The sequence below is a fragment of the Pseudopipra pipra genome, chromosome 6 (assembly GCF_036250125.1).
Source record: "Pseudopipra pipra isolate bDixPip1 chromosome 6, bDixPip1.hap1, whole genome shotgun sequence".
Classification (NCBI taxonomy): domain Eukaryota; kingdom Metazoa; phylum Chordata; class Aves; order Passeriformes; family Pipridae; genus Pseudopipra; species Pseudopipra pipra.
The window spans coordinates 7,293,126-7,437,304 of record NC_087554.1 but is presented as its reverse complement, the minus strand read 5'-3'; the positions used below and the strand labels follow the sequence as shown (position 1 = coordinate 7,437,304).

The window sequence follows — 144,179 nt, the reverse complement described above, 5'->3', positions numbered from 1 at the left end:
ATCACAACCATCTCTTGCAGCCTCCTCATTTCCATGCAGGTAATGGGAATCACTGTGGTTTTTTCCATGCAGGAAATGGCTTGAAGGAAAAGAGCAACACTGAAGACGAGTGCAATGAAAGGGGAGGCTCCACTGCCCCCAGACTGGCAGGATGACAATGTTCTTTACAGCCATGTCTCAAGGAATACTGTCAAACATTTGCCTGAAGCTCAGGAAACCTTAAACATAATGCACCAGAATTTTCTTTGTTTTTAATCCCGATTTCCAAACCCTCCCAAGGCAGATCATGGGCGAAACAAAGACCCATCAAATTGCTGTGCAGAGGTAGAGACATACAACCTTTAATACGTTTTCAAAAACCTTGTTGCATTTCTCAGGAGGGAAGATTTTTTTTGTTGATCAACATGGATATTTGCTACACAGAGCCCAAGTTGCAACATTTTATCCCAGTTGGATCTGAGGATACTGAACATTTTGCCGTATGAAGTCATAAATTTGGGCCAGGTACTGCAATCAGTCTGCTCTAGACTCCTAAATGATGTCAGTGTGAGTGCCATATCTAGGTCAGCTACAAAATTAGGTAATTTTTAAAAGGAGATATATTCTCTCAGAATATGTTATGATTTATAGGGCTCCCAGAAGGCTGTACCCCAAGCATTTAGTGAAGTGATGTGTGAGTCTAACTGGGTTTTATCCAAGAAGGAGAAAGCAATGGCAGCAACAGAATTGACTTCACAGTTCTGTTCTGGTGTACAAGGAAACAAAGAGGGCATGTTTCCCTATAACTGAACACAGCTGTATTAATTGCTTCAATAACACAATGTTCTCCACCAGCTTTTGGCCAATACCTGGCATTAATATCCCTGTCAGGATCACCCTGATTAATGAAGAATAATTCATGGTGCTCAGACAGACTGTGGGGTGGTCAGTGCCATATTAACCAGCTCAGTTCTTCTCAAATATCCCCTGACACTGTGGCCCTTTGTAAAGGGACAAGACCAAGCAGGACAGTAAAAATTGCAGGATAAAGGTTAATTACTCACATGCCTGCTCATTCTCACTGTTACCATTTGGTTCTCTTTCATCTCCCTGCCTGAATTTGCTGTTTTCTTTGCTCAGTTCTCAGTGGCCACGTTTGCCCCTTTACTTGCTGTTTTACAACTGAGTACAGATCATTTATCACGTTCGTCACTGTGACTATATATAATGCCATTATTGATAACTTATACTCCTCCAGCACCTTCCACTTACTTGCTTCCACGTTTTTTCATGTGTCCTAACAAATGAAACGTCTCAATAACCCCACCAAGTAAGGATGGCTCTTGTCTGCTTTGCATGTAGGTCAGCTACACTGAGCTGGGTTACAGTTCATGACTTGCCCAAGGTTACACAGGAAATGTGTGGCAGAACTCAGAATGGAAACCAGATTTCGCGCTCTCCTGCCTTAACAACAAGGTTATCCTTTCTCTTTGTGACGCTTTTGGGCAAGTTCATATGGATCTACACATATGTTTCAAATGAGCTAAATTTCCATGAACTTGGTGTTTCGAACAGGAGTGGATGTATGAATGACAAAGGGCTAAATTATGGAGAAAATGGCAAAGGCTGCTCGGAGATTTGCATACCTGGTCACAGTAGTTGTACACATAAATAACTAATTGATTACATGCATAATCGTAGGGACCGGGCTTGCAATTTTCTGAAAATTTAGACCCAAATTCACAGAAGGGTAACTGGAGAAAAGAAATTAAAAGTTTAATGTGACACACATGGGCTTAAACCATAAAGGATGCTGTAACTGGGCTTGAGGTCTGGTGTGTGCAATTCACAGATCTTGCTGAGCACACACTCACCCTGATAAACCCTTAAAGAATGTGTTACAGCTTGACTTTTCCTTCACTGACTGAATAGTGATTTGCCTCTCACGCCACTTAAGAAAACAGGTAGGTGTGTTGATCACTCTCTTTTGTGTAATTTATTCATCTTCTCTTTTTAAAACAAACACTGTTAGGAAGTCATGGGGTTTTTAAGACTATTTTCCATCTTCCAATGGCTTGTAAATTGAATCTGATGATGGTTAGAACTCCATTAAATAGAGGTGCTAAGAGATGGGACGCTGAGCACCGTGGCACAAGGAGGCACAAAGAGACATCCTCAATGCAAGTGTCCCCAGTGAAGAATTACATACACACCTCAATATGCTGCCTGCCAAACAGAAAAGGTATGGAAAACTTGCATTTAGAAATAGTCATAGAAAATTCCATTGACTCCTCTTTGAGGGGCAGTTTCACAGGCAGCTGTGCCCTCACCTAGAGAGCAGGCAGAGTAAGTGCCAAATACTCAGCTGGTGTAAATCAGGACATCTTCCTTGTGTCCCAAAACAGAGCTGTGGTGCTTTACACCCAGGCAGGATCTGGACTTGAGCTTTCAAGGTGGCAAAAGATCATTTGCAGCGTGTCTGTAACAGATAGAAAAGTCTTTAAGCCTGAAGGTCCTCAGTGCCGGGTTTGTGTCTTTTGCTTCATTGAGCCCATTCCTTGTTGATTTGATAATGAGAGAAAAGTGTGCTGTTAGTGCCTTCAGAGCAACGTGCTGCAGATTTAGGAACACGGAAAATCTTTAACAAGAATTGAAAGGAAATCATTGATTTGTGGCAGGAGCCTCCAGCTAACCATGGAATAATTAAAAAACGATGCGACGACGAGCGCGGGGCGAGAAATGAGCAAAGATTGAATTTCGCCAGGAGCGGGACTGCGACTGGGCTCAGGCACGTGGGTGGAGTGATAACAACACCTGGCCATCTGCATGCAGGGCAAAAAAAAAATCCTGTTGGCAAATGCTGAAATGGTGCAAGTAAAATGCAGCTAGCAAAGTGCCAGCAGCTGCTCTGGAGATGCTGCTCAGAACGAAGCAGAGACGTCTCGTTCTCTTACATCATCTCCCTAGGTGTGTTTTTGTCCTATTTATAGAGCTAAGGTAATCAGGCAATGCTGCACAGCCAACATATTTTAGGAGTTATAACAGATATCTCCTGGCACATGGGAAGTAAACACAGAGGCAGGGATCTGTCTTCAGCTGCAGCGATGGGAGTGACAAGGAACGGGCAGCTGATGGCAATCCTTGGGCACCCAAACCACTGCTGATTGGCAGGGCATGAAAATCAGGGACAATCTGGGCAGAAAAAAAGGAGAGCTGACAACAGAAGGGTGGTGGAAGGCTTGGAAGAGTGGAAGGGAGAAGGAATGTCCTCTCTCCCGCTCCCTTTCCCCTCTGTTCTGCTAGGACAGTACCTTATGTGCAGCCTGCCCAGCCACAGGGCTGTGTGAGTGCTCCTCAAACTCCACGGGGGTACAAACACTCACACACAGCCTCCTGCAAAAGTGGGGAGTGGGAGCAGCACGTGCCATGATCTTTATCACATCCCATCCGTTATTTCAACTGCATTCCTGCTCTTTCCCTCCTTTCCCGAGGCAGCAGGAGGTGCTGCAGTGAGGAACTGTGGGGAACAGCCATTGCCATCGTAGCCTCCCTCTGTAACAAGCTCTGTCCTAGTCCTGCAGCAAGACCTGCATGTCCACGTGCCACGAATTTGTTTGTTTTCCAACCAAGGCTCCTGCTGTTAATCTGTAATTTTCTCTTTGTTGTTAGCAGTGAAGGGCCTTGCAGACAGGTAAGGAGACCCAGTCTCAGCCCTGGAGATTTCCTAATTGAGGTCTAACGTTGTTGGCAGAGCATCTGGGGCTGTTAAGGAGAGCCAAGATGCTGCCCAGCTCCTACATTCCCAATGCACACAGCTTCAAAGTGGATAGAGAGCAAGGAGGTATGGATCATGCATTTCCATTCCAGGGAACGGGAATGTTCCCATTTTTTTAAAATGTGGGTTCATCCTCATGCTATAGTGGTGGTGGTTTCACTCTGTGGACTAAACATAGGCTTTCTTAATTATCCAATTCATTTAATTTGTAGAGGGGAGGATTTTATGAAGTCAGAGGTTGTGGCCGTGTTGGTGAGGCAGTAATAATTCAGAGCCACAGTTATGAAGTGCTATTTAGTAGTGGTGGGTTTAGACTCTTGGTTATTGTGTGCCTTTATTATTCTTTATGGTTTTGTAATTATTTATATTGGTAGCAGTGAGTTTATGAACACAAGCTCAATCGTTGTGCTCATGTTAAGGAACAATATCATTTGCAGAACAATTATTTTGAGATATTTTTCTGTGCAAACTACTTTATCTTTCAAACATAAACACGCAGGCTGGTTGCAGTGGGAAAACAGGGAAATACATTTATTAACTAAGGACAAGAGACCTTATTTTACAGAGGAGAAAGAGAGTGTGGTCCAACTGTTCACCCAGATGTTTGAGCACTGCAACAGTGAATCTCCCAGGCAGCTCATATTAGGGCAAAGAAGAATTAACATAGGAGCCCAAAGGTACAATTTTATTTTGGACAAGTGGTGGCAGAGCTGTTGGAAGGTCTGCTTTTGCTTCATTTCAACTCAGTCCTGTTGTGCTCATCACTCTGGTACCTAAAGTACCCCATCTGTCACTGCCTGAGCATACAGGGACTTGAGTTTTCCATCTGGAACTTCCAGTGGCAAGTCCTCTCGCTCCAGAGTCATGAATCCCTTTGGCCTTTTCTAATAAATAGTTCAGCTTGTGTTTTCTCACAGATTCACAGAAAGGAGGAGGCTGGAAGGGACCTCTCTGGAGGTCACTTTGTCCAACCTCTCTGCTCAAGCAGGGTCATCTAGAGCAGGTTGCCCAGACAGCTTGTGAGTAACTCCAAGCATAAAGACTCCACAACCTCTCTGGGCACCCTGTGCCAATGCTCTGTCATCCTCCCTCCTTGAGTAGAAACATGTAATCCTAAATCCCTCTGCAAGTCCAGCAAAAAAATAATGTTTTTATTTTCAACTCTTTGCACCCTATCAATTTTATCCCCCTGCCAATTCCCAGGAGTTCCTGGTAGCTGCTGGAGTGGCACAAACTTTACAGGGAAATGCCAGAATAAACAACTAGAGGCAAGAGATTAAAATCTTCTCAAAAGTGTAGAAGCTCAAGTCCTGGTGAAAATTACCGTGATTCAAAACACCATTCATTAACTGCCATGGAGAGATGCAACACTGGATCCCAAAAAACAGAACATTTTTATCCACTGCTGGGTGGAAACAGTCCTGCTCTTTTGGCTCCACGGGTCCAGTGAAAGTAAATTAATTTCCAGATATCTCAGGCTTCCCTGTGCCATGTGCATTGTCCTTGGTGTCCTTAAAAATATCTTATTTTAGTCACAAGTAATGAGTCTTCTGGAATGCTAAGGAATTGCAATAACACTTAAAACAACATCAAACTTCAGTGCTCTTCCTCTCCCACACACAGTGTATTGTAAAGAACTGGGATTAGGGTTCCCAGAGAACATTTTGGGGAGAATCATGGTGGTGGGAATTGAGGAAAAAAAAGAAAGGGGAAATTTGTTTGAAAAAAATTACTCACTGAACTCATCTTGAAAATTTTCTTCTTGAGTGGAGGATCCCAGCAGTGGAAAAAAAGGCACTTTTGGAAACGGTGGAGGGAAGTTTACACAGATGGTATGAGAGAGCTGGCATCGTGCTTGGAGATGTGGTGGGGCAGAGAAAAAGCTGCCCTAAATAGAAGGCACAGGATGCTGGGTTTAATTTAGAAATGCTATTGGCATTTTTGTTACTGGAATGAAGGGAGCCACGAGTCTGCAAATGAAACAACCCAAACCCTTCACCACAATCATGGAGTGTAGCAATGGCTTGGCATTTCCAGGCTTTGGTTTGTTTTTTTTTTTTTTTTTTTTCCTTTGTCTTGCCAGCTTCTGGAGTGCTCTGTCACCTATTTAGTTGCTCAAAGATAGATTTTAAAGTACAAAATGTCAGCCTGAGCCGAAGCTGTAAAGATTTTTCAAAAATTCCTGCCATTCCTTTGGTTTAGCAACTGTAAAGCTCTTGCAACTGTTATCATTTGTGGTGGTCACAAGGAAGTGACACTGTCCAATAAAAAACCCCACCACAAGTCAAGCCACTTAGCAAGGACATAATTTAGATGTTGGTTTGACAGCTTTTTTTTTTTCTACTCGATGTGAATTGACCAAGTTCAGTTGTTTGCAGGATGCATTTGGAGCTGTTTGGTTTTTTTTTTTTTAACAGTACGAGGGAAAGTGGTCCCCAATATACCATCCTTCTCCTTGCTTATGAAAATAAATTCTCATAAAACTACTGGAAAGACAGAGATATATGGTTAGTGACTCCTTGATAAAACTGGATTAAGATTTTGCTTTATTTATGTTAGCAATAATCGTTGTGGTTTAGTGGCATTTGAAACAGCTGGAACCTTCTGTTTTGGCTGGTGTTTTGATATGTCATTTTTTGCTTGGACTTTGGTCCTGATTTTCTGGTCTATATGAAACAGGCAAAGCAATTATGTATCTCAGAGGAGCGCTTTTAATTTAGGAATTTAGAGAATTATCAAAGGTGGTTATTTTAATCTCTGCCACTCATTCTTAGTCACTAAGGGCTAGGTTAGAAAACAGATTTTAGGGACATAAATTGGTGCAGAAGTCAAATTGAAGAATTATTCCTGTAAAGTAAAACTAAATCCTGAAAACCTTTACTCAACTACCGCCTACCTCCAGAGGGACTAAAACATCACATGACCTTTCCCCCCCTCCCCAGCTTTGAAGTATCCAAGTTTTTAAGCCCTGCATATGCCCAAAGGCACCTGAGGTTTGACAAAGCTCAGTGTTGAGATGCCACGTGTATGACCCAATCCCTGCCAGAGCTGTACCAGGAGCTCTCTTGCTGGAGGAATCCAGCTGGGAAAGGAACCCTCCATGCCACTGTCACCTGAGTTTACTGCCCAGGGCTTGAGTGAATGTCTTCATGTGCAAAACTGAAAAAAAAAACCCCATGTAGATGGAGCATCTTTAGCTACAGGAAATTGGGGCCATCGTAGAATACCAGGGCAAAGTGCTGGGAGGGATGCAGGGACTGGAGTGGTTGATTAGTTTAACTCTACTGGGTGTGTTACAAACCCAAGTGGTTGATTAGATGTCAAGTTTATTGTACAGTGGGATAAATTCCCAAACTTTTCGCGCTGCTCCTTATCTCCTGAAAGCACCTGCCCCGCTGGGCAGGGCTCTTCCAGGGTAATTTGAATGTGAAAGGAAAACAGCAGAAGCCGTGGCAAGAACCGGCAACTGCTCCTGAGCCAGACACAGCACTTAACTAATCCTCAGTCTTTGCTTCCAGCTTGCAGAGCCTGGAAAACTGCAGATTTTATAACAGAGGTTAAAATTGTTGAGGTTAAAAGCTCCGGAGGGCTGCAGGGCAAAATGTCCCCTGAATATCCAGAGGACCTGAGAAACTCTGAAAAGAGAATTAAGAGAAAAGCATGTACTACCTTATCTGATGCTGTGTAACAAAACACTGGTCATAGTCTGTGATTCCAGGGTTAAATTATCAGGAAAATGGGCTCAAGGGGTGCAAGCACTAGTTGGAGATGCTATTCATGTTATATCATCATAAATTTTGAGTTAAATATCCATCATATTTTGTTTTCATTTTGTTCTGCATCTCTGTTATATGCACTTCCCCACACTTTTCAGTGTAAGGCCAGAATCTGTACTGTCAATAAAAACAAGAGGCTGAAATCTCATCTCTGTTCATTGTAAAGGATGTGGGACCCTTAATCTTAGTCCTACAAGGAAGCAGGTCTGGATTAAAAAATATGAAGAGGTTTCCATTGAGAAATGTGGATTGAAACATGGGTATGGGGTGAGACTACCTCTATTCCACACCAAAAAACCCACCCAACCAGAACCCAAGAAAAGCCCTAGAAAAACTAGAAATAAATAAATCTTTGCTTGCTTGATGTTCTCTGATTATTACATAGGATTTACATGAAATATTGACGGCATATTTTCCACCTGTGCTTGGTTTGAATGCCAGTGCTGGGAAGTGCCTCTGCTCCCTTCTTTTAGAGAGATCCTAGGATGAAATGGTGAACATCTCTGTTCTGAGTCTGTCAGACCCCCTGCTTGGGAATATTTGGGAGAATAGAGAGGTGTGAACGCTGATATCCCAGGAATCACCCTGCCCCTGCCTTCAGGGGTTGGAATTTGAGTGGCCTTTTGGAAAGGCCAGGCCTGACCAGGCAGAGGTAACTGTTGGCATTCCAGGCAAGCAATCCAAAGGAAGTGCAGATAATATCTATCACCACTGATGCCTGTGTCTGTGTAAAAAGTTAATAGATAAGGTTTCTGGAGATAAGTTCTTTAAACCCAATAAAATTCTTGGGGTCTTTTTGTGCCCTGCAAATGGTTTCCTTTGTTCAGTTCCTTACAGCAGCCCTTGACAGCATCAGTCCTCTGCAGGATTTTGGGAGTCTTGGGTCCAATGGTAATTTATGCCTCTCCAGCCCCAAATGTAGATAATGAACATTTGCTGTGTGAATGCAGAGCTGTTAAAGAACAGCAGGCTGTAATAAAACTCTAGGAAAAGCCATATCCTGCTGTCATTTCATAATGGACATGAGGTTTGACCATACTACAATGTGTGGCAACTTTTGTCCAGGACTAGCTTGGAGGGACTTTTTGGATAATGCATTGAACATCTTCAGAAAGTGAAGCTAATGAAAAAATGCTCTAACCAAAGCCCCGTGAGATCCAGATTTTTCCTTCTCAGGGAATGTCTTATGGTTGAGTTTTATTTCCACTCCTAATGAAAGCAATAAAGCAACCCAGAAAGCTATTACAAAGCATGATTATGAATACAATAATTGTTGGTCAATCAAGTGATTTGTTTGAATAAAAGCAAAATGCTTAATTTGGATGTCAACTTGAAATAGTATGGAAAAGAGGGGAAAAATATTTTGCAACGCAAAATTGAAAATGTCGTTTTTTAAAATGCAGTAACGTTTCATTTTCAGCAGGATGATTCTTTTGCTTTTCCTCTTCAAAAGGGACATCAGTCAAGCTCATCACTGCCAGGCAGATGTTTTGTTTTCGTGAATTGGCAGTTTCTGAGAGTCTAAATGTAAGTGACTCTATGTAAAGTTCCAAACGACATGTTAAATGGTGATATAATCTCAAGGAGTTTAAAGTTGTTGCTGAGAACCAACAGGATCCAAAAAAACCCCCGAAACAGCCCTGCAGATACGGGTTTGGATATTTTTTTTTCCCTTGGCGAGCCAGAATTATAATAGGGATCAAAAAAAAGGATTAAGCAAGTTTTGTTCTCTTGATCTAGAACTTCTTTTCATCAATTGTAATTTTTTTTACTGAAGGGGAACATGCTACTCTGTAACTTTCAACATCCTGCTGTAGCTCACTTTTATTTTCACGTGCTAAGCGCAAGAAAACCTCTAAAACATTTCCTGGCCAGCTGAAATGGTATCCTAGAAGAGCATGGCTTTGTTGATGAGGTAAATACCGTTTTCTGGTCAACCCCAGCTGCAGCTGTTGGGATTTTTAGCCATTGATTTGCATCCCACTCTGGTGTAGCACTGCTCCCTACTGCGCCCAATGACACCTGTGGGAAGCTGCTTTTCTTATGGCAGCAATTAAGCTTTTGGGAATCGATGGGAATTAAATGCAGATAACAGGCATTAATTGGACATCTATTGGAAATAATTTAAATTATGCGTAGCGGTGACTTAGTTAATGGAAATTAATGACTGGGTGTTGTTTGGGTCTGGGCAGAACTGCTGGAATGTGACGAAAGTCAATACAGGCAGTTCCAAATGGCAGAGATAAGGAAGTACTTATTGATATTAGTGATCTTCAATATTTTCCATTGGAGCTATGATCTAATTCAGACCACACTGCTTGTTGGACTTCATCTAGAGCACGGGGAAAACGAATTGTTAATAATATTATAAATGCAAAGTGTCACTAATCTGGTAACTCGCTGCGCTGGGTATTGGAATAATTAATGCAGTAGATCATTCTTAATTACAGTCTTTATTTACAGACAAACCGAAACTGAGGATGTTATTGATTAAAAGAGGTGCCATATTGCAGACTTTTCTAACCCTGTAACTATATTGTTCTTGAATTTCATACACTGTAGCTTAGATTTTTACATCTGATTTGAATTACTTGAATGTCTTAAAGATCTGTGTTCCAACCAGATGTGAGAAATGGCTCTGGTTTGGAAAGTTTCAAAGAAGGACCACCAAATAATGAGGGGAAAAAAACAACTCTCTATTATTTTCCCCTACACCTACAGTGGAAAGTAAAAAAAAAAGAAAAAAAAAAGTATCCCAATTTATTAATATAACTTGGGATCCTGTCAGGAAAATGTTCTCTACCTGCAAAGTTTCTTTATCATTTTTCCAGCCCAAGATTATAAACTGGGCTTGATAAACCTCTGTAATTGAAAGAATTAAACATTTCTGCACATAGCATTACTATTTACCGTGCTTTATGCATGTTCTGTCACGGAGCCAACATTTTAACTGTGCACAATTTCTGCTAGTTAAGCACTGCTGGCTTAACTACAATAATTGGCTGTACTGATAGAACACATATAGTCCAGTTCACTGTACTAAAGCCACAGCTTTCTTTTTTTTTTTTTTTTCTTGTCATTAAACTTTTGGATATTTTTAAAACTCTGTTGTTTAAAAAAAAGATAACAGTTCAAGTATTCAATTTATTATGAGGACATTACCTCTTTAGGAGGAAGGTTTGCATGTAATTTCCTATGAGGAGTTAGATCATGTGCTACTTCTGTACCACAGTTTGTTTTGTTGTCTCTACTTGATGGAAGTACTTTGTATCTCAGGATCAATTTTCTGTTGCAAAGTTATGTGGTAAAGATTAAAGATGCTCTGGTTTTCGAAATTTTCTGGGACATGTAGAGAAAACCCTCCATTCCTGTAAAATTCCCATCAGTGAACTGGGAATGACTGCTAGGAACCGACCACAAAAAGAGCACGAGAAAAGCGAAGTGAAATTATCTATAGAGGGTAAATAAAGGTTGGAAATTTCTCTGGAAATACTTCTAAAGCTCTGTGGAACATATCACTGAAAAACTGAAAGAATTACCTCGTTTGTTATGCCATATACAGTGTTTAATACTGGTATGTATTTCAAGCTAGTGGTAAAAACAAAGGGACTGTAATAAGCAGGTTACTATGAGCTCACAAAGATACCATCTGTACTTACCTGTGAGAAGTCCAAGGAGCGCAGAGACCACGTTTCAAGTACTAAAAAGCAACTGGAAAATATAGTTGGCATTATTCCTTTTCATTATGTCTGGTGATTTGTTCCAGGATTTACAGTCCTGACCTTGATATGCTATAAACAGAGCCTTCATTTAGAAGGGATTAAGGCTGGCCATGTGTGATAACCCAGCTTCACAACAAACGCTGTCTTTAAGAAGATGCCAAGCTGTGGAACACCCTCCTGCCCATTCCACTGCCAGTGGCCACTACATGGCTTTGGAGAACTCCTCCTGCTGCCAGGTGAAAACTGAGCATCCTGTGGATGAGTCCTCTCAGGGCACAAAACACTGCCTTGTGGAAACCATCTGCATCAGAGTTATTTGGGATTGACGGGTGTGACAGGTACAAGCTCCATAAGCAGTGCTTTGTGGATTGCTGAGGGGTTTGTGGCAAAGCACCCCCCAGGGGTGATTCAACCATCCTGAATCCCACAGTCTCAGGAAGGCAGAGGTTTGCTAACACAGGTTGGCTTGTGAGTTGGACGAGGTCCAGCCTAGAGCACTCGTTCACTGACCAAACTTCTGCCACGTGTGGCCTCCTGGCTCCCAAACTGGTGCTCAAATCAGGCCAGCTCAGAGCTGAAAAGCCTGTACATCTGTCTAGTCCACTGATGTCTAAGGGCACCAGCACCTCTCCTCCCAACAGAAACAGAAAAAAAATGCTGAGAATTAAACATTTTTCCTACACGTGGCTCTCAAACGAACCGAGCTGCCTGAGCCCTGGTCCTGATCGTTGCTCCTCTCCAGCTGGAAATTTGGGGAAAGATGGCCATTTGTCTGCAAATTCCTTTCCACATACCACACACACACACACACACAAAAACACAAACTCACGGGGTTGTGAAATGGTTACACCTTTGCTGAGGGTTTTGTTCTAGGCTGGGTTAAGCCTTGTTGAAAATGGAAGGCTTAACCACCGCCCTTCTCTTCGGAGCTGGAGGAGACAGTTCAGCACATGTTTCTGCCCAAAACAAAGGCATATGTAAGGTTGCCCAGGAATTTAAAAGATCTGGGTGGGGAGCCTTGTGGAGTTTGTTTTGGGCAGGGATGCATGTGGAAAAGAGACAAGAGCAGATTGAGCAGCAGAGACAGAGCTGGAAAAGCAGACTGGGAGGAAGGTGGGCAGTCTGCAGGGTCTGTGGTGCACAGCTCTGGGAGAGGCCTGGAGAGAGGGGTTTCAGTCCCAAGGTTTGCTGGAAAGACCCGGGGAACACGAGCAAGGAATCCTTCTCCCATTACAGGAGGCAGGAAATGTGATTTAGTGGTGGTTCGAAAGTGGGCAACTGTGTATTCAGTCTCATTCAAAGCTGTACACAACTGTAATCATCTCAAGTAACAAAAACTGGGATAAACAGACGAGAGAAAGCGGAATCAAGAAATTTGCTTGCCTGTGTTCTCGAAAAGCGTGACCAGAATACCTTGCCACTACCTTTAACCATTAGGGAATTCTGAAAGGCTGGTTATTTTTTTAGGCCAAAACTGAGTCAACTTAAGGAAGCCCTCACAAGTCTATTTTTATATTAATTGAAAGTCACAGTCTGAACAAAACTATTTGAAAATTCCCAGATAATTCAGTCTCTGCTTGCAGACTGTGAACAGAAAATTTTGTAGCTTCTGTAAACAGCTGAAGCAGAGTCTGAGACCTCCTTTAGTTAGCAAATGCAAGTGAAATATTTGAACAATCCAATAACAAACACTGAAACAGGCCCCAGACTTCTTATTTAAGTCACAGTGGTAACGAGAGCCTGGGAAGATTTACCTGTGGTAGGACTGCAGGTGTGGTAGTTCACAGATTTTTTTGGTAGGATTTTTAAACTCATATAACTGTACTTTATTTCTTTATATTTCAACTGGGGCCAGAGTCCTTATCATTGCAGAAACAGGGATTTATGGCCCTTTATTCCCTTTAGCATTCACCTAGAAGGCCATGGAGCCCTTGCTCCTAGGCTTGCTGATATAAAGATAATCATCTTTGAAGTGAACTTCCTAGGAACCAAGTCCTCCTCCAGCTGGAGGCAATGGAAATGCTGCTGCTGACTTCAGGGGTTGTAAATCTCAGTTCTAACATTTTTTATGACACCTCTTTTCGGAGCAGATACATCCACTGGTGTATTTGTCACTAATTGCCTGAATTTTTTTGTTCATATTATCAAATATGGCCTGTAATGTATTTCTCATTTTTTAGCAAAAAAAAAAAAACTTATGGAAAGGAAAAGCTATGTTAGAGCAAATCTTTTAAGTATTGAACTCATTTATCAGATTTGTCTTCCTTTTTACTATCCATCCATTTAAAAAGAAGGTGTTTATGGTGCGAGGTTTGGCAAATAGTTCGTAAAATGTAAATTTGATTTTATTTTGTTGTGATGAAGAGAGAGGGGAGAGAGAAATCCCATAATTTCAGCAATTTTTTTTTTTTTTCCCACACCAAGTTACAACTCAGCGTGAGTTGAAACGACAGATGCCAATCCCAAGAATTAAGATTATACAGTGGAAATGCCAACAGGCTCCTCAGCATCCCCACTGTGAGTGGCACTGCTCTTTACTGTTACTGGAACGAATTCAGAGGGGCTGGGTTTTTGCTCTCAGATCAGGCATTGTGTTATCACTTTTCCAGTCTCACATCATTCATTTTAAAGCAGTTGTTTCCTTGATTCACAGCCACCCAAACCTGTGTGATATGAGGCATCACGTGCCATGTTTTATCTCCCCCTGGGTGCGAGTCTCCAAGGTGTTGATGTCGATGCGAGATGAGGATGCTCAGCACTTCTCAAAACCAGGCCCTGAGAGAAAGGCAAGGGCGGGTAGCAAATGGGCACGGTGAAGGTGGTGATTAAGGGCTGTTACTAAGACACTTCGGGGTTCTGATGTTGCAATTCGTGTGTTGTTTCTGTGACTCAAACCGCTGATAATCTTGTCATCTGCTGTTAATGTTTCCATGGCGAATTTTACAGTCTGTTTTTATTTAATAATTCTTGACCGAGGGAAGAGTTCTGCCTTCAGCAGAACAGGATAAAGCACTGACCTCTGCAGTGCTGAACGTTTGTCCTTGTCTCTCTCTTTCATCCACCAAATTTTGCCTTGTGCAGGGCACTCAGCAAGCACTGAGAACTCACCTAAGGTGGAGGTGGATACACTTTGAGCCACACATCAGCCAGTCACTCACATTCCCCGTGTAGACAATGGGAAGAAAGCAGATACCTGCAGGCTGTGGTTTATCTCACCTCCCTCAGACATCTGGGAGAATTTACACCCAACAGTGCCTTGTGCCATGGGGACAAGAGTTCAGACACTGCTGTTCACACTGCTCTGCTGAGCTGAATCTCTTAATATTACTTTAAGTCCAATATAACTCCACCTCAAGCCATTTGTACAAACTTTTCAAACCTTTTCCCTGCTTGTTCTTGAAGGCATTTTGACAAATGGGTGCATCACAGGACTTTAAAAAATAACTGAAGTCACCTGATGAAAAAGCAACATTCACCACACACTTACAAAATATCCCTCTGGCCCCCCACTTACATTAATATTTTGGTATCAACAGGAAGGAGTGTTCCACAGTGGGGGGTTTACAATCTTCTGCATGGACTCACTCATGATAGAAAAGGATTGTTTTGCAGATAAAAAGTTTTAACTCTACAAACAGAAATGAGGGAAGTTCTTTTGTAACATTTGAAGATGTTAAGTGACATATTTAGTACTTCTGCCTTAAATGGTCTGCGTGCCTTTAAAAATTAAAATGTGAAATTAGTTTTTATTTTTTATTTATTTACTGTCTGACCAGGAAGCCACAGAGCCTCTTGTATTGAATCCTGTCCTTTGAATTGCTTCTTTAAAAAACCTTCTTTATCTATAATTTTGGTCAGTGATTTTAAAGCAAATTGCCCCACAGTTCTGAAAACTGGCTGAGCAAGATGTCACTCAGCAGGGTTGGCATAATCTAGTCTCCCTTTAGCTATACACTGCTTAATTTTGCTGACTGGGTTGCCCAAACTCCTGGTGAGGATCCAAGTCCAAATTTTACAAATTCAAAGTTTTATCACCAACCAAAAAAAATCCTCCATTTTGACTACAGAAAATCTGGCTTTCAATCTGAATTTTGGAGTCTAGGTTTCCCTCTATTTCCTGCCTGAGAGCATCATTACAGCAACTCCTTGCACAAGTTCCTATCTAATTGAAACACATGCCTTCGTGCTAAACGAAGGAATGCCATAAAAAATTTATGAGTTAGCTACACTTTGAAGCAATAAAGTGTTAAAGATTTAAAAAGAGCTTTTTTTTTTTTAATTTATTATTATTTTATTTTTTTTCTTTTCCCCCTCTGGTCCTTCAGGCCAGGAACTGTTTGCAATGCATGGAGCACATTTGGGATCTGATCACTACTGTTATTCCCTTTTGCAGTGTTCTGTACACGGATATTTTTTGATTTCCATAAATACGACGGAGATCTATGCAGTGAAGTGTGACGAAGCCATGTGAAACTCTCTCAGTGATTTTCAAAATATGCAGCCCATAAATCATTCACCTTAACCCGGGCCCAAATTTGCATGAAACTGGGGGTCGATTGTCTCAAAAAGCCAATCCACCAGAAGTCCAGCTAATCCCCCCCTGCGTGTGGAGCACACAGCGAAGTTGTGAAGGTAGGTTTTGGATGGCTCCAGGGTTTGTAATGGATGCTTTGCACAGCTGTAATGATGAGTGGGTGAGGAGAGTTGAGAATGAATCAAGTGTGGGTGGTGGAAATATTTGCCGGGCATGTCACAGCCAGGGGAGGAAGCGCAGGGGCCTCCCAGCCCTCCCGTGGTGGGAAAGACGTCGAGGCTCCCTGGACATGGGCCCTGGTTATTTATTTATTTCAGCTCTGACACATTCCCATTAGGAAAGCAAAAAAAATGTGAAAGTGATACCGTGTCTTTTGAAAGCAGGGAGCTGATTGTGGCTGAGCAGCAGAGCTGCCTTGTAATCTGCATCCAAACGTGTGGGTGCCTCTTGGGTTTCCTCAGCTATTTTATGGCCCGTTTTCAAAGATTTCTGTCAAATCAGGCCAACGATGTCTGCATCCCCTACCACATCAGTGAGAAATTGGACCGTGTTTCAGAGCCACGTAAATTCCTTGTATAAGAAACGTTTACGTTTTACAAAGTGTAAATTTAGCAGACCACGGGGTGAATTCCTCCCCGGTTCACTCCACACTCACCACAGGGATGGGTTGACTATTAGTTTACCATTAGTGAGCAGAAAAATGAGCGGCACGTGTAGCTGAACATTACAAAGGTTTCTCCCAGGATTGCTGTGACTTGTTCAGGCAGTTGATAGGACAATTAATTCTCACTGATCCTGTATTTTCACGAGAACTTACCTATGAGTAAACAAAACCCCAAGCCTAGCTTGTGTTTCTTTATTGTATTATTATATGGCACTGTAAGTGCAATAAAGCAGTCTCCTGACTTCTTGGCTTTTCATGGTCGTTGTTCCTAGACAGGTTTTCTTGCACACATGAAATAATATCCAACAACTTTCATGTCTAAGGTCCTGGTAGTTTAAACACAGTCCAATTCTTTATTGGCAACATATTTTTACAGTTAGGACTTGATTGGGCTGGGAAATATTAGAAATGTGTTGACTAACACATTGTTAAAAATACAAGACATGCAATGTTTGAGTAATGCTGGATATTCGTGGTTCAGGTTGAATGGCTGTTCATGATCCAGAGTTGCAACAACAGCTGATAAAGCAGTTCTAAAAATGCTGCTCCCCAAAGATACCCCTGTTGCCCAATAACTGAGTTGCTCAAAATGGTGGCTGAAATGGTGGCTCCACCTAAGTCTGTGCCAAACTTCATCAGTTTTGTAGGAGCTGAGCATTTCTTTTCGCACAGAACAATGTACTCATTCAACAAGTAGGTTTTCCAGAGTGTTGGGGTTTGGGGTTTTTTTTGGTTTTGGATTGTTTTGGTTTTTTTTTTTTTTTTTTTTTTTTTGGCTTAATACAAGTGTCTTAAAGGACAAAAAAAAAAAAATGTCTTTAAACCAGGGCAAGAATTAGTGACATTGATAACTGTCATGTCTGAGGTTTTCAGGAAAGCAGTGAAATCTCAAAGCCCACCAGTATTTCGTTCCCTTACACTAAAAGACTCACCCAGCAAGAATCTGTAAGTGACACTCAACCAAGAAAGCCCTTTCTGAACAGCTGATGTGAGACTTGAAAAGAGGCAACGTAACAAATGTAATGCTGGGGGAAGTGCTTTCATTCCAGCTCAGGAACATCTGGTTTATTGCAACAATAACTACTGTAATTATATCACTGCTGGAAAAGCTGCTCTAGGTTAGGTTAAGTTTGTGGTTTCTATAATAAACACTGCTTTGGAGGAATGGGGGTTTCAGTATTTCAACCATGTCAGATCACGCTGAACCAAACTGTGATTTGAGGCAAAAATAACAAAATATAGAAAACATAAAAGCATTATTTCTAACCATACATTTCTTGAGATAGACTTCCTTATTATAGCAAGTGGAGGGTATGCCAGGGAAGTAAATTGTTGGATGACTGACCATAATTCACTGATAAAAACTAAAGAAGTAATTTTTTTGTCAGTTGGAAGCAGGCTTGTTAATACTTATTGTAATATATAGTGCTGTAATAAATTAGCAAACATCCCACAAAGGACAATATTCTCACTTTACTTTGAGGGAAAACTAAGGAACCTGCCTTAGGTTGGACAGCAGCTTAATGTTGGAGAGTCTCCTGGTAAAACTATAGTGGGTTTCTCCAGAGGAGTGCCTGTGTGATAGGATTTGCTACCCAACCACTGTGTTACTTCACTAATCATTAAAATTAAGTGTTTCAACAACAGTGCAGTGCTTTTCTATCTGAGGGAAAGTCAGAATCTACAAGAAGCTTAAAAGAGCAGAACCAACTGGGTTCTCTCAGTTGCCAAGTGTATTTCCTGAATATTATGCAGCAGCAAGAAACAATTGTCTCTTTTCTTGGCAACAGAGCACATTTACTGCCCAGAGCATCAGGAGCATATTCATAGAGGGAGGTTGGATGCACTTGGATCTCCACTGGGCTACGTGTTGCACATGAAGTTTTCCTCAAAAACTGCAAAATATAAATAAGCCAGCTTGTATTCCACTCTTAGGGCATACTCAGTCTAGATTCTATGATAAATATTCTCTATGCCCATACAATTTTATTGTGTTGCCAACATATGGAGCAGAATGGGTAAACATCTTGTGGATAAGGGGAGACAGGAATGTCATTCCACGTGGATGAATTCCCACTGAAATGCTTTGTTCCTCTAGAAAGGTGTGCAATAGATCCAGGACTGCCTCAGACATTTGAGAAGTTCAGAATGATGGACAAGGAGATATTTTATTGCTGTAGTTTGCTTCTTTACCCTGCTACTTTGGAGAGTTTGTTACTGTGTGTTCAGATTGTACACAACAGATCAAACAGAATTTGCCACTTCTGTGCACGCAGCATTTTAACAACTGCCCCAGAGCTCATGAATGTTCCCGCTGGCAAAATGTGACCTGAGCAAGACTCAACATGCAAATGTGGGTTTGTGTGTGCAGAGGACTTCTGTTCAACAAATGCAGATTTAACACTGTCTGTAGTTTTATCTCCTGCAGCTGAAATAATTCCTAGCAGCTCAGTGTTTGGAATTAAAATTATTCCTTTCCTTCAATACAGATAGAATGAAATAATGCCAGAATATCACACTCTCTTTTTCTGGATGTTATCCTTCCAGAAAAGTTCAAATTAATAGGGCTTGAATCACATCACATAAATGGCCACTGAACCTTTTTGAAGGCAGACCAGTGAAAACATGCTGTAATTTTCAAAGGAACATAGAGAAAATAACAAAGTAATTTTAAAGTGCCAAGAAAAAGTAGATTTATTGTTATTTAGGATGAGCTCTATCTGAATTCCTCCAGATATTGTGGGGTTTAGTGCTCATTGTCATTAGGCTTATCAGTCACACATGAAGTTTTTCTTCCACAATGTTCTTTCTTACATCTTTCATATTATTATGAAATAATAATAGTGAAATAGTGAAATAATAATAATGATATCTTATTATAACTTTCATATGTATAAATGAATATATATAAAAATGATATCTTATTATATCTTTCATATATATATATATATACACCACTCCTATATAAGTATGTGCATCTATAAATATACCTCTTTTTGGGGGTGGGGGTGTGAATCAAGAGCAACCCAACTTTCTCTATTTTCACAGAAATCTTTTTAAAAATAAAATCACATGAAGTATAAGAAGGAAGTTACTTCTGGCTTGAAAGTTTCTTATTTTCTCACCTGTCTGTCATCTCATCACCAGTTTCAGAACCCTGACAAGTGGGCTGCTGAAATTTTATATATATATATATATATATATATATATATATATATATATATATATATATATATATGTGATCATATCATGGATACTTTCATAAATGCTCCCGTTTTTACTTCATAGTCTTTGACTACAGTCATTGCCACAAACTGAACTGGTCCTTCAGACAGGACAAGTCAAAAGAAAAAGGGTTGCAAGCTGCTGGCAGCAGTGCTGGGCATGCCTTAACCACACCAGCTTTAAAATACCACCTAGAACTGAGATGAACCCTTCACCTTTCTTTTTTTTTTTGGATGCTAAAAATTCTACAACTCTGCTCCTGCCTGCCGAGGCACTGAATCTTGGAAGATTATCTGAATATTATCTGGCTGATGCTGTGTCCTCAGATGCCTTTGTTGTCAGTGGTACCTTCCAGCACCAGGCACCCATTCAAAAAAAAAAAAAATAAGAAGAAATTAAGTTATTGCAGAGTTTTCTTTAATTTATGTGTTGTCAGGAAGTCTGGTGGTACTTAGGGTTCAGTCCTGTAAAATGCTGACCTTTTTCTCCTTTTACTGCAATCTGGGCTATTCCATATCATCCATACCATCCATATCATCCATACCTTGCATGATTCCATATCATCCATACCTCACATGATTCCATATACAGAAAATAAAAAAAAGGAAAATGTTTTGTTTATCTTTTTTTATATAATAAAAGCAAGCAAAAAAAGAATAATATCGAAGGGTGGACTGCAACATGATTAAAAAAAACAACCCCGAAGATAGAATTTCCAGTTCTCTGGCTCTTCCTCTGTTTTTGCAGCGTGTGATTAGTCCATCTAGGCAGCAGAAAAATTTGCTTGTGGTGGGCTGACTTCCTCCCGCGGTGCTCGTAGGTCACCGTCACCCATCAGCTCAAGTGCCTTTCATCCCTGCTAAGCTCCTGCCGGAATTCCTGGAGCCAGGGATGGCGCAAGCTCATTCCCAGGGCTGGATCCCCCATGCAGCGTGGCAGGATTTACTGGCACCGAGCTTGCAGCGGATCCAGGCACTGGAAGGAAGGAGAGGGGCAGCAACGGGAACCGTGAGAGGTTTCACTGCAGGTGGTGCTGGAGATGCTGCCCCTGAGCTCCAAGGGGCTTATTCAGCTCGGCACTTCTCCCTTTTGGAATGTTAATATCGAACGGAAAGCTCTCTTCTCCGAGAACAAACAACCCGAAAAAAAAGAGGTTTTCAAGCGAGGTAATGAGGCCCAGCAGGCAGAGCAGAGATCTGGGCTGTTTGCAGATGATATTATGAAGCTCAGCAATTTAAGAGTTTTCCACCGCCCATGAGAGAAATGGGAACGAGAACTATGATGCACACACTCAGAAAGTAAAAAAGAAAGATGACTTTGTTTACACTTCTACAAAGTTCTCACATGCTGTCTTAGACCCCTCGTTTATTTTTCTGAATTGCCTGGTTGAGACTGCAAGAGCTGGTTGTGCTTTGGAGGCTGTATCATTCACAGAGGTGCTGAAGATATTTCTGCATGGATACAGGACATTTTCATACTAAGTTAATGAAACCTATGGTTTGTGGACATATTCAGGGATACATATTCTGGTATTCAGACTTGATTCACTGGTAGTGGTGCAGAAATTCTGCTGGAAACCGGGGAGACAAAGAGACTTTCAGCACAATCATGAGAAAAATTATGGCCTGACAAGAAATTCTGTAGGTGTCATTGCATTTGCTCATGACGTGTGTTTTTTTTTTTTCTATTTTGTTATGCAACTTCAAAATGAAACATCTTCATGAAGGAGTTCTTGACAGTACAATGTGCTTTGCATTCAGCACCACTTTGACACAATGGTCTGGTGTCCTTACTATGGGCTGGAAATTGGACATAAATTCAAATCATAAAATTCAGACCACAAAATGTGAAACGATGCAGAAGTCTAAGAGCTGAATAATGCAAAACATCATGAGGGTGTGCAAAGCATTGATACAGAGGCAGGTGCTGATGTGCACTTCAGGTCTGTGGAAGGAAAGCTGTTTGTGAGGGAAAATCAGCTGAAGTTCAGACTGTTCCAATTCCTGTCTGTTAAAAATGGGAAATATTGGGGACTGCTAAATATTTAATTTTAATAGATGGTCAGCAGAGGGTTACTGAGAACAGGGAGAAATTCTCAGTGTTCAATGTGATGGCAAGCTAGACCCTGGTATCTGGAATTGCCAGATGGTACAGACCATTCAGGAACACACCTCAGAGCCTGGTAGAAAGTTGCTGTCACGGGCAGGCTTTTTAATATTTTTCTGTTGTAAATGGGGTTACCAGAGAGACAAAACCAATGTTACAAAAGCCAAATAATCACTTCTTGACCCCATTTTCAGATCACTGAATATGCTCTAGGTGCAAGACCTATCCAAAGCTAGGAAGGGATCCTGCTTCTCATCCATAAGGAGAAATGAGGAACCCTTTGCTGATGTCTGCTCAGATCATTAGATGATACCTCCCATGCTTCTTTGCAGCAGAAATCCATGATGCCAGTAGTCCAGCCACTCCTCCCTGCTCCCCACAACCTCCCTCCATGTTCATTCTATTTTCTCATTCCCAGGTTAGTGAGAGAGCAGACCACTGCTCTCCCTGGAAATGACACCGACAGTAGAGTGCTCCATGTTCATCTCCAGAGCAGTGTCCCATCAGGCTCCCAGCAGGACTGTCCAGGAATGAGATCCCTGGGACAGGGTATAGGCTGAGGCCACCTCTTCAGCAGCACCTTAGGCTGACATAACACTTCAGTGATAGTTTAGCTACACCCTTGCTCATTAGGAGTTTGTCTCACTGTGTTGGACACCCTAAATTTTGCTGCCCAAGATCACTTGATGCTGAAGTGTATCTTTCCTGGTGTTCCATAGCATCCATCTTCTATTCCATAGCACTACCTGCCATCAGTATGCTAATGCACTAATTTAAAGTTACATCCTTCTGGCTGGCTGGATTTTTTTTCCATCTCTTATTCTTTTTCTCCCACTCCTCCCATTCGGAAATCTCACTCTTGTGGCCTCCAGAGGAAACCCCACAGGGGAGAGCTCGTTTGCCCTTCATCAGGAAGCTGAAATGTCCTTCCAGTGCTCTCCCCTGGTGCATCGGCCTTTACTCCCTGGCCTGAGCTCTTGAAAGGCTGCAGTTCTCCCGGGAAGAGCTTTCCCACATGCCGTATTGTCAGGGGAATGCCTGACCGTGCTCGGCGGTTTCCGTGTGCGGACACGTGGGCGGGAAGGGGCAGAGGGGCCGCAGGACAACGGCAGGAGGGAGGCCTGGACCAGGACTGGGATCTGTGGGTGAGGAGCCGCTGACCTGCCAGGATATGGGGTCTGTGCAGACAAGTATCAATAAAGGCACGACAAACAGAGAAAGGAGCGGCTTCTCAAATTGCAGCCCTTGGTTTGCAAGAGGTTGGGGTTTTTTTTCTGTCCCAGAGTCAGGCGTGCAAGGTCTGTCATCTGGCCACATCTGCTGCATTTTGCCGGGGGAGTACAGAGATGGGACACCTGACCTGGGAAATGATTCCTGCAGAAGCCTCAGGCTGTTTCTCACCTGCACGGTGTTAGCAGCACTGTGGTTGTTTGAGACCCCTCTGCCTTGTTTCTCACAGATGAATCAGGGCTGCAGAGACGTTACAGAAAATAATGAGCAATCCCAAACCTGAAATTCGGATCTAGCTTTTTGTCATAAGTGAGGTGAGTGAGTCTATAGGTGGGATCCACCTTTTCCTGAGCGACTGTGGAATTCTGTGTTCCTGCTGCTGCCAGTCTGCCTCCCCCAGCAGTGGCACAGGGGACAAACCCCAGTCCCATCAGAAGCACAGCATCACCACAGGCTGCCAGAGTCAGATTTCCACGATCCTCAGATTTCCACAATCCTTAACTAATCAAAAAATAAAGCAGGATTGCAGCTTGGGATTTTTTTGTTGTTGTTTCATTCTCTCTGTGTGTGTGTGTTTGTGCCAGCTGTATCTGAAGGATGGCTGGCAATACTTCCTGATTTTGTAACTGAGATGTATAAATACAGCAAGACTGAGATAATATCTAGTAATGTAATACCTCTCCATCCCTAGGCATTGACAGGAGCTGGTTCCTAACTACCCTGCAAGCTCAGACCTAAACAAGAACCCCTGGAGTGCAGCCACTCTGTACCTACAGCACGAGGTGCTCTGGCTTTTAAGTCGCCGAAGAGAAACTTTTAGTGCTCCTCTCCCACCAGGGACGGGAACACTGGGTGTCATTTAGAGGTAAAAAGTATCTCAGAAGATCCAGTTCCCTGGCTGATTCAGGTTCAAATCAAGGCTATTGATATTGTCTTTAAGTCAATACCTTAGACCATCGGTCACAAGAGGTTAGATAAGATTAAAGAACTGAGTTTTTTTAATCTATTGAATATGAAAAATGGCCGCTTCTGGCTCTTCATTCACACCATCTGTTGCCAGCAGGTTGTATTGTCAATTTCAGGGCAGATTAATAATTGTTCCTGATTTTGGCACACCAAGAGGTTAAAAATAAATCTTTAGCCACGAAGAAGAGTCCCCAGCAATTGATTTCTCAAAGATATTTTGGCAACTTGAAAAGAAAATATATGCTTTGAGCCTTCCTAGAATTATTTCTCCCAGCCACATGTGATATAAATAAAACAAACCTCAAGAATCTGGCTTAGAATATGGAATAACATTTTGCTACAGTCATTTCTGCTGTGTTTACCACAGCAAATGTTGAATTACAGGCATCACCATACATGATATTTAAATATTTCAATCATACCCAGAGCTCTCAACACTCTTGTTTCTTTCCCATGTTCACAACAATTTGCCAGCAACATTTTAGAGGAGAGCAGTCATTTTATAGCAGCCTCTTTGTGTCAAGAGTTGTGCACACACTACACAGCTGTATTGAGATGTAGCACAAGTCCTGGTTGGAGCATCCTCACTGTGTTCTGGGGTCCCAAAGGATTAGAATAGTCCTGAGATGTGTGTCCAAAGGTTTCCACGACCCAGGGGGTTTAAAGTCAGTGCTGTCAGGTCCTGTGAGGATGAATCCTGTCTCAATTCCCAGCAGCCTCAACTGTTATTTGGATTGTTCCTCCTGGTGAGCCTCGGACCAGCCCTGCCCAAGCAACTACAGACTGGAGGAAGCAGAAGTTTAACATGTGTTGAGTTAATAAAACTCTGCTAAATTCCCACTTTGAGGATAACCTGCACAGAAAACAGTCCAACCCAAGAAGAGAGTGAAAACTGAGGGAGAATCAAGAAGGGAGCCCACAGGAACTTTCAGTAATCTGGAGCATAAGAATGAAGAGAACCACAAAGCTGCTTGATAAAAACAGTGCAAGCATCAAAGATGGTCTCTTCAAATGCAGATACCACATTTTAATGGACAAATAGCAAAAAAGAAACAGAGGAAAATGAAGAATAATAGCTGTGGGAAGTTGATATGGATATTAAAGAAGTTCCATTAAGCATCAGTGACTTTTTCAGAGGATTTTACAGGACACATGGAAATCGGACCTTTGGACAGGATAATGATTTTATGAACAAGTTCTTTCTACACTTTCATGAAGTTTTTGGCTATCTGGCTTTCTTGTAATGAAACTTTTCAAGGGATGCATTTGGCAAATAAATGCTGAACACATCTGAAAATCTGGTCATTGTGAGGGTGCCCAGCTGAGAGTTGAGCTGTTCTGGCCAGTGAGTTCCTTACAAAGTGCAGTCCCCCATGGGACACTGGGTAACAATTCTGTATTTGAGAGCATCCATGGGAGGGGGTTGTAGCAAGGAGGAGGGAGAGAACTTAACCAGAGGACACCGAGACAATTTATGGGTGAGGAGACTCTGAGCCAGCCTTCCCCTTCCAGCTTCCTGAACCCGGGGTGTTCCTGGTCTTGCTGGAGCCTCCTGCCAGTTCTACCCTTTCTCCAGAGTGGAAAAGTAACTGGGGGAGCTGGACCATAGAGCAGCTGAGGCCAGCAGAGGAAAGGACTGGGAGCAGTGCTGGCGGTGCATTTGGGAGTATTACATTTCCAGTCGGACCCGACTGGAAATACATAATGTTGAGCTTAATGAAGAGTGAGGGAGGAAAAAGGCATGAGGGTGGGTGCTAGCAGGGATTAGGCTACATGAAAGGTCATTGTTTGATGGGAGGGAGGGAGCCAGAATGGGAAGGCTGAATAACTTCCAAGCAAAAAGAGGATTTTCGTGTAGTACCTCCTCAGTCTTTATTTCCTGAGGCATTTCCACGATGCTTTTGAATCTCTGGGTTGGTGGGCCCAGATTGCTACAGAAGATCAGTCCTGCATCTGCTTTGAGCTGTTATTTTTATTCTCTGGGGCTTCATTTGATGGTCAAAGAGCCTCCAAAACACCAAAACAAATGGCCTTCACAATGTTTTGGAGGTGTGGGTATTATCACATAAATTTTAATTGATGAAAACTTAACTTGTCACAGCCTGACTCAGCATCAGGGCAGGGAAAGAACCCAGGAATCCCAGCTCCCCATCACGTGCCCTGCCCACCAGCAGGACACCCTGCTGCCACATGACCTTGTGGACGTTTTCCCTCCCTGGATGGATGTTTTCTCTCCCTGGAAGCCAGTCAGTAGCAATGTCCATCGACAGCATGGATCACCAGATCCCTCTGTGGTCACAGTAGGAAGCATTATTCATCCTTCTTTTGGGACTGCAGCAAATTCCTGCACGGAAAACAGACAGCTAGAAAAAAAAAATGCATGGCTCGTGTAAAGCTAAATGGTTTAATTAAACACTAGATTAACTCTCCCCAAAGCCACCAGCAAAAACACCACAAGCATGTGCAGAAGACAGATGCCTGTGGATGGACCTATATAACTTTTTTCACAGCCTTTTATATAACATTAGTACAGGCTTAGACAAAAAGTAGTCTTGTTCTTTTCAAGCCAGCATGAAGTCCAGCCAGGAAGTGTTAGTCATCAGAGATTTTTGGTAGTTGTAGTTTGGAACCCCAACTGGAGTGTTTGTTTTGTACAGTGCTAAAAAATCTAAACCAAGAATTGGCCACTATCTCGGTCAAATCACATTTCTTTTCAAAATAGCTTTCAACTAAATTACCGCTATTAGAAGAAATTTTCCTTTTTACGCCCTCACAACACAAGACAAATGCAAAAGAAACAACCCTTCCCTCCTCCCCAAGGGATTGTAACAACATTTCTTTTCAGTTAAATTTGCAGGATTTCATATTAAAATGCATTCTGAATTGTGTTTTAAAGGGGGGGAAAAAAAAGCAGAATTTTTGTAACCAAAATAGAACACATGTAAAATCTTTCTCGGGAGGTTTTTACCCTCTAGAATGAAACTGAATATTTTTCATGGGTTAGTCTGAAAACTATATTTTACAATTTTATGAAACAATACATGGCTTTCTCCAGCTACTGGCCATTCACAGTGATACACCCATCCTGTAGGTGTCTGTGTTCTGGCAAACTTTGGCAATTGCCAGTTTCAGCCAAATAAAAAGTATTTTTGCACATAAACAAGATTTGCTTCTACAATCAAGATGATTTTCTGCAATGCATTTAAGCGGTAAGCACAAAGGGTTATGTGTACTTTGAATTCCTGAAATGAATCATGGAAAACTCCAACATAATAAGGTGCTGTTATTAAGTGCTATACAGCTACAGTTGTTATAAAAGCAGAGAAGAAATCTGAGGTGGCAAAATAAATCTTCAGCTGGTACGAATCAGCACAGCCCTGTTGAACTGATGAGAACTACACTGATTTTTTTACATGGCATATAATTTATTCACTATACTGAATAAACTGGTGAAATAAAATGGTTTGTCCCCAAATCCACGCTCTTAAGGCTCTCTTCAAGAAGGCCTTCTCAAGCATGAGATACAGGGTGGGGAACAGTGTAGAAGGTGTGGTGGTCAAAGGGTGCAATAGAGGAGACTGATGTGAATCAACTCTGAGCCCCCATGTGTGGGAGCAGGTCTGGAGGCTCTCAGGGGAGTGCTGACCTCAGATGGAGCTGAAGCACAGTCTGTCCTGTTCTCTCCTGGCTCCTCACTGCTCATTGTCTCCTCCTGTCCTGCCTGTGCTGCCTTCTCTCTCATTGATGTAGCTGTTTGTGCAGCCAGATGGTCATCTGCCCCCCCCCCCCCAAAACTAACTTGGTAGAAAATGTGGTTATAATGTGGGTCAGATTCCTGATTCAGTTCACACCTCTGCTGGAAAATGGTTGAGGGTGGTGTGGTGGCACCTGGGACACCTTCTCTTGCTGGGAACACCAGTAACACTGACTTAAAGAGTTACCAAACATTACACCTGAAGAAGAGGAAATCATATGTCCTCTGGTCAAATTCTCTTGCTTGTCAATGCCCAGGATGCAGTGGAATGGGGTATGCCAGGAGTCTAAGGAAGTGTGAGAAGTATTCATTATTAGCTTTCCCACTCTGCTCCCTGCTCCCTAGATCACTCATCGTGTCAGCAAGAAGTGTCTGTGATACCAGGCCATCCCAGCTGGGCCTTGGTACACAGGAATAATAATGTGGTCAATTCCCAGCAATGCTATGATTAAAGGTAACTTTTTTGGGAAAGTTCTCCCTGATTTTGGTGGTGTGCTGCTCAGGATCACCTACCTCCTACGTACTAAAACAGCAGCTCTCACTTCTGAGAGCCTGAGTAAATTTGCTCCTCGTGGCCCTAAATGACTGCACTGAAAGAGATGCCTCATGATCACTACACAGTGCATGGTGTAGGCTCACAAAATCCTGGCCCAGCCTCTCCCAGTGAGGAGCATTTTTATCAGGGTGTGATCTCCTCCCATTCCTGGCAAGCAGAGCAGTGATGTGTTACCTCAAAGGTGGATCTGCCTTAAGCACCACCAACCCATGAGAAGTGAGACTTCAGAGGAGGTCGATTTAACTCAGGTCACAACAGGTATGTTATTCCCAGCTCTGCAAGCTTCTGCTCCAAGCATTAATTTGCTTAAAGAGTAAAATTATTTTAATCACACATGCACCCTTTTCAGGCACGTTGCCTCTATTTTGTTCAGGATTTTGAGGAATTTCATAACAGTGCTCTTACATCATTGCACCCAGACACAATGTGAACCATTGTCAGATAAAGCATGTTTTTTACATTTGCATAAGCGTGTAGCTTCCCTTTCTATTACCCAATGTTTCCCTTTTCCAATTATGAATGTTTCAAATCACGCACATTCCTCTGGGGGATGATAAAGACATTCTTAATTTAGGAAAAACAACGCTCCCTCATCAAAGCAGGGTGGTTGTAAGTTACCTGTTCCTAAATGATGATCAAGGCCATGTCAGAGTGTGGTGCAAAGCAGGGCACACAGGAGAGGTAGGGTGCTTCCAACTCCTTCATGGTAGGTCAGCTCCCCAGCATGAAGGACCCGGACAGCTGTGATTAGACACCAGCATGTTCCCAGACATTGATAACTCTCCTTATGGACTCGAGGGGAAGAAGTGTGATAGCAACGATCAAGATAAAGAAATGAGATAGTAGCTGCTGGTCTGATTGACATTGTGCTTGAGTGTTCTCACACAAAGCCCTCTCTCTGTGCCTGACATGCAGGCGCTGCATTCCCAACGCATTCTTGCAGCCTACACCACGTCCCCGAACAATAGCCAGCCTTCTTTCACTCTCCTGCCTCCTTTCTGTGAACAGCACTCTGTTGACAACCGAGTCTGTTCTCACTCCCGAAGAATTCAAAAAATTGGACGATATAAGGACAGACTGTGACTTCCAGGAGGCATCTTAAAGCATCCTATTTTTAAAGTTGTGGTTTGGTGCTTCTCTTTCTGTTTTGTTTTCTGTTTCAAAGGAAACCTCCAAAAATGCAGTTACCCCACAAATCCGTCCTCAGACCAGGGAGCTGCTCTGAATGCAGCACCACTAATAGCTCTAAAATGCAAATACATGGATGACTTTCTCTGTTTGACCATTCCAGAACAGCCTTTCCCCTCTAAACTTTAATGTTAATGTTGAGTGCCAAACTGGTAACCCCTGTGCAGTCGAAATGTTTGCACAAGAAAAACAGATGCGGTGACACTGGTTTGCTTTCCTTGCCAACCAGACCCAGGCCTAAAATGGACAGGAGACATGCAAGGTTAAGAAAGTCCAGCCTTCCTAACACTTATGTCAACTTTTGTTCCCAAAGAATAATGAGTTTTGGTCAGATGGGAAGGATAAATATGAGCAATGTGCATCTTTCTCTCCTTCATCACACACGAGCAAACCATGCTCCCCAGGACAGCCCAGTGGCTGACAATGAACCAAAACCAACAGAAGAGATGAGAAATCTCTGTGCTGGACTTGCTGGCATGTTATCTCTGTCTTTGGCTGGTGATACACATCTACACCTGGGCAGTACATCCCATAAACCATGAGCACTTATAAACCAGGAGAGGAGAGGAGGGGAGAGAAGAAGAGAGAAGAAGAGAGATGAACTTGCTGCATTGCTACACTGTTCCACTTTTCATGGCACTACCAGTCTAACAGAGACTCGAAAATGAGCAAAATCTCTAGTCTGGAAAAAAAAAAGAAAAAAGGACACATTTCAGTGTATTTTCACAGTAACATTTCTGTTGCTGATATCCTTGATTTTGAGCAAGTGTGCACATGCACATATGCTATTTCCACCTATTCAAGAAGCCCGATGAACTTGGAGAAGCCTGTCTAAACACTGCTTACACAAAACTGCAGCACTGTCTGCATCACACTTCAGGACCTTGATGTATAAGGATGCCTCAAGGAAAGCCTCTCTTTTTGAGGCCCTGTTTGTTCTTGGCTTCAGACTTCGCTGGGTGGATCTGGCACAATCAAGGCCAAAATGGAACATCAATGAACAAGGGTGCTGGCGTCACTGAAAAATGAAAACAATTGGAAAATCACAATCAAAGGAAGGTGAAAGATCTAGTCCCAGGGCTTCCTGCTTCAGCTGAGAGTTTATTCAGATGGCCACCAGATAATCTAAGCCAGATAGAGGGCACATTGACTTATGATGATGTTTATTCTCTTGGCTTTGTTAGCTGTCAAATGCAAGAGCAGTTTGTCCTGGATGCATTTTATGCCCTCCCATTTCCACACGTCTTCAGATTTAGGCTTTGATTTATGGTGCTGCCACTGAAGCAACATGGAATTGTCAAAGGGGCAAGATAATAAGAGATATAAATGAATGAGAAAAAGCAAGAAATTTCTATCCTCTAGCCTCTTTCACGATGCAATTCTGTAGGGCATCATTTCTATAGCAATGAAAGATGCTTAGTATCAGTATTTCCCACACAGTAGTGAAAAGGGACCATAGCATGCAGAAAATCAGCCCCAAATCATGCTAAGTCTTCCTGGAATCAGTTGATTCAGGTACCAGCTACTCTGAATTAGATAATTTACCTGTCAAAACAATACTTAATACAGGGACAAACTAGTGTATATGGGAACCAGAAGCCAAAATCAAGTCATTTAACCAAGTTAAATCCTGGTTAGTTTACCTTCACTGTTCATGAGTTGATAGACTGTGGTATCTTCACAATGAGAGTTAAACTCACTGGAGGAATCTTCACTGGGAATACACAGGCTCCAGCACTGGAAATCAAGGTGGGATCAAGAGGACAGATACCAGCCTAGGCAAAAAGAACAAAAAGAAAAAAGACACGACTTATGGCAGTAGCAGCATTGGTGAACAGAATATGCACATTGGAGAGCTGGTAGAATGTTTAGCCCGACTTGTTCCACACTGGAGAAAACTGTGTTCGTGGTTTTCCTGGCAGAAATCGTTTGCATTTATTATCCCTGCTGTAGCCTCGCTGAAACCTGGGACTTGCCCTAAGAGTTTGGGATTTCTAGCTCCAAAACCAAGTTTCTGAAGCAACAGAAAGGAAACATTTAGTTAAGTGCAGCGCTGGTGGGACTGCTGAAGCAAATGCATCTCCTTTGCAGTTTTAAAGACGTTCATGAATTTGGTAAATGCTAAAATTTGAACCAGTCAGACCAACTGGTATGTCCTTGAAGTCTGTTTCTGTCCCATCCACAGCCATGTCCAGGATGACCATATTTTCAAAATATACTCATTACAACATAATTCTGAAATGTATCTTTTCTGCTCACTGCTGTTGCACTGGTGTTTTCTCCCAGGTTTTACATTTGGTGCTCCTAAACCTGGGATTTGTCTCACGTATCAGAGCAATCACATTACTCAGGTGCTACAGCCACTCCCCTTCTTCTGTGATACAATTTATGTTCTGGAAGCTCTTCAGTCACAGAACCCCAAAATTCACTTTGCATAATAAACACTCACTACAGGTCACTGAAGTTTCCTGAAGGCTGGCTACCAGTAACAATTTTAATAATGTTTGCTCAAGTATTTAACTTTAAATGGATGCTTAAGATCTGCAGCTGAACTGTCCATTTGACTGAGCTGAGAGCAAGAGTGATGGACCAGTGCAATCAGGGACTGAACAGCTTCAGAGCTGTCACAGATTCCCAAATTGTTGTCTACAGCAATGGTAACACAGACATTGCTGAGCTTCCTGTGTGGCTGTGCACAAAAAATGAGAATGAACAGAAACACTAAGCTCTGCTGTTGGCTGACTTCAACCTCAGGTCTACTATCTGTCTGAAATCACAAAACAAAATAGCAAAGGAAAGGTTTTAATGACCTACAAGCCACAGAATGTACCTACTATACCATAATGGAGTCAAAGAATGGAATCATAGAATCATTTAGCTTGGAAAAGCCCTCCAAGATCACTGGGTCCAACCACTGCCAAGGCCACCACTAAACCATGTCCCCCAGTGCCACATCTACATGGCTTTTAAATCCCTGCAGGGAGGGGGAGTCCACCACTGTTCCAACGCCTGGCAACCCTTTCCATGAAGAAATTTTCACTGACATCAAATCTAAACCTACCCTGATGCAACTCGAAGCCATTTGCTCTTGTTCTATCGCTGGGAGAAGAGACCAACCCCCACCTGGCTACAAACTCTTTTCAGGGGGTTGTAGAGAGTGAGGAGGTCCCCCCTGAGCCTCCTTTTCTCCAGGCTGAGCCCCCCCAGCTCCCTCAGCCACCCCTCATCACACTTGTGCCCCTCTCCTGACTGGAGCACCCGCTGGCAAACACGGTGAGGGGCTCTGGCCCATCCATGTTCTCCACACCCTCAGTGCCAGGGCTGGTGAGGGAGAGGCATTTGAGCAAGATCAATCTGCAATAATTATGTATTACAAATATATTTATTCTGTTTAGGGAGAAACTCCTCTGAGGCTCCAGATGAGACATTTCTCACACATATTATTTAGCTTTTCCCGAGGCCTTAATGAATTGCTTTGAATTACAGACTTAGGTATTGATTAGCCTCATTCAGTTGAAATCTAGGCTTAGCAATCTATACTTGCCTATAGTTTATTTGTAATATTATTCCTAATAAAGAGCTGCAATTAATCCACATCAAGGAAAATCAATTAATACAGATTTGTATCACAAAGAAAGAAATCCTCCTCATATCTGCCCACTAATCCTGAAGCTTAGGTCTTTCTTTGCTACCAAGGAGGACAGATAAAAAATATTGATTTCACCCTATTTTTACAACTTACAGTGATACAATAATAGCACACAGAACAGACGGGGCTTATCAATTAAAACTATTTTTATATATGATGATACATGAGGACACACAATGCCTTTGTTCTCTGCATTATTAATAATTATTAATATGATGGGCTGGTAGTTCTCTAATAAGAATAATCACTCCATGCACAGCTCTACAAGAGTTCTGACTTCACTTTGGGAATGGTTGTGAATTTTGCAGCCTATTAATTACAATACAGTAATGGTTCTAGAAGTAAAATTGCAGTTATCTGAGCTGCATGGGAAAGGAGGACTATTCTGTGTAATTTTAGACTAATGATACAACATGAAGAATGTTATCCAAGCTAACATCTTTCTAATTTTAACCAATTCTACCTCCCGTTTTAACCAAGCTAATATCTAACCTGATTTATTAGAAATAATAATAATAAAAAAAATCTTATCAGAGTCTTCTTGCAGGAAGCATCTCATAAACACCACAAATTAGATTTTGCAATTTTAGAAGCCAAACTTTACCCTTGCTACGCAAAGAAGACAACAATGTGTCATTGTCCTTTCACAATTCCTACTGTAAACAGTTTATGTGATTTATTCCTTTGCACACTAGATAATTACATATTTTATACCAGTGTATCATCAGTATGTTGTTATTCTGACTGCCCCATAATAGAAATTGTGTATTTTCCCACTGCAGTGAATGCTATTCTTAACATACATTGGCCTCAAACAGCTAAAAATATCAGAGTTCTGTTGCCTGTGGGAAAGTTCTGCTGAAGTTATTTCTATTAGAAGTTTAATATTGGTCTCTTCCATTTCTCATACTGTATGTGCCATTCACATTTAATGCTCTCTCCTCTCCTATGCAATTACTTACAAGCACTTAAGTGTCACATATGAGGCAAATAATGCCCTAATTCACCCTAATTCTGACATTAATATGAATGATTGGGAATGAGATTAGGACTGAAGAATACCATTTTAAAATAAACTGTGATGACATAGCGACAGCTATACGAGGGATTAAAGAGTATGGATTATGGCAGGTTATGGTTCAGGATATCAAATGACACAGCTCTGTGTTTGTTCTGGCCAAGGACACCAGGCAATTAGAGGCTTGAACAGCCAACTGTAATTCTTACGCTGAATCTTTGGGTTACTTGTGGGGTTTGTTCAAGTCCCATGAGTTTTGTGACAGACAGTAGGTTCTGAAAAAAAAAATTCAGGGTCGCCTTGCTGTGAGCTGCCTGCACCCACAGAAAGCTTTTTTGGGAGGTGTTTAATTTATCTGGCAACCTAGAGCCAGTCTTACAGTGCAGGTACAAAGGAAAAGCTCTAATTTTATGAACATTCTCTTTTCAACCCAAGTTCATATAATCAGTGAAGATGCCACTGAATTAATGACAGTATTTATTTTCTCTGCTGTTGCACATTTAGATTTCTCTCCTAGTAATAGTATTTTTGCCTTTTTTTCTCCTTTCTTCAAAAGATAACAGAAGCCTATTTAGAAACCTAAATCCATGCACCTCAAGCAATAATGTGTTATACAGCTCTTTACCTACACAGTCTGATCCCCATTTTCCTGATGTCTCCATATAAAACTTATATTTCAAGCTGCTTAACAATCAATGTGGTTTCATTCAAGGAAGTGAGGAAGGAGATGAGAAACATGAATTATTCCCTGCTTCAATTATCAGATTTTGGGAAGGACCACAGAAGACACCATCAGCTTTTGACTCACTCATTTCTCTCTTAACATAGAAGAGAAAAATATTTTAGCTCCTGAAGGTCTGATCAAGTATTCACTGAAGTTTGCAAGTGAAGGAATATCATGATGGTTAGCAAGAATGAATGATGGTGCAGTTGAGAAACAACCAAAAAGCAATGAAATGGTTTTCACTTGCACTGTAACAAAAGCTCCTCTCACTGTGCTGTTCCCAGAATGACAACTATTTAAAAGTTGGAAGGTATTGAGGTAATAAAGTAATATGGTGTAATAAAGTAATGTGGTGTATGCATGTGAAAAATACTGTTGGCTAATCAGTTCTCCACGGGCCATTAGCAAGTGTTTTATAGACAACTTAGTTTTTATGGTACATGATTTTTAAATAAAATAATAGATGCACTAGTTGTGCATCAAAACTGGGAACAAAAGAGACGAGCACCAGCATCTATTCCATCATTGTACAGATGGAAACTGCTGGTTTCTCGTTATTGAGCTTGTGTTGGTTTAGATCAAAGATTATATGTTTAATTTTATGGATTTGGGAGACTGCACTTGGCTCATCCAAGACCAAATTTCCAAAGGAGGATTCAGCTCAAGTCACGGTCTCAGAGCTTGGCTTTGCATAAGGAAATACATGTTTAATGTACATCTTTAAAAATACATGTCAGGACATACGAAGTTCGATATATCGAGTATGAAGCCACTTTACACAGTTGGATTCTGAGAAAAGAAAGTTAGACATAAGTGTGAGGACATTTATTCCACAGTTCTATTTCCAGGATAATGTATTCCATGGTGTCTCCTAAATGGACTCTAGTAGGGCATGTATTTCAGAGCATCTGCACTCTGAATTCAAAATTTTCAGCAATACAGCAATAGATTATCCACCCTAATCTCCACTCTGTTGTTCTATGGAAAAGCAGAAGTACCCTGCCTTTAACATCCCTATTTGACAGCTTCCTTTTCATATAATCATGGGTGGTGTTTGTCATTTAGCTTTTTTGGAAGCTCATACCCACTTGGTATCTCCTGCATGCACTGGCACTCCAGAAAACCACTGTGCTCCTTTAAAATTCCTGGGTACAAATTTGTGATTATTTTGATCTTAACTCTGATTTCAGTAGTTTATGTTTAATAGAAACTCCTGTTAGAACTTATTACTGTTGGAAAGGAAAACTTCGAATGGTCCCTATACTTAATATGATATATGGTGTTTTTTCTGAAATAAAGACAATTTTATCCCTTTTATCTTATCATTCTACTATCTTAAGCTACTGAAACATATTAGTATTTGTCAGGTTTTCTTCCTAATGTATTAAAAAATGAGCCTGGTGGGTCCAGGTCTTCCTGGTCTCCTTATGGTTCTGTTATTTTTCTGCAATTTTAAGCTTCTCACTCATGTGTTTTGATACAAGCTTGCTCTTCTTCACATATAGAATTAAATATATACAAATGTAATAGCTATTTTCCCCTCTCCACTAAAATAAAACGTATTGATCTTTTTAACTACAGTAAATGCCTTTATTAATTGTGGCTTTTCTGAATACTCAGTTCAACAACTTCACTAGGATTACTTAAATGTTTAAAGTTAAGCACATGTTTGAACATCTCTTTGAATTGGGGTGTATCTGTTTCCAATGAAAGGGCAAAAAAAAGAAATAATAAAATTGATTGGTCTTAATCTGGAAATCTGAATAATTAATATGGAATAGAGCCAGTTTTTTAGCATAACTTCCTCTTAGTTCGTTCCCTTTCTTCTCTTCTGTTTCTGTTTGATCTCTGGATTTATTTCCACCTCTCACTCTGTTATTTTAAATCCATCATGCTTGTGTGTCATCCATGTCCTTGGGAGGGCCCTCTCCCAGATAATGTGCTGGGTGGAGTTTAATATACACGTGCACAGACACAGAAACACATAAACACACACATGCATGCTTGTTTCTTCACTTCTGCCTAATAATATTTTTCCAGCTGTTTCTGTGAGCTCAAAGTGCCTAAATGCAATGAATATCCTACTCATTAAACAACAATCATAAGTGAACATGAGCACATTAATACATGTGCATTAAAAAAATGTTTTCCTTTAAAGGTGAACTGCAAAGGGAATTGAGGCAGGGAAATAAATCCTCTCCCCCCCCCCCCCCTTTTTATTTAACATTTTTAAGCATTGCCTGTAAAGTTCCACTCTCCACTTCCCTCATCTCTGTCTTCTTGACATTTTGAAAGCCAGTTTGAGTATTTCTTAGGACAGAAGGTAGAGCTGTTGAGAATGACTGCATTGACCAAAGCAGATGCTGATGAGGGTTTGGGTTTCTGTAGATATAGGATTGAACATCAACATGTCAAAGTCCATCTAAACTAATTTAACTGTGCTGGCAAGAATTCTCTGTACACAAAAAGCTTGAGATACAGAACAACAACAATGAGTACATTAAAAAAAAAAATCAAGCTGTGAACTCTTTTAAGCTTTCACTGTAAATCATCAGCAAGCGATGAAAAGCATAAATGCAATAAAAATAATCATTTCCAGGTCACTGTTAAATGATGTGACAAATGCAGACAGGGATATTGTAATGTCGAGAACCAGAGAAGACCCAAATTCTGCCTCATCAGTCATTTCCTTTCTCCTTTCATTTCCTGCAGTTCCCATGCACTGTACCTCTTTTACACTTTTTCTCCTTCCTATTCACTTTTCCATCTTGTCTGCTTCCCTCACCTCTCAGCCCTCTGCAGCTGCTGATTTTACATCTTGCCAGGCCCCCTCGAGGAGCAAAAGCACAACAATCTTTCCCTAATAAGATTCTGGCACTTCCTCTTGAAGCTTCTTCCGGAACCTGGATGGGAACAAGCGTGTGAAAACGAGGAATAATGGGAATAAAACACAGCTCATGTCTTTGGAACTTCAGAGGGGCCTTGAACTGAGTGCTGAGGGCAAAACATGGTGCTTGCCAGATCTGATCCCAGCACAAACAGAGTAAATTCAGCGTCAGGACTCTGAAATCCAGCAGAGCAGGAGTTTCTGAAAGCTGCCACCGAGTGCTTGGGGCCCTGCAGAACTGAGCATCAGGGCAATCTGTAATAACACTGTTTCAGCCATATTCTGTTGCTGATACACAATTCATCACATTGATGAATGCAGTGAGAATCAAAAGGTATCAGTCAGGCCACCAGAATTTATTTCTAGTTAAATCACTTGTCTGCTTTGGAGTTCTTACACCTCACTTTCTCTTTACCTCCTCTCTAGAGCATTTGCATCAAAGTGGGAGCCATCGGAAGGTGGCTTAACCCAATCTCATCCCTCTTTTGGTTTGGTTCTGTAGGCACTTCTGTGAGGTGAATAAATCATCAATTTATGATTCCCCAATGACATATCATTGGGGAACTGCAAAACACCTTGGGGAACATTCTACAAACACACTGACACTTCATATGTGTTTCAAGAAAACATACATGCATGCCACACAATCTGGAATATACACACATATATGTATGTGTATTTACACACATGCACATGTACATAAATCTCTGCATGTGTACATATCTGGTTCCTCACAGGAAGTTTACCAAAATGAAAGTAGAACACAATATTAATAAATTTTAAATTCATGATGCTGTTTTTTTAATAGCTGGATATGATCCTTCACTTATTTAAAAAATGTCTTTTGTTTCCAAAATTTCTGTGGTAGTCCAGAAGGATGGTCATAGATCCTGCAAGTCTGTGCATCCTACCTGCTGGCAAAAGGTGTATCCACGAAAATTAGCTCAGACAAACCCAAGTCTAAGGGGTTGATCTGCATTTTGGTGAGTTAATGAGAGTTCCACTGGTGTGAATGACTGCTGGGAAAGGATGTCCTTCTGCACATACCAAAAGGGCTGCAAGAAGATGGGGTCATGGAGCAGAAACTTTCTATCCCAAATCTGGAAATCCTGCCAGCCCAATGTGGCAAGCCAGCTATGACAGAGGCTGTGCAACTGTGTTCCTGGTGGGGTCAGGGGGACATGGGCCACATGTTTGAGGGCAGAAAACTGTAATTCAGCAATGGAAATCACATATTGCAGTCTGATGGATGTAAATGGAATCAGTTCCTGAAAGAACTTGGCTCGACAGCCTGGAAAAGGGCTCGGATTTTTGTCTTTGCTTATTTTCTAATTGCTGATCCACTCTGGTTCTGTCACACATGTTTCCTACAGTGAGGATCAGTCATTCTGCCTTCACTGTGTCTTCCCCACAGCCTCAGGACATGCCTGTTGCTCCAGCTTTCTTCTCTCGTGGTCTTGGCCCTTTTCATGTCACACTTCCCACAACTCGGGTACAAAATGGGGACTGCCTGATGTGGGGAGCACCATGTCCCTCTGTTTCCTGACTGCACGCCTGTCCTGGATGGTGTAGGCATGAGATCCACCCCGTCTGCTTCCACTGCCACAAGAAGTGCTGTCATTAATTACATTATCACCTGCGCTTTTGCAAAAATGATGGAAAAATGGCCACGGCAACAGAAGAATTTAATAGCAAGACTGTTACTGGAGTAGTATGTACAGAGTCCACTGTGGGTGGAGTAGTTAAACTCCCTGTAGTGAGTTTGAGCCTTATTCAGAAGAAAATATGCCACTTACTCCCCACCAGTGCCTCCCATACACACTCTGAAAGCCTCCCATTGAAGGACTGAGTTAGCACATGACATCTGATGAGATCACAGCGTGGGGCAGGCTTGGCTGTAGGCACTACAAAGGCTTCAGCATCTCTCTGTCAACAGTTTGGCTTGTGTTTTTTTGGTGAAAGCTTGTGATGTCACTCCTGTCTGGTGTTGCTGGCTGGCTGGCCCTGCTCGAGGCCTGCCAGGAAAACCACCACAGTGCGTGGCCATTCCTGTCCAAGACCTGCTGGCCTGGTCCTGGAATTTGGTCATCCAGGAGGAAAAATGTCCTTCTTATCACAGGGACTGTGATGAATGGCAGATTTTGGTTGCAAAAAGGCCAATCAGTATCAGCCTCCTGTCACCTGCCTCTGCCAAACAGATGGTAGGAGGCAGGAGGTTTGCTTTCTTCTCTACCTGATTTCTGTGCCTAATTCCCAGGATTTAGTGCCAGAGTGGAAGATTTTGCATGTGCCACTTAGGGGCAAACTTCCAAATGAACATTTTCAAGGTGTAAAACATGGAGCTGGAGGCAGAGGTGGTTTTGCACACTTACCTGGAGTCATTTAGGCAATTTATTGCATCACACCTAAGTGACATTGGGTGATATCACACTGGTAACATGCATGTCTGTGTACACTAGTATTTGTGACTTAGCTGGTATGGGGCTCTTGAGTAATTCATGGTGGATAATCTACTCACAGGAATTCAGTTTTGTTTGCTGCTCTCCTGCATTGCACACACCCTTTGACAACACACAAACAAATGAGCAAAGGACATTTTACCATTCCAATTTTCAGATAAACTGATACAACAAACATCCCTCTTTCCCGTAAACATATTCCTATCATAGCCCTATTCTCCTATTCCTATTTCCTACCCTGTAACCCACTCACTTTTTCATATTTTGCTTCAGCTTCAATACTTACTTCAATGTTACTTTTTGACACTCAGGGAATAGGCTTAACCCAGGTAATAGGAGCAAGAGGTTCTTGGCACAGATCAGGAGCTACTGTACTTGGCACTGATTAGATTAACACCAGGAACCACATTAGAGAGGGCAGTGTAATCTTTATGGCCATCACTTACTTGCTGAGAAAGTTCACATCTTCCAGTTAACAGCACCTCTGCCGGTGATTTCTTTGGTAGATGATGATATGCACTTAAAGGAAAAGATTAAACAGCCTTTTGCCTCTCTTTAAGACATCTAGTCCCTACTGGCAGTGGGCAGCAGTTTTGAAAGAGCCTAAAGCCTATTTTCCAGAAGGATTTAGTCACAGACTTTCACATAAGCTTATTCATCCTGGTCCCGGGGTTGTGGTTACACACACATTTCTCCAGGACATGGAGTCAGCAGGCGATGTCCACTCTGGCTCACCACTGCCTGATCCCATGCTCCTGCCACCCCTCCATATCCATGCAGAACAAAGAGGGCAGTGTAGGACCTACCACAAACAGCCCTGGATGGTGGCAGCATGACTTGGCTGGAGCCAAAAGTGCCACAGAGAAAAATGTTTGCGGAACCACAGCTTCGAGCGCTTCTGAGCTGGGTAAATTAATGATGTTCACCGTCCTCCATCCTGCCAAAGCTAGACTGCTACCAATTCCTGAGCTCTGCAGATAACCCAGGTAGATTCCCACGTCACTCTGACAGGTGTCCAGGTGCTTTAGATGCTTCTGATGCATTTTACACTACTGCTGCTGGTTTGGGTTTGCCTCATCCAATGGCAGACACGGCGCTGTTCATGCTCCAAGAAGCTAAGTCCCATCAATTACCATGTTTCAACGAAGCAAGCAAGCATGAAAGCACCTGGAGATGGACAGCCCTGGGCTAACAAATCCTGATCCCTCAAGCTCTAGTGCTTTGCCTACTGCAAACACACTATCTGACAAGCATAAATCACAAACTTATTATGTAATGGCCATGCCGTTCCACGGACAAAGATGCATTTCACAGAGAGTATGGTTTTAATAAACAGGCAGCCTTTCAGTGGCTAGACTGGAATAAGCCAGTGATCTCAGTCCAGTTCCTGTTGGAAAGGTGGTCACAGCACAAAAAGCACCGGCACAGATGGGTGGATTGTTAAGGGGCTGCAAGAGAAGCTGAATAGAACCTTCCTCGCCCAGGCGGGTCATGGCAGCAGTGCCATTGCCCTCAGCAGCCTGGGATGAGCCAGGGGTGCCTGGCCCATGGCTGTGCCAAGGGGTTGGATCCCTTGGGTGCCTTACTGGACTTCTCATGCCGAGTGTGTGCACAGCCCTTTAATTAATTCACCTCGACGTTCCCATGCAGTAAACGGGGGGATACACAGGGCTGACTGAGTTATGACCCAAACCCACATGTGCAGAGCATGCACTTCTGAAATGCAATGGGAAATATTCATTATTCTTGGATAGAGCTCCCTTTGAGTTCAGCAGTTACAGCAGCTGTCGTCATTTACTGCATTAGCAAGCACTATTTCTGTGAATTTATATCAGCGTGTCCCGGGGTTCTTTGCCAGCAGTATGCTTAACCCACTGCTGCAAAATAATCCCATATATATTGGCCACATATTTGGGATGTTATGATTAGACTTTTTTAGTGGGTGTTAGGAATTATTTTTATAAATGTAGCATGTGTGTATGCACAAGGGTTTTTACAATCAACTTTAAAAAGGCAAGAAATATATTTTCATTCTCTAACTTCTATTTTGACTTGGTTCTCACTGGTTTCTGACAGGTATCAAGCTAATAAAGCCATGCTGGTCCTGTGAAATATTTAGGAAATAACCAAATTTTAAAAAAAATGTAATTTGGGGTATTTTTTTCCGAATTATGGTTTTTACATATTTCCCACAGACTATCAAATCTGTCATTATAATGGAACAGGTGTTGATATCTGAGGATGTCTGATATCAGTCAGAACACTGACAGGTCTATGCCTTTAAAAAGTAGAGGTATTACTCTTTACTTTACTGCAATGTGAAGTTCCAAGCCATGCAAAAACCTTGTCTTTCTTATAACATCACCCTTAACATATATTAAAATATATGTTGATGGTATCTCAGGCAGAAACATCTTCAAATTTTAGTTGTTATAATGATACCAAAAGGTTAACTTTCGGGTTTCTTTTTTTTTGTTCAGCTTTTAGACCCCAAAAGCTTAAGTCTGCAGAGAAAATGTATATTCCAGCAGCAACACATCTGCAGATTATTTCACAGACAAATCTGTTCTGGAAAATTAATTCTAAAAATTGGTTATATGGAGGAGTATCAATCTTACTAATAATAATCCCAAAACAGTAGAATCTAGTGCAGTTAAATGGTATATGTGACTGCAGTTTGAATGGGGAAATACAGATTTGGGAACAGCATGTTTCTAAACCTTTTTGGTATCTTTTGCTGATATACAATTCAGGTACAGGATACATTAGACATTTCCTTGTGGGTCTCACCCACTTAGGATATAAATCTGCCACCACAGACCAGCTCCAGAGTTTGTCCCTTAAGTCAAGCTGTAGGGGCTGCTGTAGAATTTGAGTTGCCAGACAAAATGTCACGAGAGGATTGTCATGTTCCTTACAAAGCTCTTGTCATATTTGCAGACACTGTGGAGGACATTTGACCACATTTAATGGTTGGGACTCAGTGATCTTAGAGGTCTTTTCCAGCCTTAATGATTCTGTGATGCTATGATCTTTTGCCACAGAGTGTCTGAAAACTTACATTTCCTCTGCCACTGAAATCCAAAGGCCTCTGGGGTGGGGGTACTACAGCTCATTGCTCCAGAGTTTGAAGCTGAAGATGCAGGTAGGTGCTTTCCCCAGTGAACATTTTCTTCCATTTTTTTAAATATTTCTGCTATGGGACACTATTCTGTCTTATTTCTTTCTGCTCCTTCCCTCCCTCACACCTTTTTAATGAGCCATTTATATCTCAAGTTAAAAGGACAGTCCCATTAAGCTGAAGGACAGACACATCTGCTCTGATTTCCCTGTGCCCCGACACTGATTCAACACAAATACAGTTTCCCAAAGGGCTGCTAGAGTTTTACCCTAGCAAGGGAAATTCTGGGGCTGTAGGAATTCCTATTTCTGATCAGTCTGCCTTGTCTTTTTCCAGATCTGCATAGCTGAACCTAGATAAAGGTGGGAATGTTCTCCAGCAAGCCAGAACTCACAGTCCCTACTCAAATCAGCAATTCAAGTCTGTCATGGTGTCTCAGCAGACTTGAGTTGACTTGTTGATCCTCTTGTGCTCAGAAAATTGCTGTCTGGCACCTTCAGTGAGACTGAATTTTCTGACTAGAATAACGAGCAGAACTTTTCCATGCATCAGTGAGCCAGGGAAACAGGGATACTCCTTGAAACAGTTGCTCCCTCAGGGCAGAGGAAACAAGGAACAGGAAAATAGAGCAAATTACAGAAACCTTGCACTACTGAGCTGGAGCGTGGGCTGGTATCATCATCCTTCAGAGCCTTGCTCCAGAAGAATTATAGATCCTAAAACAGTTTGAGTTGGAAAGAACTTTAAAGATCATCCAGTTCCAACCTCCCACCACGGGCAGGGACACCTTCCACTATCCCAGGTTGCTCCAAGCCCTGTCCAACCTGGCCTTGGACACTTCCAGGGATGGCACAGCCACAACTTCTCTGGACAACCTGTGCCAGGGCCTCACCACCCTCACAAGGAAGAATTTCTTCCTGATGTCTTATTCTGTAGCCAAGTCTCTTGCAGCTCAGTGGCAGGACCGTAAAGGATGTAACACGGCACAGAGTAGGAACAAGTGGAGTAAAACTAACTGAGGGGTCTGACTCCGTGAAGACATCCTGTTCCTACATTGACTTCCTCACAGGACACTTTGTTCCCTGCCAGACTGGATCTGCCATCCAGAGAAAATCATTGCAATAAATTCTAGGCAGTGATATGACCGTCAGATCCTGTGGGACGTGGAATTCAGGGAAAGTTGTGGGTGCTGAGATTAGACTTTCAGATAAACAAATCCCAAGGGGTGTTGTGCTGGGCACTTAACATTTTTTAGTGAGCTACAGCATTGAGTCTTTTGGAAAAGAGTCCTCATTCATTCTTGTTTGGAATGGCAAGAGCCTCCATCTATGAACTGCCTTGATGTTTTTGCATTATCTGCTATTAAAATCAAAGTAGTGTGTTGCCTCATACTTCAGCACTACCTGCAAGGGATAATCTGTCACTAATGCCAGAAGATAATAACCACTAAATGAGTGAGTTGGGGTTATAGATACTCTCCAGTCCCTTTATTACTTAGGTAGAAAAAGGTGTTTTGAAAATAAAGCAGGGTTTGAGCAAAGAATCATGGCAATACCATGAGCTACACCTCAGTAGCATCTCTCTGGCTGCCTTGGAACTGAATATGCTTTACTGCATATTCTCCTTCCCAGAGGTATTTTTGCTTATTTAAAGGCATTCATATGCCTTTTACTTGCCCTGCATTAGTAAGCACAGAGAAGCATAAACTGTTTTCAGCCTGGCCACAAAATATTGTGTTTGCTTACCTAAAAGCACCATCAATTTTGTGTAAAAGCCACACCTTCAGCACCATGAGTCTACCCACCATCCATACATTCTATCCCAAATTGAAAGTTATGCACGTTCTTGCTAACCTAGTTTTGTGTGTGCATGTGTATTATTTTTTTTTTTAACAATAGGCCTAAATCCATATTAATGATCCAAAAAGTGACCAGGCCTCAGCACCTTTTGTCCTCTATACATTAACTATCCAATAATCAACAGTAGCTGTCCTGTACTCTGGTGTCTTTAGCCTAATTCAGAGGGACAGATATTTATCATCACCCTTGAATTGGGTGACCCATTCTGACAGGTCGACATCCTTATTTATGTAACAATGTCATAGACAGTAACTGCTAATGAGTGGAGTGACGCAGAGGTCTGTTAGATGGAAAGGCAGAGGAAAGCCGAAAAGGGCATGAGGGGTTAATGGGACTTTTCTGTTCCAGCCTCCTGGGATGTGTAATTATGCTCTAATAAGAAATGAATGTATTGATTAGATTAGTGTGCAATTGTGTCCGTGTGCACACGTATAGTGCATGCATATAGACAGTCATTGTGTGCCTCTGTTTGCTTCAGTATGTGTTTTAACCTACAGTATCTTTGTGCCTTGGCCAAAAACAAGCAGAGCACTCCCACAGCGCTCTTCTTGTCCTCACTGTGGCAAATTCCTTGTTTCGACTGGAGTTTATCTGAGTAAAGGCTGAATTTAGCCTCAGTAACCACCAAATAAGGGCCTCAGGATTAGTCCCTCACAAACAAATGACTTCCTATTTGCATTGTTTGGTATAAACACCCACCATCACTTAAGAGAGCAGCAAAAGCAGCCAATGCATTGTAAACAGTGTCATCTGCTTAGGAGACCCTTCCACCAGCCAAAGTAGGCCATGCTCATCCCCAATGCACATCCACTTCCAGCAGCCTGCTTACAGTAGGGAGGAATTTGGCCCGGCATTCTTTCTCATCAGGCAAAATATGTTCTCTGACAGGTCAAGGAAAGTATCCTTCACACGCTCACAAAGGGCCGATGCTCCGCCGCATCTCCTGAGTGTGTGTGATCTGAACTTGGGGGTGAATTCCCTCGATGGGAAAGACACAACAATAGAGAAAAGCAGGGCGGGGGGGGGGGAAGGAAAGCATGTCTGAAAACTAGAGCTGCCCATGGCCCAGGAGGTGAAAGAATGCAGCTGATAGTGGTGCTCTCCCTGCAGCCTCTCGCTGACGCTAATACGGGGAGGCAGCAGAATTGTGGCTTTTGATACCTCACACACACTGTACAAATTCCAGCTCAAAGCAGGGCCTTATACGTCCTGTGGGCCTGTGTGTGGCGTCTGAGTTAGTCAGGAACAATCAGGGCCAGGCTGGCAGCAGGAATAGGCTTTTTGGGTCACCACCTCAGCCCCTTGTGCCTGGGACAACGAAGGCCGCGGCACCAGCGCGCACAGGCCTGTGACAAATTAGTACCTCCAGTCGCACACTGAAGAAATAAATTACTTTCTAGTGACTCCCTCTGGAAGGAAGCAGCATTATTAGGCTCTAATGGGATTTCCTTCTATCCCACTCTTGACTAGGACCTTTGTGAGTCAACGGGGAGGGGGGGAAAGGAGAACTGAGGGATTCTCATGTCTGAGGAGGGCCCGCTTCACCCAACCATAACTTCTGTGGATCGTGGCTCGGGTTCCAGACGTGACACTCAGGAAAGGCTGTAGTACAGGGATGTGAAAAAGGACTTACCAGGCAAGATTTCCATACATTTCAGAAATGTTTGAACTATGTAATATAAGAATACACTGTAGAATCAGTGTCAAAAAAGAAGAATCTCTTGGAAAGGAATTCTCATTAATATATTTTTTTTCCTAAAGAGTGAAAGACAGAGAGTATTATAATACAGCACTTGCAACGTGGAGATCAATGGAGCCCTAAAGTCTGAGGGATAATGATTAAACACAATTCTCTCCCTTTGCCATTCTACTGCAAATTTTTCCATCAGAGGAGCACTGAGGAGGCAGGTTTTTTTAAGTATTTTGATGTATAAAATAATTAAGGGAACATATTCATAAAAGAGAATGTATTTATATTCCCCACAAGAGAGACTTAAAATCCAAGCTAGACCTAACTGTGAAGGTTGACCTTCTAAAAATTTGCCTCAAGGGTCAAAACAGAGAGTAAAAACCTGGAAGTGGTGATGGCTGTAGGGGTGTTACCACTGACTTCAAGAGGGTTGAGATCACACCTGAAATGAAAGCACTGGAGAAGGAACAGCCTGGGAAAATCGTGGTGTTTTCTTCCATATAACGTGTGATGTTTAAGCAAGTTCAGCATCCAGGCTGAATAAGAGAAATACCCTCTGAAGGAAGAAGCATTTCTAGCACCACAGTTCAAATCCAGGCCTGAAAGGCGGATGCAGGCGAGTTAATTTTTCAGCAACTGCTGGCCCTTTGACTCCCAATAGCTGAGGGTTGGTTCACATTTGAACGTTCACACAAAACTGATTTCCCCATTATATTGATGGGAACTTTGTAATGCAATGAATCATCTTCAGCTGGCTGATTTATTTCACAGGGCGACTTGAGGCAGCAGACATGGAGCAAGGTAGCCCAAACTAAGATGGAATATCCTTCCCTGTCCCATTTATTAGTGTCAGCATCAGCATAAGCTTTTCTCCTTAATGGTCCGATCTTTCATTCAGGCCATAGAGGATCCTGAGAAAGTTTTCCTCGTTTCTTTATATTTTGCCAAACTTCTAAGTGAGCTCCTAAAAACTTATTGAAAGAGCATTACTCAGGCTGACACATTCCATTTATTTCAATATGGTGACAAAGAGGGAAGATCTAGCTAAAAATATTGCAATGGCCTTATGGGATACTTATGGGGTTTTTTAAATGTAATACATCACAATAGAATACTTTGTTTTTGTAGAAGGGCATTCTGTATTCGCCCAAAAAGCTGCTGACTTAATCATTAGTTATGATGAGAAGAGATTTAGTGCTCTCTTTCTTTACACTGTCACTGAGAACAATGTCTATGAAAAAGCCTATGCTTCCCATTATAAATCACTATAAGCTCCATGAAAATTTCTCCTCTACCCTGGGGTTTAAGTGAGCAGATACTTGGGGATGCAGACTCCCAATAGTAGCACTTTATGCCTGGCTGTACAAGTTTATGGAATGCTATGGTTCACCCTAAGTCCAGGCACTACCAGTGCACGCAGTTCCCATTGTTCAGCAATTTATGAATGGCTAGTCTCTGACATAAAATTAAATACCTGCCAGTTTCCCCCTCTTCCTTTTCAGCCTGTATGTATTTTTAAAATGTCTTAAAAATGTAGCCAGTTATCACTTTTAGCATTAAAAATATGTATTACCGTTTATCATCAGGCTGCCTTTCAGAAACACGATGTACCCTCTGCTCCTTCATCCTCTAAAGTTCACAAGAAACCATTTCAGATCTTATTTAGGGCAAGCAAGGGTTTGGAATTAAAGCTAAGCAAAAAAGAAATGGTTTATAGGCACTCTCTTCACTGACTGAAGAACACTGTGTCACATCACCCTAAAAGGACAACTTGACCTCAAGCGATTTCTGGGGGGAGTTTTGAGATGTATAAGCATGTCTCAAAATAATTTGTATAAGAAATAGAGATTTAGAGACCCAGAATTGACTCTCCAGGTTTGAAAGTCTTTAACCTTCTTCCCTGCCTTCCTTCCTCCCCCTTATCCTAGTAACATACACTGGCTGGATTTTATTGTATAATTTTGCAAAGAAAAAAAAAAAAGGCAACCGTCGTACACATCTGCCAGCATTTTTTTTATTTGTTGGCCCAAGCTGACAGCTCTTTTTTGTGTTTCCTAGTTTATCAGAAGCCTATCAAAATGTTTTGAAGAAAAGGAGCCAGGACATTTTCCCTAGATTTTAGTGTCCTCTAATATTCAAATTCATTCTTCAGAGTTTGTTTCTTATTTACTGCTTTCCCCATGTCTTGAAGATAATATTCTCATTCCAAGAAGCAGAGTTCACCACAAACTGTCTCAAATTTGTCCTTTACTGGTTTCGAGTCTGTGAGCCCTGTTCAAAATTCGTATCACTGGGTTCAGTTTGAAAGGCAGGACTTTGATTCAAAGTTCTCAGCCACCCACACTGGACCTGAAAGGCCACTAGAAATAGCCCTTGTCTGCTTTGTTTCTCAGGAACCAGAATAGACACATTCCCTCTGGTCTGCCCTGAGATATGGATTTGGCTCAATAAGCACATGTCAGCTGCAGAAGCAGCTGGCTGCAGAGCAGTTTTCATGGAAACTGGGAGCCTGTGTCCTCTGAAAAGATTCCATATTATTTCATTCATTTATTGTCAGAATTTTTTATTTATTCTGAATGGCCTTTGAGAAGGTTAAGAATAGAATGACAGCCTAAAATCAAATTCCTGCTTGTCTTTGATTTCCGTTTGATTATTGATATTATTACTTTGAATAAAATCAATTATAAATCTGTAATGAGACATGCCATCTCTGTATGGTGGGTATCTGCAAGACTTTTGTGTTAAAAAGCAACAGGATAAAAGGACATGTATTAGAGGTCCTTGGCTGTAACCACAGCTCCCAAAGCCCCATGCTGACATCAGGACTCTAATTTTCACATAAAAGCAAGACATGCCTTAACTCTCACAGGTAAATAGTGCCTGAAGATGTTGCCTTCCTTAATTGTTTTATGGGTGTCTGAGTTTTCAGGCTGAGCCAATCCTGTTAATGGGCTGAAACCCTGCCTGGGAACAGAGGCAGCCCAGTGGTTCCCAATGGCAACATCCCAGGAGGAATCCCACTGAGTCACCAGCGTGGCTTCCCTGTCACTGCCTGGAGCTGAGCTCTTGGAGACACACCTCAGCCTGCCCAAAGATAAAGAGTGTTTGATTGAAACACAGTGTTTTCCAAAGAGAATCCAGCACAGACAGCTCTCGTGTGGAGAACTTCACCGTTTACACACAAAGCAGAGATGCTGCCCGAGTGCAAATCCATCATGGATTGCCAAAGCCTCAAGACTGTCTGAACCCATCCAGAGCCTGAAGAGCTTGGAAAGAATCAAAACTCTTTAAACTCCTTGACAGTACCAAATCCTCCACTAATCACAGTAATCAGCATCTGCAATCTCCATCCTCTCCAATCCTGCAGTGCCTACAGCCCAGTTACTCAACCATTCATCTACCTCCAAGGCCTTTGTAGATCTGTGTTCCCAAATCCCTGTGTTCCTGAATCCACCTTCCTTTGCTACATGAAATTTCTGCTTTCTAATATTCTACTGAGACTAAAAAACCTGTGGCAAAGTCAAAGCTGAAATCACATGAACATGCATGCAATTGTTGCAGTCACCTCCTCGACTGCCCTCTCTGGAGGGACCTGTTTCCTGTGGGGAAGTGGTGCTTTCTGACATCCAATCTTCACACTAATCCAGCCCTCTCCAAAAACACCTTGGGCTTTGGCTTTCAATCCCACAGCTCCCTGGGACAATATGAGGCCAGTCTATCCTTCCTTCCATTCAGTTGCTGTCCAGGGGTCTACCCAAACTGACCACCCTGGGTTTGCTAATCTTTCCTGGGGGAGGCAGAGCCCCAGGAACAGATGGTTCCCTCAAAGGATCCTTGTCCTTTCTTGCAGGTTTTCCAACTCTAGAGAGGAAAAAAGTGAAGCAAATATGACCCTTGCAATTGAGATCCTTTGCTCATACAAGCAGCCCTATTAAAGCTGAATGGGAACATACATCATAATAATTAAAGTGGGCATGAGTTGGCTTTGAATTGCAGGAACTCTGGGCGACCACATTTCACTTTCCCTGTCGTTGACTAAGATAGAATTTCCTCCTTCTCATCAAATGGCAACTTTTTTATTTATGGATTACATCTCTGCCTTGGAAGGAGGTAGAGTTACTGATAAAGTTTTCCTGAAAAAAAAAATAACCAAACCTGCTGCATTTTCTTTCAGCTCACAGATGACTGCAGTTGATCGCATCTGTTTTCCAGCAGACATCAGTGTATCCAATCAGAAAGATCACAGAATATTTTAGAGGTCTTGGGATTGTTTGGTCAGCCAAAAGATTTGGGCTTAGAAAAAGAGCAAGGAGACAAATATGGTATGTACTAGTTTTCATGGCAACCATGGTAAATATTCTCTTAAAACTACTTACACAGATGTAATCTTTAGCATTAAATATATATATATATGTAAAAATCAAGAGTCTGGGTTTTTTTACCATTATGTTAAGAACTGCAATGACTCAGTGGGTTGCAGTCCTGGCTATATCCATTGAACTGACAGGGAAGGTTGGGGTGCTCATGGTCACAAAATGCTTCCAATACAGAGTAAAATTAAACTCTTCCTTTCCTCGAAAGAATGGATGAAGCCTTCAGTAAACAACTACTTAAAAGGATGGGAACGTTATCAAAATGTAGCTCCTAGTTTTGATAAATCTTTTTAATTTCCACCTTCAGCTCTGATATGACAAATGCAATGCATAAAAGAACCTTCAGACTAAAAATTGGTTTTTTGGTCTTTGTGTTTCCAAAACCAAAATCTATTTTCTAGACCTGAAATGAGACAAATAAGATATTTAACTGTGATTGGAATATATATTAGATTCACACACCTACTAAAACAGTTATATTTGCTGGTTATTTGATTCTGCTTAACACTGTTGGTATTCTCCTTTTTTCTGTTCAAATTACTAAATAGATCATTTATTCAGGCTTTCATTTTAGAATGTTCATGACAGCAAGGAAAACATAGAAATATAGAGGATATTATATCAAAGAAGTTATCAGTTCTTACTTCCAAAGTCTGAAAATGTCTTTGAACTGTCTCTTGCAATTAATTTCTTGGTTTTGCACTAATGCTTATGCTCATGATGTCCTTCTGGTGCCCTGTAAATAACTTCCCAGTTGAAATCATGGGGGCTCCAATACAACCTGCAGAGTAAATTTGGTTGTTATTGAGTTTTTGTGTGTTTGGGGAAAAAAAAAAAAGGCAAGAGAAAACAATTAGGAATTAAGGACATAAAAACCACAGAGACAGAAGAAAAAAAAAAAGATCCTGAGAAAAGCTTCATGGATGGGCTTTAGAGCAAAGAGGAACTTGTGAATATAATTGAATATAAACCAAAATATTTTCCCTTGTTGTTTGATGCCTTCAACCAAACAAAACTCTGCATATTTAAGTAAACAAGCAGGATTATATGAGAAATTGTATTTTCTTCATTGAAAAAAATAGTAAAACCTGTAATTCTGTGGCTAATAAATCAATTTTAAAACTAGACAGCCAATCTTCAGTTTTACTGTGTGTCTTTCAGACAAGCCTTGAACACTGAGAAATTCTTCCTTCTCGGTGTCCCACTAACAACATGAGAGACGTTCAACACTGCAGAGTCCACACAAATGTTTCTGCAAAGCTGGAATCCTCTCCTGGACTTAAAAACTCCCTGGACTTAAAAACTCCCCTTGTGGTTAAGAATCCTCCCCCAGTAAGAATTTCAGCTAAATGAGAGAGCTGCCTTGAACTGACCACTTCACTAACCATCACCTGACAGAACAGTTCCTGCTGTAAAGTGCTGGAATTCTTGGATAGATGATGACTGGAGTGGATCTCTGATATATTTTGATGTGATGGAGTATCCCTCTTTAGGGATTTGAACCCAGTGGCCTAAAAAAAACCATGTTACACCAGCAGAGTGCTGAGCTGGAGCTTTCCTTCCAAAGGGCTTCACTCTGGTGGTGTTGGGATGGAGCTGTTAAACCCCTGAGGACAAAAGGAGCTCTGCAAGACCTCGTTACATGTTAAACATAAATAGGTATATTGTAGCCTTGCATGCAGTCTATTTTACTTGAGCAAGTATGTTTTTTGTTAGACACATAAAACACAGAGTGGGTTTTAATGGCTGATCAGATCCCGTTAAAGCAAATTGCATGTTTAAATACAAAGGATGAAAGGATCTCTATTATTCTACAAATTTCTAGCAGCGTTGCACCTTAAAAGGAATTTTATAGCAAATTTGTAGCTTTGCAACCAGCTCATGAACCAGGGGGCATAAAAAGGACATGTGTTCCAAGAGCAAATGCATTCCATATTTCAGAAGTAATAAGTTCTTGCTTGAACCCAGATCTCATCAGTGCAGAGAAAGGATTTTGCACACCATGGGAGGAAGGACCTTTCTGTCTTCAGCAGGACAGTATTTCATTAAGGGTGCTAACCTGGTCTATGCTAGAGCCAACCAAGCCATGCCTGAAGAGCCCCTGCTCTACACCAGAAAGCCCCAATGCTTTCCTTGGCTTAATTGCAATCCACAAAAACATCCAGGAATAAAGATCTACACAAGTGGAAACACTGACCCAGAAGATCAGGCTCGTCAGAGGCAAAAAGATTAAAATCCTCTAGCAGCAATAAGGCTTGTGCAAGTGAATCTTCACATACCCAGGAAGAGAATTTCCATGTAGTCTTAGAACTAGTCAAGGCTGTAGGATTAAAAGGTGCAAAATACACATATATCTCATAGCCTTCATCTACAGTAATACTTGAGCCTCTGTACTCTGTATTTATATGGGTACCTGTAAACCTGTGAAAGTGCTGTTGTGTGTTTTATGTTGTTTAAGGCAGTGGAATATTAGGCCCACTGCAGCCTACAGGGATTAGGAATGCAGATGCCAGTTAACCAGAAATAAAAGAAGGTGAATACTGAAAAAAGGTGCAAAATTACAGAAACTGAAGGCTCTGGCAGATGGGTCCTGCTGGAGTTAACACTCCAGAGAGTTCAAGGTATTATCCCTGCCAGCTCTCTGCTCTGCCTCTGTGCCAGAGGGTATCCTCATGATCTCTTTGTCATGCCTTCTTCACTTCCATTGATTTTGTCTGAAAACACTGTGTTATAAACCACAGTAGCAGAGGAGATATATTTGATCCTTGTGCTTTTCTAGAGGCACAGGTAACCCTTTTTCCTGCCCCAGTGAGATTCAGGTGAGGTTGTCAGCTGGACCCCTTAAAGTATCACTAGAGCAAGGGCTGTGAAAGTGAGAATATGTGATGATTTGTTCTCTTTGAGAAGCTAAGTGAAATCTTTAGCTTTTTAAGTGCAGAATGAAAATCCCCCCTTTCTCTACTTCTACAGGAATGTTTTGTTATTTGTAGTCGTGGTTCTTGATTTCCACCCATAGCTTCCTTCCATGGTAACAGCTTTCTTTCACACCCTGGAATTTCCTGGTCCCCGAAGAGGAGATTCACAGTGCTAATAAGGAGAAAGAAAATTAAAGAAAGAATGAAAATAAATCAGAAATATGGGAAAAAGCAGAGTTAAAGGTGTAAAAAAAATCACTTTCTTCCATGAGAAAAGTCACACAGGTTTGAAGTTGCTGAAAGCTGTCAGTTCTTCACCAATATCTGAGCCACAGTGGGCCACAGAACATCCTCTGCAGGGCAGTGAGTGTAGTGGAGCACTAAAATGAGTTGTCTGCAACAAATCTCAAAGTCTTCAAGTGACTCCTCTTTGTTCTCATGTATGTAAACCTTTACATGCACTCAACCCCTGAAGTATTTGAGCTCTTTCAGTGATGCACCAAGGCCTCCTACATCTCTTCCTCTGCAGAAAATAGAATGTAAGAGGGTGGACCTTGACAGTGGAGCAGAGGGTGGGGAGCTCTGTGATGGCCTGCACTCCCCAGAGAGTTTTGTGTATGAATCATGCCCTCAAAAATGTCTCTTTGCATAGTTTATCTACTTAGGAAAACCCTGTTGTGCCAGAAAACTAAAGCTATTGAGGTTTCTTGTGACAGGGTGCTGGCCTGGCTTTGCTAAGTGCAAAAGGAAATGGCATGAAAGTTTATTTTTCTTCATCCACAGGCAGCAGCCCATAAAGCTTTACATTCACATACAGATGATACATTCTGAATACCATAGAAAAATCAAATTGTGGAAGAAAAACCTTCCAAAATACGTCATGATCCCACATAACTTGCATAAAATGAGCCAAAAATTTCACCACAAACTTTATACTAAATAAAGATGAATACTGCACGATTAGCCCAAAGTTACAGAAAACCTTCTAGTTTGTTCTTTCCCACTTTTCCACTGCATCCAAGTTTCAGCTAGTGTAAAAAGAAGGAAATTTCTATTTGCAAGCTAGGGAGATTTCCTGGGCTCAAAACTAGAATACTGACACAAATTCACACCTCCAAAAATCCATCACAAGTGACAACTTACATTATTCCTTTATTTTCCCTATCTAGGATGTGTAGATAAAGTCTGGGTGGATTTTCTTACAGTGTATCCCAGTGCTTCTGTCATGGAAAACTCCAGGTTTTCAGTGGTGCAAAACCTTATTGTGAGAGGAGAGCTGTCTCACATTTGGAAGTCAGGAGGCTGCTGCTTTTTCTATTCCTTCCTGCCATCTGCAAGATCTCATAAGGAGTAAAAACGGGAAATTACTTGAGCAAATCTTCAGCTTTTCCTCAGTTTTCTTTAAATAACGTCCTCAGCCCTCTGCCTCATGATTTACATAATAAGGAGACTGTGTTGTGTTATTACATCAGCTTCATTTCTTCAGGGAAAAAGGCTCCAGATGTATTTGACTAAGTCATTAGTGCAAACATCCCATATTTGTAACAGCATTCCCTAGATCAACTGTAAAGACACACTGTTGATTTTGGCTACAGGCTCAGGAGTGGACAGACACTGCCACTTGATCTAAGCAGCTGCCTCCTCATTACTCCCTCCAAGTTCATTGTCATGGAGAGAAGTACAAACCCCTAATGGATCCGCAACATGAGAGTCCATAAAACCTGGCAGATGACTCATCTGATAAAAATCACCATTGTAAAGCTATTCAAGTAGGAGGGAGGGGGAAAAAAAAAAGATTTAGCCTTCCTCAGAGCAATTACTTCCTTTTGTCAAGGTGTTTTTCTTCAGTCATATGGGAATGAAATTATAAATAAATACAGAGTGCAGGTCCTGACACCTCAGCTCTGGTGGGATGGTGCTGCCAGTGGCTCTCTTAGAAGCTCTGGTGATGCTTGTAGGGTAAGCATCACTGCTCAAGGTGAGGAAGGTTACAAAAAATGAACAATATATGATCCTGCATAGTTTTAGAAGTCAAAAAAACTATTAAATTTTCCCACGTCGTTTGCTATTTGATTCAACTCGTACGGAAACTTGACTACACTGAATTATTACTCACTACCACGTCCAGCAGCAGGAAGCTTTTTTAATTGCAGGTGAAACATCCTTCTCCATTTACCTTTGTACCCTCATATCGACAATCGGAAATGGAAAAAGTCAGTTAAAAAATATAGAGATTTAAATTGTTAGCAAATTTTTCCAAATGGCACAACAACGCCAATAATGACAAAAATGTGCAAATGAGTCCTTTGAAACACTGTTGCAAGGCAGAAGAATACATGTGGCTAAGTAGATGAGCAGCTTCTAAAAGGAAATAACCTAAATAACTAATTTCTGAAGAGAAATCTTAAGAATAGGTAAATAATTCTTGTAGATGCTGACACATTTGTATTACATTTGTGCCACAGCCTTTATTTGTTCTCTGGATGCAATCAAAAGACTGTGATTTTTCTGTAAATGGTTGGGGTTATAAATTGATATGGACTGTCATGTCTCCATCAATAAACACTGTATTTTTTCATTTAGAAACTAGGTAAAAACATCTGGTGTGATACAGAGATGTGCAAGGATTACAATGTGCACATAAGAATATGGGCAATCAAAACATATATTATTTAAATATTTGACACATTTGACTCTCCTACAGGATTAGACCCCAATGAAAGGTAGAAAATTGCACTTACTGCTGTCTCCCAGCTTTGTCATAACTGCTCAGATCCCTGTTGCTGTGCAGGAGATGTGGTATTTGCACTTAATTGCATCATTTGAAAGTCTTAGAAGAGGGTATTCTAATGATTAAATCAATGTAAACCAGGTTTCAGAGCCAAAATAATCAAAAGTCTGACCAAGGCAAATGTTCTCAATAAAGTGAGCTTGCCAAACACAAGTGCTAATTAACACCTGATTCTAATTTGGTGATTGTGAAAGTGTGGCAATGGAGCCCTATGATTTTGTAAGTGGAAATAACATTGCCTTTCTCCACTGGTAGGTTGCATGAACTGCCCTCGTGGCCAAAATTCCTCCTTTTGATCCGTTCTGGGTACAATCCATCAGCGTGGAGGCAGCTCTACCCAGGCTGAACAACACCCCTCTGTCTGAGGATATTTCCCATTCCTTGGTGTTTTCCCAACTGTAATGATTCTGAATGAAACTTTATCTCCCTTGATGCTGGCTTTAATTGAAAATTTTCAAAATAAGTGAGTTTAAAGTATCACACTGGCTACAAATGGCAAACCCAAGTGGCCGTGTCCTTCCATATTTCCTGTTATGACTTTTTTTCAGGTTTTTGAGGGAGGGAGAAAGCTCTTTCAGCCAGGTTTTACACAAGAGCCTGAGAGCTCAGGATCTGCTGCATCCCATATCAAGTCTTTCATTCAGCAAGGCACTCAAAAGAAAAGCAGATGTATTGGCATGTGACTAATTCTTGAAGTCATTGGGTATTTGATCAGTCACCTGAACAACTAGGGGGGTTTGCCTTGTATTCTTTACCCTCTTCATAGTGAGGACACACAACAGGCCCAGCCAAAAACTGGTACTAGATGTTGTATTTGTTGACACCCCAAAATCCAACCAGATGGACTGGAAGGACTATTCTCTCTCCTGAAGTAAGTAACAAGTCTTTCCAGTACAAAAAGTGAATCTCTCCTGTGGACAGCTGGAACACTTTAGGCCTTGGGACCACTCATCTAGTGTCATCTTCCAAAATATACTTTTTTAAGTGCACATTCAGTGATGCCTTCCCATTTCTTTGCACAAAGGAACGACTCAGTGTCACCTTTCCACCCTGAAACAAAAGTGGCACCACACAAAATGAACTCACTGCTGCCCTAGACCTAAAGGTTGTAACACTTCTCACTTATGATCTGCCTAAAATAACATGCAGTTGAACTTCATGTGCAACACACATAAGTAATTACCAAGGCACACAATATATGGAGCATCTTCAAAAACAAAGCTACATAAATTTAACTTCCAGCTGACTGTCGATGAATTCAGTTATAAAATCAACACCTCATGTATTTGATCTGCACAACAGCTACATTATACAATCTACTGATCTTTTTAATGGTTTACTCAGTCTCTCATTAAAAAAAAAAAATAGAAATATGAAAACCAAATTTGTAAGAGCAGGGTCTACAGAAATATTTGCAAAGACTCGTAAGCGTTTTATTACCTCTGCAGTACAAATGGATTTGACTGTGTGTTTAAAGCAACTGCAGCTTGTTCTTAACAAGGGGGAATTTGCACTATAAATGGCATCCCCTCTTTAGAAACAATACTTCCTTTATCTGCTGGTGTTCAAAAGCCCTACCAGGGAAACCTAACTTATCTGTTTCATCTTAAAACTGGAGCTGCCTGTCAAGCTTTGACAATCTTCAGATTCTTTTGGAAATAGGAAGCAACCCATTGTGTTCAAATTTGCTCTTAGTGACAGCTGATCCCACAGGAGCATCTAGTTAGAAAATAATTGATAGCACTTGAAACAGAAAGGACTGCAAATCAGGTATGACAAGTTTGCATTCAATGGCAGCCCTAAAACTAATTGTCCGGTTAAGAAATCAGCTTCAAAAGAGGAAAAAAAAAACTTAAGGGGAAGGAAATGAGGAGTTTGTTTATTGCACATACACTTTCGTTCTGACAATATTTTCCTTTTAAAAGGCAGGTCTGGAATAAGCAGTACATTAAAGGGATGGGCCCAAAGCAAAACCTCTAAGCTGAGTTACTCCGAACTTTATGACTCGAGCCCATCTGCAGTTTGTTATAAACAAGTCATAAGGCATAAATGAAAAAATCTGGATGCGGAGGGATAGAGAGGCTCGATCCTGCTACTACTGAAGTGAACAGAAAAATCTCTTGCTGACTACAGAGGACTTTGGATCAGGCATTAAAATTCCAAAGTGATACTGGCAAAGCTTCAATCGTGTGAGTGCGCGCGCGCTCGTGCGTATTTATACACACAGACGCACAACCCAATATCAGGAATTTTTAACCCTGACTCTTGTATCAGACTGTAACACCGGATGTCAAAAATGAAGATAACATGGGAGGAAGTTTATTTTGATGAGGAAATCCCTAAATGCTGTTGAAAATATGCTTGGAATGGTTAATTACTATGTAGAGGCTTTGGAGGAAACGATATCTTGCAGCTTGACCATCATCTTTTTGCCAGGTTTCCCTTCGATTTATCTCTTATCTGCAGGAAACTGTCTCACAGCTTCTGAATCTGCTTTTGGCTAAAAAGAGAAAAAGGACAATGACTCATTGTTGGGCAACGGGACAAGTTCTATTTGGATTCTAAATTTCCACATGAACGCTATTTAATGTCGTATCTACTGTACTTCAGCCCATCCAGGGGATATCCAGGGTGGGCTCTGGAACCAACCAAAAGTGAAAGTTCCTTCACCAAAACAACGAGCAGCAACTGAAAAGAAGATATCATACCCAAGGGATGAGAACACTGCATCAGGAAAAAAGTATCTGCTGGATTTTCTATGACTAAGGCATCAAAAAAAGGCCTTATTAACAACTGAAAGTACTGCAAATGGGTAAGTAACTGGTGACAGGATGCAGCAGCTGATACCCACCAAAGTTATTGCTGCTCAGAGAATATTGAGCACATTGAGAGCCGTGACTTACATTCCAAGGGGTATTTTCATGCACGACCAAGCAAAGCAGGATTCCTTCCCCTGCAGCGTTTACTGAGGTCTGGCAATGAAGATCTGGTTAAGCTGCACGTGGTGAGAGGGGTTGGTGCATCCAGCAACCACAGGCAGGGTCCGGGAAGCACACAGGAAAAACACTTGGAGCATCCCGGCCCCTGAGCTGGAAGTTAAGAACGTCTGGAAATGCCGAGGGAGCGTAAGGAAGTGCTGGGGGAGGGATGAGATGCATCAGATGATCCCTGTGCCGACACTAATGAGCACATCAATGAAGGGATTAAGAAAGGACCAGGACATGTTTCTCCCATTCCCTCCCCTGCAATGATTGCTCCAGTGCTCAGAGGTGTGGCTTCACTTGGTAAGAACTGAAAAGTCAGCGGCTTCTCCAAATATTACATAAAAGGAAAGAATGACACAAAAACACGATCTAACCCTGTAAATATTTTTTCCAGTTTCACGGACCAAATCCTGAGCATGTCATGTGTCTTGCATTTCTTATTCCCCCAGCTCCATTTCCCCAGTGTTGAGCTGACATCTGAAGTAAGAGTACACAATCAGTATGTTAATAATCAAGGAGTCTGCTCGCTGCATTAGACAGACATCAGAGGAATTTCTTCCACTGTCTGATGAATATTATAAACAGGCCCATTTGTATTAACAGAGCCTTATGTAGCAAATCCAAAAGTGACAAACCAAACAGTTTTAAGTGGTTACATTCCATCCCCAAATGTCCTGAGTATCAAGCATTGCTAGAGACCTGCATCCTGGCTGCATGTGAGGGAAACAAAGAGGCCCACAGTCAGTTGGACTAGATGCTTAGTGCTGAAGCAGATGACTATGACAAGGTTGTTTTTTAACTGCCAAAGTGACACTGCAAATGCAATCTGGTCTTGCAGCTGGAGGGCCAGAAATGTTGTATCAGTTACCAGAGAGGGAAGGCATTTGTTCTGGAGAGCGACACTTCAGGAAGGGTTTACATCTGAGTCATCATCTCTGCTGGCGTGTGTGTCCACCAGAGAGCTGAGCTGCAGAGCTTCTGCAAAAATGCTGCAGGGAAGTTTTAAGACCTGCAGGCCTCTGTGGACCTCATTTGCTGCCCTGTCAAAGGAAAGGTCTCCTTCCTGTGGGCTGAGGACCGACCCCTGGATGGCAATTCTTGGGCTTGGAAGTGGTATTAATCATTCCAAGCATGTGGCCAAACCGCTTGAGTTATCACCTGAAACTTAACATTTCAGGCAGAATAGGCACAGCTCCTTCCCCATCCTGCATAACACACACAAAGAAATGAGGGGTAGGTGGAAGAGCAGGAAAGGAAAGGTGAGAATCACCTGAATGCTCCTGAGACTCGTGGGATTTTCTTGTGTATGTTGAGATGGTTCCTGTGGGCTGCTCCTTCACCAGCTGGCTGTGAGACTGTCAGTGTTCCCTCTTTTTTTACCCTGAGATCTTTTCTCTCTCCACCTTCTTAGTCCCTTGGGAGACTGGGAATCCTCCTGGAGGACATCCACGCAGGCTGAAGTGGGAGGAGAACACCTTCCTTGCTGCAAATCATCAGCAGCAGACACGTGTGGAGGATGGAGCAGCAATCCTGAGGCACAGTGGGCTCTCAAGACTGGTGCATTTTAGAAGAGAGAGGGCTTCATGTCTTCAGGCCTCTTCTTTCCCCTTAGATAACTGGGTAGAAATAAAGGTTCAGACTATTTTGAGCCAACCACAGTCTTCTCTGTGACTACCATTGCACCTTGGGAGTAGAGGAGTAGAGGTGACTGGACCAGAAATGCTGGGAGAAGGAGTTTTATTCCCCAAAGCTGGAGGATAATTATTTACTGTTTATTTTGACCAAGTCACTTGGGTTTCCAAAGTGTGCCTGGAAACTGTGAAGGATCAGCCTTTCTCATGAGATTTCCTGTTGGTGCTGCATCCAGTAGCACCGGAAATATCACAAGAATAACTTTTCTTGTGGTATTTTATTACTTCTGCTTCTGCTGCTGGCCGGAATTGGGAAGTACAGGGGTGCATGGAAATGAAATATAGTGGTCAGGGGAGAGTCTGCCAAACATTTGGAAACGACAACAGCAAGGAAGGTCATTCACTTAAGTCTCAGGAACTGCTTCTGATCTGCTCTTGTTTTATTCAGCCACATTTACGTGATGCTGCTTTTGAAAGTCATTCAGCCAAGGCTGGTATCAGTACCTACTCAAACACTGACTGTCTGTGGTTTAGCTGGGAGTCCTGCTGCTAAGTTCCTATAGAGAAGTGGCTTCTGTTTCCTAAAATGTTTAACTGACACAACCCCTCATCAGAATAGGTCCAAAGAAACAACAACAAAAAAAAAGTAAAAAAAGTCCCATCCTGCTACATCTCATAGTTGCACTGCCTTTATTTAATATTGTGGCAGCACAATTAGACAACATAAAATCTGGGCATATGCTCTCCTTGGGCAAAAGAGCATCTATTTATCTGTATTTATTTCCTGCTCGAAGTTGTTTGACAAGTGCTTTGTGCAGACAAAATCTGTCTAGCAATTGTTTGTAAATACACGCTGCAAATATTTTTCGGCTCTCTCAGACAGTGGTTCTTGGTGGCAGCGATGACTAAGCAGTGCAAGCAGCTGCTAGCAATTCTCCTCCAGCCACGTTTGCCCCTAAGGCACTGGAAGGCAGCTCGGCAGCTTGATCCAGATGGAAGGGGGATGGCTCCGGCAGGAGCGGACACCTAGGAGCAGTCGGGAGGAAGGGGAGAGCCGACAACAGCTCAGCCAGCAAAAGCTGTTCGGCAATTCACACCCTTGGCACTGCAATCAAACTACCTAAACCACACGGGGCTGTGTCCATTTCCTGTTTGGTCGATGTAATCTTTTAAAAGTTACTCCTGTTTCTTCCTGAAGTGAATTCTCCTTCACTGCAAAACTAATTTTGTTTCATTATTAAATAAGTGTTGGCTGCTAAATCAACACTTTGCCTTCCTGAACAAGCTCCATCTGCAAACAAACCAAATTAAAAGGGGAACGAATGTGGACAGAGAGAAATTCAATCTAAAATCTAGAAAAAGATTCCCTGACTTCATTTCCCTTATTATCTGACTGTCATCCTAAGAGCACTTTGCTCAGTTTAGATTAGAAAAGTGAAGTTTTGCTGCAGAAATGCCAATGTCATAAGGAATAATCATGGGTACTTTCAATTCCTTTTTTTTACAAGAGATGTAGGACACTTGTCTCACTTGTGACTAATTGCACTGAAGTTGGGGAGACTATTCCATGAGTATAAAGATAAGACAGATTTGGCCCAAGAAGGCAGTTTTTCTTCTGGTGTTTTGGAGAGCTAGAGGCACATACTGATAGAAGAAAAACAACCCCTGTAATAGTTGGTTTCATTGTCTCTGTAATAAAATGGGACCAAATTCTGCATCAACAACCAATTTCTGCACAACAGAAAAAAATTCTTTTATAGTTACAAAATCTGTTTTGTTCCTCACTCCCTCACGACTGCACTGGTATTCTGAAGCATGGTGCACAGTTCAAAGCAATTATTGTTGTAAAATACCTTGGTTATCATCAAGGCCTTTGCTGTTGCACTCTTCAGAGTGTTGATCTCAGCCAGGGAGACATGTCCTATCTAATCAACTCCTGCTACAGGGAAAGGGGGAAAATAAGAGACAAATTCAGGTAGATCCTAGTGTCAAAAGAAGAAAACAAAAAGCAGCTTTTGTCACTCCCTCATGGAGAGGTCGAATGCCTTTTGTTTCACATCCTGTACTGTTTTGAGTTGACACTACTGGATGATATTTGGGCCATGTCTGGTGGCTACACGTGCATTTATTGCAGTTATACTTTCCACTGTGCCACTAAAAGCTGAGACACTAACCTATAAATCTGTGGTAAAAGAGAATTGCACTGTATGTTCTGGTGGTGTAGAGTTGCATAATATATACATACTTTCAAAAATCAGGGGTAACTAAGAAGTGAACTGAAAGCCATTCTTAAACATCAGCAGATGGAATGTGAGGAAGGGCTATTACAGACTGACACAAACAAGACTTCCTTATTTCAAGGTTCTTTCACACATTTTAGAACTAGACATTGACATAAAATATTTTAAAGATGCACATCTAAACCTTCAAGAACGTGCAGCAGCAATCTCCACCTAGGGCACAAGAATTACTCCCCACCATCACCCCAGAACTGCAAAGCAACTTGATGGCTTTTGTGCCTCTTTTTCAGTCAAGTAAAACTGGAAGAGTCCGAAAGGAGAATTTTAAAGTCAGTGGGAATTTTGACCGAAATAAGAAACAAAATCTCCTTTAACTCGAATTTGCCACAACGGAGTGAAAGTTTGAAAATACAGAGCTGGGCTACATGCAACCACAGAATTAAAATACTGGATAGGAAGGGGTGGTCCAGATGAATATAGCCATCCCTTTCCATGATATCCCTGAAAAATCCTGAAACAACAACTGTATTTCATGTTGCTTCACAACCTGAGGTGATGATAGTACAGTTAGAACTTTTTCAATGTGCCTTAGTAACTATTGTGTCTGGATAATAAAAGTTTTGACCAGCTGCAGATTCCATGTCCAATCTCTTAAGTTTTTGATGAACTTCTTGGGCTTGAATAATAAATGCAGAAAAGCATAAGCAAGGGCACTGAATATCATTACCAACATTATCATATGAGCAGATTGCAAACCCCTCAGCATCCTAAAATGTGTTATTAGACTTAGACATTTTCCTGCCATTTTTTTCCTGTTTTCTAGGAGCACCAGCATTCCTGAGGTAGATACAGGTCTGAAAACTGTGGTTCTACTTGTATAAGTTACACAAACCAGCTCTAAACTCACCTGCTACTGGTACTGAAATAAAGCTTTGCTGAGAGTCTGTTGTTGACTTTGCTGAATTTAGAAATCAAAGGATGATTTTTTCTGAGTGACAGTGCTAGAAATTATAACGTACCTGAATTAAAAATTAAATTATGCAAGATGCAAAGCTCAGAGTTGCCATCAGAATTAAAGCTTTAATGAAACTAAAGACACTGACTGAAGGATTCAAACACAGCCAGAATTTTGGGGGGAGGCTGATCTGGCTAAATCAGAGAAAGAGGTAAGTCATAATGTGTGGGTCTGGATTCACTTCCATATTTCTTTGGCATTTGGGAATGTTTGGGTCTGAGGCTTTGTGCTGAAATGTCAGCCACTTATTATTATGATTTTAGTATCTATGTTTTAATTCTTTTCTAACACTTCTGTGGAACACAGATTTTTGATTAACTCAGCGCTGTCTAGCTGACTTTTCAAAGTAGCAACTGCAAATTAGATGATGAAGAACTGGAAACAATGTGAGGGTCAGCCCATGAGGAAAGTCCTGCAGTCAATTAGAGCTGTTTGAGGTCCTGGCCACCACAGCCAAAGCATGGGACTGAATTTGCATTTGATTCCAGATAACATCAGAAAATTTTTTCTATATCACCTGTTTTTTATGTAAATGAAGGGTTACAAATAACATCCTTATTTCCCAGGACTATTTAAAAGATAAATCAATGAATGCTTACAAATCATTTGGATTTTAGAGTGGATGGGAAGTGGGAGAGAAAAGGAAACAAGAACTCAGATGGACCAAGAGAAACAGCAAATTCCCTTCATTCTGTTTTCAGCAAACAACATAAGCCTGTGCTTAGCTCTGAGAATGTGCTTAAATCTGCCCCAGTAAATGAGAGCTGAAGTCCACAGAGTTAATTATGTGCTTTGGTGATTTTCTGAACTGGACAAATTAACAGGTACAACTAAAAAATGCAGAGTGTACATATAAACTTAGCTGAGCATGGCAAACAGTCTGAACCCTCAGTGCTCCTTCTTCAGTGTCCAAGCCTGGCATTGCCCTGTCTTTCCTGCCCTGAGTCACTGCAAATACTGGGTATGCCCAGATGAGGATCACAGGCAGCAACATTCAGGTACCTGAAAGCAGAATTTGTCTCATTGTACTTGAAAAGCAAGTTTTAAAAGTTCTCAAGGGTAGATGAAGAGCAGTGGAACAAACCACACCATTAGAGAGCCTGAATCACAACCCTGGATGCAGGACTTGGGAGCAGTGGGGATTTGTACTCTAGCTGAACTTTGCTACTCCTGCTGAAACAAAATTGAACTGGAGTATGTCCTTTATCAGTAGTTATTTGATCAACACAGCAAATGGGCACAGGCTCAGCACTGTCTCAGCTCCGCCCTGCAAGAGCTCTCACAGTTATTTAAGGAGCATTCTTTTAATATACTTGAAAGAAAGTAACTCCTGGCCTGCAACATTGTCAGTCCTGTGCATCTCAGGATCTAACACGTTTCGGAGCTGGTTATCAGCTGCAGTAAAATCAACATTTTATAAGCTTCTATTCTTGTGCCATATTTGTAGAAGTTGCAATGCTATCACCGAACAAATGCCTCTTTCATTGCCTTTCTGGAAACATAAAGTTCCTTTAAAGCCCAGAAAATTAAATTGTGTTCGTCTGGGAGACGGCGTGTAGACAAAATCTCCTTCAAAAGTCAGAAGGCCCCTGAGTCAGAGGAAAGTTCAATTAATTTGTCAGAGAACTGAAAACAGATGATTTCAATCAGCAGCACGAGATGACTTCATGGCCGGCGTGCGCTGGGAAAGGCGGGAGCTCCGCTTCCAGCCGCACAAACAGGCGGCCCCGCAGGATTTGTAACCCTGGTCCTGCTCTGCTGTGCTGAGCTGAGCCGAGCTAAACCAGGCCAAGAGGAGCTAAGCCAAGCCATGCTGAGCTGAGCTGAGCCGAGCCGATCTGAGTTGAGCTAAAGTGAGCCGAGCTGAGCTAAAACGACCTGAGTTGAACGTAGCTGAGCTGAGTTGAGCTGAGCTAAGCTGTGCAGAGCTGAGCTAAACTAAGCCGAGCTGAGGTAAGCTAAGGCAAGTTGAGCTAAACCGAGACGAGCTGAGCTAAGCCGAGCCGAGCTGAGCTAAACCGAGTTGAGCTGAGCCGAGTTGAGCTGAGTCGAGCCGAGCTAAGCCGAGCCGAGCCGAGTGCGGCTCCGGGCCGGTGGCGATGTGCGCGGGGCGCGCGGGATGATGAATGGCCGGGATGCAGTGCCACCTCATTGGCTGCGCCGCCGGCGGGACTGGCCAATCAGCGGCGCGGCCGCTCCCGGGGCGGTGCCGCCCTGCGGTCCCCGCTGTCCCGTCCTGTCCCGCCCTGGTCCTGCCCTGTCCCATCCTGTCCTGGTCCTGCGCCGTCCTGGTCCTGTCCTGTCCTTTCCTGTCCCGTCCTGGTCCTGCCCTGTCCCGTCCTCTCCTGGTCCTGTGCCGTCCTGGTCCTGCCCTGTCCCGTCCTCTCCTGGTCCTGTGCCGTCCTGGTCCTGTCCTGTCCTTTCCTGTCCCGTCCTGGTCCTGTCCTGTCCCGTCCTGTCCTGGTCCTGTGCCGTCCTGGTCCTGTCCTGTCCTTTCCTGTCCCGTCCTGATCCTGTCCTGTCCCGTCCTGTCCTGGTCCTGTCCCGGTCCTGTGCCGTCCTGGTCCTGTCTTGCCCTGTCATTTCCCGTCCCGTCCTGGTCTTGTCCTGGTCCCGTCATGGTCCAGTCTCGTCCTGTCCTGGTTCTGTACTGTCCTCGTCCTGCCCCGTCCTAGTCCTGTCCTATCTCTGTTCAGTTCTATCCCTGTCCCATCCCACTGCTCTCCCGTCCTGTCGCTCTCCCGTCCCGTCTCATCCTTGTCCCGTCCCGTCTTATCCTGTCCTGTCCCTGTCCCGTCCTTGTCCTGTCCCGTCTTGTATTACCCGTCACTGTCCCGTCCCGCCGCTGTCCCGTCCTATCCTTGTCCCGTCCCGTCTCGCCCGCCCTTCCCTGCAGCCCGTCTCTTGCCGCTTGCCGGCTCCCGGCGGTGCGAGCGCGGCTCTGCCATGCGGGCTCGGGGAGCGACTGCCCTGATGCCGGGGTCGGGACACCGGGATCGGGACACCGGGATCGGGGAGCCGTTCGGCGGCACACGCCGGGGGAAAGCCCGGTTGTGGGGAAATAAACCCCATGGCCGCCGGCAACCCCTTGTCTTATGCATCCCACGACCAGGAATGTTCCCCGCGGCAGCTCCGGCCGCGCTCGCTGCTGATGGCGGAGCTGCAGCCATCGCCCCCTCCCTCCCTCCTGTTGGCGGGGAGGCCGCGGCCACGATGCTGAAATCCACGTTGCACGATAGAAAACACGGGGTCAAACCCTCCCAGTTCACCTGTGTCTGTCCTTTGGGTAAGAAATGAGCCAAAACCTTGCCAGTTCACCTGTGTCTGTCCTTTGGGTAAGAAATGAGCCAAAACCTTGCCAGTTCACCTGTGTCTGTCCTTTGGGTAAGAAATGAGCCAAAACCTTGCCCACAGTCTTCAGAGACCTTACCGATGCTTTGCTATTAGGTGGGATGTAGCTACTGTTATTCTAGAGAAATTCGAACTCAACTGATCTGATTTGCTCCCCTGCATTTGCTGGGTATCCTGATTTTCCACCGGCCTTGTGTTGTCAGGGGATTTGCAGCATGTCAATATTTAGCAAGCTCACCTGTTTCCCAGAGCACTGCACTGCAACTGCAGGGAAAGTAATGCTTCAAACTCATCCTTCCTTTTCACTGGGGACCTGTATTTACAAGACAAAAAGAGATCATCCTAAATAAGGAATAACCATTTATTACTGTGGCAGCTGTTTTCCCATTTTATCCCCATCCTTAATTTTAAAATTATTTATAACCCTAAATTAATTGTGTTTATTATTGCCACTTGGTCGTCCAAAAACGTGGCAGAATAGAAGCCACCAAGAAATAAGCATTTTAGGTACGATATATAATATGGGTTTACAACCCCTCACAACATCACATTTTAAAAAAAGGAAGAAACAGGTATTTAAGTATCTTTTTTTTTTTCCCCCCTCAAACTGGATTAGCTTTCTGGCACTTCTCCACCAGCTATTAATGCTTCTCCAGTTTTGACATTGCAGAATCAGACTGACCATGTGGCAGATTTGGACTGTAAGAATGTCTGAATACATAATGATTCCTTGTCTTTTCCCCTAAGGTGATAACTTTTATGAACAGAAAGAAGGAACAATCACATGAAAAACAGGGAAAAGCCCCTTTAAAGGATTCCAGGGAAACACCTGCTCCCATATAATATGCTTTTTCCTACAAATATATGTTGTTACTTCCCTCAAACACAGGATTAAATGAAAATGAACTAAAAATTACTGTAATTTGAAATAACTGTAGTACACCATTGTTTCTAAATCAATTTACAAAGCTTTTCCCAAGTTCTACTGAAATTCCAAGGTTTAGAAACTCAACCTGAACAGAATCAATATTTAGCAGGTTTCTGCAACCTATCCAAGTCTGTTTAGAGAAGGAAATTATTATTTCTCTGCCTTACTTGTTACTTGAACAGACATAACACTCCCTACAAGTTTAGCTCACAAAAAAAGAGTTCAACTTTTTACCAGGTTCAGCTTTCCAATGTTGACTACAATTCCCTGAAAAGCAAACCTTTTTTCTACCCTGGAAAAAAGAGGGTGGTTCAGATTAAGCAACTCTTGGTGCAGTTACACTGAGCAAAATAAGCAAACGGTGGCAGGCAGAACAATTTACAGCTCTGCATAACAAACTCTTGGAAACAGTTTGCTATTTTCAGAATTAAAGGTATAATTAGCAAGAGAAAAATTTGCCATTCCACCTTATTCCTTGAGTGTTTTCTCTGTGGCAAGAGGGGCTGATGCACTGCTTTTTCTTTTAAAGGTATGTGGCTCAGGAAAGAGTTTTATGCCATAAATTTAGGTGTCAAAATAATAGGTGGGTAATATTAGGGGGCTTTATTATTTTATTACTGCTCAAAGTACTTTCTGTACTTTTACAAGAGTATTGTTTTTACACTCTACCCAAGAGTTGTTTCTTTCCAGGATGTCTTTGTGGGCTCTTTTAATCTGACAACAATGGAGAAACTTTCTCTGCACTGAATATAATACACTGTATGACAAGCATTGTTGGCTTTACTGGTCCCTGTTGGATATCCAGTACTCACTGGACCTTGCCAATACCACACTGATAATCAAATACAGTTAAACAAGGGGTAGCTCACACAAAATCCACTGAGGTCAGTGAAGCATCACTGGCTTCTTGCTGGTGATAAGTGGTGGAAGACAAAGCATCCAGTTGAAAGGCTGAAAATACGGTATGAAAATACTTCAGCTCTCAGGTAAGAGAGAACCAAGAGGAGAAAGCACATGTAGAGTTCTTACACAGACACATATCCAGTGAGAAACAAACCTGCACTGAGGATAAGCTGCCTGGGGCAATGTCTTCTGCTCAGGTAGAGGCAGCCACTGCCAGCAGCATTTGCCCTGCAGGATCAGAACCCAGCTGGTTTCTCATACCAGCTCCACCTGTCATCCGGTGTCTCCACTAAAATTCAGTTTGCCTTTGATACCCAGGAGCCTTGAACCAGCTTAGAAACGGGTGACATCAATTCCAGCCCTTCCCACCCCAGTCTCCCGACATCTGGACTGGTGGTCTAATCACCAAGTCGCTGAAAACACAGAGTCTCTCTTAGATGGCAAATTTTGTCCTTGCCTATTTGACTTCAATTTAGCACTAACTAAGTGCTGACAGAAGGCAGATAAAATGGTTGTTATAAACTGCCAGAAAAAAACCTCCATCCAGCTCCCACCAAAGGGAACAGAAAAGTGACTGATGACTTCAGAGGATAATCAACAAGTGGTAAGGATGGAAGCTGGCCAAGTGTGCTGCAGATACCTCATTCTAACACAAAATAAAATGTATGTCCATAATGGACAGGCTACTCCTCATCTACCCACCGTCCTTCTCCACAGGTTGATATCTTGGAGTCAGTGCCTGGGCAGTGAATGGCTGGACTGTTGCTCAGATCCCCTTTGGTGTCTAAAATGGGCTGGTGCTCCACAGCCTCAGAAAGCACTGGGATTTCCAGGATTCCTCAAAGGCAGTGAAAGATCTGCTGCTCCCTCTGCTCTGATTGTCTCCCCTTTATTCCTTCAGGAAGGTCTGGCAACTCTGGCATCTTCTGGCTCCTCAGCACATGCTTATATATGATCTGATGTAAAATTAATTTCTCTGGTTTCTCAGTACCTGAAAAGACCTAACCTGGTATGACTTCTTACAAAGGAGTAACCACAAAAAATAGTATGAAATAATTTCTCAAGAAATAAAGAAAAATACAACAAAAGCAGAAAGAAAGTACTTTTAAAAGTGTATAAAAGAGGGTACTGTCAGTCTTTCTACAAAGTCAGGGACAACATTATTACTGGTTCCAGGGGAAGCAGTAATGCTCTTGAAAAATTTTGTTTGCTGCTGGCATATGTGAGCCTGCACATGGTTGTGTTGTAAAAGCAAGAATAGATTTACAGTCATAATCTTTCCAAAGTTCAAGCTCCGAAGTTAAACTCTACAAGTGTCTGAATCCAAGCAGATAATCCCAGTCTTCAAGTCTCAGCCATTGCTATAAAATTATATTTGTACTATTTATGGAATGTGCAGATACAGGGGAAATGTATTTATGGCTGTTTTGACTAGTTCTGCTGTATGCTTGGAGAAGAAACCGTGGAATTTGGGGTTTGGCATTTTGGGCACTGGGCAAATTAGAGGGCCCCTAACTCTCTGGACTGCCATTTGCTGCTGTGTGGTTATCAGGTCAGCCAGGCATCTCTGGTTGGAAGCAGAATATGATTCTCAGCAACAGCCACCATCCTCTTCCTCTAATTATCTGTGCTAATGATCTGTAAAGTGTGTGCCCAGCTTCTCTCCCTTGACTTCAGGAAATATTGACACAAGTCACATGTTGGAAAAGCTACCTGTCATCTTTGAATTGGAATTAGATTCAATACTTTGTATTGAATTTACTGTTTCTGTTGAAGTCAAATCTTTCCCCTACACTTGGAATGAAGTAACTTTTGTCATGGAGAAGTAAGGCAGCTAAATCCTTTCACTATGCCAATAAATTAGACTTTTGCTTTTCTATCACCTTGGAAATCAGCTTCTTGGAGCATTTTGGTATTAAGCAGTGATGTCAGCCATAGATTCTTCAGTTTCTTTGTATTATATTCAGTAAGATATAAAGTACTGAGTATTTGTTAAAGCTCAAAGAATACTGCAGAGCCTGTTGGTTTGGTGAAGATGGTTCACAAGTGTGGAGTCCTGGGTCCTCCAGTGAGCACGAGGAAGCTGTTTGCTACTTTAACCACTCTTTCCCTGTGAGAAGGATACAGGTCCTGCAGGGAGCAGGGGCTCTGGGACCTGTACAATGCACTCAGGCTGTGGCTTTACAGTAAATCTGAGGTTAGAGGGGCTAGTACCAGATTAAAAATGCCACAGCTGTGTGACACAAAATGCAGATCATTCACAAGGTCTCAGTTGTTCTGCAGTCTGTTGAGAGGCTCATTTTTCACTGGCAGGATTCTCACTGGAGCATGTACTGTCTGTTTGCACTGTTCAACTTAGTCCTCCATCAAGTGCTTCCTGTCCCTTCAAAACTGGCACCATGGTGGCATAAACTGCATTTCATGGGCTCTGGCAAAGGCAACAGGAATGTGACTCAGTGCTCAGGCCTGATACAAATGCAGTGGATACAGCTGGGGGATTGGACAGCTCACACATTCACTGTCCATGAAAATATGATCGTGTCTTATGACTAACTAAGAGATCATATGATTAGTTAGTACAGCACTGTATCTGCTGTTACACACCCTGAACTGATTTATTACACTGTTCATCTCTGGGTGTTCTTGAGAACACTGAGAGCAGGTTTTCCCCCCCACCCCTGCATGGATGGACATGCATGCCCCTCTCACTGACACTAATGCTCATCTGATTCCTTTGTGAGCTAATTCAGCTCAGGGGAAAAAAAAAGGGGAGGGGAAAGATATTTAGGTATCTGCTGGCATAGGGACCTGAATTAGCTTCCTAAGGGGTTGCATGAGCTCTAGCCCTGGCCTAAAAATTCAGTGTCCTGCTCAGGAAAGGGAGAGTATGGATTTGCCTCTTTCACTGGCAGCAAACTGTTCACTCACTTCAGCCACCCACGTGACTCAATCCAACCATTTTTGCCCACTGGCCCAAAAAAAGGGCCATTTTTAATATAAAAATGTAGTTCCACTCATTTTCAGAACATATCCTTCCCAACACTGGCAACACTGTTGCAGTATTATGGCTTTATTGGAGGGAATGCAGAATATTTTCTGCAGTAATTCAGAATGCTTCCTTTCTGAGCAGGAAGAAAAAGAATAATCATAAACCAGCATTGTAGTGAGTAATTAACCACACTTATTTTACCATCATTATTTATTTGTATATGCTGGTAGCACTTAAGAGAATCCAATCAAGAGTCAGGCCTCCATTGTGCAACACACTAAACAAACACATAATAAACAACCAGCCCATGCCATCAGTGACTCTATATACTTGAGGTTTTTTTAAAACCTTCAAATTGGAATATTTTGGATGAATCTAGACATTCCAAAATGAAGCTTCTAAAATAATAAGTAAAGGAGATTGTATTGGAAAATGTCATGATTGCATTTAAATAAATTGGCCTAGTTAGATTAAATGAACAGCTTTTAAAGAAGTAATTCTTCCTTCATTCTGAGCAGAGGTTCTGTCACAGACCACCAGTGCTCAAAGCAAAGAGCCTGTGAGAAACAGCTGGATTGAGTGAAAAATCAAGAAACAGCCTGATAGGCAGTCAAGCCCATTTAATTACGCTTGCTAATTATATTTCCCATGATAATTATATACAGTATTTAAATGCAGCATGCTATTTCCTGTTCGGCGTGATTAAAAACACCCCCGTGATTGGTGCAGAGATCTCGGTGGAGCACACGACGTTTCAGATGCTGCCGATAAGCCCCCCCTGCTCCCTTTCACAGGCAGGAAAAGCGCCTCAGCCGGGATCTGAGAGGGAGCCGTGGGCAGAGCAACCGCACGGGCACCTCCAGGGCACGGGGGAGCTGCTCCTCACCTGAGAAAAGGCTCCCAGATAAACCCCCCCCCCGGAGTATCTGCTGTATCTGCGCTGGTGGGTCAGAATATTTAAATCCGGGTCCTTCGAGTTCAGCATCTCGCTCCTTATTAGCACATCTAAAGGAGGCTTGTAGAACACCCAAGACTCCGAGGGAGCAGGAGCCAGAAATCCCTCCTCTCCTTTGCCCTTTCATTACTGGTGATTATTATTTAGGGTGATGACAGTGCCCAGGTCCTCACAGGTGTTGTGCTCCATACCTACTCCATACCTACATCAGAGAAGAAGGAAGCTGGAGGGGAAAAGGAAAAGCAGGCAGCACAGAAATATGATCTGGGGGAAATCGTGCTGCTTTGGGAATAGGACTGTGTCCTGCAACAGCAACGTGCAGAGACATGAGGCCTCTGCAGGCTGCTCTCATGGAATCATGGAATGGTTTGTGTTGGAAGGGATCTTAAAGCTCACCTAGTTCCAACCCCCTGCCATGGGCAGGGACGCTTTTTGCTATCCCAGGTTGCTCCAAATCCCACTCAATCCGGCTTTGAAGATTTCCAGGCATGGGGCAGCCTGGAAAGCTTCTGTGGGCAACCCATTGCTCTCCCTCCAAGTCTTATTTCTTAGGTGTATCCAGGAGTCTGTAGGATTAACACACCTGGCCTCAGGGAGAGAATAGGAAGGGAATAGCTCATTTCATCACGTGGATGTTGCTTAGAGGAGAGATTTGGACTTCCCAAGTCCGAGCCCTCTCCCAGGACGGGAAGTGCAGCAAAAATCCTCTGAATCAATTTTTTGCTTTAGAGTTGCTGAATTCACACACTCTGGTTTTTTTTACCAGACATGAGATATTTGTCCCTGTTAGGAAACCATGGCATTTAGTTTATAAGCATGTTCTCCTGGACAATCCCAAAAGGGAGGTATTGCTTCTTGAACTGCTGCAAAGGAAAATGCTTCCAGGAGTTGGCCTTTGAACTGAGTTTCTGCTTCATTTAACTGCTGAATTTGACAGCAGTAGAGCTCCCATTTTCTTTATGGAATTAAATGCTTTCACTTCTGATCAACACAGGCCAAATGTATTTGCAAGACTGCAGGATACTCCGTGGAAGAGTTATTAATATTACAATAGATCTAAATAAGCTGAATATTATATGTATTTCTGGGGACAACTACAGATCATGTTCCAATTAGGCAGAATACAATGGGAATATAGAACAACAGTTTTTTACTGTGGATGCAGCTACAACCTCAACATTTAAGACAGAAATATCAACCCCTCAAATCTTGAGAATGTTTCTTACTGGAATCAGCAAATAAAATTGGAAAGGAAAACCTCAAGTGAGACTCTGAGCCATCCCACTGGATAGAGCTTTTTTAACAGGGAAAATCAGACAGAAGTAGCATTTCAACTACTCATCTCATTACAGGTGGAGAAGGGACATGAACACTTATTAATATCCTCATTTTGTCAAAAAAAGAAAACACAGTCTGTAAGATAAGAGAGCACAGGCAGATGGAAACTTCTGCTTGTCAAAGGAACACAGTAATTCATCCATCTACTGGTTCCAGGCAAGATATTTAGCAGACATTGACTGAAAATGAATGCGGAGTAATTTTTAACAATTTCTCTATTTTCATCATTCTTGCAATTTTAAGTACTCTTGATAAGCCAGCACAATAAGAGACAGCTGATCTGTTACGCCAGTGTAATTCCTATGTGGAGGAAGTGTTTATTAATCCTGAATAATTCCAGATTTACACCACTCTGATTGAGAGGAGTATCTGGCCCTGAAACCTTATACAAGGCAAGTATTTACATCTGGGAGCACATAAGTACCAGAAACACCAGAACCTTTGATTTTTTAAAAACCCCTATCATTCAAACTGATTAAGACATGTGTCTCAATTTACTGGTTTGAGGTTTTCCAGTTACATTCCCTAACCCTCTCTCTCCTCTATGTTACTCCTTCCTGCCTCCCTCACTCCTTCTGAGAGAGAAAATGTGCCTTTTAGGCCTTTCAAAACAGTTTAAAGTCAGACCTAAAGCTCCATTCCCATCTCAATCCCATGAACCAAGCTGCTTGCACTGTTTCAGCAGTTAATTAACAATGAATGCCTGCCTTTGGAGACTGAGTGAAGCAGGGTGGGGATAAAAGATGAAGAAGGCTGAGGACAGACATAACAAGAATGGGGAGGGAGCAAAGTGGGTGGCTTATCAAATTCCACAAATACCAGACGTGGAGAGGTGTTGATTTGTTGCTGGGAAAACCCTGTTTGTTTATGGAGTTTAATCACCTGTTTTATGTTTGTTGTTCGAAACATATGGGAGACAATGGGGATGTTTGCCCACAGTGTACTGAAATACAGTACAGTAAGAGCTGTACACACAGGAATTTTAAGTCACTGCTATGTGTAAATTAGAAGAGCTCAGATCATTAACAGCCTGCTCAGGCCGTGTGAAGGAGGCACCCAAGAATGTGCCCAAGGTTGACAGTCAAAAAAAAAAAAAAAGCCTCATTTGTGATCCATGAAACAAATATAATTCTTTGAGGTGAGGTGAAGAAATCTGAAAACAATGCATCCCACACTGCCCTAATATCTGTCAGCAAGGCACTGCCTATCACATAGTTTGGGCTTCTTTTCCTTGCACTATGTCTCTGTTTTTTTTTTTTTTTTCTTTTTTCTTTTCTTTTTTTTTTTTTTTTGTTTTGTTTGGTTGGTTTTTTTTTTTGTTTTAAAGAGGCAGCCAGAGCGAGTGGGCAAGAGCAGAGCTCTGCATCACCAGAAAAGAAACACCAGTTCACTTCCTGTTTCTGAACAGCTCCACTGCTTGTGCTGCTTGTAGCAGAAGATATTTTTTGCATCCTTTGTGCCCTCCCCAGAGAGCACCATTCACGTGCCCCATGTATGAACTGTGCCACTGGCCTGCAAAAGGACTCTCCTACTTTAATATTTTCCCACTTTGGTCCAATCCTCCTGTTTGTCCTTTTGCTTCACCTCTTCCTTATCTGATTTTAACCTGCTATCTGATTTTCTCTTCTAGCACTGGAATTCACACCTCCACTGTCCCTTCTGGTTTCTGTACTGCCTTTTTTTCTCCTTAGAATTCTCTGTCCTCTTTGCTTAAGGACTCATATCCAAAAACATTCCATTCCTTTTCCTCATCCATATGCGAACTCAGCAGCATCTTCAGCCACCTCTCAAAACTCATGAGACCTTATCATGGAATCAGAGAAATCAAGGCTTTCCTGGTAAAAGCCCAGCACCCATTCCAGCCAAACCTCACCCTCCATCTCTGAGCTCTGTTAAAATTTCAGCTTCTTCCCCTGATTTTTCAGGGATGCCAGCATCCCTCTCCAATAAGGCAAACACACAAAGAAGCACTTCTGTCTTTATGTTTTCACCACAAATATCTGTAAAGTCGCTCACTTGCCTTTCTTCAACCCTTTCTCAGATAAAATGATCCCCAAATAACCCCAAGAAAAAAGAAACTGTAGCTTTACCTGACAATGATCACTTGAAACAGCTTTTTTCTTTGTGTGTAAACATTTTTCAGCTAGAGCTTAACCTGGAACCTCTTGGGGACAGGGACCATCTATGTGTGCAGCTGCTAACACAGATAATTCCTGTTCCATGTGTAAGTGGAAACATGTCAATATAAAAAACCCACAACAACAAATATCTATAAAATACAAGTTGTTCTAAGAATCTCAGCTTCCATTTACCATCAGAAGGAAATTATTTACCCTCAGTGTTGCCATAAAAAAACCTTGCCATGAAGGTCTACATTCACTGAGAGGCTCTAAAATAAGAGAAAACTCAACATCCTTTTTTTTTTTTTTTTTTAAATATTGATTTTGTAAGTCTTATTCTAGACAGTCTGATTCAAGAGTTTTGCATGTTTGGGGCTGGCTGTACTGGATCAATCCAAATGAAAAGAGAGCACATCCCCTCCACGGGATAAGGTCTTGCGAAGTTCACGCCATTCATAGTTTGTTTCCAATTCCTAGGGCAAGTAAGTGTTTATTATTTTGTTAAAAGAGGAGGAAAACATCATCAGCATCCCTTAAATGATGTGGCTCGTATTGTTGACATGTTTTGGTAACAGCAATAGTGTTTGCAATGTCGGAGTGATTGATGGTGGAGGCTCCAGGCTGACACCGAGCTCTGTGTGTGTGTGTGTCCATGTGGGCAGGGTCAGAAGCATCACCCTTTATTAAGTGAGGGTTTTGTGAACCTGGATTTTAAACTCAAGCCCTGGGTTTAGGCGCAGTAAACTTGTGAGCTGTTTTTCGGAAACCGGAATCCTGATCGGGTTTCAAATTTTGCAATTTTTTGAATTTTTTTTTTTTTTTAATGGAGAGCATTAAAACACAAGCCTTGAACACCTACACCTGCAGAGATCACAGACTTTGGGACAAAGCCAGTGTGAGGGGTTTCTGACCGAGGCACATGGCAGAAATAGGGTTCTGCCACAGACAAAAGGTTCCATGTGAAATGGAAATTGTGCTCTTGCACAGCCTCTGAACAAGGCAGCAGGACAAAGTTACTCCACTCCTTGGAGATGGTTGTTTATCTTCATTCTGGCTCCATGTGGGTGATGAACTTGGTGCTTAGATTTCATATAACATCTTCTCAATTTAAAACCAGTGTGATGCTCAGAGTCTTGGACTTCTCAACTCTGGTCTATAAATGGCTCCTGCTAAATGATCAAAGGCATATAAATGATGTAGGAATCCAGATTCTGTTTTCCAAAGGGATTTGTCCATATATTAGGAATGTATGAACTTAGCACACTTAGGCAATAAATCTAATTAATTTCAGGAAGGTTCCTAGGTAGCTCTGAGATTTTGAGAAAGCAGCCCTTTGTCTGATGGGCTGAACCTTTTCTTGTTTCCCTCATCATTACAATTAAGTGAATCTTGACTATCTGCCATCATCTTAAACGTGCTAGAATTCAACCAGCAAAAATAGAACAGTGACAGTCACAGTGGACATCTAACTTGCTTTTTCCTCCCACTGAAATGATGTTTCTGTTTTTTTTCCGTGAGTACAAAAGGAGCTGAGTTCACCTAGAGAATTCATTTGTCTGTGGGGCAGGAATGGTTCAAATTGAGCTGGGACCATGTAACATTTGCTTTTATGTGTCACATCATCTCAGACAGCAACACCTAAAACTCTGCAAGAGAAGACCCTGCTCTAGGCTCTTCAGCTCCGCTGTTCTCGTGGAGTCCCTCCACGAAGCTCGGCCAGTTTGCTGTAACAATGTCTCGAAGTTATTTATACAACTTCTTGGCAATTCAGACCAACCCCTTTTTTGTTTGGCTGAAACTGTTCAGACCAGCAACAGCTGGTTCTGGCTGTGAAGTGGCTTCCCTGGATCAAAGTTTCTCTTTATGTACACCAACATAAAGTTATTGAAGTCAGTGGTAAGTGACACAAGATCATGACTGTCCTCCAAGGGGACAATGTCCTCCTGAGATCAGTCAGCTTCTGCTTCAGCGTGTTCTCCGTCAGACCGGGCTGGGTTTGCCATGAGCACCCAGAGTGAAAAATTCCATTGGGATTCCAAGGCCTGTGTTTTCAAACCTTTGGAAAAGGTGGCCCCTTTCTGAAACACTTGTTTCCATGCAACCCCCCCGAGTCAGCAGCCGTTCATGTCCCACAAGGAGAGCAAGACAATTTTGGCTTTGGGGATAAATCTCGCTCCCCTTCTCTGGAGGGATGGAGATGCTGCCAACAATTAAGGCACTGAAAAAGCAATTCCCTGTTCTCTAGAGAGCACAACCTCTTGCCACCAGTAATTAAATCTCCCCTGTGGCTGTGGTTTTGCCAGCACAGCCCTCCAGTGGTGCGTTCCTGCTCCTCGTCCCTTGCCCGGGGTTGCAACACATCACTCCCCTGCTACACCAGAACAGCCCTGGATGCATCTGTGCAACGAACTGGGGCAGGGAGTAAGTCCAGCTTAAAAATAACCTGGCAGGGAAACACTTAGTTTTTCATGTGTCTTCCTCCAAATTGGATCAAGTTCCCGATCCCTCTTGCAGCAGAGCCACAAAGCAACACGTCGGGAGGACCGAGGGGCCCGTGCACTGCAGGAGGGAGGATGAAACAGGCGGTAGGAAAAGGCTGGAAAGGGAATACCAGAAGCCAGAATTGGTGTTGAAGACTTAATCTTGTGAAACCACAGCCTCACTCTTCCAGCCAGGAAAAAGTCAGCAGCTGCTGACCAGCACTGTTTTTTCTAACACTTCAGAGCCCCCTTTGAACTCCTTCCTGGCCCTGGGGGGATTGTAGCCCACAGCCAGGGAAACTCTGCCCTAGGCTGGCCATTCAGTCTTAGTGCACTGGGACCAATTTTCCAAGGAATAGGAATTTCCCTGACTGCTGGCACGCAAAATCTCTCTGCTGGGGAACGTGCCTCTTTCCACCCAGCGTGGTGAGAAATCCCGAGAATTCTGGGGGGGGGAAATGTAAGAGGTCAAATATGGCTCTGGCGAGAAAATCGTCTTCCCCCACAGCATGTCTTGACAAGAAGAGCTCAGGAAAATATTTTCCTTGAAAGATTTACAGCAAAAATTGGATTTTGAACACATTGTAATGGCAAAATATTACACTGTTAACAATAAATCATTTCTTAAGAAAACTTTGAATTTTAAAAGTGTTGGCCAGCCATATTTAAAACACCACTGAAAAAGAAAGGTCTTGTTTTGAATTGTTTGCCAGTAATGTACAAAAACTTCCTGAGATTCATAAGGAAACGGAATGATCTGTGACTCATAAGGAAAACATGAATTACTTCTTTTTATTTTAGAGTATAAATGCAAAGATCTGTGTATGAACAAGGAGCTAAACAAATGTTTGGGTTGTTAGTAGCAGATATTTCATCCACTTTGAAACCTGACCACCAGTTCTCTGAAACAAAACAGACTTCTGCAGGACAGAGTCTCAGATTATCGATCGGAATATTCATACACATCTAGTTGCTGGGGCAAAGAGGAAGGGAAAAATGAATGCCAGATTCTTGGAAAGACTTGCATATTTTACAGAAGAAATTAAAGCCATGCTGTTTAAAGAACATTGTTTAATAATATTCTTTCTTTCTGCCACCCAATGTTCTTTCAGTTCTTTTGTTATTCAGTGTTCGTATTCAGGACAGATATTTAAGTGTGTGCATAATACTAAGCAAATGTTTCAGTGCTATCAACTTTAAAGTTCTCAAGTTAAGATCATATTTTAGTGGTTTCCTGGAAAGGATTTACTTTCTTTTTTTTTTCTTCCTTGAGCCATGACCTTTAGCTTGGAGCTTTTTGAGACTTTATGTTATGATAGAGCTAATCTTGATTTAGACCTGTGCTCTATAAAACATATGGTAGGTTCACCTTAGTCAAATGTTGGACATGCCATTTCTCAGTACAAGTAAATAATAAAAAAAAAAAGTCAATTTTTTCTAAATTAATTTCACATATTTTCTAAAGCAACACCATTAGCTATTTGGTCTTATAGTTTTTCTGTTTCTCTAGGCATTCTCTTTATTAAAATGAGGGTTTTATTTAATTTCTTCCCATTTACATGGAAGAATACATTTAAACCCAAACTGGGTGGCACTGGATCCCAATTTAAAGCGGGCAGAATTCATCTGGACTGTACCCAGTGTTAAAATCACAAGGCTACTATCCCAAAAGAGTAACTCAGGTTTGGTCAGTTGTGCCATACTTTATTTTAGGGAATGCCCAAAACATTGTAGTTTATAAAGTAAACCTCTGGCATCTCTCCAAGGACTCCAGCAAGCACTCTTTAGTCTTCCAGTGGTCCATGAACCACAGCTTGGAAAACAGAGCCAAGAGACAGGAGAGTGGGGTGGTTTATCTGACTCCATGATCTACTCCAACCGAGGGGGAAAATGGGCCACTAGTCAGATTAGATTAATGCAGCTCTTATAGTTAATTTACTGAGCAAATTTCCCTTTACCTCCTCTTTATTTTCCCTTTTGTAATTTCTTTTTTTTCCTTTCCTTTTCCTTTCAAGGTCTCTTTCTGCAAGAAAGGATGAGATCTCCAGCCAGGAGAAGAGGGAACCCGTTAAATACCTCATTATCTCCGAGGTCTCTGTTGATTTAGACTTCTAGCAAGAGAAATGGAGTTCAGTTCATCTCTGACTGAACTGACACTGCAGATAACCCCAGCACATCCATCTCAAATTGTCAGCTCAAGACAAATTACCTTCTCTCCAGGATACTCTCTTTCACTGATTACCTACTACTCAAATTAAATGCCATCTGACTTCTGAGAGTCTTTTGTTTGTCAGATTCCACTGGATTATGCAAAAACGTTGGGGGGAGAATCTGGCATGTTTGAAGTCTTGAGAACAGAGTGCACAGGCCCTGCTTCCTCATCCAGCTTCGGAGGAAGAGCTCAGGCTTTTCCTAATCTGTTTGCCACCCTGCAGTATAGTAAACTCTACTGTCAATAAGAAAGATAAAACCTAAAAGCCTTCTGAATAATGCCTTAAAGCAACCAGATACTGTGAAATCCTAACCTTTGGTGGCAAATATTTCACACAACCAAGTTTTTAAAAGCCCAGGTTTCGGTTCATTTAAATATTTCGCTCCATTCCTTTATTTTAAGGTGTGAAAGGAAAAAAAAAATGTCAGGAAGTACTTCTAAGGCAGAACTAGTAGGTGTAATCATGTTTACTTAAAATTTTCTCTCCAAGAGTTTTGGACTTTTTCCTTCATTAAACAAATTGTCCAGCCCAATATTTTCCATGGATTCACCTCAGGCTATTTTATGTGGTTTGTTTTTTTTTTTTTTTGATGAAACTTTCTCATTTTCCAAAATGAGATAAGAGAGGGGGGGAAAAAAGGACTTCAATTATACAGACCAGGGGCTCCATTTGCTTTGCTGCTGGGATTTTGCTCAGCATTGGTGAACTTACAAACTGTTGGGGCTCAATCTTTGCTGTGCAGAGCAATAATGGGTGATTATACAGGTAAAACTGCATTACCAAGCTAATCACATGGAAGACCAGAACCTCTCCAGTGAGGAACACACTGTCAGCAGGGATTTTGGAAGTAATTAAGTCTCCTGGTGAAGTAGCACCCCAAGAACAAGTGCAATCCTAAGTGTACTCATTTCCATCTGTGGAAGGCAAAACCAGTACTGAAAGGTGTGATGGTTTTTGTTACAAAGACCTGGAGACACACAGACCTTTGGAGAAATACTGTGCCTAAATGATACAGAGAGTCACAGAATATCCACAGACTACCAATATTCAGATTCCATGAAATATTATTTCCTGACAGCATTTTACAGTTAGCCCACTGATACCAACATCCAACCAGGCAATTCCAGTGAGAGTTTTACCAAACTGAGGAGTGAAATTTAAGCCCTGTGATATAAATTCTTTTTTTATGTCGTCTCTGTATGAAGCAGCTCATCATAAGACAATCTCCAAGTTAGCAGATACTACCTCCTTGTAGAAATAATTTAGAGTTCGTACCACCGGTTGAGTGAAGGTGACAATTAACATTTTTCATTCTGAAATTGTTACAGAAAAGTAGAGACACACTAACCTGTGCTAATAAGCTGCCTAGAGAAGCATCACATTCATGCAGTTAACTACCCCCCCCCTTTTTTTTTCCTGGTATGCTTAAATGTTTTCCTTAAACGCAGCTTTGAAGATTCCCACTTTGTTAGAGAATGAAAGCTCCTGGTGGTAACATCTCTGGAGATGGGACAGTGATTAATAGTCACACCTTGTCCATACCAAACTGATAGAGCTTCAGACAACTGGGGAGAAGAAGAATGGCCCTGCGGAGGGCATAGGGGATTTTATTTCCCATAAATACAGCAGCAACACTGACAAGCACTCACTCCCATCACCCTGCTCCAACTCCAGTGTGCTTCTCCCATCATCCCAACACACTTGTGTTCCTCCTCTGGTTTCATGAATTCCTTTCTGCTTAGTGGCACAGCTTGGACAGGATGGACTGGGAGCATCCTCACCCAAAACAGCACATTGCTCATTGGCCAGGGAGCTCTCCTGGGAGGTGGGACAAGAGCCTCGAGTCCCCTGAGGCAGAGGCAGAAGCTGAACCCTGACCTCCCCTATACAGAGATCAGTGGCCACGGGCCCCCCGCATGTCCCATGTCATGGATTTCCCAGGGCTGCCGTGGCTTTGGTTGTCCAGCCTCCTGCTAGGCCAGCCCTCCCTGTCCCTTTGCATTCAGTCTCACACTCCCAATTCCCTTCTGACATTCCTGGTGTTCCTTCTGAGTTTCTGCATGCATTAATGAGCCTCCTTGGTGTCCTGCTTGTGTACTCCCACTGGCAGGAAAAGGAGGGAGTGAAACAGTCATTCCCCTTAAAACTTGCTTGGTTTAAGTGCAGACCTCTTTGTCCTTCCACAGACCCAGTCACCTCCTTCCCACCCTGGTCATCTTTGCTACTGGAGATGTCCTTTCCACGGCAAAGAGAGAATCACCTTCATGGAATGTTAATATTAACACCCTGATAATATTATTGATGACAGCATGAGTGTTTAAGGGTTCTCTGGCTACATATAAACCTGGTCACAGGCCAGGACACCCACTGGAACACAGCTATCCCTCCTGTTAAACTGGCAGCACACTTTTGGCCTAAGCCAGCTAATGCTGCCCTGGACAACCCTCCAGAGCAGTTGGAGGAATGGAATGAGACCACCCTGGTTTCCATCAGGTAGCACGGATTAAACCACCCTCTTTGGAGAGAACACTTGGCCTTATGAACATGCAGTCATACCCTGCCTCCTGAACTTGGAAAAGGGGTTCTTCCCCCTTTTATTTATGGATGGAGACATCCTGTGCCTTGCTCTGATCCATCAGGACAGCAATCTAACAGAGGGCCCTCAGCACCTTGCAGAATTACAAGTGTGAGGCTCCAGGAGATGCAAGCTCTGCCTTTCACAGGAAGGGCTCTGCATTCCAAGCAAGACTTTTCCAGACTCAGAGGGTGAATTCAGGAAACACTTGCCCAGATGTGTTTGGTAGGGAGGCAGAGTCTGTAGGTGCTCAGGGAAGGCATGGCCATGGTAAAGGAAGTGGTAAGAGGGAGCAGAAAAAGCAGAGAGGGCTTTTTAAGCCAGATGCAGTCAGAAAGAATTTCCTAAGAATCCAGCTATGATTCTTAGAATTCTCAGAATGGAGAAGAATTTGCAAAGAATAACCACCCAAAGACATTCCATCCCATGGACCTTTCACAACTAGATAGTGATCAAGCATTCTGCAGAGAACAATCCTCCAGTGGCATGAATATGCCTGCCACGACCTCAGAAGTCTTTTGCTTCTTTAATAGCAATGGCTTGTTACAATGAAAAAAACAACAATGTTGTGCATGATAAGAGGGGCATTTGCAACTAAAAAGAGTATTTCCACATTGAGAAACCAGTTGGTTATCCAACCACAACAAATATTTAAAATTACACCACTGTGAGAAAGAGCAAAGGAGATAGTGATAAAAAAATAGAAAGAGAAAGAGGTTTCAAAGGCAAAGTTCTCCACTGTGTGTGAGCTCCCTACTATGAAAAGACAGGGATAGACTCATCAGGTCTATTAACATTACCAGGCACTAATGAACTGTTTTGCAGTCGTGGTACTGAAATTCATGCCTAGTCATCAGAATGAAAGAAAATGCTTGAAATTATTTTAATTACCTTTTAAATCCAGTGGCTATTAATTCAGTGAATCTCTGATAGGCTCTGTTTACTAACACTGTTTAGAGGATTGGGCCTGAGCTCTAAATACAAGCCAGATATTTCCATTTGTAGCAGGGAAAAAAAAAATTGGTATTACTGAGCAGCTCTCAACTGAACAGTGAAAGCCTTTTTTTTCTCCCAGGGAAAAAAACCCAAAAAACAAACCACAAATCAAAACCCAAACAATTGTATTTACGTAGAATAAAAAATTATGAATCTAAGTGCAAGCAAGATGTATGTGAAGCACTTGGGCAACAACTCCCAGCACTTCAGGAAATGCAGATTAATACCACATCCTACTGTATTGAGCCCACTGATCTCCATTTCCACCTCTAGTGAATGTTGCAGAGGAAGTTTCCATGCAGATTTTCCTCAAATGGCTTCGGGAGTTGTTCACTTCCCTACTGTACACTGTGTTATTGTGGCTGCAAAATCAAATGCAGTTCAAGAGACAGGACTGTGCAAACCCAAGGAAACTCTTCTGTTTGCCCTAAATCCAACCACTGCATTTAGCATCTAATTTCAAAAGCTGTGGAGATACTCTGTGGACTTTTCTGAAATGCCGCAGAAAAGGTTTTTTTCCTTCTTTCTAAAAACTCTGCTTTTGCTCTGTGCATGTGTTTGGTCATTCCTTTGACATATGAAGACCAGGTCTATGAACTCAAGCAGCTTAAGCAGCTGTTTAAAGTTAAGCATAAGGCTATGAATATTTATGCTGAAGTCCTATTTCACAGCATAATGAAATCAAAGTCCCCCAAATTCAATAGCAGGCAACTCCTTGTATTCCAGTTCTGCCAAAAATATTAGCATTTTGTGATTTGGGAGAAAACAAAATTATGAAAAAAGCACATTTTCTTTCAGCTGTCTTTGTCAGATGAAATGTTTTTCCAGCCGTGTCTCATCTGTTAGATAAATTCCTAAGCTCGGGATTTCTTTAGCTCCAAATAATATAATTGCAGTATAGTGAGGGAAACCCACAGCTTTGCCTTTGCCAGAGTTTGTTCCTGCCCTGAGTGAAGATACAGCCAGTAAGGACGAACACTGCCTAAGTCACACACTTTCATAACATTCCTTGGTTCTTTTCAGTTTGCTTACCACTTTGTAGAAGAACCATAATCCACATCCCAGTCTTTCCTTCCTCTGCACTCATGAGCTTTACATTTTTCCTGGTTTTCCTCACCTTACATTTTTTTTTTTTAAATTTTATATTTTTCTTTTTATACTTCTCTAATTGTGCAGAAATGATCCAGCAATGTTTTCACCTCTGCTCAGCTGCTGCCCAGCAAAAGGCACCTTTTTGGCTGTTTGTGCATTATTCCACTTTTCCCTGATTCAGTTTCCTACAAAGGGCCAACAAGGGGAATACAGCAAACAATTCTTAAGTGAAAATTGTCCAACCCACTCTCTGCCAGCTGAAGTAGGTACCTGATAAACTGTGTTATCACATTCCAGTAAGATACTACATTTCTACACAACAGCAGTTAGAAAATTATTAAATAATGCCTTATATTATCAGGGAACAGGACAAATCCCAATTTCCTGTTTGTAATCAATGAATGCAATACATTTAAGTAATAAACGTGTGATTTTTTGCTCATGGATGCCACACAAGTAGAGAATAGACCTTCCCCTGGATATTTATCTGACAGTGATTCTGCAAACAGAGATGTGCCTTTGCCTAAGATTATGCACAAGGTGTAAGAAAAGTAATGAAGCAGCAGAAGCCTCTGCTCCTGCACTCCTTGTTTATCTGTTATTCTCACTGACATCCATTGGAAAGACCTGGTGATCCGACAAAAGTCAGAAAGGTGACCATTTTTCTAGCATTTGGGTGAGAGTTTGTTTGTTTGTGTTTGAAACCATAACTGGTTGAGGAATGTCCTCTCTTGCAAATGTTCTGGTTTCTGGGCTTGTTTCTGTCCTTGAAAACATGGCCCCAAACATTCTGTTTCAGTGAGAAATGTTGGTTTCCCAGGTGGTTTGTTATCCAAAATTTAGAAAGAAATGAATCGTGGTTCCATCAGGCAAGAAGACAATAATGGCAAAGGTATGTCACCTGTTCAAAAATCTGGGGTATCTGACTACTCCAGGGGAAATCCATGCTGCAAATAAGCTCAGTAAGCTCTTCCCCAATGGTCAGCAGATGAAATAAAGGGGCTGCTTGAAGCTGAAATTAAAATCAAGATGTCCACTAGCAGAACAATGTGGTAGCTGTCGCTTGACAGCAACACAAGATCACCTCTGATAGCCTCACTTAATTTGAAACAAGTCACTTTCAAGGTAGAAAAAAAAAACCTCAAAGGAAATGTAAGAGAGAACAATTTCCTTTAGGTCAGGCTGACATTGTTGTCCCACTTGTGAGGAAACGTTCCCAGCGAGGAACGGACTTTCTAGTGATGTGAGGGTTCATAGTCAAAACAAACAGAGAAGAAACTGTGGATAATGGACAAGAGTGAGTGCTCTGTCTGTTCTACAGAAAGTTTTTTGGTTTTATCCAGTTGTTTTGTTCACAAAAAGATGTATAAAAAGACTACTGGCATTACCTTTGCTAATGTAGCCAGGATCTTTCATGGAATACAAACAGAAATTTAGAAGGCTGTATCATCAGCTGTCTTCAAAGGTTAGCATTATCCTTAGCCTGCCCTGAAAGGTTTGAGGAGGTAGTTCCCAAGACCACGGGATGATTTATCACAGCAAGAGGTAAAAAATAGAGTTAACATCATATTTTGAAGAAGTGGTGCTTTGCTTTTATCGAGACTCACATACTGTAAAATGTAAAAGGTACAGTCAGGGGCTAAAACGACTTAAAAGCAGGTGCTGGCCTCTGCTAACAAAGTAAGTGGAAATTAGGCTGGGGGAGTCCATGTGGAAGGGACAAACACTCCATCCCTTAATACTGCAGCCTGGCAGAAAAGGAGTCATTGACATTCCAAGGAGGCCGAGTCAATCAGTAACACACCTGATTAGCGTCTCACGACTTCACTCCACAACAAAGATCCTTTCTCCCAGTCTTCACATCCCTTAGAGGATGCGGTGAGACACAGAGGTGCTTGCCTCTTGGCCCTCAGCATCCCTCCCTAGCACAGAGGACAAGCGGTGCGAAACGGGACGGCAGAAATGTAAGTTCTGACACGGGGATTTAATACGGAAATTGTCGGTTGTGGTGTCCACACGGGTACATCTCATTATCCGAGATAAAGGGTCATTGAGATCACCTTTTTTTTTTTTTTTTTTTTTTTAATGCAAATTAAATGTTGCCTCAGACTCCTTTGCAAATTGTGGGCATGTTCCCCTTCTCTCCATTTGGCAAAAGCTCAAATAGTTGCTGGGCTGTGTGACCTGAGTGCAGGGCATTTCCAAACACTTCAGCGAGTCATCCAAGGCAGGAGGCAGAAGACTTTCCTGAGAGGCAAAAAAAGGGCGATTTACACTGGAAAAGGCTCTAATAGCTATTTCTCCCCCTCTACCACCCCCCACCTCCCAAGCTCTCGCTGAAGAAAAAGTGTGAACAAAACGATCGAAATCCATTGTGACTTCGGATTGCTCGGCAGGAACAACCCGCCGATCTGAGAGGAATTTCCTCTTTCCTGAGGGCTCCTGGAGCTCATATGGGCCTGTGAGAAGGGGAATGAAAACCTTCCTCTCCCACGTCCCGAGTGATGATGGTTTGTGCGCCGAGGGGCTGCTTCAAAGCCACAAATACACGAAGCAGTTCTGATGTCCCCTCCTAATACCGAGTCTCCCTGAAAAGAGGTGAAAACACAACTACAAATCCAGTGCTTACTCCGAGCTTGCGAAAGGGAAGTACAGACCAGATATCTACAATCGTTGCAAAGTGCTTGCAGATCCAGGGATGACAGACCTTCAGTTTTAGCTATTTTTGGCCGCCTCTGTAACCTTTTTGCCTTTTCTCAGGTACTTCCCAGCACCTTGTAGCTATTAGGCCAGCAAAGCAAAAAAAAAAAAGGAGTTTAAAGGACAACAATTTAATCCTTTCCAGCGCATGTATCTGTCTCATTAAAGCATTCTCCTGGAGCGGTGTAATGATACATCAAATGGAATCCATTCCAAGGTAAAATGAGTGCTGCTGATGGCTAACACACTGCTCCCCAGGCCTGGCTTAGACCCCAGTCCTAGTGCAGCCTAGCACTGAAGTAGATTAAATATCAACTCGGGTCACGTTCTCATGGCCCAGGCACAAGTGCCAACATTCTTCCAATTATTCAAGGCCAAAGAAAGAGCAACCTGCCTGACAGAGCTGTGACACAGCTTGATTAGATTTAGCTTAGAAGCCTGCCGAAAAGGATACTGTGGTATTTAACTCAGATGGAGAAAGGAATGGCCTCTCTGTTTAAAAGAACTAGGGGGGAAGGAAAGGGGAAAAAAAAAAAAAAAAAGGGAAAGGGGAAAAAAAAAAGTGGAATATATTTCTGTAATGAGGCAGAGCATGTTTTAAATTTAAAATGGTGGTTTCTCCGTAACACAGCCAGCATGCTGCACGTGTATAAACCGGTTTAATTGTGGAAGGTGGCTTTGTACACCCTTTTATTTAAATAATAGCATTTTGCAGCCTGCACAGAACCTTTTGGACCAAATCATTTTGTCTTCCAGTTAAAGTCACCTTGGGTAAAAAGGGCACAAGCTGGCAAAGAGGACAGAAAAGCATGGACAGAAACTGAGCAAACACTGACGTTTCAAACAGAAATTGTAAGAGGAGTTTGGGTAGGAGAACACACAGCTCCAAAGATCAAATTATCCCAGTGATTTGGCTGTGACTTTAAAGTCCCGGGAAAAAGGCGTGTTCTGTGATTCAGCCCTGAGTTTCACATCTAAGCTGACTGACAGGAATTCCAGGGACTGGGATGCTGATTTCTCAGGGAGCAGCAGCCAGAAGAATGCTGCTGCTCCATCTCCTGACATTCCTCAGAGGCCTGCTGTCTGAGCATTAGGCAGAACTCAAAGGACTCTTTATTAGGGTAAATTGACACTTTTTTCCCCCTCTTGAAAATTAATCTAATTTTAAAAAAAGAGAAGGAGGAAGATGAACATAAAAATCACACAAGCTAATATTTTTTGGATGAAAAAATACCTTTATCTCCACTGAAACATTACATTTACCCATCAGGCTCCCCCCATGCCTCTTGGGGAGAATTTGGGAAACATTTTTCACCCTGGTTGTTTTGTGAGGTATTATTGTATTCCAGTACAGGACTAGGGTGCTCATTCTGGAGATCTGTGCAGTGCATGATTATTTTGGGGTTGGAGAAGAAGCAGAGTGTGGACAATTCAATAAAAATATCAAGGCACTGCTCATAATCACTTATATATATTCTTTGCCACACCTAATTTGCACTATTAGCTATATTGGTATAGTTGCCTTATCCTGTTCAGAAAGGGAATAGATATAATGTGTTCTATAAGATTGCAATTTAATAGCACATAAATATTAATACCATTACTCCGGTTAGAGAAAAAAAAGAAAAAAAAAAAAGAAAAAATCCTAATGTTATTGGGATCCAAAATTATTAGACCAAGGTATAAACTACATGAAGATCAGATTGAAGAGGAAATATAATAATATATATACAGACCTAAACCCCAGCCTCTATAAATTCTGACACTTACATTCAGAATGCTCAATTAAATACTAGCATGAGAAAAGTATCTGTGCAAAAAGAAATTAATGCAATTTTCACTGCAATGGAAAATTTAAATTATTTATCTCACAGTGTTTCAAGACAGAACACTTTGCATTTTCATTTTGTATGAAAGTTTCATTTGGATCTTCAGTTACATTTTACTTAAAATAAAAGAGATAAGACAAATAGAATCTTCCAAATGAGATGTCTCATTCAAACTGAAATGCATTTCCTCTCCCATTTCTTACTTGTAAGCTGGTTTCACTCCCCCCCAATAATTCCTTCCTCTCCCTCTTTTCCCACTTTTTCATTCTTACAGAAAATGTATTTGCACAGCTGTACTCATAAACCTCATATAATTAGATTTTATTAGCATTTATCCTGGCACAAAAATTCTATAAAAAGTAACTTTTTAGTTTTGGGTTGTTCTAAACAGGTACTTAACCATCAGCAAAGGGGCAGAAATCATGCCAGGCCCCTGTGTAATAAATGTCCATGTACTCTTTTCCTCAGCTCCTTAATGGTTTGATCTACTTGGGCACAGAGTTTATCACCCTCTCCCAACCCTACCCCACATCAGCTTATGGAAGGGACTGTTTGATGATGGATTGTACTATATCTTTCTATGCCTAAAGGCTCCAAGTGCTTTTTGAAAATATTCTGATTTTTTTTTGGCTTATTGCTCTCTCTTTTTGACACCACACTCTTCCCCCTGCCCCCCCCCCCCCCCCCCCAGGTTTTACCTGGCTCAGTTGACTTTCTTAATTTGCTTCATTTTATGCTGAAATTTAATAAAGGTTTTCCTTTTGACATAAGATGATCCAGGTAGTTGAAAATAGATGACCTTGGACCTGGAATCAGAGCCACTGCTTTTAAAACCAGAGCCTGGAAGAACCTATTCCTTTTTTTTTTTTTGGTCTGGAAGTAGGGAAAGAAAGTTCATTCTCAGCATTCTGTATCAGTCTCTTCATTTTGAGAGGGTTGCTGTGACCCACATGGTTTTTAATCTTCTCTTTGCCTTTTCAGGCTTTTAAGGAGAAGCTAATTTTGGCCTTCTGACTACAGGAATTTTTTTTTTTTTTAACATGAGAGTCATGTGGAATGTGACACTAACTGAGAGTCCACTTGGGAGAAGTAAACACCTTGCACCTCAAGTGGAGCTCTTTGCACAGAGAGCAGATGGGCACCATCTCTGAAGCAGAGGTTTGTTCCCCGTGCCTGTGAAGGGAGCAGCCTCACTCATACAATCCATTTTCTTGACTTCATTCAAGCAGAAGAGCCCAGAAGTCTTGACACTGTGCCCTTGGCAAATATAAAATCCCCTCCCTGCCTTTGCCTTGTCCCAGGGACACTGGACTAATTTTTAACAAAAGAAACATTCTTAAAATGAATGAACCACAGAAAGAGCATCCTATTCTTCCACCTCCTAGTACTGCTGGCACATGGCAGTGTGAAGGAAATAAATCCAAATAAAATTGTCATGTCATGTTATAAAGTTGCAATAACTATCAATTGCCTTAAAAATATCAGCCCATCTCCACAAGTGGTATTTCATCTGTTCATGCAAAAAATGAATTAATGTAGAAATGAAAAGCAAGTCCTACAATTCCTACAAACACAAATGATCCATTTTGACCAAATGGGATCATTCATCTGAAAATGGGTTGCATAATCGAGGCCTTCATTTTCCATGTGGTATCACAACATATATTTCAACTTGTCAAACAAACTGGGAAAACCACAGTGAAAAACCCTGGGCATCCTGGGTGCAGTATCAGGTCTACAATCAATCAGATACCGTGGGTAGTCCTGAAATAAAAGTGCTGTTATTTCATGTCCACTCCTGCTCCTGGCAGTATCAGTAGTATAAACAATTATTTCAGATAGATTTATTTCTATTTATTGTTGCAGCACAGGGTGGCTGTGGCTGTAGGTAATAATTCTGCCCTTAGATACAGAAGTTCCATAATGTTTTCCTTGTCCAATGATCACACAGATCACAAAGTCCATTAGAGGTCATTACATACACCAGGTAGTGTCCAGTTCTGAGTACTAATTAGATCAAACATAAATGTGCTTTTTTTAAAGTGCCTGTGTCATTTAGACAGTTTCTCTCCTGGTCTCTGAAGCTCTACCCAACTGCATCAGGAAGACAAGGTGCTCTAAAGGGAATTGGTTAGGATGGATTAAACCCATATCTGATTGATATGGGTTCAGAAAATCTATTCATATTCTTCAGAGGGGAAGAAAACAGATCTGAAGTTCAGATTTGGGTGCAATTTTAGCAGAAATCTGAATTTCTGCTTTTAAACCCAAACTTTCCCAACCAGTCATGATTACAGACTGTTATTGGTTTGGACCCTTTCCCGGTTCTAATGATTTATTGAGGCACCCAGGGAAACAAGAATCAGCAAAAGGAAAGATTAGACAAGGTGACTGTCACACCCACTGGCAGGTGGTTGAAACGCTCGTAAAATTATAACAGAAATGTTGGGAATCAAACTCACAAAAAGCAGAACCTCAGCTGATAGAGACTAACTGGAAAAAAACTGGGGGACTAAATCCAGCACAAGGAAGGACATGGAGCTGTTGGAACTTCAAGGATGGAAACTTACCCCCAGGAATGCAGGGTAGCAGCAGTCCTGGGAGAGATGCTGTGGCATGGTTTGTCTCTGGGAAGGGACAGTGGTCACCTGGGCAGCTGATGACAGTTCTTTGAATTCTGACATTTGCCACGATGCAGGAGAAAAAAGAGTGGAATATTTACAACAGAGAAAAAGTTTAGGAGAAACCTCCAACCGAGGAGTTGCCTGGTTTGAGAGCTTTGCTGCAGATATGCAGGCAAATGACTCGAAGAGTTTATGTGCTCCACTGCTGTGTTTCTCCTGGTGACAATTTCTGGGAGCTGTCCCAGTGATCAGGGGCTGGATTTTAGGATTTTAACTTTAGAAAATCCTGACATGAAATTCAACAGGAAGATGACTGTAAGAGCTTATGTTATATTGTTTGCTTCCGAGTCACACCACTGCTCCAAAATCAAAGACATTTAGTTTTTAAAATGAAGCATGTGAATGAATGGTGCTGAAGTGGGTGAATTTGAATTGCCATGATTTAAGTAAGATTTTTGCAGTAACAGTCCTTTCTTCAGCCCTACATCTTATCTAATTATATACAGAATTCAAGTAATGCCACAAATTAGTCTTTGAAAGAGCAAATTATCTTTACAATGACAGGAAGGCAATATATAAATAAGGTCTAGATCATAAGGATCTTACATTTCTGAGGAAAATTCATAATCAGATCTATAAAGTCAATGGAACTACATCTCCTCATAGAAAGTTTCCAAGGAAAAAGGAGTTTGTAGTCTGGCCTGAAACTATCTTAGGGACAGAAGTAGTGCTACATAATCATAACCCACACTACCATACCCTTACTTATCTTTTGTGTTGCTTCACTTGTGAGGATCCTAATAACTTGAGTGCTGTGGAATAAAGCACCACTGAATGAAAACAAGGGGATCCAAAGCAGGTCTGGGTGAAACATGTTCCTTTGTCTCTTCTCTTCCAGGTTGTTTTTACTGTTGATCAAATCCTACTGAAGTATCAAGAAACACTTCAGGTCAATGCATTGTCACCTGAAAGAAGCCCTTCTCTCCTTCCCTACCTGCTTCTCTTCCCTGTTCCTACTCCTGAGCATTTCTTCATCCTGGCACAAGCCAGTGCAGGACATCAAGGCAAAACAGATTAGGAAACTAATCTGGCTGAAAAAAACACTTGGCAGGAAAAAAGAAGTCAAAATTTGTCCATTTTCAGCCAAATTGGTTCTTCAAATTGTTTCCCTATGTAGCCAACGGACAAGTCATGCTCTGCCAGCATAAGAGATGAAGTGCTACTGGGTGGGAACAGCAGAGCTGGCCCAGGGGACAGGAAAGGATGACTGTCTCAGCTCACATCCCGCTGAGCTACAGCCTCAGTGATCCAGCCTACAATGTGTCCCCAAAAACACTGAGGAGAGGTGAGGGGGCTTTGGAGTCAGGGCCAGGTGCTTCTTTAGGTGGCTCCACAGTCAAGACTAAGCCCTGTGAAACAGCCTTCAAAATGGTCCCACCTTTCTCCAGAGAAACAACAAACCTCTGGTGAGACGAAAATCAAAACACAGGTTGTTCGGTTGTAGTACCTTCCTCCTTCTGCAGAGTTACTAACTACACCTCCAGGGCATGGCCTGTGTTCCAAGGACTGAGATTCCCCAGTACATGATACAAGTAATCTCCACTGATGATGATGATGATGGAAGAGGAGAGTACAAATCAGATAAGGAAACTCTGCCAACCTAAACTTTGTGGTTTTCAGATGCAACCTTCTTTGGCATAAACTGTGTTTAGCCACACTTCTCTTCTTTAGAAATAACTGCTGCCTTCTCCAGAGTTCCCTTCACTTCTCCGTGGCTGGGGTAGTGTCACAGTTCCCTTCCAACCTTTACAATTCAACCTCCCTCCCTTTGCAATCTCTCACTAACCATTTCTTGTACCTGTGCTCCAACATTTCGGTGTATTCACCTCCTGGATCTCTTACACTCATTTCAGAGCTGCTAAACAGCAGTGGAATTCCCTAGAAGGGAGCTGAGCTGGAGGAACGCCAAGAGTCATAGCAATAAAATAAAAATAACAACAAAAACAACAGGGTATTATAGATGTTCAACACTATTCAAGAATCACATTCTTGGTGCATGAACTGCGGCGAGTTTTGCAGCCGCCTGCACAGTCTAAAGCAACCCAACAAAAACTGTGTGTAATGCAATAAAATGGTTATTCTTATTAGCTGATGTAACAGCTTAGGGATCCCTGCCAAGGACTATGGACCTTACATGTGGTCCTTTGATAAATATCTTTGTATGTACTCGGTATTAACAAAAGCATTACCATCTGTTTACCTTGCACTAATACGCATCACATTTTTGCACAAATCCTGGCTTGTGTTGCATAAGCCTCAGCTAGGCACTGTATCCATCAGAATGGGTGACAAAGGTTTAAATCAAGCAGGCCGTGTTTCAGCACGTTATTCATAAAACTAGGTCATGGGATAAATGTACTGTTGGAACACAGCTTTATACTAATTTTCCCAGTAAGATGCATCATAAATATTAACTGTCCCGAACACATACACACAGGCTCACGGCCTTGGCTCCAGGCCCTTCACATGGAAGCCGGGGAATGAGCGCTGACTTAAGGTGGTGAGAATGTGAGGAACTCCAAATTGTCATCAATAATGGATTCTTTGCTGCCTCGAGCTGTTCCAGCCCAGCAGTAACACGGTGCTGCACACCCGGAGCTCAGCACCACGCTCCTGCAACACCTCTCTGGTAGGAACACAAGGCTGTGTGAGCCTTTTTGCCTTAATGTGCTGCCCCTTGAGCAACCAGGATCTTTTCAAGCAAGCTTTTAAGCTCACACAAGCTGCTGCCTCTCATTTGCAGCGCTGATAATGCGGGCTCAGGAAGGCACGGCCTCCCCTCCTCCCCAGACGCTCCCTCACACCCACCCACCCACCATTGTGAGCTATTATCTCCCACCACAGTTTTCAGCTGGCCTGTGATATCTGAAGCAGGTACTCCTGCACTCAGCAGGGCTGCAACGCTGCGGGAACTTCCAGAAACAATAGTGTGGCAATATCTAATTATTTACAGCGGCGGCGCAAAGAAGGAGATTAAGATTATTTGCGATCATGGGTACGCATCCTTCTTTCCATTCTCATGGTATTTCCTGCCCCAGTGAAAGGAGGAAGAACCAGAAATCCACTGAGAATGTCTGTCTCTAAATTTTTTCAGTCTCAAGAAGTATAGCCAATAATAACAGTATTCAGAGTGCTTTTCCCTGATAATTTTCTATGTGCCTCACAAAGAGGGATAAGAATAATGATCCTTATTTTATAGACTATAACACGACCAACAAAAGAGCCAAGAATGGAACCCAGATAGCTTGCCCTTTCCTCTGGGCTTTGCTATTGTTTAAGGATTAGGACCCACATTCAGGATAACACCTCAACCACATGCCTGACTTCAAGCATTTGCTTAAGTCGCATTGATTTCAGCACATGCTTAAAATTAGGCATATTCTTAAATATGTTCCCTAACCGAGGCTTAAATAACCATCCAGCCTTCTGGGTGCATATTCAGATAAGACCAGATTTTATTTAAGCTCAGGAAGAGGAGGAAGAACAGACTGGGTGCAGCTGTTTTGCCCTAAAGTCATCCCGGTAGAAGTTCCCATATCGCAATTAAAAACTATATAGCCTTCTTAGTTATTGCCAAGAAAGCAAGCAGAGCTAATGGAATCTCACCAGAAGGAAAAAGCCACGATGCCAAATGTCACCCAAACTGACTGAACTTTCAAAATCACCGGCGTTTCCCAATGTTGCTTTCCCAGATTTCCCTGTGGGAGTTACGAAACCTCTCAGCTGAAATGAAAGCGGTGGCAAAAGAAATCTCAGCACAGGGCCAACTCCCACCTGCTGGTGCCTCTGTGAAGCAGAGAAGCCTCCTGCTTACTCCAACAGTTTATTGCAATTATCCCACATGACAATGTTTAACCTACTCTTAAGTATAGTAACAAATTCTTTATGTTTACCCACACTTAATAATTCACCTCTTCTTTTGCCTAATTTTGCTCTAAACATATCTTACTTTCTGTTGATCTAACAGCCAGATATTTCTATGTCTGTCCTGATGAAGTACTTACAGAGGAGCTTTTATTGAGGCTGGGTGAAACTCAAATAATTTAATGTCTGAATTTGAAACTTTCAAACTGTTTCACAAAGAAAAACTTCTCTCCCCGTTTACAGTCCTGGAATTTTTAGTCTGAGACACTCCAGTTTAAGAAGGCAATGACTCCAATCAAGCCACTGCCCAAATGGAAGGAAAAGAATGTTTTGAAATAAACACCTTTCATATGTGCACCCAAACCTTTGTTGAGGGACATATCCCAAATTCCCATTGAGATTACAGACTGAAATTTGGGGGAAGGTAGTTTGTTGTCTCACTCACTTCCTTACTGTCAGCCACCTTATTCCGTTTATGTGTTTCCAGTCTGCCATGGAAAAAGAAAGGGATTGGAGGATTTCTCAGTTGAGTAGCCCAAATCTACTGGAGTCACAATTTAATACACCCAAAATGAGGCAAGGCTGGGGCCAAATTAATGAAATATTGTCCTGTGAGTAAGCTGACAATATTTGATGACACAGAGCAGACATTGCATGTATGTTTATACGTGATATGATGTATAACTGTTAATGTCTAGTCAGAGATAATAATAAACAAACCTAAGGAAACAGTCAAACCTAAATTAGACAAAGACTCCATCATGCTGGCACCATACAAGCAAAGGGACCCTCCATCCCCAGGAAGATTCTCACTGTCCACCACCAATTCCATTACATTTTCTGGCTTATGTGGAAGGTTTTTCTGGTCTTTCAGACAGCACTTTCTCTGGGCTCTTCATATCCCATGTACTGTGCTCTCTAAAGGTCACCACTGAGGTTCAGACACTCTGGCAGTGTGTTACTGGAGAAGAAAAAAAATGTGCAACTCTGAGACCAAGCCAAGCTTATGTTGAAAAGTTCAGTTGGCTCTTAACTGACCACAGAAGTAATCAAGAGTTAAATCTTCTGTCTCATTTGGAAGACCTACAAATGGTGTAAAGAGAGAGATTTATCAGCTGTAGAATAAGTAGTAAGTTAGGGTGCTGCATTAAAGACCACTGAAGTATTTCAAATGCTTGATGAAAACATGCCTTTGAGCCAATATGTATGACTTGAATAGCAGGGCAGGTTTTACAAATATTGCCTGTGTGAATACAGAATCTCAAAAACATCTCTCTTTCAGTAATGTAATCATCAAGGTGGAGGTAATGTGATCATTTCATAATAATGCCTGTGATGTGTTGGCCACATGAAGCAGTTCCTTTTTTTTCCACTCTTCTTTGCTTATAGATGTGAAGTGAGATATAATGAAAGACCACCTAAATGAGCACCAAGTCTATTAGATGAGACAAATTCTAGTTATCAAGACCTTTTTTTTTTGTAGAGACTTGGGATCAGCTGGTACATATGTCTGTGCCCCTTTTTAAACTCTGGAGCAGTGCAGCTGAAACCATGGGAAACATTTATGATTTGAAAGTTAGATGCAGGTTTTAAGACTTTTGCTGCCTTTACAAAGAAAAATCAACAGTAAACTCAGAACAGGATAGTCCAGGTGAGTAAGTGGGCAGGAATATATTAATCCATGGTAAGGAATGGCAGAAAGTTTTTAACCGTATCCACAGCTTGAGAAATTCCGATACCTGTAATAGAGCCATGCTGATTTCCACCAATTAAAGAACTGGCCCTTTATTTTCTTTTTGATATGTTTTCCCCTAACACATATACAATACTTTCCCAAAGGTAAAAGCAGCTTCAAAGCATTTTTAGGGGAACATTAAAGAAAAGGAAGTTGTAACACTGACTGCCATTATTTTATCTAGGACTTTACCGCAATTAAAGAGAATATAAAATGCTGCTGCTGCTGCCCTGGACACATACTTTGAGATTTTTTAGCCTTGGAAAAACACAGGCTCTGACTCCTTGTGTCAGAGCACAGGGCCTCGGCACATTGTCCCTGCATTACGCTTTTTGATCCTGTTAAAAAATGTTACCCTGTGCAGCTCCAGGCATCAAAGGAACGCTTGTACACACTGGGATCTGTTTCAGCCCTTGGGCAATGAGACCAAAAGACCCTTCTCATAAATTCTAATTCAAAAGTTTTTAGTTATCAAGAGGAAGTTTCCAATTGCTCTCTCACATGTGGGAAAATATGTAAGCTACTGAGAGGACCTTTTGTCTGCGACTTTAATGGGGGCAATTTGCAAGGGGGAGTGCAAAGGTTCTAATATGCAGTGTGCACAGACAGTAAGCAGGCACATACTTGGTATTTAATGAAGTTCCATGAATCATTAGCCATACAATAACCAGTGGGTTCTATAAATCACCTGCAAAGGGGTTTTTTTAGGCCAATAAGCTGAGCAGCACAGTGGCAGAGTGGAGCACCTCAAGGAGACCAGGAAGCAGGAGGAGGAAGGAAAAGCAAAAGATAAAAGGGGGGGCACACGATGTATTATCTCTTAGCTGGCCTGCCAACCCAAAATTAAATCCTGTTGTTTTAACTTGTTGACTTCACAGGAAAACAAGGCAATAAAATGAAACTTGTCCTTATAAAAACCGCAAGGATTTGCAAGAGGAAAATGTAGCTGGAAGATCACACATATTTTAGACATTTGAACTGGAAAATATGTTTGAGGGAACGTTCAATTTTCTTTCCTTCCTTTTTTTTTTTTTTTTTTTTTTTTTTAATTTTGTCTTTTTCTTTATTAATTCACTCTATTGATGAAACAGCCCTTCTGGAATTTCTTTCCTTTAAAAACCTAAACCAATATCTACACAGCTAAATAAAAGCTTGATTCTTCCAAATTATCAAAAAGGTAAATATTATTTGCAAGACAGACTCTCACAAGTGGAGGAGTTTGATGCTGTAGTATATTCTAGTAACATACAGCTCTGTACTTAAACTGAAAAAACTGAGTTTTTGATGTAATTATGCAGGACACAAACTCCTCACTGTGTGATTAAAAAGCACAGTGGCCACGACCCTCTGCTGAAACCAAGATGAATTTTGGCTGGTCAGGAGATTCTCTCCATTGCTAAAACACACTAAAGCAGAGCAGTGACACCTCACTGCTCTCATACTCACATATATCCTGAGGTGCCACACAGTAAAAAGTCCCCCAGGTTCATTTCTTGTTCTTTCTTTCTTATTTTTAGTCTCAGGAAGACACAGAGAAATATCACATTAGCGCTGGCAATGCCACGTATTAGGACAAGCAAAAAAATAAACAAATCATATTTGGGATTGGTACTGTGTCTTGTTTGCTTCAGAAATCTTTAAAATTGGGAGCCAAAAATATCCAATTCCCACCCAGTGGGAGGGCACTGGGAATAACCTTTTAACATGTTTTCATTTGCCCTTCAGTGAAAGCCAGAGCCTAAGCCAGTCAGCCTAACCCAACACAGCCCCCCCTCAGCTAATAGGATAAATTAAAATTAGGGACAACTCTGCAGCCAGAGCTGAACTCCCACGTTTTGTCTGCGTTTTCCCTCTTGCTCCTGTTTGGAGATTGGTTATAAAATGCAAATGGCAGCAATCAGAGGTGTCATCCTGCCTGCCTTGCCTGCAGCATGCTGCTGGGTGAGATAAAAGGAGGTGGCAGCAGCGCTGTTAATGCCTTTACCTTTAAATACCACCAGTGCAAAGGAGTACATCCAATAGTTTCCAGGCAGTCCCTCATTATCATTTGTCCACATCACCATAAAACCACCACACAGCACACTGGCCTGGCTGTGCCCGAGAGAGGCCCCAGCACTAAAACAGCAGGGAGGTTGCAGGTAAAGAACCCAAATAAATTAGCGGAGCAGTTTGTCCAGAGAGCTCGGCTGCCTGTGCTGGGCCACGATCTAGACCCTATTTGAGCCTCCCAATCCACCTTGGCAGGTACCAGAGCAGGGATAAAGAAGGGGAAAGATGGGAACTGGAAGAGGAAACTGGGTGTAGGAAAGCTAAAAGACAGATGCTGCCATAACCATCACAAGACATACTACAAGACATAAAAGAGCCTTTTATTGTGACTGTTCTCCATCCTGAAAGTGATATGGCCAGCAGTAAAACAACAAACCCACCAGTGTGATTCCTAAGCTGAGAGCAATGTAAAAAGCCTGGTTTGAAAGAATAACTACCCCATTTTAATTCACGCAAGATATTTCAAGTTAAAATGTAAAAATAGCATAACAACCCCCAGAAATTTTTATGATACTGTTTCAAAGAGCTGATTGCTATGAAACTCGAATTTTTTTAGGCATTTGATACAATTTTAAATAGCTATAGTTCATCAACACAGTTGCTACTTTTCAATTTTTAAGTTTATTGGCTGAAAATGATGCCCACTGAGTAAAGAAAGCTCTCTTCTTGGGCAGCTTTTAAAGTTGATATTCAAAGCTGAACTTTAACCTGAGGGAAATAACTATTTCATTGACTCTGGGACAGTGGGGAGGGAAGGAAGGTCTGAAAGGAGGGGAAATATTTGAGAGCAATAACGCCACACAAATTGAAACTTCACAGTATTTTCACGTGAATTTCGATGGAAAACATTCATCAGTTTTACCCAGTCCTGGTTCTGTCCACAATTCAATCAGTCTTGTCCTGTGACAATCCCTTCTCCTTTCACTGAAACAAGAGGCACTTAATCACTTAGTGCAGATAGATCGCTGGGAGGTTTAATTAAAACAACTTATTTTAAGTGATCTTAAACAAGAGGTAAATGTATTTATTGTTCTAACATTTGGAGTGGGATAGGGGAGAGCGGAGGAATAACAACCTCTTGGTCCTTGGTGTCAGATTGCTCCTTTTATGAGCCATAAGGTAGTGATTAGGAAGCTTAGTACCTAAAAGTTTGTGTACAGCTCTGAAGGGCACTGTTAGGGTTTTTTTTCCCTGTGTTTCTAAGATTCTACTCCCCAACATCAATGCAGAGGACAGCAGTAGGTTGCATGTGAAAATGTTTATGAGCAAAGGCATTAGTAGCACCGTGTCACTTCTTTGCAGGCAGTTGGGCTCTCAGATACCTTTCTAGACTGATGATGACCTAAGATCCCCACATCCAAACACTTCCTGCTGCCAGAGGAGTTCTGATCCACCTCCAAATGTTGCAACTGCTCTGAATTTGAATTTCAATAACCAGCGGTGTGAAGTGCCTGGATCAGAACTCCCTCTCTGTTCCACATTTGCTAACATTTGCATTCAGACCTGGACCTGAACTTGCTAACCCTGCCCAATCCTGATTTCAGTCTTTGGCATTTCTTGCATTAAATTATTCAAACATATGCACAGAAGTAACCTGGCTTTCCAGTCATTATTCACAGAGTTCATTCACAAGCAGGTAAAGAACAGATCAGGCCATTTTTCTGTTAAAACACAGAAAAGCAGAACTCACAAGTCCAACTGACAGCAATGTCAGGATATACTAAGAAATAAGAAATATCCAATTATCCTATTATACTCAGAGACACTTAAATACAAGAATATTTTTTTTTTCCAGGTAAGGTTTCCAGGCTAAGAAATCACGCTTTCTTAACTTAAGTCCATTTATTGCAAATATTTCAGTACCATACCTTGGATGCTTAAGGGATGTATTTGTGTTGGGGAATGAAAGAAGGAACATATACAGCTTCCTCCTCGGGAGAACTTAGGCTGAGATGATTGGATGAAGTATAGACCTCAAAACAGCCACTTAAAAGATTTCCTACTGATTTAACTGGGAATAGGATTTCACCTTGTTAACTCATCTGGATGCTTCAGTTATTGCCAACTCTACTGTGATAATCCTCGCAGATGAGTGGAGGAACTCCGGTTTGTAGCATTTAATAACACAGCAACACAGTGGCTGGAGCTAGATTCGGTGTCTGAGTCAGTTAAAGCTTAATTTAAACACTTAAAACACTGTGTATTTTGAGTGTGGGCCAAGCCTTGTTCATGCTGAAATTATATGACACGAGCCGTGCTGAGATGTCAGCTCGAGCTAAGCGCCGGAGAGCAGCGGAGCGTGAAGAAAGCCTGGACTTGTGTTAGTCCTTAGCCCAGGCTCAGCCCTGTGCCTGCCCGGGGACATCAGCCCTCGTGGCAGTGTCCTGTGGTGGGCACTGGGCAAACCAGCCAGCAGTGGGGCTGATGCCAGGTGGGGCAGGGTCAGTGGGGCGCGTGAGGCCGCGCTGATCCCACTGCCAGCGTGGCTGGGGGTGCTCCAGAAAGGAGCCTGCATCGGGCTGTGCTGTGCTCCACCAGCACGTCTGCATCCAGGTCTTTCCCTGGCTAACTCCCTTCCCTCGTGGTGCTGCATCACAGCTACGTGTGGGATCTGCAGGCTGGCAGCGTGGGGGCAAACACGGCCCACGCTCCGTCACGGCACCGGCGGCCAAGGGCACAAACCGCTGCCCAGGTGGGAGCCGGTGCCATCCCAGGGAGACATCAGCTTTAAACAGCCTCCCAGTTAGTGCCATTTTTGTGTTATTCCGAGACAAAAGGGGCGCTTCAGACCTGGGAGAAGTTAAAAGGTTTGCGTTAAAAATTGACTGTCTGCCTTGAAAATTATGGGGCTTGACAGATGGAGGATGAAAAGCTGCAACAGAAGAAAAACATAGGCCACCACCCTTGACACTGCTGACCACCCCGTTGCTGACAGCTTCTTCCCACAGCCTCGCTCTCTAAAGCACTTCCCACTTTAAGGAAATGTATCAGAACACAGGAGTTTATCTGCCCTGACCTCTACCCCCAAACTGAACCCTCTTTCATGTTAATTCTCTTCACAAAACCCACGGCATGTAAGGTCCCTGCGGTGCTTTGGCTTGTTTGGGCTCTCATTATTTGTTGTTGTTGGTGGTGGTTTGTTGCTGTTATCCTGTGGCAGTTAAGCTCTGATGGAGAAATCCTGGAAGCACAATAAATATGATCACTGGCTCCCTGCTTTCCACAGGTTTAAAGCACCAGCCAGGTGCCATTATTAGAGAAGCTTTTAAGAAATAAGAACAGATGAGAATTCTAAAAGTTTTGAATCAAGGCAAAAACCCCCAGCTTCCATGATATGAAGACTGATAGGGTTCCTCTGCTGTAGAAGCATATATTTGGGCTGCCCATTTATGTGGCACCCTTCCCCAGTTACAGCTTAATAGCTCAGAAAGTATTTCAGGGCCTGATCTTCTGGCACAAATATTACAAATCAGAATCTGTCTATTTTTAATTCAGCTCAGGCACCCCAAAACAAGGCAGGCATCAGGGAAGTTGGCTAAAATGAGGGAAATATTACATTCATGCAGATAGTAATAGCTGGGATCACTTTTTCCAGCAGGCCATAAAGGCTCTGATGATGAACTATTTTAGCTCATTTCCATTCTTTTGTTGAACAAAATAATGTTCCAAACAACACCCCACACCTTTAAAAGGGAACTTAAGAAAGGCACTGTAGTGTAATTTTAAATTCATCCAACAGCTCTCCTGACAGTACCAGTGAGGTCACAGCACAGCTGAAGGAAATCCATTCTTAAATATGAATGAATGAATGCTTCTAAGGCTTTTTTTTTTTTTTCCTTTTTACCCAGAGCTGAATTTCTGCAGATGATTTTCCTCCTTTGCTGACACTTAGAAGATACACACAAATCTGGGAGGAGGGGGGAGGGACCCTCACACTGAACAGGAAGAACTGAAGTAATAATTAAGATAGCAGATTGTGACACAGGAAAGGAGACTGTCATCCCTGGCTTTGCCCTAGTTTTCTGAGTGACCCAGAGCTACTCCTCAAAGGGAGTGGGAGCAGTAGCTGGCACCGTGGGAAGAAGCCACAAGCAGGGAGACCTGCACAGTGCCTGGGATGAATTAAACATCTCAGTGTTCTTGAAATAGCCTGCAGGCTGCTGGAAATTGTGATGTGCTGGACAGGGAAGCATTTTAAACCCAAACTTTTGCTAGGGAGGGGTCTAGAAATCCCTATCCAAGCTGCACTGAACAGATGTCAGATCAGGATGTTTGCCCCAAACCCTCTCCCAAATATATACAGCTACATTTCTTCCTATCAAAAACCAAAACAAACAAAGCATAAAGCAAGCAATAACAGAAAACAGAGCAGAGTTTACTCTCACAGTCCAGGGAGATGATATGGCTGAGCTAATCTAAAGCATCCCTACTGCCCAAAGGGGACAATTCTTTACTCCTTTCTTACTTCCTTCTTGCTCCAGTCCCTCCTGTCTGCTGCTGTGTCAGCTCTAAAGCTCATCTGACTGGGGATTGAGAGGCTCAAATCACCCACCCAATGAAAAACTGATCCATCAAAATATAGTTTTCTGCAAGATTAGGGGGTTAAATTATCTCAGCATGTGGTCAGATGAAAGCAGGACCTGCATGAGACAGGGGGTAGGATCAGGGCTGGAGAAGGAGGGAGCTGTTGGAGAAGGCAGCCTGTGCCTCTGATACAGGGGATGCCACACAGATTTTATTCCCACCTTTAACTCAGGTTTGTTCAAACCCAGCCATGGATCTACTGGAACAAGGCTCCTAAACTTTTATTTTTATTGTGTTTTCCTCTACACCCCCTGTGCCAATGCATCCCTGCCACTCTCCAGCTTCCCTGCCTCAGCCAAGGGAGAAGTTGCCACATTGCACATGGGAACATCAGTGGTTGTAAGTGCAGCAGGCAGCACAAAACAGGCACCTGTGGTAGGAGTAGCTGTCCCTGACCCTGAGAGCTCAGAGCCCTGTCCCATCTCATGACACAGTGCCATGGTCCTTGTTTCTCACAGGGCCTGATGGAGAGGCTGGAAAGCTCATCTTTTCCATCACAGATATGCCCAAGCTGATGATCAAAATCACATCCTGACTCTCTCTCTCAGTCCCTTCTGGAGCAGAGAGAGAACTTCTGTGTGCTATCCAACAGTTGTTTCTTTCCCAGTCCTTGATGTAGGGACTGGAACTCCAGTGTCCCCACCTTTCTCCCCCCAGTAAATGCCATCACCACAAGGTTACATACAACTGTTATTTGAAATAAATCTGCTTCCCAGATTAAAAACCGGCTCACTGGGCTGTGGGCTGAAGGGAGGAGTTTAGGCATAGAAACATAGGTCTTGAGGGAGTTTAAGTCAGGCTGCAACTAAACAGGGGTTTTGAGAATTTAAATTTTAAGCTCGTGGAGGAAACAGAGCATTTAGACACCTGGGCTGTCCACCCTGCCAATCTACAACTTTGTTATACAACAGAAGAGGAATCCGACTCCTTTTATTTCTCAAAGCAATTATTGTCACTGTGATTTTACCCCTCAGAAGGACACAGTGCTTGAGGAACGATGCTTACACATGCAAAAGGGGTTTTTTTCTTTAAAGAAACAGCCTAAAAAAAATCAAATCATTGCTGTTAAGCACAATATGTCATTTGGACACGGGACCACCGGGGTGATGGGACTGTTTTCCCCCTCCATTCATCCATTTTTAAATCCATAACTTGCTATGAAATGAACAGATGCTATTACCACTTCAGTGGATTTGTAAGGAAACCGTGATTCATTCTTAGCAGTAAGTTAACATAAACACATGCAATTGCCTTCAATCTCATTCCCAAGCCCTAAGAGGGCTCAGAGAATAAAAAAAGATGTTTTTGCAGAGGATTCTTCTGGTTGCATACCCATAACAATGATCTAATTTAAACATGGATGCCAGTTGCTTGTAGCTGAATACCTAATGTGGCTTTTGCCATGGTATTTACAGTGGTATAGATGTGAAATAATTACACAAGGTAGCAATGAAGATAGAACTCCTCATTAACGGAAGCCTGGAGGAGGTAGGTAGTTTTATACCTATATTCAGAGAAATAATTGAAGCATAAGCTTAGCCTAAGTTAGTGAAAGAATGACATAAATGATAAGAAATCTCCTGAATCCTGACCACAAGACAATTTTATCCCCAACATGTTCTAAACTGAAGACAATAAGAAACAAAAAAAAAGTAGAAGCTGTTATTCAGAGGAGCACTGGAACAAGCAGATCTTTTCTAAACCATTTTAACTTCTGTAGTCATTGCAATGTCTAATTCATGCTCTTTTATGTGCACTTAAAGGACTTAGGTGCCTTTATTTGTGGTCAAAGCCTGGGACATCCTACCAAGTCTGTTTAATCCTGGCACTGGGAAGTTTCCTGCATGGCCTTGGTCAATTCATGTTATCACTCAGTCCCCTACCTCTGCAAATGAGCTTAATAACATCATTTACTCCCTCCATTGCACCTTTTAGATTATTCATGAATTTTTCAGGGTAAGAAAACATCTGCCATATGGCAGCAAGCACCAAAGAGCCCTGTCTTTAACTGCAGGCTCGAGGCTTTTCTATGGCACAGATAACTGTGACTTAGAATAGCTGTCTTGGGGTGGTGATAATTTTTCTGCCACAGCCACCAGAAGTGGAGACAACTGGTAATCACTGTGTCAGAAGCTGCAGATGAATGAAAAGACGTTTTACTGGTGGATATATTCAACGAGATACTCTCCGAAGATGTCTTTCTCAGAGCTCTGCTGTGTGCTGGGGCCAAAACCCAAGAGAAAAGGATTCTAAAGTAGGTGGCTGAGACGTTCCTCTGTAATGGTGAAAAACAACAGAGGGAGACTTGATTCTGGATCACCCATCTCCCAGGTAACTGGTCCAACCAGCACCAGATCATTCTTCAGCCTTTTTTTTTTTTTTTTTTACCTTTTTTAATGAAAAAATCCAAAACATCTTGATTTTGTCCTGTTAAAGAACAGGATACTTTTTGAAGCTTTAAAACTTTGGCAGGATGGAAAAAAAAACCCCACCTCGTCTCATCTCTTAATTACAACTAAAACTCCCTGACACAGTCCAAGCCTAAAACCCCTTGTGTTTGTGCCTGGCCACTGGAAATATCACAGGTATGAAAAAATTTCATGCAATTATGTGATTCAGGGCACTTCCCAGACTTTTGCTCTTTTCTCTTAATTGTCAGGTTCTGTTCAAATACATGAAGTCTGTAGCTCTTTCCTTTGTGTGAATAGCTTTCTCAATCCCCATACAACTTAATATTCTGTTACCCTATTAAGCTAGCCATGCAGAAAACGGTTTCTGGCCAAATAATAGGAATAGCAAACGTATGAACTCTATACCTCAATGAGGTGTTAACTTCAAAGCCTTGTTATTTGGGAGTTGGGGCCATTTAAATGCTGACATTATTAGGCAAGGAAGTCTAAGAAACAAGCACTCAGTGGGAGTCAAAGATCTTTTTAAAAAGCATTTTCTTTATGCTCATCACACCCCAATTCATTTAGGATGGGCTCCTGTTCTATGCCTACACGTTTCCTAATTAAGACTTCTTTCCTTGCCACAATGTTTAGGTTAGAAGGAATCTGAGGCTCTCCGTGTACCCCCCTCATGATTGGCATATTTTTTTCTTTCCCCTCTCCCATCTCCTTGGTTGTAATTACATTACAGTGGCTTATCTCTCCATCAAAGGATGGGTAAGTGGTGCCTTTATAAACCTGCTCTGAGCAGCTGTTGGCCAGTCAGGGAACACTGAGACCTGACCAGAGCTACACTCTCCCCAAAGGGCTTATCTATATTGTGCCTCATTCAATGCAATGTGAATCGGTGTAGACAAGAACAAATAGCATTCAGCACATGTCAGCTAAGTGCAGTTTTAGCCTGGCCTCATCAGTGTTTAATCATGATTAGCTGACATGCACAGTTTATTGTGGTCCTCACCAGCCAACATATTGTGACCGGTATTACGTCAAGTGCTCAGTTGCCCAAAATTACATTCAGACACGATTAAATCCTTCCATTTGTATGGCTGTGTGGGGACTCAGCAACACGAATTTGGCTCTTTGAGACCTGAGACATCCAGGTTGGAGCTTGATTCTTGTCAAACAATGATGCAAAGTGTCTGGACTATCTGCTCACAGCAAGGCACGGCTGTTACACGTGTAGGTATCTCAGACTGGCTGTAAACCAGGTCTGAGTGCTGAAAGCAATGAGGTCAGAGTACCACAGGCTTCAGCTGTCAAAGAGGCAAATATTTGCTCATGGTTTCACGCAGGGAATACCATTTGTAGATCACCCAAAGCCCGAGGTGTTGCAGCTTTCCTGCTGCAAAAGCCACATCAGCTAAAGCATCACTGCAGTGTCACATCCGACTGCAGCTCAGGGACAGCCCAGGTGCTGACTGGGGCACTGCCATAAACTGTCCCAGTCCTGCTGGGAGAAAAAGTGGTATTTATATTCTCAGTATTAAGAAATAATACTCCTTTTTCCCCTTAAGTTCTTGCATCAGAAGCATTTAAATAAGGTCTGCACACATGCCCTGAATGAGCCCTACTTTTGCAGCAGCAGTTTCACACAGACTCCTTCAGAGGTCTCGTTGGAGCTGCCCATTCACGTGCATGAGATCAGCTTCGTGTTTTCCCCCATTCAAGCACAATTCCAACTTCAGTTCCAAAAGTAATATACTCTTGGCAAAACACTCTGCTGATACTAAAGTACTCAGAATCTTTCTGTGTACTCAGCATCTTTCTGTGAGGGAACATCCGCATCCAACTCATCAAAAATAACCTATTTTTTTTTGGTTTTTTTTTTTTACTTCTTTGAATTCTTTCTAGAAATCCCACGTATGGATGGCACCAGGTGAATGTCAGAAATCACAATATACGCGTTTCTCTGTCCCAAGGATTTCACGGAGGCCACCAGAGTAGGCAGTCGACAACTTTTCAGCTGGGGTCAGGAGCCCACTGTTCCACTTTTGCACCCTATAACAACGTAGCCAATGTATGTATTATCCACTTGAGAAAGGAAAATGTCCTGTGGGTCCTTCTGCATCTGCTGAGCTTGCACGTTATGGGGTCGGTGGAAGATCACCTCTTCTGATGGTGCCCGCTCCTCCTGATGCAGAGACACGTGGTTTGGGAACAAAGGGCATTATTCAGCTCCTGGGAGCAGAACACTGGCATCTATGTTTCAGAGGCTATTTGAAGCTTGAGATTTTTAGGGGTCAGCAGCCTCCCCAACCCCTCTGCTCGTTTTTGCCGGCACCCCTTGGGCAGGACAGCCACAAGGGGAACAGTCTTTTTGAGACCTGGGGATCCTCAGGCTCCCAGAACTGGCAGTTACTGTGTGCAGGAAAGTTCTGAGTCGTGTACAGTCGAGGCCACATCTGCTGTGAAACGTATTTACCGTGAGCACCCCGACCACACTGAGGCAATGTTTAAAAGCTACAATATTTTCAGCCAGAACACCATGAATCAGTCATCTGCTCTCTACATTTTTTTTTTCCTTCCTAGCACAGCAGATTGCTAAAATAACCATGCATACATTTTCTTTCATAATCTTCCTCTTCCTCCCGGCCTGCATCTGAGGAGCAGGAAAGTGTAACATGCAAACCCAGAAATATTTGTTATATTTGGATGTCCGACTGCAGCTCCCAGTTGTGGTATCGCTGGATGATTCCAGGCAAAGAGAAACAAGCTGCTCACCAAAGTTCAAATCTGGCACCCATTCTCCTGTTGCTTATTTTGGTACAAAGCAGGAATTTCTCCTCTCCAGTCAGTGGGGTTGTACCACGGGGGTAAATTAGAGGAGAGGCAACTCTGCAGTGTGTAATAAACAGCAGTGAGAAAATAGAACCCTGCGGGAGGTGAATATGAATTGGGTAATTTGAGAAAAGTAAAACAGCCTACAGGGATAAACTGAAGACATTTTGTTAAAAACAAATAAGACCAAAACTGCCCTTACTTGGTTTAAGACTATCAGGTTTAAAGCCTGATGAATTCCACAAACTTTTGAATTACCAGGTAAGAAGCCTAATGGGCTTTTCCTGCTAATGTGCTGAGCAACTTCACCCTCCTCTGTCATTGCCCAGTGGTGGGCAGGATCCCTGAAACCTGTGCATGGATAAGGTGCCAGTTGTTCCAGTGGTTTGGAAAAGTAGACATTGGGAAAAGAGTCACAAGACAACCCGAAAAATATAAAATCAGGCATCAACCTAACAAGGAGAAAGTCAGGGGAAAATAAATATGGGAAACAGAAAATGCAGTAGGCAGATCATCAGCATAGCTGCCACAGGTGTTCCTGGAATTTGGAGTGAAACAGCATTAGATTAAAAAGACAAGCCTGCTTTTCAGTTATTAAGTATTAGGCCCTGTCTCCTCCTCACTTCATTATTGAAGGTTGGGATATTTTATTATAAGGAGTCTCAGGCTGCCTCCTTCAGATCAGGGTTATGCTCCTGTTATTATTTTAGGTATCATCAACTTACCAAGTGTTTTAGAAGAAATGTTAAAATCAGTGTGATATATTTTTCCTAAATATCTGCATTACTTCTGACAGGAGTTAATCCAAGGAAGTTCCGTATTTTGCATTCCAGGGTGGGTAACAAAGGTGATGACGAAGTATCATCACAGGAAGGATTTTCAGGGTTTATAAACTCTGGTGTGATTATTCCCATTTTATAGAGGCAAAGGGAAAGCTTTTTTCCTGCCTATGGCTGTAAACAGAGACTCCAAGAAAGTCATCATTAAGCAGACTGCTCTTTAAACACTGCTAATGCCTTGTCATTAGCTCAGGCTTCCTCCCAGAAGATGTAGGTGTTTAAACAGCCAGTTAGGACTCATTTTAGCTGCGTTTTTAAATGTGCCTGCCTCTGCAGCCCGGGCACACCACCCCTCCAGCGCCACAGAGAGCACATTTACACCTGTACACTGCTCATTTACCAGAGAACTTATTGGAAGAAGAGGCATCTTTTCAGTGTCACAATTGTTTCCACACTGTTGCTGAGCTCACTAGAAGGGTCAAATCAGTGAGGAAAAAAAAAAAATAAATTAAGGATAGGCTGGGTTTTTTACAGACTGTCTCATCCTGGTTTGAACTGATTTTTTCCTCTTGCAGAGTCCTATCCCCAACAGTGCCTCCTGTCGTCAAGGGTTGTACTGAACTGCACTATCAGCAAACCTTCAAGCCTTACAAAGAAAAAAAAGAGAACATGAATTAGCTGAAATAAAAGACCTTGGCCAGATTGCTTTGTTGGATAAAGCACCTTTGTTGTAAGTATGTGGGAAAGGAGAGTCCGACCACAGCTCATCCAGATTCCTTAGACACACACGCCCAGTGATATGTATTTGTGAATATTTTCCACATTTATATCTGCTAACCAAAGTAACCAGTTTTTACTTGTTTAATTACTGCTGAAGAAAGAGGAACTGTCAGTGCTTTAAGAGTTATGCCAAAGCACAGGGTGGGTTCTCTCTGATTCATATGCTGCATGGCTACAGAAACCAAGACCCAGCATCAGGAATGCCAGGCAGTTAAAAAAGCAGCAGTTCAGCTCTACAACATATTTTTTAATCTAACTCCCTCATTAAATTAATGTTATTCCTAACTTTCCCAGCAATTTAGCAGTATATCAGCCATTTTATCAAAACACAAGGAAACAGGAAGACCTTTGGGGGGTAAAAGTATGGGACCTAACAGACTGTGTTATGCTAATGAAGTTTTATTCCTTTTATTTTCCAAACACACTAAATGAATAAAAGACATCCCAGCACTAACTCTCTCTTTAGCTTCATTGGTACATGACATTACCACAGGAAGTAGATTAAATAAACGCATATGATATTTTCTTTCAAAATGGAAAAAAATCCTTTGTACTTTGCACACAGAAAGGCAGGAAGACGACCTATAAGCCTTTCTGAAAATCACCACCTCTAAAAATCCCCCTTGAATCCTCACAGTCCAGAAAATTAGTAAGAAACTTGGCAGAATTTGGTCCTTCCATTCCTAATGAAGACATGAGTTGATGGAATAAGGTAAGGATGCCAACTGCCTCCTCTGTAGATCCAGAAACCGGTCTTAAATCTCACAGGAAGAGAGGGAGGTGAGATATAATAAGGAAGAAAATTTGGGGTATTATTCCATGGATATTTGAGTGGATCAATATCACTGTGGAAAATGTGCTCTAGTAAAGCTCATTACCACCATAATCACATCTGCACCTGGCTTTATGAGGATCTACACCACGTTATGAGGAGACACACAGGAAAGCAGACACTTCCAGGTGCACATGAAAGCTGTGTTCAGCCTTGAGCTGAGTTTGCACGGTGATCCTGAACCCTCCCAGAGGCCTGAAATTCCTGCCCATCCATATTATTCCCATGCTTGTTATCTCTGTCTGTTATGAGATTACAGTGTTGAACCTCTTTGCTCAGTTTTTCCATCCGCAAAACGCAGAGAGCAATATTTACTGCTCTTGCAGAAAAGTTTTAGGATTAGAGAGACGAGAGTGATGCCTCTCACCATGGTCAGAATGGGAAAAACCCTGGACAGATGCATAAAACAAAGCCTAGATTTTGGTGTGGGATGGCCACTGCTTCATGCACTGCTGAATGAAGGACTGACTGGCGGGCAGGAAAAGACAGACACTTCTCCCGGGACCTGCGAAAGTAGCTGTCTAAACCTGGAGATTTCACATCTAGAACCACACATTTGACACCCCTTTATGAGCCCTCCTGCAATTTACTCGTCACGGTCTCCAGGACAGGCAAATTAACTTAATTACAACCATCACACGCTCGGGAAAACCGGGACACGGCAAAGAAGCGGCTCGTTGTCACCGCCGGCCCTGCGGCTCCGACCTTTCCGACGGGTAAATCGCCCGTCGGAAAACACCACTTGGGGTTTTGAGTTTCCCAACGTGGGATCCAACCCAACAGCCGAGTGCCCCTGAGGTTACTCAGAGGTAAACCGGGCTCGGTTTTATTTGCTTTGAGTGAAATCGCGCCGCCGAAACGCCGGTAAAGAGAGAAGGGTTTAGTTCTGCGGACCTTGCACCTTGCAAGTTCAAGTAGGTCGTCTAGACGGGGTGTTTTACGCTGTGCTGACATGTATATAGAGTAACAGCTGAAGCAAGAAGCCTCATATACCCATGATTCGAGGAGGAACAAGAAGGGCACTGTTCAGGTATGTTTGTTGTGCCCTCAGACACATTGGTGGTGCCAGGACGGGTTTCCCGGGGCCAGGTTCTAAATGCAGTTGTGCCCTTGCGAGTTTGAAGTGACTCCCCTGGACTCATTATCCCAGGTCTTCCCATTACCTGTGCAATTAGGGACGAAATGATGTTGTGTTCACAACTAGTAAGTGGTTGTGTCCAGCACAATGTGATTAATACTATTTCTGCAGTAACTGCAGTTATTGGGGGCTGCATTACTCACTGTTCACAGGACAAGTGATGTTCGCTGCTAAACTCACAGTCAGGGAGCTGGGGAATACCCAGCAACAAGTGAAGCCAATATTAGAGAAGCAAAACAAGTTTTGGAAGCGACTTCTGCTTAGTAACAACTCCTACCCAGTAGAAAAACTGCACTGTCAGTGGTGAGGAATGATTAGGGAACTTTCAGCAGCAGAGAGGTTGTCCCAGAGAAAACTGCAGAGGAGAATGCAGACGTTTTTCTGCCCTGAGCAGGTCAGGTTTTGAAGGTTTTGTGCAAGGCTTGAAACAATTTCCAATGCTAAACGTTACCGAGGCTTTCAGACAGTCCTGTGATGTCGGGATGTGAAGACCAAATGAGATTCCGTTTACACAAGGAAAATGAATATTTAAATAAAAAGCAGCCACCATCAAAAATGTTTTAAAAAAATGCTGTTTTGGTTAATGCAACATACTGTATTTCTGCCAAGAAAGGCAGTTCCTGATCAGGACATGCCGCGTTTTCCTCCGGAGATTTTGCAGGCAGGGTGGTCTTCCATGAGGGACGGGAAAGGGCTTAGTTAACATTACACATCCTTCATATATGCAGGCTGGTAAATGTAAGGCATTACAGCTGTGCAGTTTGTCACCAAAAACTGAGCTGAAAGGAGTCTAAATACAGGGGTCCAACAGGAATATGACCTAGTCGCTCCCAACACCTTTTATTCTCGCTCTTCATAATAAAGTAACTTTTCCTGTGTTTGTGCAGCCAGATCTACTTGGTCTTTAGAGAGATCAGATGGTAAAGACAGAAAAAAAAGGGGATAATGCAAAAACACCATAACAAGTGATTTATTATTTTCCCATAGACTACAAAAGAAGCCTGCAGCCCCATTATGCTACACTGTGTTTATTTTGATAGGAAAAAGCTTTGGCACTGGAAGGAATGCGCTTTGTACCACAGAGAACAAAATCCATTTTGGAGGCAGGAGCTGCTCTGAAGGCCTCAGTTTTCCTTTCTTTACAGATGCCTGTTGAAATCACCTATATGTAAAGGAGGGGAATAGCTGGCAAATCAAGTTGACTTCAGCGAGACAACATATTGCTTCTATTTAAGAAAGCATCCTCCATCAGTGCATGTTTAAACCCAGTGAGACCTGAGCACATGCCTGAAGTTAAACATATGCTGAAGTCTTTTCCTGAAACAGATACATGTGAGGAAACACTTATCAGCTGGAATATGGAATTCATTCCCTGGTTCATCCCCTCTTTTCCTCCTAGAATTTCTAGAGTTTGTAATGCAAAGAATCCATCTAAGTTAACAGGGAGATGTTTATGTAATTATACATATACAGCAGGTACAAAGAACCCATTTTAATTTCATAAACAGGAGAGGTTTGGATGATCACTTTCCAGGTTAAACAATTTACTAAGACCACTTGTTTTTATCTTGACTGATCCTTGGAAATTTTATGTCTCTCTGAGAAGGAAGCAAAGTAATCAAGCCACAGTGTCTCACAGATACTAATTCCAAGGAAATAGTTATGTCACCTATCATCCATATTATTAATGTTATTAGTAGTAGTGTTTTCCATCCTGTGTAAGGCAAGCATTTGAAACAGGGCATGGATATAAAATCATTATACCGTTAGAACCTCTACTTCTGTGACTAAGACAAAGAGAACTTGGGAAATCTGTTTCTCAGATTTCTTAAATTCCAAAGGTTTTAGCTGTAAAAATTCAGCTCATGCAAAAAGGAATCATTTAGGAAAAGATGCCATCATGTTTCTTAACCTCAGCCAAAGCTTATTCTGAAAGAATTTCCACTGAAATAAAGGGGATTGTTCATGAAGTCGAGTCTCTTCGGCATACATAGAAGTGAAAGAATGTTGCACGAGGCATTTTCCTACTCCCTTATTCCCAAGTTACAATGTAGTCAAAATGGCCACTTCGATTTTCAGGAAGCAGCAGGCTCTCAGTGATGCTCCACAAGCTCCATCTCCATCAGAAAGTGGGATATGACTGAACACCCCTAAGAGCCCGGTTGGACTCACTGCCCCAGGCCGTGGCTAACTCCAGTCAGGAGCTTGTGACCCTTCACATTCCTGCAGAGGTTGTGTCACACCCCCCCCCCCCTCCTCCCTTCCACTTCCTAGGATTTGCCACATCTTTTGGCAGAACCTCCTTCCAGCTGGAGGTTTAAGAGGAATGAATGAAGTGGTTGGGATAGACAGGAAGAGCAACCTGAATCAGCAGCAGCTGAGGCAGCACATCTGACCACACACCGAACCTGAGCGGCGGTGCTGGGCTCCCACACGGGCTGGAAAACTTGGGTGGGATCCAGCTGAGGGCACCAGCAAACAAAGCTGCTTTTCCCACACATTACTGTGGTCAGCACCTACGAGGGGGAGGAGGAATATACAGCCCCATCACAAACTGGGATGAGTCTGTTTGAAGCTGGGGCATCCCTGCAATGTGTGGTCACAAATATTGGAGAGAGTAAGGATTTATAGTTTCTATGCAACAACAGGATTATAAACCCGAGTGTTCAGCAGTTATACCATGATTTTGCTTGGCTGTGAACCCTAATTCAGTCCCTTCCTGGCAGCCTTTGAGACATGATAAAATCTCATTACTTTCTGGCTCCAGCCCCCTTCACCCTGTCTCCATGAGGGACGTACCAAGCTCATGCCATAATTACCTCCATAATCCACACTCGGCCCTTTGGCACCTCAGGCCCACTCTTTCAAATCTGTGAGCTCACTACTCTGCCAGGTGTTTATTCTGCACACAGGACAGAAAAGCCCAAAATATTCTTGTCACTGCACAAGAATAACCTGCTTTTAGAACTGTGTAAGGTATATATTTATACCAGATGGCCTACTTGACACCAAAACCCGCGAAAATCTATCATGAATTTCTTTCTAAAATGCCTAAATTGCTGGGGGTTGTGCCAAGCAATCAGTCCCAAAATTCTGAAATTAAACAACTAAAAGGTCTATGTTACAAAAATAACACATGGTGATATCAGAGAAATGAACCACAGCTACAACCTGCTCACCTTGAAAAGTTCTCGGTGAAGTATTCCTATAATGCAAAAACACTCAAAAAGAGCACATTCATCAAAATTTCCTGGAGGAAAACTCTCAAAATGCTACAGAAAATGCCAATATTTTGGGATAGTCATTCCAAACATAAGGCAGAGAATACGAAGGACTATTACAGAGTGGAATTTTTGGTACTTAAAAAAATCATTACCTTTTGAGGTATATGCATCTCATTTATATATTTATTTCATTTACCACGTGGTGTTTTGTTGTGCTATTTCAGAAAACTAAATTTGATGCATAGTTCCTGCAATACAATTTCCCCCTCTAAACAATATACTTAAAAGAATTTGCTGAGACTGCTGTCATTATTAAATGAATGAAGTAATTTCATGCTGAAAAACATTCTTATAAGGAAGATATCCAAATATTAGTATTCGGTGGGAATGGTTAATGCTAACTTTCTGCTGCACTAACTGATCTGAAATAGCAGATAAAACCGACCCAAAATGACCTGATTTAGTTCCCCCCCCCCCTTTTTTTTTTCCTAAAGGGTGGAAATTTTCGTTTTTGCTTTTTTCCCTGACTCATGAAAGACACCAGACAGTGATGTGGATGGTGTGGTGAAAGCTGTGAAAGAAAAAATTCTGCTTAAGTCAAGGAGTAGGGGAAGTGGTCACTCTGCGAGGTCATTTTCCTGTGAGACTCTGTGACAGCTGGAGGAAATTAACCAAAATATCTGCATTCCAGAGAGGTATAAAAAGAAGAAAGAAAGGGAGAGGAGGGGTCAAATGTCTTGTGGAAACCTGTAGGAACGGCAATGGCATTTTCTGTATGGGGTTGCTCAATATGGTTGCCTGACAAAATTCTACAAAAATAGGAGGAGATTTTAAAGTCTCCGAGGGTAGTGAGGCAGCCAGCTCCCTTAAAAGTCAGCAGGACGTTCATTAAACTTGAACAGATTAGCTGGATTGGATCTTTTCTCTGATGCTGGCACAGGGACCACACAGAAATCCTATTCCCAACACTTTATTACCATTTAAAGCTTTACAGGTCAGTCACACTTCCAGACTGGAAGAGCTGGGAAGACAGCAGTAATACCCAGGTAATCAGAGGGATTCTTTGATTTCCATGTTTATGTTCCAAGGAAATAGCCAGTGAATGCCAAATTTGCTTCTACACTAGTTCTGAATCCCCAGCACTGTTTCTGCTTTGCAATAAAGTAAAACTGGAATTTTTCAAACATTTTAAAAATTGATTTGTGTTCTTTTAAAAAAAATCCCACGGGCTTTCATGTCAGGTGGCTCTGTTTTTCCCTGGTCAGAAACAAACTTGAACTTTAAAGTCTGAATCCTGTAAAAATGAGTGCATTTTTGTGAAACACTTTGACTCCACTGAAGCTGAATATTAATGGAAACCATACCTTCCTCCTTCAGAACACTTCCATCCCCGTGGATCTTCTGGTCATTTCAGACTCCTCTGCAAAGGAAAAACAGAAAACAAAGTTGCTTTGAGACGAAGCAGCTTGGTGTTGTAATTTCAGGCAGTGACAGGAGAAATCAATTCATGTATGAGGGATTCTGGGGTAACAAAACTCTGCCCAAGTCCATCTGCAGCCCCATGTTCAGGCGCTCCCTCGGTGTGGATACAACAGAAGGACTCAGGCAGGACTCAGGAGATGACATCCACAAGTGGAAGCACATCAAAGGGACTCAAAAGCAGAGTTCAGATATTTTTTAAGACTCCTAGTCATTACAGTTGAGGTGTGGACTTCAAAACAACACAGCTCTCATTTGGGTAGCTAGATTTTACAGACCAGTCCATATCCACGACCTCCCACTGCAAGACACAGAGCCAGACTTCCCTCTGAAAATCCATCTACCTCTTGGGCTTTTTTGGGAAGCTGAACCTTTCAAAAGCCACGTGCTAAAATCACAAACCTTCCTAAAATTGCTGAAAAAAAGACAGAGAGACAAAAAACTGCTATAAACAGCTTTAGAGGCCACAATCCCATGCCAGATTATCTACGAGTGGAGGAGCAACTGCTTCATATCTGCAGCAAGGCTGTGTCTTGGGATGAGATCTGGACATTCCCTGTCCATAGGAGGTTTCACGTTCCTTACACGAAGGAGAAAATAGCACAGCTTTAAGTTACCAAAAGCAGCAGCCTCAGAGGATATTGCAGAAGGATTTCACGTGGCCTCCAAAACCTTACTCAGCAACAGTGTTCTTTCCATTGCAAAATACCCACGTGTGTCTTTTCCTCATAACTTGACCATTTGGTTTGAGGTCTCTATCCCCAGTTATCACAGTGTCACTGCTCTTCACTTAACCTAATTTTCTCAGGCAGTTTATCTATCTTTTGGAGCAAAAAGAAAACGGTATCTGAGTAAGGAAGGCAGGTTTGTTTATTTTTTGTTTTCTAAAAATTTATTTTAACTTGCCTGTTCTCTCCTTTCCTTCATCCTTCAGATGATAAATAGCCATGAAGGAAGTGAGAGAGCTCCAAGAAGAGAAAAAAAATGAAAGGATGTGGATATCTGCATTACTAACCCCATTTAATGCTAAACCTCATGCTGTGTATGGAATCTGATATAGATATTGCCCAGGTAGCTAAAAAAATCTCCCCAAATATTTAGAGAACATACAGTGGTTTAAAACAAGCAAAAGGCGGTCCAAAATCACATCTAAACCCAAACTTAACCACTTCAAAACTCAGTTAATTCTAAAACATGTTGTATTAACTTCCTTTTTAAGAAGGTATTTCATTCTTGTACTTCTTGTTTAATTTTTAAGTAAAGCAGAAGCTCGAAATGTCACATGAAGCTTTTCTTTTGGAAGACTGTTGCTTGAGTTTTACCTCTGTGAGATTCAGAAATCTCCAGATGATCTCTTTGGCTTCTTATCTGAACCAAATTGCTGAACTTCTTTTGAGAATTACTCAAGCCCCTATCTTTACCAGACACCTTTTTTTTTTTTTACCCATTAATGCCTCTAAGCCATCATAAAACCTCTCCCCACAATGGGGATTTTCTTGACCTGGTCATGACTATGTTTATTCCGGCCATGGAAGCGCCAAGTTTGCCAGAGCAGCTTTCCTGGGTACTTTAGCAGCTTATTGCTCTTCATAGGGAAAGAAAAGGGAAATATTTCATGCCAAGTTTACTGGCACCTGCCATATTTCTATCTCAGTATTTTTCCGTGGTTCATTTGATAACTTTTTAAAAGATAAATATTGAAACATGTTTATTGACATCCCGATTATCTGTGGTTGTTTACATATGGAGGACAAATCCTCTCCTCCACTCAAAGCCAAAATAAACAGATCTTGCACAGGCAAGTCCCAAACTGGCTGAGAGTGTTGTATTTATCACCACAGGCTGCAGAGGTGTTTGATGCCCATTAATGCACTCCAGTTATGTTTTTTTGCAAAGATGTTGTGTTTCATATAGAGCAGTGGCTTTCAGCCTTGACTGAAGCAGTGTCACCTTAGCAACATTTTACTTTCACATTCTTTATTAAGAAAGAGAAGAAAGATGTGATTTAATGTTTTAAGAAGATATTTGGCCTATTTATCTACCTTTTCTTAGAGACTGTTAATCATGAAAGCACTGTAAAAGGCTGGATAATCTGAATTAACATAATTCAGTGAGTTAATTATAATGAGAGGATGAAGTATGCAAAAGCCCTTCACACCTTTCTGGTAAGGTGTGCAGTATCTTCACATCAGATAGTTGCAAGTACGAAAGGATATGAAATTATTTTTTTAAAAAATCACAGACTAATTCACCAACCAATTCTCCTTATTCTTCACTGAATTCCGAAATTCTTCACTGAATTGAAAATACACTAAGCCTTTCTTAAGCAAAAATAATTCGTAGAGAATTAGCTATCTATCTATCTATCTATATACATATATATATACACCAAAACTGGTAATAGTGTTCTGAAAAAAACCCCACACCTTCATGCTTCCAATGAATATATTTATAACCAAATACACATTTATAACCAAATATATATTTATATCCAAATATAATAGTCTGAGAACATGTATTTGACAGAAGCATGGAGACAAATGTTGAATCTGTATGAATCTGTGAACTGCAGTGTCTGCAGCGGAGTTGAAAACTGAAATAAATGTACAATTAAAAGTTACCAGTGCTAATCACACTGGGTGATGTTCTGGAATTTGCTCTCAGGTAAGGGCATTCCTCATCATAAACTTATTTCTCCTGCATTATCATTTAAAGAAGAGATAACAAGCCTTTTAATTATCATCTTCTACTAGGAAGGTGAGCAGGTTATATCTATTTTTGTTCCACGCATCAATCTCCATTGTTTTGCATAGAGAGTAGACTTAAAATGCTACCATGAGCAATTTACACCCACTTGCTGGCTATAGATGACTTTCAAGGTTCAAGGCAGTGGATTGTAAAACTGCTGACTTCACTGCTGGAGCACTAAAGAAGAGAAGAAACTGGATGAGACAGAGCAAGTCCTAAATGCCTTCCATAATTAACAAACATGGCAAGACAAGTTATGAAAAACAAAGGAAGACCGGACAGATTTATGCTTGAAGTCTGGTACTTTTGAAAGTCTGTCCAACTGCAAAAGCCTCTTTTGATCTACATTAATTGAAAGCACTTAAAATTCAATCACACGTTTATGGCCACATGTTTTAAACTGACTCCTAATCTTGCATCTGTAACCCACTGGTCAGACTGGAATGCCTTCCTCCTGCCTCCAGCTTACAGAGGATACAAGTCCAATGACACTTGTCTCTAGTTCCAGCTGTAGAGTTTCATACTTTTGGCATCAGAATTCCCTAAATGCAATCCTAAGTAGCATCCATGATGATAATCGTCCCATCTCTCTGGCAGCTCGTGGCAACAACCACTTGTGGAAAGGATAAGCCATCTACAGATGAAGGCACTTGTCCTGGTTTGGTTTTTTAGGGTGATAAAAGAACATGATTCAACTGGTTGTTTCATGAGCTGATCTGAGATGGAGGGAGCAGCATCCCCATCTTTTTTTAGGAAGCGGGAGAGCAATGGAATGGAGTTCCCAGTTGGAAGTGGCAGCAATCGGCAAAATCGAACCACTGTGCATGTGGCTGTGAAGGACCAGGTGAGGGAAAGAAGAGTAAGGAAGTCAAGAAACCACATTTATTCCCAAGGTTGCTCTTAGACTAAAACCTGCAATGCAAACCTTACATGCCAGCAGAAAACAGGACTCCATCCCATGTGACAGGAACTACCAGATCAGAGAACTGTTTGCCTGGATCCACAAATCTGCACCAGCAGCAACTTCAGGAGCAACATTTAAGCCCAGCCTTGCATCTTTTCACAGGTCAAGCCACTTGTGTATATTATATTCCAGATTTACGGACCCCTACTCTTTTAGTTTCCCCCTCAAAAAACACTGAAAGGTAAAAAAAAAATGTCATTATGTTGTGTATGAGGAAGAGCTCTGCTAAAGGGATTCCATTATTATACTGTCTTGACTAATAGTTTGTGTGACATGCATAAGGAAGACCAGACATTTGCAAATTTAGGGGGTTTTTTTGCCCAAGGACAGCTTGTAAAACCCATTAACATGAATTGTGTCTGAGCTGATGAGGGAAAAAGAAAACGCTGGATCCAGACCTTCAATATTTTATTGGTGTTTCTGAACTTTTATTAGCTGTACTTTCTTCCATAAAATCAATTTAATAAGGGGAGCAGTGTTTTGGTAATGCATCAAAAGCAGTTCTTCTCTTCAAAGGGCATCTTTTTCACTCAATCTCTTCTCTAAAGACAGTGACATTAGTTTTGTAAATTAATAAACAGGCCAGCATCTGAGGACTGCATGAAGCCTCCATCACCCCTTATTGTGCTTTCTCTTCTGACCCCACTTTCCAGTGCAGGGCCCTCATCTCGACAACAATACCCTGAAAGCCTGTGTGGCACTCTGGGATCACACTTGAAAAGGCCTTTGGCTGAGGCTGGCTTTCAAGAAGGGGGGACAATTGGCAAGGGGCCTGTGGCTATTCATGCAGAACAGGCAGTGAAAAATGCCTGAAGTCACTTTCAGGGGTGGGCAATGCCCAAAAAAGAAAGCCCACATAACATGAATGGCTGCTGCTAGGAGACTAAAACCAAAGGCATGCCACTAGCAGGCCTCCATGTGCCGACATCAATGGGTTCATCCTATCCCTATTAGGGGCCTAAAATGATGGAGAAACATGAGAAGGGACTATAAGCAGGAAAGGAAAATAATACCAAAGTACACAACGGTCAATGCTTATATTGTTACCCTAAACACTCGGGAGAGGGAAATAATATTTTCCGTGTTTAGCACCTTTTCTGTTGACAATAGTTGCTGACAAAAATCTAAGGGGAGAAATGATTGTGGCACGTTTTCCTGGGGGAAGGAAAGCGATGCGCTCTGATAATTAGTTATTCCTCGTGCACATAATTAAGCGTGATTATAAAAACATATTGGACGAGCCAAGCCTGAGTTCGAATCGCTCTAGACCTGGGGCTGGGTGAGCTCCAGTGCCCTGGATGAGCAGGCATAAGTCCAGTTCAGATCCCAACCCAGCAGTGCTGGTGAGAGGGAAGCAGGAGGCCTACATGTTTTTTAAAGGAAACCACTGTAATGCACCACAAAAAGCATTTCAGTGGCATACAAATGACCCAAACCTCAACTGTGCTCAGGGTTACTGAGCCTCAGGGTCCTGTCTGCAGCATGGAGCCTTGTGAGGTGAAAGGCCTCCGGGTCCAAAATGTTAATTGTGTAGAGTTTACCTTGCTTTAAGTCACCAGGTAGCTCTGGTTTTTTTCCCTTTATCAAATACAGCTAAACCCTCCCATATTTATATATTAACATTTTCACAAGGCACGGACTGGTGGACTCTTTGGAAAGAAAGAAAACTGTCAGTACACTCATTAATTCCAGCAGCATTCTGAAAATGACACACCAGTTTCTCTAGAAACAACCCATCCCCTCTAAAATCCTCTCTGCTTCACTACAGATGTTGGCTCTTGGCTAGCAAAAACCTTGAAAAAATGAATTACAATGTCTAGTCATGTTTGGACTTAATTCTAGGCATGATCTCAGCTCTTAAAAAATGATCATATTATTTAGTTTGTGAGTAATAATGTCTGACCAAAAAAAAGGTATAAAATACAATATGATACTATAATCAAGTGATTTATTTCAAGTGGTGATGTTTATTATCCAGTGTGGAAGAAACCTCCCCACCTTGCTTTTTCAGTTATCTGTTCCTGAAATCTGAATTTCCAATTGTTTCTAAGTTTGTTAAGGACCTTTTTTTCCTTTCTGCACTCGGGGCTAACATGGTACAGCTGCTGAAAGGAAAGCCAGACCCTCATTATTGCTGCACTCAGCTCCACACAAGGTGCAGGAAGAAAGTAGCAGCTTCCTGCCAGAAGAGGGGAGAGCAGTGGGAGTTACCCTTGGATTTCCCTCATTGGGCTGCTGGTCAGGGATGTAACTGGGTGAGCAAGTGGTGAATCTGATGCTCCTCTGTGATCTACTGATACCTCAGGGAAGACTTAAAAGCAATAATTCAATCCTATGTTTGTTTGTCCATTGCGACTAAAAATGTCTAAATCCACGAGGAAGTAAATCTTAGCCCTCCCCACACGTGATCTTAACACTTGCCTGTGTTTCTCTTGCCTCTAAAATTGCTCCAGTAAATTACTACTTCTAGCAAAAAATATCTGTGCTCATTTTGTATCTCCTAGTGTTTGATGAGTAACAACGACTTAACTGCTTTAATATCTGAAAACGTCTCAAGAACACCAGAAATTTTTATATATATATGTATATATTTAAAAATTGTATAGACTGAATACATGTAGAGGTTATATAGATTGAGCAAATGGACAAGAGCAATGTAGCAAATGCAGCTACACTGCTGCTCTGCCAATGAAAATCCGTGTCTTGTGTGGTTGTGAGTCCTGCAGCCTCTCAAGGTTGAATATTTGGGACTTGATATTTAGTTCATTCAGGGAAGCAAGTAGAAGTTTTTATGGTGTGTGGGCAAGTCCAATCCTCTAAATCAAGAAATTGAAAACTCTGTCATAGATTTCCCACCTCTTATCTCAAGGCCACTGCTTCTCTTCCTCTCTTCTTCACAGGTGAGCAAATAATTTTCCCCCGATCAAAAAGATGAATCCTTGCAGCACCCAGAACATTTGTAAAGCAGAGAATTGCATTTGAGAGATTTAAGTTCTCTTTTGAGTGTGAAACATCACGTGAAGTGAAAACCCGTGGGATTCACCCATTGCCTCCACGGAAAATTGCCTGAATTTCTAAGGCTGGAATTTTAAAAATCACATTCTCATCTTATGATGGATATTTACAGAGGTTTTTTGTGAAGTTAATATAGAGCTATATATCATCAATCATATGGCAGGACAGACTAACTCTCTAGGCATGTCCTTCTCTCTCCAGGGACTAAAGTCATATTAGGTACCATAGGTGGGTACCTCACATTATTTGAGATGAATCTAGACAACAAAGTTAGACTGAATCTGTTCCACTCCAAACAGCAGGAATTTTAGTGTCTAGGATTTGAGTTTAGCTTCCATAACCCTCTGAATATCCCTACCAGTGCATGTGTGGCAAGGGACATTTTCACAGCTTCTCTTATCTGTTTATACTAACACACAGTAATATATTCATCACACACCAGATCTAACAAGAAAAAAATACTTGAAGGTTTCAGGTTATTCATGATTCTTCAATGGATTTTCAATGTAATCTGTGTCAGCCGAGGGAGGACCTTCCCGGCTTTAGGAGCTGTGAAAACAGCCCTCCAAAACCTGAAGAAATATATCTTCTTTTAAATTTGTGAGATCTGAAAGGAGAAGGATGGGTGGTCTTGGCCCTCCAGAAGGTCTCTGATCCTCTGACCTATTAGACCATTAGTTCACCTAACCCAACCAATAGCTATTCAAGTCTAAGAGTGTAAAGAAAGGTGGCAATAAAAATAAATTATTAAACAAAAGGAATAGAAATAAGCAGTTGAAAGATTTTCTCCTTCTGTGAGATCCAAAAAGTGCACAGGCTGTTCCATTCTATCTATTCAGTCCAGATACCTCCTCGATCTTGCCAAGGAAAAGTAAGATTAAACTACCATGGGTACCCAGCTACAGGGATATTGTATATTACTGACATTTAAAGTATGTGCTGAGTGCACACCCTTTACCCAGCCCATCTGTTTGATGTTCAGCCACTGTTTTTGCATCTGAAGCAGTAATTCCTAATTAATAATCACGTAACTGCAGATACCAAGACTGCTGGGAGAGAGTAGAAGTCACATATGGATTGTTCTCATCTCCCACCCTCAACTTCCCCCAGAACAAGTTGTAGCTCTCAGACTCCTGGCCAAGGGTCCATAAAGGCAGAGCCTCATGGAACTTGCTGTTTCCTTGCCACTGAAAACACTGAGAAAAAAACGATACATCACACTGGGTCTTACTTATCATCAGGTTTAGCCCCCTCTGGTGTTTTTTCTTATTTTTTTTAAAATTTTTTTTTATTTCAAAGAGTGTTATCTAAGTGTCTCATAACATCACCCAGAGCCAGACAGCACGTGGAAAATGAGAATATCCTCCTAATACAAAGACCATTAGACAGCACTTGTTCTCCATTTGAAAACCAGAGATAAGATGATTTTTCAGTCAAACAGCAAACAGCCACAGTGAAATCCTTACTGGGGGTTTGTGGCCAGGGAAAGACTCCCAAATCTGATTATACAGCACAGCTACTAAGGAACAAATATCACGGAACAAATGTCGTGGCTGAGGCATTGGACTGGTGATTCTGCCCATGTTTTCAGACCTTCCTCATGCTCTTGGGCAGTTCACTTAATCTCTCTGCTAATCCCCCTGGTTCCTCTGTGCAGAATGGGTATAATAATTTTCATGCCTCTCTTAAACCCTCAGTGAGGGAGTATGTCTTATTACTTGTTTGTAAAGTACTTTGCAGAAGAAACTACTAAAAACACGGCATAAGTATTGCATATTCTCCCAAACATATTAATTTTCCCCACTCTCAGCTCCTTAATTTTAATAGTTTGATGGCATTTTGGCAATAACCAGGTAAGGGGTTAATCTCTGGGATGGTTAGTGTGAGCAACTGAGACACAGCTAAGAGCTGGCTGCCCACTGAGTCTATTCCAGGGCTAAATTAAATGTGCTGAACTGATGTCAGTGGATGTTACTCAGCAGTGAAGGCAGGATTGGGCTCACCTAGACAATAAGAGCTTAAAGTCTTACTCTTGATGAATAATATCAGTGCTATGAGGATTGAGAATCCAAATTAGTGGAAGAAATGCTACCACAATGTTATGTGATAAAAGCATACACAATATTTTGGGAAAAGATTTGAAAAATGGCCATATGGAAACATTCTGGATACAGTGGCAGCACACTTTGACAGCAATTAAAATCAGATTTAAGGTGCAGTACTACTAATTATTGCTAAGCACTAGCACTATTTTGTCCCAAACTGCACGTTCTTAACAATTCTCTTGTCCAGGGCTGATTTTTTTTTTAGTAAAGTCTGAGGATGAATGAACACATGCCTAAATTTAAGGATGTAAGTGAAGCAACAAAGTCAAGTGGACTGTTCACAAGCTTCAAGAAAGTATTCTGAAACAACATCCTGAACATCCTGTCTTGGACAGGAGAAGTAGGAGGTCCTAAGCCTGAAGATGAGGTTAATCCTTTCTCTTTTCCTCTCCACATATGACAGGGGATTCCCTGCCCATCCTGTCCCAGGATAAGTGTCAGTCATTGGCAAGAAGAGACACAAACCCCCGTGTGCCAGATCCACCCAGCTCTGCTCCAACCCCTTCCCAGTTTGATTTCAGATAATTTCTCATGGGAAACCACACAGGGGATTCCATAACAACAGGAATATTTTGAAAAAAAAAAATCTTCTTACTGCTTTTCTCATTTGCTGCTGCTCATTTTTTCCTGTTCCCCCTGTCTGATTTTAAGGGCTGATAAAACTACTGCTTTCCTACCTGTAGAAAGTGGCTGTGATGTCACAGCAATAGCAGATTTTTATTAGCTGAGCTGATAGTTGAAGTTAGGAGAAATTCATATCCCCTTTCTCTACAGCAGAAACTCTCATTCATCTCCTTTTTTGGGACTCTTATTGTGTCTTACAATAAATCAGCTGAATACCTACCCTGAAATGATCAGCTTCTTGTAACATGAAAAACTTGCATAACACGTTAAAAATCTAAAATCAGGTCATTTTTATCCTCTGATTGTAATACAATCCTTGTTTTCCATCTCTTTCCTGACTCAAACCATCTAAAGCTGATCACCAAACCTTGCTAGAGACCAGTTTAGTGAATGCTGCAGATCTATCAAATGCTACCTGTATTTTTAGCATTTTAATCTATTAAAACCTTCGAAATTTTAGACAACCCATGTATTATTTGTACATTTACACAACCCCTTTCCTTTATGACCATTTTTTTTTTATCCCTGAAGATTAAGAACATCAACGGCTAAAATCAACAAAATCCAAATATTAAAGTCACAACAATTTGCCTTCCCAGTGTGGTTATCTACTTCAAACAAAACTAATCACACAGACCTTTCTGCAATTATAGACCAAAAAAGGGTTGTGTTGAGACAGGCTTTGACTAGTCCATCATTAGGTAGGACCAAACATGCACAGAGGTGGCACATTCTCTGCATTTGGAGACCTGTTTGTCTTTAGTCTTAGTGATCACAGAAATATTACAAGGCTGGTTAACTCTGGAGCCTCAATCAATCCTCTGACTACACCATAATTCAGCTTATTCAACCCAACCCTAGTTAAGTTATTCTTTGGGGTTATTCCAGTTCTCTTGTTGCTGGATTAATAGCTGCAGCGAGAAAAAAAAAAAAAAGAAAAGAGGTTTGCACGTGTAACTTTATGCAATCCCTTCAAATTTGTGTACATATTCCATTTATGATGGGACAGCTTAGTGTTTAGCATAAAATCAGCAGTCGTGACCACTGCAAGGGATCAAATGTAAGGGCAGAGATTGACATTCTCCACATCGCAGGAGGTGGAGAACATTCCTTGTCAGCAGGGCACGGATTTCAAAATGGAATTAGCTCTATTTGAGATATTTGTTGCTCTGTCATGGAAGAACCAAAATGAGGAAGGTGGGAGGCTGAAGGGTGGTGCTTTGCCCCACAGGTATTTGCAGCCGATTTAATACCCAACCTTTTCATTTTAAAATGGTGCTGTGTTTAGTTTTTGTCAAAAGCAGGCAACACACTAGAAATAATTGCTTTACACGAACACATACATCAGGAAAATCTTAGGTTATAACTAATAAACCAACAAAGGCTGCTGTGTGCTGCAAAGGATCAGCTCATGTGGGGTGAAAAGCAAAGAGCAGCTCTTTGGGTAGGTAAGAAATTGTCTCTAGTGACCCAAAGCAACTTCTTCTAGACAGGACCCTCAAAGCAAGTTTGCATTTGTACCAAATGTTTATCTCCAGAAGATGTGGAAAGGTGATAACTGAAGAATACACCAGCTAAGATGCAGGAAAACAGGATTCAGTTAAAAAAACCCCAAAAAGATAAAGTGGAAGTAAGAGATTTAAAAAGGACATGTCAGAAAGAATTTACATTTCCAGTTAATGTCATTCTTAAAAAGTAAGCACTACAGGACATGGCTAACTTTTGCACTTTTAGTCAAAGATAGGGCAAGCTGAGGATGTCTGTTTTTGGCCAGGAATTTGGTGGCCCTCCCTCTCTGGCCTCACATAAGTTTGATTTGCCTGTTTGTGCTGATGTAACACTTCATGCCAAGCAACTCTGTTTATGTCAGATTCCCCCTTCCTACAAAGAAGGTGAACCCAGAATCCAGGCACAGGGCAAGGCAGATGCCAACAGCCAGGTGAGTGCAGAACACTCTGGGTAACCATGGTACAGACAGAGACACTCTGGGGCAGTAGCAAGCCAGGCACAGCCACATTCCCAGGCTCTGGAAATCAAAACAAACACAGCCCAAATGCTGTGGAACAAACCTGGGCCCATAAGTCCAGACTGAATGAAACAGAGCTCAGTGCAAACACAGTCCAAAGGCAGTGGAAAGCAAACTTAGGCAAATAAACTCCAGGCGCTGTGAAACAGAGCACAGATAGACACACTCCAAGCACAAGTAGAAAAGCAAACAGAGACAAATATAGTCTAAACTTAATGAAGCAGATACATGAAACAGTAGCTGTCTCGCTCTCCAAGCAAAATCTAAGCAACTTACTCCAAAATCACCGAGCTGGAGCAATTGTGGTTCTCTTACAGGCAAACTACAGTGTTACCTTCCCTTCTCATCTCCTCCATGCCTTCCACTCACACTCAGCATGGTGGACTTATTCTCCACTCTCCAATGACCCACAGTGACTGCTGTGGATCAAAAGATTTCCAATCTTTTCATGCCTTTGGCAAGATGTAAAGACTTCCAGTGTTTCAAGGCAACATTAAAACCGACCAAGGAGACCTTACTCAAATATATATATATATATATATACACACAGTTTCTTTTTGCACATCTATAATGTTGCTTCAGAGGGAATGACATAGAGAAGACAGAGAGTAGATAGCAACCAACACACATACAAAAAGCAGTGAAGAACAGGGGAAAAGGGAAGCTAAAAGCATCAGAGACATTTCCATACCCAAGAGATATGTAACTAACGTGAAAATAATTCCCAAAGTATTTAAGAATAGTTGAGAAAGCTTCCCATGATTAAAGTTTTTTGAAGAAGTTACACAGTTAGTGATGGAGAGGAGGTAAATACTTAAAAAACATTGGAATAAAAAAAGCATAAAGTACTTTTTCACTTGAGGATGACAAAGTAGTTCCCCGGTCTGATGATAACTCTAGAGGATGGTAAAGATCATCAGTTACTGATAAGTACTTTAAACATGGCAGCCCATAGATTTGATCCCAAACAGTCCTAAAGACCTGTCTGAAGAAGATCTCTGGCACGTTTTTAATGTCTCTTGGAAGACCAGGAAGGTTCCCATGAAATCCAAGAGCACTGTATTTAAAAAGGGCAGGCAGGATGACACAGGCAGCACCAGGTCAGTGAGGCTGACCTGGGTCCTGGGGAAAAGAAAGCTTCAGTTGCTGCAGGAGTCAACCAAGAAGGAAATAAGAAAGGAAAGAGAATTCGTGTCAGTCAATGTATTTAACAGGAAATAGGTCGTGTCAGACAAATGTGATTCCGTTCTCAATGGACATTACCAGCAATTCTGCAGATGTGATGTACAGTGCAACACTGTGGTTAAAAATAGTGCCACATGGTGACAATAAAGTACATGTTAAAAGCATTGGGAATGGGCTGAGTACTTCTTTTTTTTTTAAATCCATCAATGGGGAATCACAATTGCTTTGATGGCATTTTAGGGGACTCCCCCATGACCAAACTTTTTCAGTATTTTTTTTTGTCCAATGATTTGAAACAATTTTTAACGTTTGTTAAAATGAAAGCAGAACAAACCAAGCCACTTTGTATCTCTAGTAAAGGCTAGTAGAATGAAATGAAGGTCATTTACACTGAAAAATTCAGAGCAGGGCTAAGTGTGGCCCATTTGACCCAGTAAAATGTTACATCTCTGGGATTTGATGACAGACAGAGGTGAAAACCAGTGACCTACAATATGGAAAGCAGTGCTGCTGAGGAAGAGTTAGAACTTCAAGGTGCAGGTGACTTCACAGGCAGCACTGAAATGCTGAAGAAGGAAGAATTAATGTAATCTTGGAGGGTCAAGCAGGATAAGCTTAAGGAGGAACAATGCTCTTCGAAATAATTATAAAACTATAATAATGCTAAAATGTAACACTAAATATAATACTAAAATATTGTGATGATGATGACGATATTAATAGTAACAACAACAATAACAACCCCCACAAATTTTAAGTGCTTTCTATTATTTTCTATGTTAGCTAGACACCGTTTCCCTTATTCCAGGAGATGCAAATTTATTTTCTACTTCAACTTTTATTACTTGCAGTCTTTTTATTTTCTTTGCAGGTATTCTGTGCCCCGTAGCAGAGCTCAGTTCATATTTTGCACTCAAGTTACATGGCAAACTGAAAAAAAAGTTGTCTCTATTCACTTAGAGTTATAATTGTAATGCAAGTCATACATTACTTGATAATGTGTGATAAACCAGGTCCTCAGCTAATAGAAATTAGGACAGGCCCATTTTTGAGCTATGTCATTTATACTGATTGAAGGATGAATCCATCAATGGAAATTAAAAGGCAGTGCTGCTTGTTTTAGTATTAATAATCAACTAGCTTCAGTTTTCTCTTAAAATAATCATTAGCTAACATATTATTTTGTTTCCTCCAAATGAGAAAATACAATAGAAAAAGAAATCTGGTAGCTGGTAGCAGACCTAGTAACACAGATATAAAACTCAAGGTTTGTTGACTGACTATCTTTACATTCACTGATTAATCTTCCCCTTTTATCTCCCTATATAAAATGCAGGATGGCTGAATGAGCTGGATAATGGCAAATACATTTCCAAGTCTCACATAAAAACTGTGAAAAATATGTTTCTTTTTGTAAAATCTGAAAGCCTGAAATTTACTGAAAACAGAGAAAAAGAACTGCTGCCTTTCCCCCTCTGGCAAAAACTATCTTCAGGTTACAGATGCACCCATGCAAATCAGGGAATTTTCCAGGTATGTTCCTGCCTATGTATTCAAGTATCACACAGAAAAAATAATCATCTGATACCCTGCCCTGACAATTGAGGCATATGTTGCTCCCAACCCTATATTCTCAGAAAACAAAAATGAAAGAAAAATGCCGTGGCTTCTTCATGCCCACTTGTCTCACACCTTTTGTATTTGTTTTTCACTTCATACTTGTGAACTACAATTATAAATAATCCTTTTAAGGAAATATTTGGGGTTTTATCGGGAAGTTATAGGAGGATAACTGGAAGAATTATGTGTTACAATGATAACAAAAAGTTCCCCAACTAGCCATGCCAGTGACAACTAAACCACCATAAGATGAGCACAGGCACCATTCCTAAAAATGTCCATTATTCAAAGCCTCTAAGTGATCTCTCTGCTCCCAGGTCTGCTGGGGGTGGAAAAGATGGGTGGCTGCATGGCCAAAGTGCAGGTTTGCTTTTGCAACCCTGTGAACTGTGAACAGAAAGGCAGAAGGAAAACCTTCTCTGATCCCCATCCGAGGTCACCTCTTTTTATAGGAACAGATCTCAGGGCTCAAACTTACCGAGCACAAGGGCAGAAATTCACAAAAGCAGGTAAAAGATGAGCTCTTTCACAACCTTTCTTACCCCAGGGGCCATCCACCAAGTTTTGTGTGTCAGAAAGAGAGGGATAAGCTCCTCACTTTTCCATTGAGATTATTTCATGAGGCCAAAAACCGGAGACAGTCTCCTGCCCAGGATTAGGACATGGTCTAAGTGAAAAGAGGCCTGTTATCCCCTGATGTTCAGTGAATTCTCGTCCAACAACTGTTCATTATAAACTGTGGGAACAGTCACCAGTGCAGGAACGCAGGAACTAGAACCCATGTCCTCTCGACAGCTGACAACCTAGGACTCACACTCATCATTAGTACACCTTCTCTTGGGTTATCTGGTCCAGCAAAATCATGAGGCTTTTCTGCAACGCAGAATGGCTTCAACAGAAGGGATAAAAACTGCTCCCTGCTCTGAATATGGTTTAGTGGTTTAGGGGATCCTCAGGGCACTTCGGCCATATGGGCCTGAAACTCAGCCAAGAGCACAGGGAAGGGGCTATTCATGCTCTGGGGTTGTGAACACGGCATAAAAGGGTTTGGCAGTGCTTTCTTGGCTATACTTTAAAAGAAAGGAATGATCTCCACGATAGTTTCCAAGAAAATGACATAAGTACCTTATTCCCGGAAAGGTTTCAGGGAAATACCTCTCTGCAGCTCACAGTCAAGCACTTAAGCCCAGGAGAAGGAGCTGCAGGGTTGAAGTCATTTCCTACTGACCAGCAAAGGAGTCTCTCTGCTCAGGGATCTCACTACCAAGAGGCCCAGCCTGAGGCAGCTCCCTTTCCTCGTTCATTTTATGGGGAGCAGAATTGCCTCGTTCAGGGGTCTGGGTTACACACTCAAAACCAGATGCGTAAAAGCTTTGTAAAGGTAGAACAAAATAAGCCAGCAAGCAACCAAAACCTGAAGGAACTGGCTCCAAGGAGGAAGACACCCAGATATAAAAGGACCAAATGATGGACTATGTTCAGGAAATGCACGGGAAGAAACACCAGCAGAAGTGTAACCCAGTGCAGAGTTTGAGATGAGCAAAGGGTGCTGGATTTTGGAGAGCTCAGAAAATGCAGTGTGTGTACGTACACACACACAGGCAGAAGTGTCAAAGCAAGTCTATGCTCCATTCCCATGGGGCATATTATCACCATCTGGGAGATGATTGATATTTATTTGTGTAGCTTATGCACTGCATTTTAGATGAAGTCTCTCAAGTTAAATAGTAAAAGGAACAATAAGACAACCTGTTGACAACTCCAGCTCAGACAAAAAGAACCAGCCAGGAATCTCACACCTTAGAAGTAACTCAAAACAGTTATTCACCCATACATTTTCACTCCAGTGATAAAATGGTATGTTTCCCTGTTTATGTACTGCTTAACTTGGTAGGGGTGGGGACTGCATTTCCATTCTGTGGACTGGAAGTACGTCAGGCAAATAGAAAGGGTCCATGTATTTTCTGCAAAAAAAAGAAGGGTCAAACTTAGCCCCCATTTTGACCTTCATGGTTTTTGTTCCACTTAAACCAAATGAGTTTGTCCCACAGAATTTTGCAGCAGCTGTGAGGTTCTGCAGTTAGTTTATATAAGCTTTACTGAGTTTATGCTTGGAGAGTGCTGAGTGGTTAGGGGGATGCTGCACACTAAACCCTTGCCTCTTTTGGGAAAAAGCGTATTAAGCTGTAATTTTTGTGTGCATAAATAGGAAACGTTGAATCAACTTCTGACTTGTTTTTCAGCTGTTTTTTTTCTTTTTTTTTTTTTTTTTTTTTTTGAGGTTCAAGAATTTACTTGGTGACTTTGAAGATTTGCAGGAAGAAAGCCACTGAAATGCCATCCTGCCCATTTACTTGGGAGCGCTGTGGGTGGAAGGTACAGATGGCTTACAGGTGTAAGAAGAAGAAACTGGGAGATACAAAATTTTGTGGGAACCCAGTCCTTCTGTGCTTGCCAAAAGCATGCAAAATGTTACCCATCCGAACTCAAACCGGAATTAACATATAAAATGATGTCTCTTGCCTATTAACTTCCACTTCCAAAAATCACAAAGCAAGACACGATAATATCGTGTTTTCTAATGTCTTGGTAATGCTTATTTCCACAGCTGTCCTCAAACCTGTCTCAATCCTGAATTCCAGATGCTGACACATATTGGAGGGTACCTGGACTGCACTAAGAAATCCCAGTCCACCACCATTAGTAAATACAACTTTTGGGCAACAAACTGCACTCCACCAGCCAAAGTATCTGACAAGGGTGGTGGGACGGCTCCTCTGTTACTCCCCCAGTGCTGAGCAGCTTTTTAACATACCACAAACATCTACTGAAAGCCCACAATCAAAATCAGACACATAGTTCTGTGCATCTGCCCTGTGTGGTGCAGATCCCAAGGCAGGAGACGAGGCAGTGCAGGGCTGTGTTGGTGGGCAAAGTGTTCCATTTCATACTGGTGTAACTCCAGCTTTTTCAACTGAGCTGTGCTTGAATAAAGCCAGGCTAATAGAGTGGTGAGACAGAACTGGTACATCTGCTGTGCTCTGTATCCATGATTACAGCTCAGAAGATCTGCTTCAAGTAAAAGAGGTATTTTGATTACATATGTCAGCATGTGAAACCACAATTTTTTTCATATGGGTGGCAATTATTTCATTCTTGAAGGTTTCTGTGATGCACCTATCCAAATGAATATATAACATTCGAATATTAGCAGTGACTCATGGACCACTAACAGCTACAGAAACCCAGATGATGAAAAATTGGAAACGTATATTTTTACAGATCCTTTTTGTGGTTGGTATCTTTGATAATGCCAAATGATTTACCAGTGTCTCTTAAGAGTAAAACCTCCCATCTGTTAAAGGGTTGATCCAGCAGGTTCTCAACTTTTTTGAGTCAGTTTGTTGTCATCTGAGAGTTGTTCTCAATCTAGTTATTCTCCTTTTCCTCTCTTTTTCTTTTCTTGTTTTGGGAAGATAGCACAAAAAGAACATGTCATAACTAGAATGGGGGCTAAACACTTGCTGATTTTTTTTTTTTAAGTAGAAATAGATCTTTCAAGAATGGTTAGGACATGAGCAAAGCAAAGACTCCAGACACTTCCTTCTTTTTTTCTAGCCTGAATTCTTTTTTCCCTAAAATTTTAACAGCTTGGGAAAACTGGGAAAATTTAAATAAAAAAAATATGGAAATACATGTAAATAAATAAAATATAAATCAATACATATAAATAAAAATAAAACACGGGAAAGCTTTATGTAGAAGATTTAAACTAAATCAGAATCTAGCCTTTATTGCCCAATCATTCACTTTCCACTTTTGCTTTTACAAGACCACACAATTTAGGTTTTCCAGAATGTACAAGAAGCAATTTGACCAGGTAGCTCTTTTTGTGGCAGGACTGATCCCAAACAGGGCTTCATTTTAGCCTGGAAAAGGGGAAGCCTAAGGAGATTCCAGTTTCTCCATCCCTGCCAGCCTCTCTTTTGGCCTGGATGTGCTGCCCACCACCATCAGCAGTTCATTTTTTCCTGAGACAAACTGCACCAGCAGTTCAACCCAACGTTGCCAGCCTGCAGAACTGGGGGTTATTTTCACAGGAGCAGATCCAGGACAGAATGTAAATAAAGGAGAGTGAAGAGATGAAAGAGTTAGGTAGGGAAGGCAGATAGGAGGATGTGAAAGAATTTTTACGTGATGGATAAAGGATTCCCAGGAGTGAGAAGAAATGGGAGATGAGACTGGACAATGGATTTTTGCACCAAAAAAAAAAAAAAAAATTTACAGAGACTAAGTTTATTACATTCTTCAGGAATAACATGGAACAGCATGTGTGAGAAACATCTGAATAACCACGTAAGTGTTTCTTAAAAAACTCCAACCTGTTCATTCTTCTATTCCTTATCTCTGAAATTTCATTAGCTGCATCCTTTCTTTCACGTTTGCCATTTCAAAGTTACATTAAAATAGATTCAAACTTACGTCCTGGCCTATTTGGCTGCTAAATATTCAGCTGCAGCAAGCGAAGATTTCTCTGCCTGAGAGGCTTGAAACCAAGGCAGGTACAGAGATCTCTCAGTCACAGCTCCAGCTCACAGCCAGCTGTTTCAACTGACAGAGAACCGAGCCATCATCTCCCAAACCACAAACATGCTGCGTCTTATTCAGAGCGAAATGAGAGACGTGCTTCCTTTTGACAGTTTGGGGAACAGGTGGGGGAAATTACGGTGTCATTCTAAGCATTTCTTTTGGGCTATTACATGGTGCCTGTGCTCTTGTGAGCACTATTGACAGATACTTTCTTTTATTAGCCACGAACAACAGACGCTTTATGTGTAAAACAGAAACCTTGACTTCCATTGCTATTTTAGTACTAATTCCACACTTTATCCACTTTGCATTTTCTATTTCCTGGGGAACTTTGGAGATGAAAGACTGAAAGCCACTGCGGAGTGTATGCAATGGAGGATATCAAGACCAAGGCCTTAATGCAGCAAACTTTACCCTGCTGACAGAAGAATCTCCACATGCAAACGACACAAATGTCTTTCTGGTGCCAAAGTTTTCTTCCTTTTTTTAGGAAAAGAAATAAATAAAAAAAAAATCTACAGCTAGAATAAAATACCAGAAACCACAAAACTTCCTTGATACAGGCCAGTTGAGGCAGACTGAGAAACCAGCAGCAGAACTATTCACTTGATCTAGTAGCTGTTCGTTATTAAAATGATTCTTAGTGCTACTACTTCAGGTTTTGCTCCTTCTGCTCCCATCAGAACGTAAAGCATGCAAGCAATGCGGATGTGCCCAAGTGTAAAACATCACTGCTGCACTCAAAACAACCTTCGTTTCAAGATGTGAATCTTTCCTCCCATTTTTGCTCATCTTCCCAATGCTCAGCCTGTGCTCTTTTTCCCGTCTGCTCCAAGTCTCAATCCTCACCCTCAATCGCTTGGTGCCAAAAAAGCCCCACTCAGTGCCTTGCAGAAGGTGTGTTTGGTTGGCTGCCAGGTCAGCTCTTTACACTGTAGGGACCTTGGGGTTGGGGCCATCTCTCCGTTTACGTTTGGGAATAATCAGACACACGTACAGCGCTCCGGCTCTGATCCCGTACATCATAACACCAGTGATGTGGGACCAGATGCTATATGAACAAATGGGAATCTGTTGCATTCATATAGTGCCTTTTTTTTTTTTTTTTTTTTTCCAAGGAACTCAAAGCACTTTACAATCTTTAAGCCTCACCACATGGCTGTGGGGTACAGCGGGGTAAGTAGGCCTGTAGCATTCTTTACAGAGCCAAGTACATTTATTCAAATGTAGCTGAATAATAATAATGCAACCATGACCTCCCATGACACTTACGTTCCTGGGGAACAATGAAACTGTCAGCCACGAGGGTGAGACTCAGGAGCCTGGGTGACAAAACTTTTTTTCGGCAGCTGGCCCACGGCTGCAGGACTCACTTCCGTAATAGATTAGGGATGACCACGAGCTCCGCCGCCTCCCCTGCGAAAGGCAAAGCTCACCCCTTCAAAATTCCCTTTTCCCACCCCACCAGCAAACACCAAAACAACCTCAACGGAAAACAAGAGCCCCTCTACAGGGTTTTGTGAGTCACGTTGCAGATTCTAACAGGCAGTTGCTGCTCCACCACGTGCTTCCAAAAAAAAAAAGAAAACAACCCCTCTTGTTTCGAGAATTTGGTTCTTAAATAGCTTCTGGAGATTGTTAATGAATTTAAATGAGGTATGATTTTTATCCTTAAATTTACTTTCACTGACTTGCATGCAGGAGTGAAGTGGTGGCAAAAAAGGAAATTAACCTTAATTTCATCAAAAGAGGTTTTTCTGCACTGTTATGAACCTGTGTGTACTGAAAAGTAACATACGTGTTTCCAATCCAATAATGAAAGTAGAGGAGACACTACACAAAGACCATTCTCTTCAAGAAGATGGAAACAAATGAAAATCAATCTGCAGGACATATTTGGAAGCTAAGACCCTGGACTCCTCTGGGAGTAGTCTGACCTTTGGAAATCTTGGAGTCAGAGGTACAGCTACCTATGAAAAAAATCTGTGCAATATTGATTAACACTGGCACTTCAGACAACACTCTCCCCACGTGCATTGGAATGGCACTGTTACCACGTGATGGCTCCAAACTGGCCACTTCTCAGAGATGGATGCTGGAATAAAAATGGCATTTAATGTACCAGTGCCTGTACAATGTGTAACACTGCTTTGCTTTCCAGCTGGTTTAATGTCTTCCAGGAACAACGTAGAACGTTAAACTGAGCAGAAACTACTATTAGTCACATAAATCCCTTTGTCATCCGCTCTGGTTTTGCTAAGATGCCATTTTCCCCCCTTGTTTCTCAGCCTCCTTCCTCTTTAGCAAGTGCTCCTCCATCCCCTTATGTTCCCCCTGTTCATATAGCAAGGCTGGAGTTGCCACAGTCTCCTTAATGTCTAATCCTTTAACACTGGGAGAGCATTGTATTGCAGCCCTAATGCAAGGATGAATTCTGGAATGTGGAGCCTGGAGAGAGGCTTATAGAATAAGAAAGAAAGAAAAAGGGAAGAGGAAAAAGGAATTGAGAAGAGAAAGAAGTCAAAACCACACATGGGACAGAAGGAAAAAAAGGGGATTAGGTGACAATATCCGACTGCACTGAAGGGTCAGGAGAATTAAGCTTCAGAGCAGCTTGCTCAATGTGTGCTGGGATAAAAAGACTCTGATATGAATGGAGGTGGTTCAAGTGCAGGCACATTGTGGAATGCAATAGGAGTCTGCTAGGGAACATTTAAGGGAGTTGTGCACCACTTTCATGTAACAAATAATATATATTGTTTGCTGGGCAAAGATCTGAGCCTCCCTGTCACTTTTACAAGGTTGTTACAGAAGAACTAGAAATACAAGAATGGAATGAAATGGAATAGCATTGCAGTAAATGAAATAATAAATCAAATAATCTGAGCCTGTGCTCCCAAGATTTATTATTGCCTATGAGGTTTATATTGAATATAAACTTAAAGCGATCGATCCCTACCCAAAGAAAGTCAGCATTTGACATCAATGGAGTTAGATCTGTTTTTAACAAATGCTTCAGAGCCTGATTTTTAGTACCTAGTTGTACTGCATGTGCAATGAGGGAATAATCTTTTCATCAGGCCAGCTTTACATGCAGCTAGTGATCTTTGGGAGCCATGTGGGTGCTGTATCTTGAAGGACACTGACTCATCATGACTCTCATATATACTGAGAGCACTTCAATACAACTGAACTGTTCAACTGAAAAAAAAAGTTACAGAAACTTTAACTTCCTGTGTAGTTTATTTTCAATTTCCTATCCATTTGTTCACTTATTGCAGACAAAAAAACTTATAGACAGCCTCAAAATGACAGCATGGTTGCTTTACAAAAAACAGCTCTCTACATCTTCTAACAACACAGGCACTGGAAGTTAAAAGAGCTGGAATCTGAGGAAATGCCCTCTGTCCTTCTGACAGGCTTTTTGTCCCAACATGGCTTCCTAATATAAGATGAAATAACAGCCTCATCTCAGTCTGGCATGACTGTCCATCTATGAAGCAGAGAGAAAATTGAGAAACATGAGAGATGGAAGAAACAAGTCATGAATAATAAAAGAAAGTGATTTTTAACTATGTAAAGAGAATTCATTCAAGTCAACCATCTGGCACAGGGCACATCCTGCAGAGAGAGCAGCCATGGAAAAATTACAAAGTCAGTTCAGTTAACAATTCCCAAGAAGACACCACAGGAGACAAAGCTGGAGTACAGTGCCACATCTAAGTGACTGATACTGAAAATAATTTGATATTGGTTATGAAACACACCAACCCCTAGTGTCCACTTCAGGCAGATCCAGAGAGCTCAGGTATTTATAAAAAAACCCCACAAATGCTTTCTGTTCACTTGTAATACTGTTGCCTTGCCTTTGCTGCAGAGGTGTTTGCTGAATCTTGCACAAGTAAAGCTGAAGGTGGCTGTGTAAATGACTTACATGCTCTTTGTTTTTAAAATAGAACGGAGAACATAACTCATTGCAAAAAAAAAAAAAAAAAAAAGCCAAAAAAAGCAAAACAAAAGAAAACCCAACCCAAACCACTCCACTCCTACACAAAAACTTACTTGGGTTGGAGCGAGTAGGACATGTTTCCTTCCTCCTCCCCAATGGTAACACCTATGACCTGACCCAAGACTTGACCTGGAAGCTGAGAAAAGAAGAAAAAAGAAGGGTTTCAGGGTTCATGACAGCATCTTTAGGAAGATGTATGCCTGTGCGTGGGCATTATGGAAGTACAGTGTCATTTACTCCCTGGAGACACTGATGTGAAAGCACTGTTGATGTATATTTTCAACTAATACTTTCCCTTGACAGAGGACAGAAATATTGTTTCCAGTGAATTCAACAGCAGTATTTTTATTGACTTCAGTGAACTGGAGATTTACTCCAAGGTTCTAAATATATCACAAGAGTTCACAGTAGTACCAGCAATTCCTCCCCCATCATCCATATCCTTAAAAATACGTATATGTCCTTTATTTCCTGCATCCTCTGAGTTATCTGTGTTTGCTGCTTGTCCCACTGCAGCCCAAGCCAGCTGAGAGCCAGGCCCCAGAGCCTCAAAATCAAAACAACAGCAACACATTAAAGAGTCTGCTGCCTGCAGGGTCTGCCTGACTAAGCTGGGAGTGATGTGGGAGCTGAAGAATCCACGGCCTCGTGGCAGCAACACCATGGCTGGGCAAGGTCCCTGTGCTGCCACAAAATGTGTTCTCCTCGTCTCTCCCATCCTCTCACAACCTGTCCTGCCCAAATGGAGCCCAAACATACATCTCAAATGATACAAAAATCCCCAAGATTAAAAAAAAGTATGTTTTTCGTGTGATTTTTTTTTCCTTTTCTTCACAAGCCCCTCCCAAAGTGACTGATATCTTAGAGCTGGCTTTTTGCATCACGCACACTGCTGCCCACATCTCTTCTCCCGTCTCCTTTTCCTCCTCAAATGCATATTAATGATAATAAATAGGGAGAAGAGGGGGAAAACAAAACACAGGCCCTCTTTAGGGAAAAAAACGTAAAAATCAAGGGCAGGATCACTTATCCTTGTTCAGAGTCATGTTATATGTAGAAAAAGTTGGGAGGGAAGAAGGGAAATCACTTTCTTTTCTATTCTGACACCTCTGGGCTTCCAGGATTGGACTAGCACAAGTGGTAATGTTGACAGCTCAGGTGGCAGAGAAACTGTTCCTCCAAACACCCTGAATGCTGCTTCCTCAGGAGGGCTAATCTGGTCAGCAGAGTTGAACCAAGACATGAGGAGAGCGTGAAGGGATGCAAGGGGTGCAAAGGAGCCTCTATAAGGGCAGGACCCCTAAAAAAGCAATGTGTCCCCTCACCTGCTGACAGGGTGCAGCTCTTTTCCACCCCTTGTTTCTGGCCCATGTCTAGAACAAACAATTAAGCCTTAAATAATGTTTGCCTGACTTGCCATTGAACTTTAGCCAAATGAAACCTCTAACTTTTCAGGTAGAATTTTGCTCTCCTTTTCAGTACATCACAACGGCAGCTGGAGCCAAAGGCAGCAAGATGTATGAGAAGACTAATTCTACATTGCTCTTATCAGAAGGAAGGTACTATTGGAATCTCAAGACACATCTCATTATTAGCTACCTGAGCTCATTCTGC

The 144,179-nt window shown here is 41.9% G+C and overlaps 1 long non-coding RNA gene across 1 annotated transcript; it reads right to left on the bottom strand.

Annotated features, from left to right (window-relative positions):
* Positions 1–30,191: 30,191 nt before the first annotated feature.
* LOC135416728 (uncharacterized) lies at positions 30,192–119,624 on the bottom strand. The gene is made up of 4 exons (XR_010431702.1): positions 119,565–119,624; positions 68,421–68,495; positions 31,119–31,250; positions 30,192–30,493 (listed from the first exon to the last, which is right to left on the bottom strand). It is a non-coding gene; the product is annotated as an uncharacterized LOC135416728 (long non-coding RNA).
* Between the last annotated feature and the right edge of the window lie 24,555 nt (positions 119,625–144,179).